This window comes from Furipterus horrens, unplaced genomic scaffold (assembly GCF_987537825.1).
Source record: "Furipterus horrens unplaced genomic scaffold, mFurHor1.1.pri manual_scaffold_10, whole genome shotgun sequence".
NCBI classification, from domain to species: domain Eukaryota; kingdom Metazoa; phylum Chordata; class Mammalia; order Chiroptera; family Furipteridae; genus Furipterus; species Furipterus horrens.
This window is the reverse complement of record NW_028327180.1, coordinates 52,987,940-53,132,118: the sequence shown is the minus strand read 5'-3', so window position 1 is coordinate 53,132,118 and position 144,179 is coordinate 52,987,940. Positions and strand designations below refer to the sequence as shown.

At 38.3% G+C, this 144,179-nt stretch overlaps 1 protein-coding gene across 1 annotated transcript; it reads right to left on the bottom strand.

Annotated features, from left to right (window-relative positions):
- Positions 1-83,516: 83,516 nt before the first annotated feature.
- ADAM7 (ADAM metallopeptidase domain 7) lies at positions 83,517-134,595 on the bottom strand. The gene is made up of 21 exons (XM_090290218.1): positions 134,544-134,595; positions 133,487-133,590; positions 130,730-130,806; positions 128,922-129,000; positions 127,626-127,702; positions 124,295-124,487; positions 122,295-122,348; positions 114,576-114,647; positions 110,491-110,660; positions 108,139-108,223; positions 106,631-106,761; positions 104,840-105,014; positions 103,236-103,325; positions 102,107-102,302; positions 101,601-101,703; positions 100,470-100,656; positions 95,286-95,366; positions 94,105-94,183; positions 93,486-93,591; positions 93,077-93,176; positions 83,517-83,588 (listed from the first exon to the last, which is right to left on the bottom strand). Exons 1-21 carry the CDS (start codon positions 134,593-134,595, stop codon positions 83,517-83,519), a joined length of 2,283 nt encoding a protein of 760 aa, XP_090146344.1.
- Between the last annotated feature and the right edge of the window lie 9,584 nt (positions 134,596-144,179).

Sequence of the window (144,179 nt, the reverse complement as noted above, 5' to 3'; positions counted from 1 at the left end):
ATTCAAAACCCTGGTGATAATGATGCTCACAGGCTTGACAGATATGCTTAAGTACGGCAAATGCGTAAGAGAAGACGTGAAGGCTATGCTAAGTGAAACGACGGAAAATCTACACAAAACCAATGGTGAAGGGAAGGAAACTGGGGTTCAGATCAATGATTTGGAACATAAGGAAGAAAAAAACACTCAACCAGTGCAGAATGAGGAAGCAAGAATTGAAAAAAATGAGGAAAACTTTCCAAATTTTGCAAAGGAGATGGACATACATATCTGGGAAGCATAGAGGGTCCCAGGCGACCTGGACGCAGAGGGGACCACACCAGAACACATCATGATTGAGATGCCAAAGGTAAAAGATAAAGACAGGGTCTTGGGGGCAGCAAGAGAGAGGTGGAGAGCTGCCTACAGGGGGATGCCTATAAGACTATCAGCTGATTTCTCAGAGGACACTTTGCAGGCAGGAAGGGACTGGCAAGCAGTATTCAATGTGATGAAAAGCAACCTGCAACCACAATTACTCTATCCAGCAAGGCTATCATTTGGAATGAAAGGGCTGATCAAGTGCTTCCCAGACAAGGTAAAGCTAAAGGAGTTCATCATCACCAAGCCATTATTACATGAAATGTCAAAGAGTCTTACTTAAGAAAAAGAAGATCAAAACTATGAACACTAAAATGACAACAAACTCACAACTATTGTTACAGAAACAGGGTAGTCCAAAAACAAACCCCAGAGTTTGTGGCTGGGAGATAGGGAAAAGGAAGCAGCTTTCAGAATGCCTCCACATGCCTGAGGCTGGTGGCTGGTGTCTTTCATTATGCAAAATTGCTTGGATGCTTCCAAGGCCTCAGGTGGATGGGAGGAGTCTTGAACCAGGGGATGGTATGGAAAGCACACAGAGCCTACGTGGGGTTCTGTGAATGGTCAGAACTGTTGGCAACACCCACTGCATCAGAGGACGCAGTCAGGGATATATAGGCAGCTGCGAACACTTGAGGGGGGCGTGCTCTGGGGCTGTCTCCCTCACTGGTGGGTGTTCGCAGGGGTGCTCTGGAGAAGAAGAGGAGATCCACGTGGTTTACAGAAAGAAGACAGTTTGCAAGGAGGCTGAGAATCCCGGTGGTTTTGTATTGAGCGCTGAAGGACACCACAGCACAGAAAGGACCTCCCCATCAGATTGAATGATTGGCAGCCACTGGTAAAGCTGAACTGTGTTTGGGAAATAGGGAAACGGTGTTTCTGACCTTCCTAAAACTGGCTAGGTTTGGTAGGGGGGAGGCAAGGATATGTGTAACTGTTAAATAAACAATTTTCTTTTCAGTCAACTGAACTATTAAGAGTTGTAATTCTGGCGGCGGGCAATCGGACCCCTAACTGAAGAGCCCGTGGGTTTGTTTTCAATTGTAGCAGCCCAGGGGTTCTGTAACAATTTGGTGACCCAGATGGGACTCTGTATCACTATCAACAACTGAATCTAAAAAATAAAAACAAAATCCAACTAAGCAAACCAGAATAGGAACTGAATCATAGGTATGGGGATCATTTGGAGGGTTATCAGCTGGGAAGGGGGAGGGGGGGAAATGGGGAAATGGTGCAAGGATTAAGAAACATAATCAGTTGGTACAAAATAGGGAGAAGTTAAGAATAATATAGGAAAGGGTGAAGCCGAAGAACTTATATGCATGACCCATGGACATGAACTAAGGGGGCGTGGGATGCTGGAGGGAAGGGGGGTATTGGGCAAAGGGGAGCAAAGGGGAAAAATTTTTGGAACTACTGTAACAACATAATCAATAAAATATACTTAAAAAAAAAGAAATGAGGCATGTACCCAAATACACATTGGCGTTGGTATTGATATTGACATTATATGACAGAAGCATCTTTTGCCTTGGGGGCCACAATGCTAAAATGTAGAAAAGTCCTCAGTCCTACTGCACTAAAAACATCCTGAAAAGCCAGAACATTTTTTTTATTACAATAGGTAATATTTTAGCCCAGAATTGTAGTAAAGTTATAAAGTTGTCAAGTTTTCAAACCTTTCAATTTTGAATTTCTCCTTTCTCCCATAGTAGTACTCTTTATACATCTCAGTCTCCACAGAAAAGTATGCGTTGTAGTTCTAGTAATTGTCAGAATTTATCAAGCCCTTATGTGTTTGGTATAAGTATATATTAACTCTTTACCATAATACTGCTCATAAGTACTCTCTTATTTTGCTATCTCTCTCTATATATAAGAAAACTGAGGCCAAGGGAGGTCAAGTAAATATCTGAGACCACACAGCAAAGAAGTGATGAAACTAAGATTCTTAATGAAAGTAGTCTCACTCCAGAGTCTAAGATCTTGATCTCTATTTTATAAGAATATTTTGGGTTAAAAATAAAAAAGGTTATTGAGTGATTAAATGTACAAATACAACCAAAATAATGAGAAAAGATAGTTTAATGAAGAGTTTATAGCCAGATGCTTTGTAAATTTAACATATAGGAAAATACTATGTCAAATCCCTGCTAATGCATTTGATTGTCCTGAAGATATGATTAAATCCAATAAAAATAGAAATGGACCAATAAGGACATAACAAGAAGTAGCCAAGAAATGAAAAAAGAACTAAAATAAAGTTGTTCAGAAATAAAAGAGGCAAAGAGCCCAAATTGTTCTATAGAGATCTAGAAATGAAGCAAGTACTCTTTATATAACTATTTATTTTATTAGTTATATTTTTTAGATATGTAATACACATATTTATAATTTTTATTATCTGTAATAAAGCTTGCTATATAAACCATTAATTAAATAAGAAAATAAACAGGGCCAACAGAGATTTAAAATCTTTAATTCAGGCAAAGAAAATTAACAACCAGAAGTAAAGTAAAGAGGCAATAATAAACATAAACAATTTTTCTGGTAATCAAAAACTAAGAACTTTTAAAATAGGACATTTGCCTATCAAAAACAAAAGAGATAAAAATAAGACAATATTCATTAAATCTGATGTTGCTGTCATTCTGAACAACTATTTTATAATAAATAATAAATAACTCAGGAAAGTCCACTTTAAATATACTTATACTCCCCTCAGAATTTCATAAAGAAATTAAGAGTAATGACTGTAAAGATTATGCATAAAAGTATTACATGAGTTATTACAGTTGTCGTCGTCGGCAGCCGTCCGTCTCGAGAGACGATGGTGTAGCTTCTTAAGAGTCTATCTGCACCGCCGAGAATGGCTGTGCAGTCCGACTCGGGAGTGACACGGTATCTGTCTCCTCCCGTGTTGAATCGACATCTTGCGATGACGCTGAAGCTACAGAGCCTGGGCAGGGTGATATGGAGGGTCTGCTGTTGCCCATGCAGCAGACCCCCCCTCTCTTCGCAGCTGAAGGGTCCAAGGGAAAGACGGAGTCAATACAGCTTGGCTTCAGGTGCGCCGCAGGAGTTGCCGGTGTTGACTACAACGTCAAACCGCCTTAGGGACTCCGGCTCCGGATTTTCTGTCGGGGTTTACTCCCTTAGCCTTTCCCCTGAAGAGGTATGCCGCAAGGCAGCGGAGGTTTTTTGGAGTCAGAGTTTTCCTTCTCTGATGTACCCTGACTGGAAGATCGAACCAGCGACACTTAGCTCGCAGGCCGACGCTCAATCCACTGAGCCAAACCAGCCAGGGTTGTAAAAAAAAAAAAAAAAAAAAAAAAAAAGATTAAAGCAGTGCTTTTAAAACATGTCTGAGCACATTGGAAGTTGTGAATACTTGAAATATCATGTGGTAGTTTTTACTTTCCTTTTGGGGGGAGTTTCTGAGTTTTTAAATTATTAACCCAGAACAAATGTGGTAAATACTTACATTAGGTTTTAGATCTTCGCTGAGGGTGAGACACAACCGCTGTGCTCAGGAAGTTTAAATCTCATAAAGTAATATGAACACAGGAAGAAATGCAGAATGTTGTAAGAGGGTGTATCATTCAAGGCTAAATTTTTAAAAAGATATTTTTTCTGTGGGAATGTAAAATAGCTGGAGCTCAATGGGACTTGATCAAGGAAGGCTTCATGGAGGAGGTGAGACTTGAACTGGACATTGGATATGACAATATTAAGTCTTTTAATCCATGAACATGGACTATCTATTTCTATAATCTTTGATTTTTTTTCATCCATGTCCTGTAGTTTTCTGGATACAGATCCTGTATATATTTTATTAGATTTACACCTACGTTTTTTCTGAAAAATGTGTACTATTGTAAATGACAATTTTAAAATATTCAAATTCCATTTGCTCATTTCTAGTATATAGGAAAGCAACTGGCTTTATTTATTGACTTTGTACCTGTGACTTGCTATATTCATTTAGTTCCAGGAGGTTGTTGTTTTGTGGATCCTTTGAGAGTTTTCTTCACAATCATGTAGGTGAACAAAGACAGTTTTCTTTCTTTCTTTTCATATAAATACCTTTTATTTTATTTTTTATTGTACTTACTAGTATCTTCTGTATGATGCTCAATAGGAGTGGTAAGATATTATTCTTGAATGGTCTCAATCTTAAAGGGAAAGTGTTTCAATTTTTCATTAAGTAGAATGTTAACTATAAATTTTTTTTTAACAGAAGTTTCTTACCAAGTGGATTAAGTTCCCTTACACTCCTAATTTGCTGAGAATTTTTATCATGAATAGATGTAGATTTTGCCATATACTTTTTCTCCATCAGTTGATGTAATCATATGATTTTTTTAAAGCATGTTGTTAGGTTGGATCACAGTCATTGTTTTTGAAATGCTAAAACAACTTTACATGCTTGAAACAAATCCCACTTGGTTACATTGTATATATTTCCTTTTATATATTATTAAATTTAATTTACTAACACTTTGTGATATCTTTGATTTTGATATTAGAGTAATGTTGACCTCATATAATGCATTAGAAAGTGTTCCTTCGACCTCTATTTTCTAAAGAGATTCTGGAGGATTGGTATCATTTCTTCCTAAATGTTTGGTAGAATTCATTGGTGAGATCATCTGGCTTGTTTTCTTCCCCAAAGCTTTTAATTATTGTGGTGAAATGTTCATAGACATAGAGCTATCTCTAAGTTTTGGTACTTAACATTTTAGAAGAATTGATCAATTTCATATAATGCGTGAAATTTATGGAAAGTTATGCATAGTATTTATCTTATTAATGTCCAGTGAACTCAGTATTCGTAGCAACTGTTTCGTTTCGATATTGGTGATTTGTGGCTCCTCTGCTTTGTTGTTGCTGCTGTTGCTGTTGCTTAGCCTGTCTAGAGGTTTATCAGTTTGGTTTATCTTTCAAAGAACCGGTGTTTTGGTTTCGTTGATTTTCTCCATTATTTTCTTTGTTTCAATTCCTTTGATTTATGTCTTATTTTTTATTATTTCTTCCCTCCTCATTGCTTATGGTTAAATAGGTTTTCTAAATATCTACCTTCCTAAGGTAGAGGTTAGGTTATTGATTTTAAAGCTTTCTCTTTTACAGTATATATGTTCAGTGCTATAAATTTTTTTTCATTACTGCTTTTGCCACATCTCACAAAATTTGAAAACATGTATTTTCATTTTATTTAGTTCATAATATTTTAAAATTTATCTTGAAACTCTCATTTTGGCTTATGTGTTATGTAGAAATGTGTTGTTTAATTTCTAAATATCTGGTGATGTTTCAACTTTCTGTTACTGATTTGAATTTTAAACCCATTGATATCTATAAGCATACTTTGTATAATTTTTATTTATTTTACATGCATTAAAATGTACTCTATGGCCACCAATATAGCCTGTCTTGTTAATGTTCTATGTGAGCTTGAAATGAATGTATATTCTGTTGTTTTGAGTGGAATATTCAATAAATGACAGCTAGATCAAGATAATTGACAATGCTCTTCAGACCAACTATAGCATTACTGAATTTTTGCTGGCTTGGTCTATTATTTATTAATGGAAATATTAATTAATTACTAATGGGGGTTAATTGCCAATTAGGCTGTAATCTCCAATTATAACAATGAATTTAAATATTTCTCCGTTTGTTTTTTAAATAAAATATTTTAGTGCTCTGTTTTTAGGTTACATACAACTTCAGGATTCTTGAAGAATTGTCTTATTAAAGAATTATCACTGATTATTAACTTGTTCTAAATTCTGCTTTGTTTAAAATTAATATAACTATTCCAAATTTTCTTTTGATTAGTGTTAGCATAATATATCTTTTTTACTTACTTTTAACCTATCTGAATTTTTATAATTAAGGTGACTTCTTACAGAAAACATAGTCGGGCCTTTCTAAAATAAAATCCATTCTGATCATCACTTTTTTAATTGGTATATTTTACTTTGACCATATTTAAAGTAATTATTGATATGGTTAAATGAATTACACCATGTTTGTAATATTTTTAGTTCATTGGTTGGTTCTTTGTTCATTTTATTTTATTGTGTGTCTTTTCTAGTTTTAATTCAGCATTTAATATAATTTTATTTTTTCTATACTCTTTTAAAAGATTAGTGATTGTTATAAAGTTTGCAACATTTTTAAACTAATTTAAGTCCACTTTCAAATAACACTATGCCACTTCATTGCAATTCATGTCACATGAATATTTCTAATTCATCTCTCTCATACCTTTTGGTATTGCTGTTATTCATTTAATGTATGTATATGCTATCATCACCTAGTACTTTTTTCTGTTATTGATTCATATAGAAATCTATTTTAAAGCAGTTAAGAGTAAAAATAGTTTTAATTTAACTTCACTTATTATTTCTCTGACATTTTTCCTTTTTGTATAGATTTAAGTTTCTGACCTACTCGTGTATCATTTTCCTTCTCAGTGAAGCCTTTGTAGAGCAGTTTTGGCTATAAATTCTGCCCATTTTTATTTGTCTGAGAAAGTCTATTTGTCCTTTACTTTTAAAGAATAATCCCACTGGAATAGAATTCTATGTTAGTATGTTTCTTTTACCACTTTAATATTTTACTTCACTCTTTTGCTTGGATAGTTCCTGATTTTACTTTTTTTCCCCAAGCTTTATTGAGGTGTTATTAACAAATAAAAATTGTATATATTTAAGGTATTTTGATATAAATGATGTTTTGATAAACATATATAGTAAAATTATCATCACAATTAAGCACATATCTACCACCTCCCATAATTACCGCTTTTTTTATGTGTGGTGGGGGACACTTAAAGTCCACTATATTAACCAATTTCAAGTACACAATATATTATCATGAACTATAGTCACCATGCTGTAGATTAGATCTTCAGAACTTATTCATCTTATAACTGAAAGTTTGGACTGTGACAAACATCTCCTCATTTCCCCTATAGCAAAGCCTCAGGTAATCACTGTTCTATTATCTGTTTCCATGAATTTGACTTTTGGATTTCACATATAAGGGAGATCATGATGTATTTTTATTTCTGCACCTGGCTTATTTCACATAATATCACGTCCTCCAGATTCATTCATGTTGTTGCAAATGGCAAAATTTCTTTTCTCCAAAAACTGTGTAATATTCATATGTTCATATGAATATTTTATGTATTTCTTACATATTGCATTTTCTTTTTTTTTAATCCATGGATCAACATGTAAGTTGTTTTTATATTTTGGCTATTGTGAATAATGCTGCATTGAACATGAGAATTCTTTTATTTCTTTGATTTCTAAATTTCAGTTCCTTTGATATCCAGGGTGGGGCAAAATTAGATTTACAGTTGTGAGTATGCAAAACAGAGTTATTCTTGTATTATTATTTATTAATTATTGTAGTATTTTCTATGCAAATAACTGTAGAGCTACTTTTACCCCACCCTGTTTGCCCAGAAATGGAATTGTTGGATCATATGGTAGTTCTATATTTAATTTTTTGAAGAGTATATACTGTTTTTCATAGTGGTTGTATTAATTTTCATTTTGATCAATGGTACACAAATGTTTCCTTTACTCAACATCCTCACCAACACTTATCTTTAACTTTCTAATAATAGACATTCTAACAGGAATAAGGTGAGATCTCATACTAGTTTTGATTTATATTTTCCTGATTATTAGTGATGTTGAGCATTTTTTTCATGTATAGTAGTCCCTCTCTATATTGTGGTTCACTTATCGCAGCCTCACTGTATCGCAGAATTTAAAAAAATATTATATTTAATTATTTATCATGGATTTTTTGCTATATCATGGGATTTTGCGGTACTGTATACGTATGTTGTTAAAGTCACATAGGTTTAAGAGTGTAGAATATGTTTTAAGAACATAAGTAGTGTTTATAAAAGTGTGGAAAAAGTTAATAAGGGACTGGAAACGGTTTCTAAGTATGTAGGAAGGGTTTATAAAGCCTTAAAATATATATAAATACTAAAATAGATGTAAGATTTCTACTTCGCGGATTTTCACCTATCGTGGGGGTGGGGGGGGGCGGTCTAGAACTAATACCGTGATAAGTGAGGGAATACTGTACCTGTTTGCCATTCTTATTTCTTCTCTGGAAAAATTTCAGTTCAGATCCTTTGCTTATTTTTTTAAGTATGTTTTATTGATTATGCTGTTACAGTTGTCCCGATTTCCCTTACCTCTGCTTCCCTCCACCCGGTGGCCCCCCTCCCTCCAGTTGTCCCCCACTTTTAGTCCATGTCCATTGGTTGTGCATATAGTTCTTCTCAACCTCTTTCTGTCTATTCCATTCCCTCCTACTATGCTTCTTAATTCCTGTACCATCTCCCTCCCTCTCCCCCTTCCCCCTCCCTGCTGACCTCCCCACAATATGTATAGTTCTTTTTCCACTCTCGTTGCCTATTTAATTTGCCTTTGTTTTGATTCCCTAGCTTCTGTTGTTGGTTCTTGTGATGCAGTTTTCTTTCTAATGTTCATAGTTTTGATCCTCCTTCTTCTAAACCAGTCCCTTTAACATGTCATATAAAAGTGGTTTGGATCTAATGAACTCCCTCAGTTTTACTTTGTCCTGGAAGCACTTCCTCTGTCTTTCTATTCTGAATAACAGTTTCACTGGATAGAGTATTTGTGGCTGTAGGTTTTTGATATTCATTACTTTGAATATTTCTTGCCAGTCCCTTCTTGCCTGCAGAGTTTCTTTTGAGAAATCAGCTGATAGTCTAATTGGGACCCCTTTGTACATGATTCTTTTCTTCTCTCTTGCTGATTTTAAGATTCTCTATCTTTAATTTATGATATTTTGATTATAATGTGTGTTGGAGTGGTTCTCCCTGGGTCCAGTTTTTCTGGAACTCTCTGTCCTTCCTGGACCTGTAAGTCTATTTCCTTTCCCAAGTTTGGGAAGTTCTGCTTCATTGTTTTTTCACATAATTTTTCCATTTCTAGTTCTTCTTCTTCGCCCTCTGACAATCCAATTATTCGAATGTTTGTTCGCTTATAGCTGTCCCAGAGGTTTCTGAGCCTCTCCTCACTTTCCCTACTTTTTGTTTCCTCTTTCTGCACTGGTTGACTGTTTGTTCCTTCCCTATGTTTCGGTTTGTTGATTTGATCTCTGGATTTTAATTCCTCACCACTTGTCTCGTATGTGTTTTCTTTCATTTCAGTATGAGTAGTTTTCATTCCTTCCCTGTCTTGTTCCAAATCTTTTGTTAATTCTGTAAGCCACCTTATAACTATAGCTCTAAACTGAGCCTCAGAAAGATTTTTTTATTTGTTCGTCTATCAGGTTTTGCATCTGTTGCCTGGTGAGCTGCATCACCGGGATTTCAATTGTTGTCTGCTTCATTCAGACCGATTTGTGTGTAGCTTTGCTTCCTGAGCAAGCTATAGGGGGTGGAGCCCCTTGTACTCGTTACTACCTGGGGACGGCAGCAATCAACCTTTTTTGCTGCGCTGTGGCGCTTTGTGTGGGGGCGGGGGTCCAAAATGGATTCCTGCCGTTACTCTCTGCTGAGAGACTGGGGTCTGTCCCCCGGCCCTCCCGGCCTCACCATTTGAGGCAATGGGGGGGGGGGGCTGCCTTCCCCAGCGTTGGGGTCGCGAGCTGCCGGGAGTCGACTGCAGCTAGGATTGTTCCCCTGACGTTTCTCGCAGTCCCGCTGCTATCCCTGCTGCTACCGGGGACAGCACCGCATTTTCTCGCCCCTCCTACCCATCCAGTTTATAACTTCATACATTGGGCTTCCATGTAGTTTTATTTTCTGGAATTTCTAGTTATCTTTTGTTTTGAGATAGTTGTATTTCTTTTTAGTTGTAGAGGGAGACTGAGTTTGTCAGTCTAAGCCTCCATCTTGGCTGGAAGTCCTGCTTATTTTTAATCAGTTATTTATTTGTTTTATTTTGCTGTTGACATATAAGTTTTTTTAAAAAAGATATTTTGCATATTAACCCTTTATTACATATATGGTTTACAAATATTTTCTCCATTCCATAGATTGTTTTTTCATTTTGTTGATTTCTATTTTTGCTGTGAAGAAACATTTTAGTGATATAGTTTCACTTACTTATTGTTACTATTGTTGCCTTTGCTTTTAGTGTGACTTTGAAAACAAAATCACTGAGACCAATGACAAGAAGCTTGTCCTCTTTGTTTTTTCTTTTAGGTGTTTTATATTTAATAAGTCTTTGATCCATTTCAAGTTAATTTTTGTGCATGGTCTAAGATAAGTGTCCAATTGAATTACATAGCATGTAAATATGCATTTTTCCAATATCATTTATTTTGGGAGACTTTGTTTAAAATTAGTTGACTGTATAAGCATAGATTAATTTCTGGATATTCTATTATCTTCCATTTGTCTATGTGTCTGTTTTTATGTCAGAACCATACTCTTTTGATTATTATAACCTTGTAATGTAGTTTGAAATAAGGAACTATGTTACCTCCAGCTGTATTCTTTGCTCAAGACTGGCTTAATTATTTGAGGTCTTTTCAATTAAATTCTATATATATTTTATGATTATTTTTTCAATTTTTGTGAAGCAGTCCACTGGAATTTTGATGAGAATTTCATTGACTCATAGATTACTTTGGATATTAGGGACATTTTAACAATATTAATTCCATTTATTTCTTTAATTTTTCTCAATTTTTATAGTTTTCAGTGTATAGATTTTTCACCGACTTTGTTAAACTTATTACTAAGTATTTTATTCTTTTAATGCTATTGTAAATGGAATGGTGTTTTAAACTTTTTCAGATAGTTAATTATTAGTCTATAAAAATAAAACTGATTTTATATGTTGATTTGGTTGAGTCTTTAGGCTTTTCTATATATAAGATCATGGATAACATTTATTTATTTGTTTGTTTGCTTGTTTGTTTTTGTGCCTAAATATTTTGGCTAAGACTTCCAATACTAGGTTGCACTGAAGTGGTGAGAGTGGGCAGCTTTGTCTTTTGACTGAATTAGAGGAATGCTTTTAGCTTTTCACTATGAGAATAATGTAAGCTGTAGGCTTGTCATGTTTGGCCTTAGTCATGTTCAGGTACATTCTTCTATACTTGATTTCTTGAGAAACTTTACCATGAAAGAATGTTGAGTTTTGTCAAATACTTTTCTGCATTTTTTTTCCTTAATGTAAGTAATCATTTATCACTATAAACTTTTCTCTTGAAACTGCTTTTGCTGTATATTATAGGTTTGGTATGTTGTGTTTTTATTTTCACTTGTCTCAAAATATTTTTTTATTTCTTCCTTGACTCATTAATTGTACCGGAGTATGGTGTTTAATTCCTGTATATTTGTGAATATTTATTCTTCTCTCCATATCTGGTATAATTTCAGTCTTTTTAAATTTGCTAAAACCTGGTTTGTAAACTAATGTATGGATTATTCTGGAGAACATTCTGTGTGTGCTTGAAAGGAATGTGTATTCTGCTATTGGATGGAATGTTCTGTGTATGTCTGTTAGTTTTATTAGGTCTAAAGTGTAGATCCAGTCCAATGTTCCCTTATTACCTTTGGTTTGCATATTCTATTCATTGTCAAAAATATGGGATTAAAGTGTCCTACTATTATGGTATTATTGTTTATATCTTCCTTCCAGTCTGTTAATATTTATTTAATTTAGATGCTCGGAGGTTAGCTGCATGTATTTTTACAGTTATTATATATTTTTATGAATTGACTTCTTTGTCATTATATAATGGCCTTTTTTTGCCTCTTGTCACAGTGTCTGACTTAAACTCTATTTTGTCCAATATAAGTAGAGCTATAATCACTCTCTCTTCTAATTTTCATTTGCATGAAATGTCTTTTTATATCCCTTCACTTTCAGCCTATGTGTATTCTTAAATCTGCAGTGACTCTCTTATTGGTAGCATGTAATTGGGTGATTTTTAAAAATATATTCAGTCTCTATCTTTAATTGGATAATTTGATCCATTTACACTTAATTATTGATAGGTAAGAATTTATTATTGACATTTAAAAACTTTTTTTCTGGCTATTTTATAGTACTTTCCTGGATCCTCACTGGGAAAACCTATGGGGTTCCTATAGGGAAGGCCCAGGAAAGTATGGGCCACCCTCTTAAGACTGAAGCCCAGGAGTCTTTCAGTTTCATGCTGGTTCACATTCAGCTTTCAAAAATATATCAAATTTGTGAATTGTCCTGTCAGTTAATAATATGATTTTTCTTTCAGTGAGAAAGTCTCCGCTGCTGTATCTCTTTAGATAATCTTTCTTTTCAGATTTAGGAGTTGGCTTATTTATTTATTATTTGGGCAGCTAGTTCTTTGGAAATCTGATTTCCTTTATACTTTATGCAAGTAAACTTTTCCTTTTATTTCCTAAATACTTCTGGTTTTGAACATTTCTTTAAGCTTCTCACTGAGTGTGTAGTTGCCCCCCCCCCCCAACTGTAGAGTGAGAATAAAATTACTCAGGACAAGCAGCATAGTTTGGAAAGATAATTCATATAATTTGTAAATTATATAAGATGATATGTAGTGAACTTGGAACAGATCTTATTTATTTATCTTTGTATTCCTTAGCACCTAACATAAAATCTACTATCTGGAGCTCAACCACTGGTGGAATTGAAGAGATACAATAAAACATTTTAAGATTATTTATTTATTTTTTTTTTTTAAAGGGGGTGGGAAACATCAATGTGTGAGAGATACAGTACATCAATTGGTTGCTTCTGGCACACCTCCTGCTTTTTTTGGAACGTGGCGAGCAACCCAGGTATATGCTCTTGACTGCAAATGAAAGCAGCAACCTTTCAGATGCCCAACCTACTGAGCTACATCAGTCAGGGCTAGATACAATAAGTTTAGCTCACAAAATAGTATTGCTGAGCTTCAGCTATATTGCATTAGGAATTAAAATTCAAAAATGCTAGAACTAGAAAGAACTTTGTAAAGCTGTCTGACATAACAAAAATAAAGAACAAGAGGTAGAACCAAAAGACTTATGCCTGAGTCCTGTCATTGGCTAAGACCAGTAAGTTATTTGTTGAAATGTAGAAAAGTCAGTGTCCCCTACTAGCCTTCATCATTAATGTAAGAATATTATTTTCAACCCAGCTCAGCCTTTCACATTAAGTTTTTGTTGAAATTCAAGTGAGAAAATACTTGAAGATATTTGCAAACTAATTGTATACAAATATGAAGTGTTATTTTCTATCCCAACCTTCTTATCTTACAGATGCAGAATCTGAGACTCTAATGAGACCCATGATTTATCTAAGGCTATTAAAACTTGTAATGTCTGAATGAATCACCACCATCTACTTCCGTAGACCTTTAATCAAGCATTAATTTTAAATCCTCAAGAAGCCTGGAATATTTGTTCCAAATTGAGTACTTGAAATTAAAGGTGTGATCTTAGCTTGGAAGTCACCTAGGAAACTGGAAAAGAGAGTCTGAGTAGAAGAGTCCAAGCATATCCAGAGAAATGGCTGCCCAGGGTCAGGCCCAAAAGACTTGAATGAGAACGAAGTTATTCCAGTGCTTGAATGATGAACAACACTATTTACACAATTGTGTTATTTGCATAAAAGGCAAACTGCAATTTATACTGTCTACCTAAAATAAAACATAAAGTTTATTAAATACACAAGATGTCCACTGTATTTTTTTTTTATGTATTGCTTTTGCAATTCATGTAAAGTACTCTAATGTAATCTTATCCAGCAAGAAAACTAACTTACATTTCTTTTTCAAGAGTTCTATGAATCACTAGTGCTTGGTCAATGTCTAGATATGCATTGTTGCTCTAGTGCTTAAGGTGCACTGGTGGTCCTTGAAACAATGCTGGGTTCCTCCAAACCCTTTCGACAAGGTTACTCAGAGAAAAATTGTTAGCTTGGGCTGTGAATGGTGGTTACCCAAACTACAGGAGTTCCTAAGATCTATATTTAGAGTTTAATAAATTTGATATTTGAAGAAGAAAGCCAAAATATTTTTTGTTTTTTGTTTTTTCAATTTGCTCTGTCTGCACCAGCAATGCTGAAGTTGTAACTGGGAATGTGACTTCAATAAAATGTTAATCCAATAGAAGGAAGATGGCGGAAGAGTGAGGGGAGGCTGCGCTTTCAGGCTCCCGAGACCCGTCTGCAGCTTGGGCTAATTGCAGACAGAACATCTCAGTGAACAGCTGGACACTGGCAGGAGTTGAGCCTTGGCACTGCTGGATTAGAGAAAATCCATCTGGAAACAACCTGTTTAGTGAGAATAGTGGAGGAAAAAGGGATGAAACGGGATTTCTGACTGGGGCAGCTGCCCGAGCTGTGGCTGGAAGTACACAAAGGCTTTTTGGTGACAAAAGGCTTCTCCAGAGAGGAGTTGGGAGGAGAGCAGATCTCTGCCCGCTGGCAGAGACAGGACTCGACCAGGTGGCATTGGCGCTGAAGCACAGGAGACAGCGTGCTGCCAGGCAAGTGAGAACATAATTCTCCTTTATATTTTTCTCTTGTGGACTGCGGAGAGGTGTGGAAAGTTTGGGGGTGATAGGACATTCTTGCGGAGCGCAGGTGCAGAGGTGTGCTCGTCCACTCCCCAACCCTCCCCTTGGGTCAAGGGGGCACGCATAGGGAAGTGCTCTCATTCACTAGCCCAGGTGTGCGGGGCCGTGAGTCCAAGTGCCCCTTGGACACACCCCAATGGACATAAGATCAGTGCCCCAACGGGTGCAGGGAGGGCCCATTGGACACGCAGAAGACCATGCGCAGACACCCCTAGCCAGCTCCAGTGGGCGCCAGGCCGTAACGCAGACCACTTGCTCAGGCTCTGCTCATGCCCACCCAGGTGGGTGTGGGAATGGCGGGTGGCTGCGGCGGGGGAACAGCGGGCAGCAGTGACTCACAGACGATCACTTCCACTGAGCACAAGTGTCCGGGGCCCCGCCCTAAGAGGCGAGAGACCAACTCCCTGAGCGCGGCTCGGCAGGCCTGAGGCAAGCTTTCTGGCTGCCTTGGCATGCAGGGGCATGTGCCCAAAGGCACCTCAGCTAGCTCCAACAGGTGCCAAAGGAACACTCCCTGCCGGCCACCATGGGCACACACCGCTGCTGCAAAGAACAGGAACCTCTGACCCGCCTCATTAGACCAGCTGTGGACATAGAAAAAGAATACGACACACAAAAGGCTGAACTGAGTAAAAACATTACTTTTTTTTTTTCTTCCTTAAAGGGAAAGGGGGGGAAAACAAAACAAACTATATCTTTAATTTGTTTCATACAATCTCTCCTCATTCTTTCTCTTTAATTGTTGTTTATTTGTTTGTGTGCCTAGTTTAACCTCCCTTTCACTCTAAATAAATAGAATATAACTACTATATAAATCCAATACTATACAATCCCACTTTCTTACTATATTCTGCATTCTTACCACCTTTTCTTCTATTGTTATTAACATACAATGTAAATATTACCTACTGGCTTGCATAGTCTCAACTATTATTAATCTATCATCCCTCTCTCAAAAATTATATTTTTCCTCCCTAAAAACAACTCTTATCTATTCTTCCTATAGTATAAAAGCTCTAAACTCTCTACATTTATATTAATACTGGCTCGTTGGCTGATGATAGTGGGATAGAGGGTGGGAGATATTTTTGAGGGTGTGGGTCTCCTGCCTGAGCTGTGTGTTTATGTTTTTAACAGCATCTCCACAAAAGAACTCAAGACAAAGTGGATAGAGTGACTCTCTATCAACTAGTCAGAAGAAAGACCCTACCAAAGAGCATCTGAAATATCACTAGACAGCATAAACAAATGACATAAAGAATAACCCAAGAACATCAGGCTCAGGAGATCAAAGAGACTGCACCACTGAAACCCCCAGATCTCCTATAAAGAATCTCATACCACAAAGGTCGGAAGTCAAAGCAGACAAACCAAAAAAACAAAAACAAACAAGAAGAATCCAACATGATAAGATGCCGAAATAACCTCTCAATGAAAAGAAAAGAGGAATTCCCAGAAAGAGAGGTAGATGGAATAGACATAGCCCAAATACCAGAAATGGAATTCAAAACAATGATGGTGAAGAAGCTCAATATACTTGACAACCTTAAAAACAACTATGACAATCTCCAAGGAAGTTACCAACGGCTCCTAGAAAATTACAGGGAACTTGCAGAGAACTACACCAGCATAAAAAAAGACATAGAAACTATTAACAAGAACCAGGAAGAAATGAATTCAATCTCTGAACTGAAAAACATAGTAGAATCAGTCAAAAGCAGACTAAACAAAGCAGAGGATAGGATTAGTGAGTTAGAAGATAATGTAGAGAAAAACTCCCAGGCAATACAGCAAAATGAAAAGAGATTGAAAAAGAATGAAGATGATGTAAGGGAATTACAGGATAGCATAAGAAAAAACTACCAGTATCATTGGAATTAAAGAGGGATCAGAAGAACAAAGAATAGAAAAACTGATAGGAGAAATAGTGACAGAAAATTTTCCCAATCTGATGAGAGAAAAATTATACAAGTTCAGGAAGCACAGAGAGTTCTAATGAAGAGGAACCCAAAAAAACCCACTCCAAGGCACATTATAATTAAAATGGCAACATTCCAAGACAAAGAGAGAATCCTAAAAGCAGCAAGAGAAAAACAGCAAATAACATACAAGGGAGCTCCAATAAGGCTATCGACCAATTTCTCAACAGAAACAGTACAAGCCAGAAGGGAATGGTCAAAAATATTTCAAGCAATGAAAAACAAAGGCCTACAACCAAGAATACTCTACCCAGCGAGGCTCTCATTCAAAATGGAAGGTGAAATAAGGAGTTTCACAGACAAAGGAAGACAAAGAGAATACATCTCCACCAAACCAGAATTGCAAGAGTTGCTAAAGGGAATGTCCTAAGATAAAAGAAGAAAAAAAAAAAAAAAAGAGGAGCAGAACAGAGGTACAAAGGGAAATGAATAAACACACATCAGTAATAACCTTAAATATAAATTGATTAAATGCTCCAATTAAAAGACATAGGGTAATGGAATGGATAAGAAAACAAGACCCACATATTTGCTATCTACAAGAAACACACCTCAAAACAAAAGATTTACACAGGCTGAAAGTAATGGGATATAAAAATATATTCCAAGCAAATGGACCTGAAAAAAAAGCCAGGGTAACCATCCTAACATCAGACAAAACGGATTTCAAAGCAAGGGTCATAAAAACAAACAAACAAACAAAGACATTTCATAATGCTTAAAGGAACAACCCATCAAGAATATATAACATTGAAAAACATATATGCACCCAACATAGGAGCACCCAAATACATAAAGCAAATACTAGAAGACCACAAGAAGGATATTAACAACACACTTACAGTAGGGGACTTCAACACTCCATTATCAACAATAGACAGATCATCAAAGCAAAGAAACACCAAGGATATATAGGCATTAAACAACATACGAAGCCACATGGACTTAACTGATATATATAGAAGTTTCCACCCCAAAGAAGCAAAAATATACATTCTTTTCAAATGCACATGGGACATTTTCAAAGATAGACCACATGATAGGACACAAAACAAGCCTCAACATATTCAAGAAAATTGAAATCATATCAAGCTTCTTTTCAGACCACAATGCCTTGAAACTAAAAAGCAACCTCAGAGAAAAAAATCAAAGACACCCAAACTCATGGAGATTGAATAACATGCTATTAAATAATGAATGGGTTAACAATGACATCAAAGAAGAAATCAAGAAATTTCTATGAACTAATGATAATGAACACACAACAGCCCCAAACCTATGGGACACAGCAAAAGCAGTCCTAAGAGGGAAGTTCATAGCAATACAGGCATATCTGAAAAGGATAAAAGAATCTCAAATAAAAAATCTAACCCTAAAGCTACAAGAACTAGAACAACAACAACAAACAAAGCCTAGGGCAAGAAGAAGGAACGAAATCATCAAGATCAGAGCAGAATTAAATGACATAGAGACTAAACAAACAATCCAAAAGATCAACAAAACTAGGAGCTGGTTCTTCGAAAAAATAAACAAAATTGACAAGCCTCTAGCCAGTCTAATCAAGAAAAAAAGAGAGAAGACCCAAGTAAACAAATTCGAAATGAAAGAAGAGAAATCACAACTGATACCACAGAAATACAAAGGATTATATGAAATTACTACAAACAACTGTATGGCAAGAAATCTCACAACCTAGAAGAAATGGACAAATTTCTAGAAACATATAACCTTTCAAAACTGAATCAAGAAGAAGTAGAAAGTCTCAACAGACCAATAACAAAGAAGGAAATTGAAACAGTAATCAAAAAATCTCCCTGCACACAAAAGCCAGGATCGAATGGCTATACAGGCGAATTTTACAAAACATTTAGGGAAGAACTAACTCCTACCCTCCTCAAACTATTCCAAAAAACCCAAGAAGAAGGAAAAATCCCAAACTCTTTCTATGAGGCCAGTATTATCCTAATCCCAAAACCAGGTCAAGACACAACAAAGAAAGAAAACTACAGGCTAATATCACTGATGAACATAGATGCTAAAATCCTCAATAAAATATTGGCAAACAGGATCCAGAAATACATCAAAAAGATCATACACCACGATCAAGTGGGATTCATCCCAGGAATGCAAGGATGGTTTAATATTCGCAAATCAATAAATATAATACATCACCTAAACAAAATGAAAGACAAAAATCACATGATCATATCAATAGATGCAGAAAAAGCATTTGATAAAGTACAACACCCATTTATAATGAAAACACTCAGCAAAATGGGAATAGAGGGAGCATACCTTAGCATAATTAAGGCGATATATGAGAAGCCTGAACCCAACATCATACTCAATGGACAAAAACTGAAATCATTCCCCCTGAAATCAGAAACTAGATAAGGCTGTCCACTCCCTCCACTCCTATTGAACATAGTGTTGGAAGTCCTAGCCACAACAATCAGACAAGAAAAAGAAATAAAAGGCATCCAAACTGGGAAAGAAGTAAAACTATCATTATATGCAGATGACATGATAGTATACCTAGAAAACCCTATAAACTCCACTAAAAGACTACTCGATATAATAAGTGAATTTGGCAAAAGAGCAGGGTACAAAGTAAATATACAGAAATCTAAGGCATTTCTGTACACCAACAATAAAATATCAGAGACAGAGACAAAAAAGAAAATATCATTTACTATAGCAACAAGAAAAATAAAATACCTAGGAATAAACTTAACCAAAGAGATAAAAGACCAGTACTCTGAAAATTATGTAATATTGAAGAAAGAAATTAAGGAAGATACAAATAAATGGAAGCAAATACCATGTTCTTAGATGGAAAGAATCAACATCATCAAAATGGCCATACCACCCAAAACAATTTACAGATTCAATGCAATCCCATTAAAATACCAATGACATATTTCACAGATCTAGAGAAAATACTCCAAAAATTCATATGGAACCAAAAAAGACCCCAAATAGCAAAAGCAATCTTGAGACAGAAGAACACAGCAGGAGGAATCACAACACCAGATATCAAACAATACTACAAAGCCACTGTGATCAAAAGAGTCTGGTACTGGCATAAGAACAGACATATAGATCAGTGGAACAGAATAGAGAGTCCAGAAATAAACCCAGGCCTCTATGGTCAACTAATATTTGATAAAGGAGGGAGGAACATAAAATGGAGTGAGAAGTGTCTCTTTAACAAATGGTGCTGGGAGAACTGGACAGGGACTTGCAAAAAACGAAACTAGACCACCAACTTACACCACACACGAGAATAAACTCAAGATGGATCAAAGACTTAAATGTACGCCATGACACCATACAAATCCTAGAGGAAAATATAGGCAGGAAAATTTCAGATATCTCACATAACAATATCTTCACAGATACATCTCCTAAGGCAAGAGAAATAAAGGAAAAAATAAACAAATAAGACTACAACAAACTAAAGAGTTTCTCCTCAGTAAAAGAAAACATCAGCAAGATGTAAAGGAAATCAACCATATGGAAAACATATTTGCCAATGACATCACAGACAGGGGACTGATCTCTAAAATATATAAAGAGCTTATACGACTCAACATCAAGAAAACAAACAACCCAATTAAAAAATGGGCAAAGGACCTGAACAAACACTTCTCTGAAGAGGACATACAGACGGTCCATATGCACATGAAAAAATGCTCAACATCATTAGCCATCAGGGAGATGAAAATAAAAACCACAATGAGATACCACCACACACCAGTCAGAATGGCCATCATCAACAAATCAACAAACATCAAGTGCTGGCCAGGATGTGGAGAAAAGGGAACCCTACTGCACTGTTGGTGGGAATGCAGACTGGTGCAGCCACTATGGAGAACAGTATGGAATTACCTCAAAAAACTAAAAATGGAACTGCCTTTTGAACCAGTGATTCCACTGCTAGGATTATACCCAAGAAATCCTAAAACCCTAATTCAAAAGAACTTATGCACCCCTATGTTCATAGCAGCACTGTTTACAATAGCCAAGTGCTGGAAACAGCCTAAGTGCCCATCTGTGGATGAGTGGATCAAAAAACTGTGGTACATTTACACAATGGAATACTATGTAGCAGAAAGAAAGAAGGAACTCCTGCCATTTGCAACAACATGGATGGAACTAGAGAGAATTATGCTTAGTGAAATAAGCCAGGCAAAAAAGAAAAATACCATATGATATCAGCTAATATAGGAAACTAAAGAACAACACAAACAAACGAAGTAAATAGGACAAGGAGCAGAATAGCAGTCAATAAGGGGGAGGGGAGAGGGAGAGAAGGGGAATAAGGAAGGGAAGGGTTTAGTCAAGGAACATGTATAAATGACTCATGGACATGGACAACAGGGAGGAGGAGAGAAATGGGGGAAAAATGGGACAACTGTAATTGAAAAACCAAAAATGGAAAAATAAATAAAAAGAAGAAAAATAAAAGTTAATCCAAATGACCACTAATTTGGAATTTTTTCTAGTGTGAGGGTATTGAACTGAAATTTACTTTTACATTACTGAAGATAAATATGTTTGCTATGATTTTAAATAATATAAAGATAAGGATTAAACTTAATTTAGACAGAAGTGCAAAGAAAAATTTGAAAGGGCTTAGAATCATGGAATCAGAAAGCCTGTGGACAAGTGAAGCAAGTGAAGCAGCTGTTACTTCCGGTTGCACCCAACTCTGTAACCTAATGAACTCATGCTTCCTTACTCACCAGCCTGTCAAATCTTCCTCAGACAAGCAGCGCTCACTTTAAGGTAAATGGTTTACTACAACTTATGATGTAAAGAGTTACCTCAGAAATCAATATTTTGAGGGTTAACCAAAGCCATAAATTTTAGGTGAGTCTCAGGGAATGGAGTTTCCACTATTTATCAGAGAGAAGGGAGGGTTTTGTTGGAAGTTAACCTCCCTTTCTCTTTTCAATAATCCAGCAAATACACACATAGTGCACTGGAAATAGTACTAAACATTGACCATCAATCAAATAAAGACACCGAGGCATAGTCTGGACTCAGCCTTAATTGGTCATAGTCCTTACTGCGCCCCTGACTTTTATGGCAGACAAAGGGGCAGAGCAGTGCTAGCACATCGATGCCACTACAGTATTTCATTTAGTTGCCTTGATAACTTCTATATTCATGGATTTTAAAAGGCCAAGGAGACACATGTGACTAAACACTTACAATGATAAGTAAGTGTGATAAGATCACAGCTGTCTAGGAGCTTATTATAGAGCCACATAAAAGGAACGCTATGAGAGTTAAATGACATGGTAAGGGGTCAGTCTTGTGACTAATATACCCTAAAGCTATTCAAAGTGGAAGAACATGTGAGAAACCATAGAAGAAGAAAGGGGTTGACATATCTGTAGTACCTAGGGACCTCGAGCAATTTGGAGGTAAAGGGAGCATTGGATGAGGTGAATGAGTTAGGAGAGGTTGGTCATGAGAGTAGGCCATGAAGGGCCTCTTAAATTCTGATGAAAGATACTTGCCTTTGCCCTCAAAAGAAAAGGTTTTTAGGGAAGCTAGTGAAAAAATAGTCCGTTTGAATTTAGAACTATCACTCCAATAGGATTATTGAATATTGATTTTCTCCTAAAAAATGTTAGAAGAAAGGAGTCAGTAAGACCCCTCCTGTAGTAATGCAGGCTCCTAATGAGAACCTGTCCTACAATGAACCAGGAAGAATGGAGGTGAAGAGCGGTTTGGGCCAGTTTGGGGAAGCAGAGTTGCTTGCACCTGGGGATTGATAGATGCCAGGCTGAAGAAGAGGACTCAGACATACTGTGGCAGGGGTGGGGTTGCCAGTTCAGTCTCAAGTTATTGAAATGTGTGTGAGCTATTCCCAGTGGACATGTTCTGGAGCCCTGGGTTGACTTGATACATCCAGGCTCCAGTTCCTCATCCACAGTAGAGATAACCCCCACTGTCATTTCAAGTCATTTTAGAGGCCTGTGGCAAAGTCTCAGAATACTTACCATTTTTCAGAAATTTCCAAGTGCATGTTGAGTGCCTACGCACAAACCCCGTACTGATAAACATGTCTTTCCTATTCTCCTAACTCTACTTTTGGTTTTATTGCAGGTACTGTGGCAGACGTTATTGTTGGCTAACCAGTACCCACTCCCAAACACCTCTCTCCCCGTTGCTGCCTCACACAGATGATGGCAAAGCTGGCCACGCAGTTTATCTTTCCTGCAGCAGTGATGGCCATGTGGTACAATTTTAGGTGATGGTACAAAAAAATTTATGGGTCTTCTTCTTTTTAATAAATATAGCAATTTCAGTACTGTCCTTTTACCTCATCTTCCTGCCTTGATAAAATAGCTGGAGTTGGAATAGTTATCTTGGGTTCATGAGAATTCCAGAGAATTGATATTGTCAAGCTGCTAAACCAGTACCAGGGACACCAGACTTGTTATTTCTGAAGAAAAAACCCTATCATTTGTTGAGGTCGTGTGTCAGGTTTTCTGTTGACTGCAGCTGTGTGCCGTCCTAATCAATGAAGAAGCAACACAGAGCTTCAGGTGCAGCATATCACTTCTAAGACTGAAATATTCAACCCCACACAAGTAACCAAATCCACTCATAAAAAATCCCCACCTCCTCAGAAACAGTCACTGGTACTGAGGAACATATGCAATAAAATATGTTCCAAATTTACTGATCAGATTCTATAATTGCCCTAAATATGTAGGTAAACTAGATATAATAGAATTAAGAAAAATCAGCTCTAATACCTCAGCTGGAAATGTCATGGAATTGGAATAATCTGGGAAACAATGGTGGGGGGAAAGGATTTTTGCACAATGATATCCCTGCCATTATTTATTGAGGTCCACTGAAATAGCCCCATTCTCTGAAAATTATCTTAATTTAAAGAAAGAAGAACATTGAAGCTTAATTTCTGATCAATTATTTAAGTCCCTGTCACTGGTATAATGCAAGCAGAAGCTGGGTGCTCATTTAAAAAGGTGATGTTAAAAGATGCATGTATCTGTTATCTTTGTCACAATAACATTGCATAACAAATTATCATAAAAGTTATTGGCTTAAAAAATGTTTATTATTTCTCATGAGTCTACAGGAGAGGTTGACAGTGTGTCTAGGTTCACTGGGGCTCTTCCATGTGTCTGTGGTCAGCTGCAGATCAGCCAGGCAGCTGTGCCCATCTCAGATGAGATTTTTCACAGTCCTGAGACCTTTGCTGGGCAGCTAGACTGTCTTAGCTGTGCTTCATGTGGTCTCACCCTCCAGCAGGTGGCCTTGAACTTGGTCTCCTGTGGAGGCAAAGGACCCAGAGAAAAAGTGAAAGTGTACAAGGTCTCTTGGGGTCTAAGGTAGGAACTGGCTCAATGTCCCCTCCATCACATTCTATCGGCCAAAGCATGTCATAAGGGCAGCCTACATGTAAGGCATAGAGGGACGAAGAGTCTTCACCACTTGACTGGTAACATTATACTGCAAAGCATGTTGGTACAAAAAGGGGTGGTGGAGAATGAGACTATTTTTTAATCAATATACTTTGCAATTACACATCTGAATGTGGGGTTGAATTAGACAACATTTAAAGCACCTTCAAGTTTAAAGAAATTTAAACTTGAAAGAAATTCTTGACTCTTTTGTCTCAGAATAATGTCCCATGAAAGATTTTCACCCTCCAATGCCTCTGATAAAAGTCATTGATGATTTTAATATTTAAGGAGACATATCTAGGCATATCAGTTTGGTGCTCTGAATAGCAGACACCGAAATGGAATTATATGCATAAGAGATTCACAAGAAATGCCCATGAAGGCAGTGACCACTTTCAGACTGTGATGCTGACTAGATACCTGTGCAAAGGAAGAGGGAAGTTAGGATTGGTAGAGAGAGCCTCAGACGTCAGTGTGGTTCTGGGAAGTTCTGGCCAAGCCAATCCCCAGGAGTGACCTCCTTTGATTATTTCTGATGTGCTCGCTCACGGTCTGGGAGCAGCCTAGGTGATGTGTATGTCAAGGTGTATGTCAAAGTGTGCCAGCTGGAGGTTACCAATGACCTGTACTCCCTACCTCAGGCCCTCTTGATGGGAGACCTGCATGGAGTGGATCCATCCCATCCACTCTAAAAATAAAGTATAAAATATAGTAACTGTTGTTAAGCATGAATTATTTCTGTGTTGGTCATATTGATGTAATCAGATCCAAGGCGCTGGGCTCCTGTGGATGGATGCCTGAATCGTCAATGGGGGGCACTACTGAAACACAGCAAATGTTAAGATGGTACTAAACATCTCTCCATCCAGGCTCTTTTACTCTTCACATCCCATGAATATCATGTGTTTCTATTACTTAGGCTGTGCTTTCTGCAGTGCCTCTCATCTGTGGTCCACTTATCAAACACCCATACTTCAAGGTTGAGACTGAATCCCCATATGTATAATCACTCTAATAACAAAACTGTCCCTCCAAAAACCTAAGGAATATTATTACTATACCGCAGCTTACCACTGAATTAAACTGCTCTTAGGATATTAGCTAAGTTGCCATAGCATCTAAAATTTAGGTTATTTGAGAACAGAGACTATAAAGTATCTCTTACTTATTTTTTCTGTAGATAATTTAAAATTTTTTTCAATTACAATTTGCACTTAATATTTTCCTGTATTAGTTTCAGAGGTACAACATCGTGGTTAGAAAATCATGTAGTTTACAAAGTGGGTCCCTCAATGTTTTAAGTGCCCACCTGGTCCTGTACATAGTTATTACAGTGTTATTGACTATGTTCCTTATGCTGTAATTTACATCTCCAGAAACTAACTTTTAGATCACCAATTTTTGTAATTTCTCTTTTATTGTTTGGGTAATGTGGAAAGAGAAAAGGGAATAGGTGGAAAACCACCCTGCTTTAAAGATATGCTCACCTAAAACAGTATATGTATGCAATGTAGTGATAGAAAAGTAAATATTACTCTATGTCCTGAAAGAAATCCCAAATCTTCAGACTATGCTTATCTGCAGATACAGTCTGTGTACCACTTTCTGACACAATGAGACCATATGGGGAGTGTCGATGAGGTTCTGGAAATTGTTAAGTGTCCTTCCCCTAGGATTTCTTATTTCCACACCACTGTTCATTCTATCTCAGATTTATGACAATGCTCTGTCCTCATTATCATTATCACATTAGTTAGATTGTTCTCATAGCCTCCTAGCTGGCTTCCCTGATTGTATTGCAACCCATTCAGAGTCCATTTATAAAATCATAAATGAAAAATGTGATTTCTCAGTGTGAGACAATAGTCGATTAGAAATATAAAAGCATCCTAATTCCAAATATTCTGCATGTGATTTTCCTTCTCTTGAAAACTCAGAATTTTCTTCATGTATTGTTTTTTAACTCAGTGGTCCTTTTAAATCTGGAAACTCATTTTTACAGCTGTGAAAACTTTATTGTATTAATGCTTTTATGAGTCTTCTTCATTTTCTTTGTTTTTAATTTCTTATAGATTGAGCTTCTAGTTTTCTCATATTTTGATCCTAATTTTTATCTTGCAATATTTTCACTGGGATACAGATCAACTAGAATGGTAGTCTCCAAACTTGCTTATGATTATGGTTTTAAATGCACTTAATCCCAGGGTCTATTTCAGGAATTTTCAACCTTTTTCATCTCATGACACACATAAACTAATTACTAAAATTCTGTGGCCTACCAAAAAATATATTATATTTTTGGCACTCTGACAAAAAATAGGTATAATTTTGATTATTCACACTGAATGGCTATTGTTATGTTGGCTGTTGTCATGTTTTTATTTGACAGACTAAGGGAAAAGAAGTCCGTGCCTCTGACTAAATAGTCAGATAGTACAGGTTTTAAAAATTGTTGTGGCACACAGGTTGAAAATCAGTGGTCTACTCTGATATCTTTAACCCTTCAGTTAAGTGACAAGCTACAGTAAGTTTTAATTTCTTTCTCTTGCTATCTCTTCAGTAGTTTCACATGCCTCATCTTGAACTGAGGGATTTTCTAAGAGTATAACTTAAAAATTCACCAAGCAATATGTTCACATCAGTTTTTCTTTAAAGCAGTGAAAGAAGTTGGGTTGTTAAAAGTGAGGGTAAAGTGCAACGTAATACAAATTTAGAAAGTAGGTCAGGTCCTACTTCTGTGTCAGGGATAAAAAATGAATCTAAGATTCAGAAAGGGAATAGTCAGTAATTGACACAAAGAGAGATGTCCCTAAAGTCAAAGTCATTTTTCGTTTTGTTATGAAATTTGGAACTCTAATCAACAGCATAAACTCTAGGGAAGGTAAGTAACTCCAGTTTGTACACTGTTGAATTTGCAAAGTATAATAAGATTTTTTGGAGTATAGTCAGGAAGAGAATAAAAGAGAGAGGTAATCAAGGAGACCAGTGTTCAGGCAGCGCAGGATATTGGGAAAACCTCTGGGTTAGAGACTGGATTTAATTCTGGTTCAGCACTTGTAAACAAGGGTCAGACAGTTACAGTGTCTGCCTGTGGCCAGGGACGCATTATAAAATGTGAAAATAAAATAAGATCTGTGACATCTTTGAGAAGTATACATTGTATTAAAAATGAATAATCATTATGACTGACAAACTATTTCAATTTACAATAAGATCAGTAATATAGAAATGACAAGTACATTCATTTTATTCATCTTTTTTCTGATTGAAAAACTCACTGAATGAAAGTGAAGGATCTAGAATTAGATTAGAAGCATATCGATTTTGGTCCTCTAAACATAAAACATTTAACTGAGAGTTTATGATGACCTGCTCTACATGGAGGAAAACTGATGTCCTCAAGGGTTGCAATGAAGTTTTCAAGAGTAGAGGGTAAAATATATATTGAATTTCACAAACTGAAACATCAGTATATTATTCTTTTTGTTCTCAACTGTCTATGATGATATAGACATAATCTTACCTAAGGCAGGAACAAGTAGTATTATGAGCTCTGAAGATTAATTTCTGAAGTAATTCAGAAATAAAAGTAGTGCGGTTAACAAATGAAAAGTATCAATAAGAGAGGATGTGAAAGTCTCTTTTGTGCATTAGTGACCCCTCGGCTGGCATCTCTAAGATCCTGTGTGACTGCTAACAAGTAGATTGGCTCTTTAATAAATTTAAGTAAGGCATTACTTTCTGAACCATTCCCTGAGTGGAATAGAATATATTTTAAATATTAGAGCATTAGTGATCTATACCTTTGTGTCTTTCCAATAACTGCTGCCTCTAGAAAATGTTCTTTAGTCTTCACCCAATTTTTGCACCTTGAAAACTCAGTGCAAGTGCCATTTCACAGATAAGTCTTTACTCATCTGTTCTTTTTTATTTAAATGCAAGTCTCTATGTTTCCACCCATCATTGGCATAGTAAGTTATTTATTACACTATCTGAAATTTGTGGGTCGTTAGCCTGGGTCTTCCCATGGACTATGTAGACCCAAGGGCAGGATCTTACATCATTGTTTTCCCAGTTCCCAGCACAGTACTTGCTATGCTAGTTATCCTTACTAAAATAATGAAGTAAAAGGAAAGAGCATGGCATTTATCTTTGGAAGGCCTGACTTTGAGCCCCAGTCCAGCTCCCTTCGGGGGAGATTAAATAATCTCTCAAGTTTTTAGTTTTCTCAGTTTTCAGGTGGGGATAATAATAACTTTGTCACATGCTTATTGAGATATAATGGTGAGCTAATGTAAAACTACTTTGTAAGCAGAAAAGCACTACACTAATATTACCATTGTTATTGTCCTACGAAAGGAAAAAGGTGTTGGAACTCAATCTCATTACACCAAACAAATGCTGATATTAAATGCCTGTACACTTAGAAAAAATTTAAATCTCTCTAAAAACATGATTCCTAACTAAAATTACATTATGAAACCCAAAAGTTCCAGAACTTTTATGATCAACGCAGAGAGAAGGGCATGTTGGGATGTTTGAAGTAGAGATGTGAGGCAAGAATGGAGTTAACCTGCAATGGGTGCCATTGAAGAGGACAGAAGAGACACAAGTGGGTAGATTATTTTACCGATGTTTAGGTGGGTGATTAGAAACACACTTCTACAGAATTTACGAGTAAAGAAGTTCTTATTCAGAAATCATTAATATACATGTCACATTGCCTAAGAGCTAACATTTATAGGGAAATTGATTTTGATGGTTTCCCTTACTTTTGGTTGCAGATTAAAAATGCCCAGCAATTCTTGAAAAAGAAGAAATAAATTATGGTGTGTGCTTTGTCCTTTCCTTTGTAATAGATTTATTTGTCAGTCTTTATTTGTGTGGAAAGAAGCCCTGAGTAAAAGCCATTGCATTCAGAAAGTCTGAAAGTAATTCCCAAGTAGAGGTTAAAAAAAAAATGAAGAAGAATGGTGTTTATTTTATTTATATAAAAAGCCAGGTCAGAACTTCTGCTTTTGGGTAAGATGGAGAATTTTTTAACAGACCAATGGGAAAATGTTCCCACTAAAATCAACTACAAAGTCATATAAATTAGAATTTTAGTAACATTTAATAAGTGTCAGAGAACCACAGAACTATGAGGATTAAAGAGTAAAATTTTAGGGAAAGGGAACTTTGAAATGGGAAAATCAGGATCTTTGACTCTGTGGACATTCTCTTTTTCTGGGCTTGGGCTGAGTGTCTGGGCTCAGTCCAGCCTGTGAACAGCTTCTGGGATGCAGAATATGCAGTGGTGATTGTGGCAGTTGTGAAGGGCCTGAGTGACAGATTTGGAGATATGAAAGTCCTCAAACAGGTGGCCGATTTCCCCTTTAATACACTTGGTGAACTATAAGTCTGCCAAGGACAGGAGGCAAAAGAATAAGCCCAAATTCCATAAAAGCTGAGTGGAATTTTCCGCAACCTCCTGCTACTTAGAAAACAATAACTAGGGACAGGGAACCTGAAGGTGAGAGCTGAGACCTGGAAACTCCTGAAGGAGTAGTGAACCAATGTGGATGCTCAGCTCCAACTTCTTTTCCACTGAAGGCACCGGCAGTTCTGGGTACAGCTGTAACCTAATAATCCAGGCTTGACCTCCAAAGGAGGACCATTGCTGTAGACAAGGAAACCAACAGAGCTTTTGTCATTGACTCAGAATTGGAGTGATAAAATTAGAAATGTGAGGGGCTTTAAATGCACCTGGTCTCTTTCTCAAGAGTATTGTCAAGTTGTGATGTTGTCTGGGAACGAAGGCTAAGGAGCTAAGCTGAAAAGTTCTGAAAATCAGAGCAGAAATTCCTGCAGATTTTCATTGCTGAGGAGCTAAAGAATCCCAATGACCTTAACTGAAAGCACGAAGGGCCATGTCCTAGGAACGGGCACAAAAAAGAACGTGACTGGGTCTTAGCACAACTGCAACTTCGGTGTTGGCCAAGAGCAGTCTGGGTCCAAATCTCTGTAGCATGATCCCGTTATTGTGGGGAAAGTGCTGTGGAGCCAGGCAAACTGAACTTGTATTCTGGCACTTCTGCAAAGTGATGCTTTTCATGTAAAATTTTAAGGAACTACTGCTTGCATTGTCCTTTTATGGGGAAAGCCATGAATAGTGTAAATTATCCTTGACCCATTTCATGGACGTATGAGAGAAAAATTGAAGGAAATGGACGCTAACCAAGTGATTTTTTTAAACTGAAAATCCTATAAAAACTTCTAACCTTTCTTTTTCTCTCAAAGGCATGAGCTAAGAGGTGATGATAGGGAATAAGCCTTCACCACTATAAAGGCTGGCTGCTGGACTGGGGCTGTAGAAATGTGTCTAATTTGTAGAAGATGAAACATGCCCTGATAGAATGATATTGTGTTTATATTGTCCCTCTTTTCAAACTGTTGTTTATAAGCTTTGTAATAAAGGCTGCTAAATAAATCTTCTTGCTTGGAGTGAAAATATAATGCAACCAGAGAAGCAATTTTCTTTTTCTTAATGACTTTGGCCCATGAGTTTAAAATAACTCAGTCTGTTAGTTACTAATCAGATTTTCTAGATTGCCAAGTAAATATTTACCATGGTGTAAATCTTGTATAATGTGCAGATTCCCATCATCCTTTGGGATTCTAAAATAATAAAACCTCATTAATATCTGCTTTAGTTCATTGCTTTGTGTCTTGAATTGCCTGTGATGGTTCACTACAGTCTGTTTACATCTCTGAAATTGATTCTCTTTTCTCCAGCTGCTCAGATTCTGCCTCATCACTTACCTCAAGATATCCTCTAAAGTTTTAATGGCCCTTCTGGGTCAGGGGCCCAAACCAATGCCCTCCTGCCCAGTGCCACTCACACCAATAGAATAAGACTGAGTTTGGTAAAGCAGAAATTTTATTCTCGATCAAGAAATGGAGAAGGGTGAGCTCATGCTCTAATGGCACCTTCTCCCCAAGTGGGAGGAGTCTTCTGTATTTACAGGCTGTGGAGTGGTAAGATAAAATTCCTCCAGGTATGTGTAGTTATTCTTCCGTAGTACTCAGCCCTGCTGAGCAACATCCTTTTTGCACATGTTGCCTCAGCGCCATCTTGGTTTATGAGCTTGACACCCTGGTGTTTGCGGCCCACAATTTGTTTCAGGTCCCATAGCCAAGCATAGCTTGTGACATAGATCAGGTATTGAGGAATGTTAAGGTCTTTTGGATGACAGTCCAGTGACAGTTTGAATTTGCTTTCCTCAACCCATGGTTCCTCTTTTCCTCCTCTAGTCCCATTTCCAGGTCTATCTTTATAAAATGCACATCTGAGCATGCCACGCTCTTATTTAAAATCCTTTCACATCTCCACGTATCTTTCAGTGGGAAATTCAAAGTTCAGCTTGGAGCATAAGGCCCTTTATTGCTGGGTCTTTGCCTGATTACCCAGATCATGACCTTGGCCAATTCACCATAATCTCTGCATCTTGGTTCCTTCTTGCGCAAAACTGGGATAATGAAGTTCTTACCTCATTGGGCAGTGGTGAAGATTAAATGAGATAAAGCATTTAACAGACTTAGATTGGTGCCTGGCATGCAGTAAGTGAGCAAACATTGGCTGTGTTAATATTGTTCCTCTCTCCCACCACTTCCGCCTCACCACTCCTTCCAGTCTTACTGCACCTTACTGCTTGCCCCATCAAATGTGCCCCTTTCATTCTCCCACACAGGCCTCCCAATAATTACAAGTATTTGCCTGGTACAATTCAGGCACCACTTATCATGTGTTCTTTTTTCCTTTAACACATCAACAATTAACTCAATTCTCCAAGGGTATGACTGGGTGTCCCACAAATTTAACTTGATTCTTACACTACCAACCTGGAGATAGCATGAAAATTCACAGGTGAAGCAAGGCCTGAATCCCACAAGACTGCCTCCACTGTGTCTTCTAACATCAAGCCCAGGTTGTTAGCTGTGCTTCTAATCTATTGATTATAAGTCAGAGGCTCCAAAGACCTCCTTTTGGGGTTCAATTATTACAGTAGTTAGTTATTAACAAAAGAAGGGAGCAAATGTAATCAGACTTTAAGTCTGATTAAGTCTGGAGGCTCTAGCTCCAGTGGATAACCACATTGCCCTGCCAAGGAGATTAACATCCCTTCCCTCCCGTTAGTAAGGAGAAAGGACCAGCTTCCCATATTCCTCAGGAAACAACTGGCCCCTTTCCATAGATTTCCAGGTGGAGGGAGAACCAGTAAAGAGGAAATTCCTCTGCTGAGACATGCGCAGTAGAAGCCAGATGGCAAGGCAAAACTTTGAGATGTGTACAGTAGGAGTCTAGCCTCAGGAAATCTGGGGAAAGAATGAGATAGGATAAGGGCCTGGAACCTTGAAGATCCAGGAAAGGGGTTGGTTAGGCAGAGGGCACAGCACAAGCCCATGAAAATTAAGAAGAAGATGGGTTAGTCTGAAAGAAAGCTTACCCCTTCCCAAACCCAAGGAAATATAATCAAAGCTTTACAAAGGCCCAGGGCTCATATATTTGCATGCTCTCTCTATCCAAAGCAACCATGTGGGCCTGGCAGCAGATGGGCCCAAGCACAGTGCCAGTCTCAGCATAGGTGACCTAGAGCCCTGGTGGTAGATAGGCAGATGGGGAAATGAGACACAGAGAAGTCTTGTGTTTTGGGGTCCTGGCCTCCTGGGCCTGACAGGCACAGGTGTGGGTCTGCAGCCCCAGAGGCTGGACTTCTCTGCAGAAAGACAGCTGAGCCACCTCTGCATGGAGGAGAAACTGGGCACCTGGGGCAATAACTTTGTTTTCAAGCTAGCAAATCTTGATACTATTGCTCACATTTTCTTATGGGTGAGTCCCTGAGATGATTTTCTTATCACTCTGTGGAAGAATCTTATTTCCACCAGCAAATTAATTTGCAACAATGGTTCACAGAACTCATAACATCAGGTTAACTCACTAGATCACTAGTTTATTACAAAGGATATTAAAGGCAACCACCAGATAAAGAGATATATATATGGCCAGGTCTGGGAGGGTCCTTAGCACAGGAACTTCTTTCCCTGTGGAGTTGGGATACATCCTCCTCTCAGTATATGGATGCGTTCACCAACCCAGAAACTTTCTGAACCCTTTCCTTTTAGATTTTTAGGGAGACATCATTAGGCTTCATCTAATCAATTGATTAGATCATTGGCCATTGGAGATTGATTTAGACCCTGTCCCCACCCCAGAGGTCAGAGGCAAGGGACTGAGGTTTCAGCCTTCTAAACATCTGGTTGACTGCCATGGCAACCAGTCCCCATCCTTTGGAGTCTTCTAAGAGTTGCCTCATTAACATAACAAAAGACACCTTTATGCCTCTCCTTTCAGGAAATTCCAAGTTTTAGGAGCTCTATGCTGGGAGTAAGAATGAAGACTAAGTATATATTTCTTATTATAAATCACAGTGTCTCACCTGGCTAACGTCTTTCAGTTTTAACTGAAGGATGATCTGCTCCAGCAACACTGGGCAAAAAAGTTGTTCTGTTGCTCATGTGTGCCTTTCACTTCCTTTGTCTTTTCTGCACCATTCCTCATGTGCCCGCAGATTCTTCAGTGAGACAGTCAAAGCACATTACTGAAGGTAGGCTAATAGAATATTAGTTTAAATGTCTTTGGCTTTCTTAAGTGGAATTCTGACATCAATTGCATTCACTTTTGAGTGTCTTAAAAAAGTTTGTATATTTATGTTGGCTTGAAGTCAGTCTGTATTTTGCATCCTTTTAGGTGCATACGATATTTGAAAATGGTTCTTTCTCCACAGCCTGAGAGAGCTTTCTTCCCTAGTTACCGCCTGGGGAATACTGAGAAGCACACTCTAGGATGGAGTCACTATTCTGGCGGGATCCTGAGAGGGAATTGAGAGAGTTGTCAGTCTTTGGTTCTAATGAAAAGAAGACCTGTGAGCTGCACCTCAGTGTGGTACATGAGATGCTCTTTCCTAGGATTTGCAGGTGAAAATTTGAAATGACCACAAAGGGTTGAGATGCACCTGAAGTTGTCCCTGGATAACCTGACAGTGACAACACCGGACATCTTCAGTGAGGCCCAGAGCTCCTGGCATTTTTAAGTCATTTCATAAAAACAAGCAAATTTAATTACTGCAGGTGAAATAAATCAGGAGCTCTCATTGGGAATGCAGGCATGCCAGACAGCCTTCACTGCAGTAATCTCAGCCATCTGTCTCTAAGGGCAATTTGTTTTAGCTTCTGAAGGAACAGACTGAACTGTCTAAAGGGGGTGGGAGGCAGATTTAAGACAGAGACTCCAAACGCCTGCACACTCTCAGCCTTTAAGAAAGAGACCCAGGAAGAGGTGATGAGGTTGTGGGCAAGTCTTCAGTTCTTGTACCTGGATGCCCACTCTGACCCTCCTCATCTCTCATACCTAGTTTTCAGGTATGAGAAACTTTTGTTACCAGAGGAAATAGGTTCTTCAGTGGTGAAACGGGAAAAAATTTAAGGATGCTCACATATGAGTTTTAAGTGATATGAGCAAAATTTATTAGAGTGAAAAGTGACAGTGCCTTCTCAGAGGGACAGAGAATGGGCAAGCTAGAGGCAAGCGGCTGCCCGGAGGTCCTTGCTATGCTTCTGAGAGCAGGCTTCTTTTCAAACTAACTTCTTCCCTGGATTCCCCCAGGCTTATGTTTGCTCCCCCCATATCCAATCTCTTCCCTGAATATTCTGGGGCTTGTACTTGTGTTCTTCCGCTATCCAATCTCATTTTCCCCAAATTTCCCCAGGCCAGGGTCCCCCCTGTCCCACCCCTTATGGTCACCATCTGTCTCCTGCTGCACATGGAGTCACTTCATCATTTAGCTTCTACTGCACATGCGTTTAGTAAAAGGAATCTCCTTGCTGTATTCTCCCTCCCCCAGCCATTAGTTGGGCAGACTCCCCAAGGTGACCAAAATGCTGTCTCTCCTGCCCACCTGGATGTTTTTGTCTGTTTGGCAGAATGATGTCACTTACTCCCCGGGGTGACTAAGATGCTGTTTTTTCTTTTGTTCCTACTTTCTCAGGCTTAAACACTTAATCAGATGTCTGGTTCCATTAGCTCCCTCCTCTCTTGTTCATATCTAACTCACTGCCTCTAACAGTCTCTAACAGTCTCCCCTCAAGAACTCTGGGCTTTCTCAATCTTTCCAGGGTAAGGGGTTGAAGGTCTCATATTTTGTAGCTTCTTCCCGCTGTCAGGAGCACAGTCCTGCCTATCCCTTGGCCCAGAGAATCTTGCTATCTACCAAAGGAAGAAGGGAGTTGAGAGAGGAGGGTCGCCTTTATGCGGAGGAGACAGATTTTGTAAATTTGGGGTTAGTCTGTTTCTGTCCTTGGAAGGCGGCATACACAGGTCTAGAGGATGGCCCTGCTGGACCAGATGGTATCCTTGTTGTAGGGTCATCTGCAGCATGACGGCTTCCAGAAGGGAGGCTTTGATTGCATTGCTTGTGGATTCCAGGCTTTCTCTTCTTAAAAAGAAACTTCAAGTCTTTGAGGGATTGGCAGTCATAGGCATCCTCAATGACTCTCTCTTCTGGATTCTCTAGGGAACACTGACAAGAAAAATGTTTAATTCTAGGCAGCTAGACCCAGTTAATGATTCCATGGAGTTTCACAGCTGTAGGGCTGGTTAGGAGGACCTGATTGAGACCTTTCCTTTTAGGCTGTAATTGGTCAGTGGGAGAGCCTTCCTTCCGGGTTTTGAGAAGGAGAATTTGCATGAGCTGATTTGGGTGGGGACAGGGCTCTGGCTGGGCAGAGGCAGAATCCTATTGCCATACTTGGTCAGGACATTTCTGTACTTGCCCTAGTTAATTAGGTATTCAACAAGTCATCAGACTCCATCTAATAGTCCAGGAAAATGTGCCATGTTGCACTGGATCATGGTGAAGTCTAAGTTTTAACAGAGTCCTTTCTGCCTGTCCCAAGTTCCAAGAGTTCAAAAGTCCAGGTTTTGGAGTCCGCTGAAGTCAGCATAATTAAAGCAGCAACAGCAGGCCAGCCTTCTGACTAGCCTGGGCCACATGGCCCCCTTTCCTTCTTCCTGCCTCATGGCTCTTTGCCCTTTCAAAGCTGCATTGTTCTTCCTGCTTTTCAAAGCTGCATAGTTCTACCCCTGCAAATGGCTGCTGCCTTATTTTTAAACCCTTGACTTTGACCTGTGACACAATGGGCAGGGTGACAAATTGTGGCCACTTATAGAATTCTACGCAGGCCTTGTAAGCTTTTCATCACCATTCTATGGTCAAAGCTCCTTCCAGCTCCTTGGGGACTCCGCTTTGTAACAATTGGGCAGCTAAGGGAAACATGAGCATCCCCAATTGTCCCCTAGTCCCATTGGGCAACCAGAACCTAGGATGATGCATGACCCTGTTGCTGGCCTGGACATTCCAAGGCCCATGTGTTGCCCCCACTCTGACCAAGGTGAAGGCCTTCCCAAGGTTAAGGTATAAAGAGAAGGAGTGTCTGGCAGCAGAGCACGGTCTCAGCCACCTGGTCTCTGACAGGGAGCGAAGGGGAGTGTCTGGGGGAAGGAAGAGCCAAGGGGAGTTCCAAACCCAGAGCTGGAAAGGGGAGGCAGCAGAGAGGACACAGCCAAAGCAGCAGGGGTGGGGAAGAGAAAAGAACTTTCGGGGAAAGAAGGGAGAGAAGAACTGCTGTGGCAACTGCACTCAGCTTTGTTTCAAGCCACCGAGGAAGATGGGGAGAAGACCCAGGAACAAAAGAGGAAAGAGAGTATGTGAGAGTCTGCAGAAAACATCAGGAATTTCAGTTCCTCAAATAAAGGGCAGAAGATTGTGAAAGTACTAACCTGAGGCAAGAACAGTGGCTAAACAAGGAATATGAGAGGCTATTAAGGAAAGATTAGTTAGAGGATCTGCTGTTTCTGACTAATCCTATTAGGAACCTGCTCCGGGGGTTCGGGAACATGTAACACGAAGTAATGGGCCTCAGCAGAAGAGTTTTCCTGAGCCTGGCCGGCAGCCTAGTGCTTCTGGCCCATATCAGCATCAGGTTACCCTCTCACGGGGACTCATTTATCACAGTGGCAGTTCCCCAATGACTGTTAAATGCCGGACCCATGCCCACCATAAAGTGGGGCTGAAACACCTGCAACCAAAGGCAGAAGGAGAAAAAAGAAAGGAAGGAGACAGAGGACCTACTAGCTTAAACGGAGCAAGGTTCTAGTTTCTTACCACAAGCAGTGGCTACTCCTCATCCCTTTGTGGTTGCCAAAAACTGTTACAGAAGGACCCAGAAGCTGTATTTTCTGCCCCCCAAATGTTTTTGCCATTTGGTTCAATGTGCCAGTCACTCCCTGGGGTGACTAAAAGGCTGTTTCTCCCTCTAGTTAATTAGACTTAATCACTTAATCAGATGTCTGATTCCATGAGCTCCCTCCTCTTTTGTTAATATCTAACTGCCTACTCTAACGCTTTCACTTGCATGCTTTCCTCAATATCACACTTTTACACAAACCATGACAGACTCTACCCTCTACCTGGAATGCTCTTCCCCAGCTTACTTGTCACCTCTGGAGTCTCCACTGGGCACGATTCATTCTTCTGTCTTTGTTGCATTGAATCATTATATGTCTGTCTTCTTACTGAACCATAAGCAATTTGACACACATCTATTTTCATTCTTATGTACCTATACTTATCCATATCTCATGTTTAACCCATGTATACTGGCCTGACAGAAAGCACATGGTGCATACTCATTACAAACATTAATGAAAATAACATCTTTTTGTAGTAGTTACTACTGTGGACAATTCTGACCACCTTTCCAGGCATTTTCTTATTTAATCCTCCCAACATCCAAATGATTTTTACGTTTTTGTCACTGGAATTCTGTAGAGGAAAGAAGTGCCCACGAATTTAAAAGACAAGTATGTCATATCACAGAGCTTGTAGGTGGCAGAGGTGGTTGGTGAACTCAAATCAAGTGATTCCAGTATCCTAAAGCTTAACCTTTGCACACTCTGCTTAGCTGGCACTAAATAGTGGCATGTGATTTCCTATAAAATGACATGATTATAAATAGAGCAATCATAAAAGTGTTAATATTCTTTATAGCATTAATCTCACCCCAGGCAATACAGCCATTGAGAATAATTCTATAGAAGAAAAAAGCCACAATATGACCATATACGGACAAATCATGAATGTGAATATTCAGAAGAAAGACAAACAGGTAAGTCTTGCAGACAAAGATTCATATCTCTTTATTCTAATACTGTTGATGGCTATATATTTATTTAGAAATATTGTTTTAACATACTTTAAGTGTACTACAAGACCAGGCTCTCACTGTTAAACACTGAGGAACTTTTCTTTCCTAAGTGAACTAGATAACTTCGTTATCAATTCCGTGATGGGTTCTTTAGATTTTCAGCTACAAAACAATGTAACCACATTTCTTGAGCATTTAGTTGCACTGTACTGATCTACTTACGTGTATTAAACCAATATTCAAACAACCCACTATTGTACTCATCTTACAGGTGACAGACCTGAAAAGCAAGTAAGTTAATTAACTTGCCCATTTCAGCAGAGATAGGAAGTGGTAGGTATAAAGCTAAATGTATGTCTCAAAGTGTACCTTTATTTCTAGCCCTGAGCACCAAGCTGAGCTCTACTGGGCCTAGCTGGATTTTCCTGAGTTGATCTACAGCTGGGCAAATTCTGTTATTTGGTATAATAATTTGTCATTCAGCTTCCATTGTCAGTATAAAGTCATATACATAAAATCTAGATTCAGGCTACTGCTCCAGCTGCATTAGATTTCCTTGGTAGCCTTTTTCAGAATTAGTTTCAATAATTCTCATAACACATAGCAAGCATTTACAGCAAATTTTTAATGTTCTCAGCAACTGTGTCAAAGATCCCAAGACTACCTTCATGTTCAATGACTTCTTAGAAGGACTCACAGAACTCAGTGAAGTTGTCATACTCATAGTTAAGATTTAGTACAAAGTAAAACTGTACTTTTAACAAGTACTTTGGAGTCCAGGGCTTTTATTGGAGGTCAGTCACATAGGTACTAGTGCCCACATGACTGACTTGAACCATTCAGCCTCTAGCTCTTTCATTCCTGCTCAGAGGTCAAACTGATGTATTGTAGCCTGATGCTCAACAAGAAAAAAGGTGTCTGTCAAAAATTAATAAGTTATATGGTTGGCATAAATCTGGCTTGTCTCAAGTTCCCAGGTATACAAAGATACACCTATCTATGAGAATATTATAGGAGTTTAAAGGTTATCTCTCAAAAGCTGGTTAGGATCATTCCTTTCATTGGAACATGCAGGGTTCGAGAACCCCAAGCACACGGAATTAACCTTTTACTGCAGAGTGATAGAATTGCATCTATCTCAAACAACAGAAAAATCTGATGGTCCAGCATCTTCCAAATGTGTTACGCAAAAGCACGTGTTGCGATACTACAGCACAATGCATTTTAATTAAATCAGTTTATCAAAAATTTTAAGATGTGAATTATTTTCTGCCACTTTAAATTAAAATTTATCTAAAAATTTTAAATTACTTATTGTTCATCATTAATGGCACAAGAATCAACTTTTACAACATTTCGAATTGAGTAAAATTATTTGCCACTATATTAAATGGCAATTTTTAAATCAAATCATAATCACAATAAAGTTAAAAATAAAACTGCCTTATCATAAACTATAAAAATTATTTTCAAATTATCTGATAGGGAAAGATTCAATATCTTTGATATATGAAATATCTTACAGATAAATAAAATGTGTATTTCAATAGTAGAGTAAATGTGTTGCTATGTTGTAAGATCTTAGAACAGTGTCAGGTGCATAGTAGGAGGTATTTTTATTTTTTAGGGAATGAATGGTGCATAGAAGTTTTGAGTAGTTAAGAAATACAAATATAAAATTACTATAAGAAAATATATTTAATCGTATAATTAGGGTAAACATAAATTAAAACAGAAACAATTTTGTTTTCTCCTGTCAGATGCTCAGTCATTAAAATAACTAATAGCACTCAATATAGCAGTCTTACAAGTGTTTCAGAATTTTTAATTAGTGCATTTTGGGGGGAAAGTTTGTTAATATTTATCAAATCATGTTATGGAAATTATACATTTATATATTGGAAATAAGAACTAAATTCCTATAATAGGGTATCAATTAATTTACAGTACATCTATGCAATGAAATATCATGCAGTTATTTTAAATGATACTGTAAAACTATATCTGTTGGCATAAAAACAATAAGGATTTATTAGTTATAAAAAGTTATTGCATGACAATAATCTTTTTAGATAATTTTTTATCATATGTGTTTAGAAAGTAATTCTGTATACCTGTGTATAAAATTTTATTAGCTGATATAGTATTTCTTTGTGATCAGATAAGGGAAATTTTTTGTCCCTTATAATGATACATGTACATATCATTTAAAAACATTATAATGAAGACATTTTATAACCATAAAATCAATAGTGTTATTTGTGTGTTGAAAATTAAAAAAAGGACTAGAATTTGTAAGGCTTCTGGATGAGATGATACAATAAGCATGAAGGTTTATCTGCTTTTCTTATGGTTCTTTCTCCATCATTTGTAATCCCCTTCACAATTCCTCTGTAAAATGATCACAAACATAAAATGGGGAAAAAGCATCACCAATGCTGTAATCAGGGCCAGGTGTCATCCATAGTAGAGAAAAGTTAAGGAATCTGCAATATAGAGTGAAAAGGGGACTGAGTTCAAAGGAAGCACGACTAACCTGCAGCATTCACTCTTCAGGATGTTCTGTTACTGGGAATACATAGAAGAGACCACAGAGAAACCTCACTGTTAGTTCCTTGTCTGGAGTAATAAAAGAACAAGGCCAGAGGCCTGACACTGCCTGATTTCAAGACCTACCATACACCAGCAGTAAATAAGGCAGTGTGGTATTGGTTAAAAAAAAAAAAAAAAAGGCTAATAGATCAATAGATCAGTATAGCGGTCTCAAAGATAGTCCCACATAAATGTACTCAACTGATGTTAGAGAAAGTAGCAAGGCAATACAATGGAACAAAGATGGTGCATTTGACAAATGCTACTAGAGAAAGTGGACATCCTGACACAAAAGAGCAAATCTAGACACAAAACCTACAGTCTTCACCAAGTTTAACTCAAAATAAGTGCTATTTTAAAGAAGTAATGTGATAATCCTTCTGTAATGTCTTTAGGGAAGTGCTTAAAAACACATGGACTAAAAATAGTTATGAGTACAAAAATGAAAACTTAAAACAGATCACATATCTAACTGTAAAATGTAAAACTACAGAACTCTTAGGAGAAAACCTACATGATCTTGGGTATGATGGTGATTTCATATATTCACAACAAAGGCACAGTCCACAAAATAAATAATAAATAAGCTAGATTTAATTAAAATGAAAAACTTCTGCTATGGTAAAATAAAGTCAAGAGAATAAGAATGTCTATTTGCAAAAGACATATGATAGAGAACTGTTATGCAAAATAAACAAATAACTCTTAAAACTCAACAACAAGTAAATAAAGAACCTAATTTAAAAATGGGACAAGGGTCTTAACAGACACCTCTTAAAAGAATATGTACAGATGGAAAATAAAGCATTAGAGAAGATGCTCCACATCATATCTCATTGGGGTAATGCAAAGTAAAACAACTATGAAATGCCATTACACATTCACTAAAATGACCAAAGCCTGGAACACTGACACACCAAATGCTGGCAAGGATGTGGAGCAAGAAAAACTCTCATTTATTGCTTGTGGAAATGCAAAATGGTACTGCCGCTTTGGATAACCATCAGGCAGTTTTTTACAATTATTAATGTACCCTTACCATAGGATCTAGCAATCACACCCCTTGGTATTCACTCAAAGAAGCCGAGACCTGTGTTTGCACGACAGCCTGCGCACAGATGCTTTATTCTTTTTTTGATTGTATTTATTGGGGTTGCATTGGTCAATAAAGTTATACAGGCTTCAAGTGCACAGTTCTACAACAAAGCATCTGCGCATTTCGTTTGGCAGATGCTTTATTCTTAATTGCCAAAACTTGAAAGCAACCAAGATGTTCTTCAGTACATGAATGGATAAATAAACTGTGGTACATCTAAATGGTAAACTATTACTCAGTACTATCAAGAAATGAGCTATGAAGTCATGAAAACACATGGAGGAAACTTAAATGCATGTTACTAAGTGAAAGAAGCTAATCTAAAAAGGCTACATACTACATGATTCCAACTATATGACATCTGGGTAAGGTATAACTACTTGTATGCAGACAATAAAAAGATCAGTGGTTGCTAGGGGTTGAGGGAAGGGAAGACAAATAGGCTGAGCAAAGAGGATGTTTAGGCCAGTGAAGATACTTCATATGATACTATAATGATGGTTACATGTCATGCAGTTGTCCAAACCCACAGAATGTACAACACCAAGAGTGAAAGCCAATGGAAGCTATGGACTTTGGGTGACTATGATGTGTCCATGTAGGTCCATCAATTTTAACACATGCACCGCTCTGTTATGGGATGTAGATAATGGCAGAAGCAATGCAGGTGTATATGGAAACTCTCTGTTCCCTCCCCTCAATTTTGCTGTGAACCTAAAACTATACTAAAAAGGGGTTTTAAAAATATTGTGTATATGTGCATGTATGTATCTATAACTACATTAGATAGATAAGTAGATAAATGGATAGGTAGAAAAATGGGTATGAAGAAATTTATCTGGGATAAACAAGTGATAGTCTATTGTATTAAAAGTGTGTATAATTTTGATTGGGAATTAAAAATATTTTGGCTTTCTTTATACTGCTTTGTATTTTTCCCAATTTGTGCAAAGATCAACTAATGATTAGGAAAATATGACAACTTTTGGTGCATAATTTTGGCAAAATAAATACTATGTAAGATTGAAATATCTGAGCTTTGTAACTCTTCCTGGAGATCCAGAAATATCTGATTGTAGACACTACCTTAAAAAATAATATGGTTTTATTGCTTTGCAGCTCTCTGAGTTGTCCTTTATTTATTTATTTTTTAACTAATTTATATCAATTCATATTCCCCCATAACCATGGAGACTGATTCAGGGGAGACTCACTCAGTGATAAAGAGAGCTTTGAAGTGAGGTGCTGTATGCTTTTATTTCCAAACAATTCAGCATCCTTCCTTAGCTAATTGTATCTGATTAGCTCAAAATTTACTGTTGCTATTTTAACTGTCTGAGAAAACAATAGAGGATTTTAGCTAGAGTGCTTATGAATAGTCATAGACAGTCAACCTCTGTATTAGAAACCACACCCATCTCTCTGCAGTATCTGCAGCATGAATAAGGGCGTCCGCAGGACTCACAGGGCAAATGAAAACTTGTCACCAGGCTGCATGCATAGTGCACAGAAGATCTGCTTTGCTGTACTAACTTGTATATACGAGCCTCTCTGATCGACTGTTTTGCATCATGGAAATGTTTTCAAGCTTCTTTCATCTGTTTTGTGTGACTCCCGTAATCACAAAATCCTCATAAGTTTCAAATTGTCCTTTTTTAAAAATCAGATATTGATAGGTAGCATTTAAAAGATTACATATGAGTATACTATTCCTGTCTTATTGGGGGATGTACAATGAGACAGCATTTTACATACATGGTAATGAATGTAGAAGGGTGGTTAAATATAGAGACAAATATGATAGTTCTTGCTAAGCATCTCAATGAGGCTATAATTTTGAATTTGATTTATGAAGACAGGGGCATATATAAGTGAGTTGATACATGGATAAATATTGGCAACTTGCTTAAAATCACATAACTAGCTAGCTAAATCATTGTATATGTTTTATTCATGCATATCATTCATGTATCTCTACATTATGTAACATAAACGTCTATGGGAAACGTCCTGATCATGTGGGAAGTAAGAAGCCTTCTCTCTCTATTTTTATATATACTTTATATAATATATAAAATATAGATTCTCATGGCCTCCTCTACCTTACGCATGATCCCTTAACTGCACTGAGTAGTGGAGGCTGAGATGGACAGACTTTGAGTACCACCCCACCTTCATCCCTCCCTCCCCAAGCCAGTGAAGCCACATAAATGAGCTGGGGACCTTCTGAGGTTTTCATCTGGGGGTAAGAACTTAAAGCTTGAACATACAACTTCAAACCTCTTTATGGTTTGTTTTTTCCTAAATTTCCTAGCAGGGTCTCTTTCTCTCTGATCTCCCTAAGCATTTGACCACTCCTTTTCGTTCTCTTTTTCTCTATTTTTCTCGAAAAAACTTCAGTTGTTCTGTTAACTTACAGAGTTAATTCAGCAAATTTGCATATCCCAAATTTGCTTATCCAAACTTGTCGATGTGTTTGCAAAACAAGGTTTCTCTTATTAACATAATGCAGATAATGCAGCTTTCTAAACAACTCTTGGGGTTATATAAAACAAGTTTTATTCTTTTACTGGATACAATATGCTTTTTTTTAAGCACAAGTGCATCCAGGGTTCCATTTTGATTGCCTGCTCACAGGGTGCTCTTCCTATACACCCTTTCCTTCTGCATTGTTTCCAACTCACATTGCTCTTACAGCGACGTCGTGCAGCTTCCTCTCTCCATGTCCACCTCCTGCTGTGCTACAAAACCACACCCACGTCTGCATACTGGACTATAGATTTGGAAGTCCTTCTATCACTTTAAATTTCATATATTCCAAGCAAATCTCACTACATCCTACAAACAACCTGCTATTTCTTTCTGTGCTCCTTATATGTGTTAATACCACCATTATTTTCACAAACGCCCAACCCAGAAATCTAGGAGCCATTATTAAGTTCTACCTTTTCCTTATAAATAACACTGGATTATTAATGGGAACCTATCCTGTCTGAAATCTATGGTTTCCTTCCCAGGCCCATTAACCTTCCTTGACATCTTCATTATTTTTTCCTCCCTAAGCTTGATTTGCACTTGGTCTGTTCCTATGCCAATCTATCTTCTTCCAAATGCCAGAGAAATCATTTTAAACTACATAGCTGACTTTTACTCCCTTCCTCTGCCTCAAAGGTCAAGCTCAAGTACATGAGTATTGTAGTCCCCCTTATTCCCAGTTTTACTTCCCACATTTGTTACCCATGGTCAATTGTGGTCTAAAAATATTAAGTAAACAATTGTACAAATTACAATACATAAGTGTTAAATTGTGAGTAATGTGATGAAATCTTGATCTGTCCTGCTCTGTCCCATTGGGACATAAATCATCCCTTTGTCCAGTGTGTGCTCGCCATGGACGCTACAACCCACCTGTTAAAAACTTAGTAGCCATGTTGATTGTCAAATGAATTGTTGTGGTGTGGTAGTGCTTTTGTCCAATAATCCTGATTTTATGGAATAATGGCTCCAAAATGCAAGAGTAGTGATGCTGGCAGTTTGAATATGTCAAAGAGCAGTGTAAAGTGCTTCTTTTAAGTGGACAAGTATGTATTTATAGGAAGACATATAGTATATATAGGATTCTGTGCTCTCTATAATTTCAGGCATCCATTAGGGGTCCTGGAACATATACCCTGTGGATAAGGAGAGATCTAGTGTATTAAAGGACAATATCCTTCATAGTCTGGTCCTAGGTGACTACCAACTTCATCTGCTTCCATTGCCTTAGACTCCCAGTTGGGAGTCGAGCCTCTTCTTCACTTCTCAGGGACCTGTCATGTTTGATGTTCTCTGTCTCTGTACCTGTGTAAGTGTTGTTCCTTTTGCCTTGAAAGACCTTCCCCAATATTTTGTTTTTCCTAACTGGTAAATGCCTACCATTCCTTCAATACCCAAACCAAAAGAATCTTTCTCTGACAAGTTTTCCTTGTCCCCTCTTCTTGTCTCTCCTGCTTAACATCAGTTTCCTTTCTACCCCTCTGTTTCCATAGCACTTTGTTTATCTCTTTGTTAAAGCATTCATTTTCTGATGCTTTCCCCCAGTTCCTCAATCAAGATAATATCCTTAAGCAAATGTATAATTAGTTCAATAATTTTGACAGTGATTAAACACCAAAAGTATTTTTAGAAACATATATATTACAGAATTTTAAGAATCAATTTTAATACCTCATAGTTACACTTTGGTTTTCTTTAAATATTAAAATATTTTATATCTACATTATGTCAGGTATTAAAATAGCATCCTATTTAGGTGCTTTGTTAAATATTATTTCAAGACCTACTGCTAGGTTCTGAGAATATAAGAGAAAAATTCAGACAAAGTTTTTGTGCTCGTAAAGTTTACTCTGTAGAGCAAGAGAATGACAAATAATAATAAATATTAGGAAAATATGAAGTTGGCCAGATGGTGATAAGAAATGTGGAGGGAAAATATGGCCATATAAAAAGATAGGGTTTGTATGGATAGTTATTATATATGGAGTAATCTGATTAGGCCTCTAAAAAGTAAGAATATGGGGAAATATTTGGAGAGAGAGAGAGAGAGAGACAGAGAAATCATTTCATACAGAGGAACCCAGTGCATAGTTGATGTGTGATGTGGGAGGGCTGGATGTATGTAAGGAGTGAAAAGGGCAGCAGTAGGAGAGGAGGTAGAGAGTGGTGGAAGGACCAGATCATTGTAAAACTTCTGGGGTTTATTTTGAGTGAGGTGGGACTATTGGAGGGTTTGGGGCAGCAGAGTGACTGAACTGACCTACTCTTTGGAAAGGATCACTCAGGTTGTTACATGAACAATAGACTATTTGGGGATGAAGGCATAAGCCTGGGGAGTAGTTAGCATTTTCTTATGATGATCCAGGAGAAAGATGACAGCAATTCCAACTAGAGTTGTAGCAAAAGAAGTAGTGAAAATAGCCTGGACTGTGGATATATTTTGAAGATAGCTCTGTAGGATTTGCTGATAGATTCATTATTGTGTGGAAAGGAAAAGAGGAAATAAGGTAATTCCATGGAGTTTTGTCCGAATAGAATGAAGAATGAGATTACCATTTACTAAGATGAGAGGAGTGAAGATTTTGGAAGGTGGGAATTGGATAGTAATGCTATGAGGAGTTTTGCTTTGAAATATGTTAATGGTCTATAACTATCACTGTCTCCCAAAAAGGAATTTGTTGCTTTTCTTTTCTTGCCAAGATTAAAAGAGACTTAAAGCTACAGCTGTGCTGATGCAGTGGGCTGTACACCCAGATGGTTAGATTTGCGATGTGGCGTGGGCTACTTGCCTCTCAATGCCTAGTGGGTTTGAAGATGGAAGTTAAGTCTCCTCATGTTACAGACAGCTTGTCTATATTTCATAAAGATAAGAGCAAGATTCTAATTAGATTATTAAGCTTCAAGGCAGTTTGACTTCTGTAGAACTGTGCCCAAAGAAAGCCTGGATTTACACACAGATTGCTTCCTTATTTCCTGGGATTCTTCAACATATGGAAGTACACTTCTAGCCAAGAGACTTTCTGTGCTTGCTTACAATGGTGGCTAATTTTGCCTCAAAAATAAGAAGTCATGAGTGTTTTCTTAAAAGGATAAGCTACTCTGGAAGTTAAGGTTGACATGTGCATCTTCCAGAACTCATGCGCATACAGTATTTAATTAGATGCTGTTACATGCAAAAACTCTATGAAGCAGGTTGGACTGCCACAATTACTATTATTGTCAGCTGAGAAATCCAAAGGAAAAAAGGAAAAAAAGAAACTAAATTCTAGGAGCAGTAAGTAGCAGCACAAGTTTGCTGAGGTGATTATATCAGCACTGGAATGAAGAACAACCTGTCTGTACTTGGAGTGCAGTATTCTTTACACCATAGCACACAAATGTAATCACTGAGCATTTAACTTCATTTTTAAATCTCTTATGTAGGTTTTTTTTTTTTTTTTTGGAACCAGAAGAAACCTCTGCAGTGTCGTTTATGTATGCGTGTTGTTGAAAAACAATTCAGGGGAGGCTATTGACAAGTTGAGGAGAGACTTGCTTGTACTGAGTGATCATAAAGTATCTTATATAAGCTATTGGAGGCCATCCAGTTCTTTCTTGTTGCAGAGAAACTTGCCTTCTAACTCCTGGAAACAAGAATTTCAGACTGAACCAATGAAGGTGGAGGGAATAGCATTACCTCATCCGAAGTGTGTTTCATTGACTGTTCACCTTCCAAATAACTTTAAGATAGTTTCTGATACTTTAACCCTTGTAGTTATAAATTCTATTTAGTACAATATTAGAGCTAACTCTTGATACTAAGGACATTCTTTGAGATATAACATGGTTAGATTAAAGAAGCAAATGCCACTTATTTCCATTCAAAACATAAGACAATACTAATGGTCAATTTGATTTAAAAAAACTTTAATTTTCTTTCTGCTGAATCATGTTTCTATTTCCATGATAGAAAAATATCAGTCCATGGGGGGGGGGGGAGGAAGAGCAGAGATAATAATAAACTGATGTCTGCTATGTGTACCACACTTTGTAGCTTCTGAAATATCTAGTATTTTCCATAGACTATACCTCCTCACCCATTTATCTTTGGCAAGCTGGGGGTTTAGTATTGGGTTTAGATGTTAGAGAGGGGGGTGAAACTATGTATGTGGAAAAAACTGATGAATACAGCTAAGGGATAGAGTACATCTTTAAAGGAATCCAGGGATATAAGTCTCATATAGTTAATCAAGAGCAGATACTTGCTCTTGTTGTAAGAACAATTTCCTCATCTTTCTAACCTCACTGATTCTTTAGGCAGAGGTAAAATCCCATTGCTTCTGTTTAAAACAACTCTAACTAGTCTCGCCTCGCCTTCTGACCCCTGTTTGTCCTGTTTCATGACAGTTCTGTACTTGTATGGTGACCTAGTCTATTGCTATCTAACGATTTCTATCTTGCATTGTGAATTAGGTTGTAAATGCTATCATGCTATGATGTAGGAGTTATAATTATTTGCATCTTTCTTAGAAGCCAGCACAATGAAAATCTGAAGACTGGTTAACATGGTGATGACTGAGCCAGAACTTGGGAATAAGAAGCCCAAAGTGACCATAGTCCTTATAATAGCTAACAGGATGAGGAAAGTCCACTTCAGAAAGGAAGACTTGCTTTTTTTTTTTTTTAATTCCTCAAGCAAGGATATGTTTACTGATTTTTAGAGAGAGAGAGATGTGAGAGACAAACATTGATTGGCTGCCTTCCTTAAGTACCTTGACTAGGGAGTGAATCTGCAGCTTAGGTATGTGCTCTGACCAGGGATCAAACCCACAAACTTTTGGTGTATGGGATGATGCTCCGAACAACTGAGCAACCCAGCCAGGGACTGTTCTTTGTTCGTTTGTTTGTTTGTTTGTTTTTGTTTTTTTTTTTTGTTTTCTTTCTCTTTTTCATCTCTTTCTTAGTTCATAGACCCAGTTCTTCAGAGTTTTAAGGTTGTTAAGGGTATAATGAGCTTGGAAAAGATCTGGATTTGACACCTGACTCTGTCGTGTTCTGTGTTGTAATTTTGGATAAGCCATTTCAGTTCCATGACTTCTACTTCCCTTGTCCTTAAAACTGGACCGCAGTTCACAAAATAGCCACAGGGACTACAGGGAGGCACGGAGATCCACCCACCGCGACATCTTGTTTACCGTCTTCCCTTTGTTCTGTGTGAGATCTAGTCATCCTGGATGGTAAGGAAGAAGAGTTTGTGATCAGCAGGACTTTTCTGGTGTCACCTCCTACTTGACTCATTCCTGCTCAGCTATGAGATGCTAAAACCCTTCCCCGTGCCTTCACTTTCTTCTGAGTCTCTAGCCAGTTCCATCAAGACAGAAAAAAGAACATTGACAGCATCCAACCTCTGAGTGAATGGATCTTGAAAGCAAGTTGTTGTCACTGATCTTGCTCACCTCTGATGAACCTGCAACACTGACTGTCACAGCTTTGCTTCTGGTGTGCACCTCTTAGCTCCAAACGGCTGGACATCATCTCCCCGCTCAACTCCTCAGTCCCAGGGTGAGATAAAGGTCTTAACCTGAGCTGCAGTGCCCTTTACTTGGACCTACACCTTGTTGCTGGCACCTGTATTCCTCAGGAAGGACTGTGCTGTCCTCTCAAGCTCAGGGGACTCTTGTCATGAGCCGCAGGCATGACCTCACTCACTGCTCACAGTGACTGTTTGTTTTGATCTCTTTGAGAATTACTTTGGATTGCTGAGTCCCCAGTCAGCACACATATTCTTCAAGATCAGTGAACTCATTCACTCTTTCACCTTTTTCTTCCTGTCTCTCTTCCATTTCCTGAGCACGTGACTCTACTTGAAACCCTTGCCCAAGCCCTGGGACATAGAGTTGAATATTTAGTTCCACTGGTCTTGATATGACCATGTCTCAGCTTCACCTTGTACTGTACTTACCGCAATATGAATCATAGCTGAGCCTGAATTATCCTCAAATGATACTTCCATCTTTTGTAGGAAAAGATATTCAAATGGGAAATGAAGGAGATAAATATTGAATAATTAGGATATGTCCTGAAATTTTAAATTTACCTCAAACCAAATAAGCAGCAGTTTTTCCTAAGTAGTATTATTTACATTAAAAACAAATAGATAAACAAAATAACATGGTGGAAACAGAAAAACCTTTAAAAGTATAAAGTAATATACTGCACTTGCTTCATGAGAGACTGAGCATCAGACAAAACAAATTTAATGCAGGACTCTGCCTTCTGTACACAAATACTCTAGTCTTAATAGATGGCTGATTTGTTATAGTCCTAATGATTTGATGGAAATGATCAAAATCTTTTCAAGTATTTCTTGCTTTTATTTAAAAAAATCAATACCCAGCTTTCCATCAAATTACATAAAGAATAAAACCAATATGTAGTGTACAGAGTCTGCCAGAGTGTCTATTTAAAATGACCTAATGCAGGGAGAGGTGCTCTACAGCCTTTGCGCTTCTCCCGCGCTGCAGCCAGGCCATGTTCTCTGAGCCAGCTCTGATGAGAACAGGGGTTCTCCACGGCCCTCACTCCTCTCTGGTGAGACTTGGGATTAAGTCATATTCTACAGCCTGGATTTCAGTGGTCCCATAAAGTCTCTTTTCCTGCCAGGTTAACCTTGGACCTTTTACGTGGAGGTGAGCACACACCAAAGCCAGAATTTCAGGCTGGCCCATGGGACCTCAATTTGATGTCCATGTTAGTTTTGTCTGCCTGAATCATTAGCTCCCTTCTGAAGTTTTCTTTCCTTATACTTTTCTAGTCTTTGTGATTAAGAATTTGTTATTTCAAGTAGCTTGTAAATTACTTTGTTTTCACAACAAATATTTATTGAACAACTACAACGTGCCAGGAAGGTATGGATTAGAACAGGAACAAGTGAGATTCCCCTACTCTCACCAAGTTTACAGTTCACAAGACATTACCTCAAAATGTAATGATTATTAATAGGGTAAGTACAATTCCTATCTCCTTTATGGGCTTGATCTTGAACTCTGCTCAATGAGGATATTTCCTAGACTCCTGGCTCTCACCCCTTGTATTTCCCCACACTAGGTCCTCGCTACCTGGTTCTATTTTTTTGACACTGATCATTTAAATTTTATAATTGAGGCCTGTTTCACTATTTCCATAACTTTGGAGCTGCCTGGTTATTTCTTCAGCAGGTCTCTGTAGCAGGTCAGTTACTTCTAGCAAAGCTCTGGCATTTTGCCCCAGGCTGCCCATTCCATCCTACTCTCCCTCTCAGCTCCATGTGCCAAGGTCCCTGGATGCTATGCATATCAGCCCACTAGGCTGCAAAGATTTCTGCAAATATGTCTTCATGTAAACTTTGACTTGGCACTGACTTTCTCTGTAGCTAAACTCTATCAGCACATTCTGAGATACAATGCAGTGTTTCTTTAAGGAACCTGCAATCTCTAACAGACAGCCTGGTTCATTTTAAAGCCACTGCCACACGAGATACTTCATTAATGAGGTAGGTATGCACTGTTTTCTTATATGCAAAATGCAGATAATGAGTGTTCATTTGAGGTTCAAAAAGAGATAAAGGCATGGAAAAGTACTTCTAACTGCAATGCACCATCCCCACGGGGAAATAGTTTCACAGTTGCTTGCTAAGGGCTGCCCTGGTAAAATGAAAGAAACATTTTAGCCATCAAGACTGGCTTGCCCACGAGCGTATAGTTTGTTTTTCTTCGGATGTCAGTTTTCTCTTTTATTAAATGAAAGGGTTGGGCTGGATGACTTCACAGTGCTGATATTAATTCCATCATACTATTGTATCTTATTAATGCCTAAATGTTTCAGTAAGATCAATTGATAAACAAATCCACTATTCACAAACATTTATTATACAAAGAGCTGGTACAAGAGAGTGTATTGAGTGCTTGGGACATGCACTGATTTCACACCTGAGCATGTGAAGGATTTTCTAATTTAGAAGAGAAGTATCATACATGGAAATGTTTAACTGTCAGCATGCAGTTAAGTGTCACATAAGAATAAGATACTACAAGTGAAGAATCAGAATAAACTTTCACTGAGAGCTCATTAAATCCTCATAATAACTGTGCAAGATTCATATTGATATTGCTAATTTGTGTATGAGAGGTATGAGATGAAAATAACTCCCATAATTTTTCAAGCTAAAACAGCTAGTAACTAGAGAGCCATTTTATAACAAAATATAGGTTTTTCCACTGAAGTAAAGAATTTGGCATTTTGGAAATGATAAGGTTGTTTTTGTTTGTTTGTTTGTTTTTTAACACATAATCTATTACAGAAATTGGAAAGCTTTTCAGAGTCAAAAGGGTTCCTGTTAACAATTACTCTGAAAAAATAGACATAAAACAAAAATGAGGATGTATGATCAACCTACCTACCCTGTTTTATTCAAATTATGTTACTGGGGGGAAAAAGATATAGCAATAATTTAGAGCAAGAAGAGCCATGTCTCTCCTGCCATCTTCATCTGTGTTCTCAGATCTTTAGTAATCAAGTCTAATGGTCCTTAGCTGCAGTCTTGATAGCTTGCAATGAATCTTCCTTCTTAAACCCAGCAGTTATTTGCTTGGAGCTCTCAATAAGTTAATACAGTGGTAATCATCTTGGGGTTGCAGGTGGGTCCCCAAATGAACATGTGAGCTTACATAATCACCATTTTGCCTTATTTCTGCTAGCTGCCTTGTACTTGTTATGTCAAACATAGGGATACTTAGGAGTCATCAACTAACCTAGGTTTCGATGTTCACCTCCCATGAGAGTGTGGCCTTTGGCAAGTTACTTAACTTGTCTTTGCCTGAGTTGCCTCACTAGTAAAAAGGGGATAATCATAGTGCCTACCTGATAGAACATTGCTTCCAAAAGTAGTGGATCCTTTTAGTATTAGTATTTGATCCTTATAGTTCTCATTTATTTCTGCTGAGCAGAGAATGGGATAAACAGCTCAGTATGTATGATTTACTGACACTTGACAAAGAGAATCATCAGTGATGTAGTGGACTGGAAGTTTATAAGTCTTGGGTTAAGGTCTCAGCTTTTCCGAAGAGGCCTAGTCATGTTGCCTCCCTTAGTCTCAGTTTCTTATCTGCATACCTCACAGGGTCACTATAAACAACAGAATAAAGTATTTCATGTTTTGAAGGGAGCTGCATGAAAGTAAATGATAAATTGTAATTCTGATATTTTACAAATTATTTAATAATTTACTCTTAATAAAATATGTATGGTGCTTAGCAACTTTCAAATATTTTAAAGTATAAAAAAACTTTAGTTTAACAGGTGAAATATTGTCAGGGTTGGATTAAGAAGATTATGAAAGAAATGAACAGTTTTTGGTGAAGTAAATTGTATCCAGAGTTTGCTTATGAAACAGTCATCAGGAGAGTAATTGGACACAATTTGCTCATTGTATCCAAGCATTTGAAGAATTGTACCGTCTTGTAGATGCAGTTCATGTTCCAAAGTTGAAATATATTATACATTAAGAAATATAAGGATGAAAACATTATCAGGAGTAGAGCTACTTCTGCTAGGAAGGGACTTCTGCAGTGCATTGCAGATAAATTGCAGTAGCAGGGCTGCATCAGTTACAGAAGTCAGCTTCAATCCCACTTGCTACCTGGACAAGCAGCCAAAGAAGCCAAGAGAACCAGAGCTCAGCAGCAGGCCAGGAGGGACCCCGGGGCAATTTTCCGGAGAAAGGTGATGAATCAGGGGTGAGAGAGAGGTCTCTATACTGCTTTAAGGTGTTATAAAAATCAGGTTAAATGCAGAAGTCCCCCAGTAAAATCCTGCTAAAGCAAACAATTAAAAAAAAGTAACTGTGTAAAATCGTTATTTTGAAAGGACATGCTCAGATTAATAATATTCACTGCTATTGAAGAGAGGTGAGTGTATCTATCAGTATTCCAAGTCGAGTGTGGATTTTGAGTGCTTGGTGCTCTAAGGCCATTATCTGGCTCATTATTCCCATGGGAGAGGAGGGGTGTTCCTATTTTCCAGTAGGAGAAACATTGGGTTAACTGCCCTAATCTCCCAGACTGGCCATTTCCAGGCTTCTTCTTTCTATTAAATGCCACTATCATTCAAGTATGTCAAGCAGAGAAATTTTATAAAATGCACTTAAAACTTAAGTGGTTGAAAGAGCTCATGGTTGCCTAGCAACAGAGTTTCCCGAGGTAAGTAATGGGACACGCTGAAGACATCCCTAGAGGAGAGAGGAAACCTTGCTTCTCCCTGTAGCTTTCTCGCTGTATTATGTGGGAAAAGCATTTCAGTGGTGGGGGAACTCAATATACAATGAAGTGCTTGAACTGGATGGTCACCAGGGTTCCTTTCACTATTTTATCTGTGATTGGATAAACCATCAAGTTCTTACAGCCCTAGCCTCTGAGACATGACACTTGGGCTTAGACCCGGGATTTATCATTGAGTCCAGTATCCTTGGCCATTCCCAAATCAAATTCTTTACTTACCTAACTGTCTGTGTAAGATACCACAAAGAGTTAATATATTGTTCTTTCGCATGACTTCCTTACAGGACCAGTATTTCTTGAGGAAGCATGGTATGTAAGGCACTGTCCTTGTGCTAAGGAAGTAACATAAATAAATCATGAACTCCATCTTCCAGGAGCTCATAGCCCCGCAGAGAGCAGGAAAATGTGCACAGGTATTTTTAAAACATGGAGAGGTTCATGAAACTTGGCGTGGCCTTAGAGGTCAGTGTTTTCACTGGTTTTCTAGAGATCTGGAAAGCTTTCATTTTACAACAAGATTTATAGGGTTATGAGTTCTGGAAAGTCCTTCCCATCTGCCATATCTTAACAAAAGAGGAGATTGAGGCTTGTGTTAGATCACACCCAGTAGTAAATGGCAAGGGTCAAGCCAAACTATGCTTTCTGATTATATATTTAGTATTTCCAACCAAAATAGGCCCTAGATATAAAATAGAAATTAGTAGATGTATTTTAGAGATATAAAAACAAAGGCTGGTCCTTGAAAGGAGGGAGAAGTTGCATCAGAAAGGAATTAGGGGAAAGAATTATGGAAGAGGTGGCATTTGGATTAGACATTGTAGGATGCACTGACTTAGGTCTCTGAAGATGGTAGGAAAGAAATTGTTGGCAGAGAGAATGTTATGAGCAAAAGAAGCAAAATATGGATAGTAAGACGATATAGTTCAGAGGCCTTGATTTTCTTCAGTAGGCAATTGTGAGAAATTAACATTTCTGAGCAAAAGAATGGCGTCCTATTTATGGCCATGAAGTAATTACAAAATGCCTTTGTGCAGATCAGTTAGGTGTCTGCTGCAATTGTCCAGGAGAAGGCATGAAGATGTCAAGCAGGATGAGTACTGTCAAGTAGGAAAAAGAGAATGTACTCAAATGACTTTAAGAAGCAAGAAGAATGGTATTATGGGATTAAGTGAGGATGTGTTTAAAAGTGGTCACATTGTCTCCAGTCTGGTGAAAGGAGGGTAGTGGTGTCAGGGTTATACCTACAGATGTGAGCATCATCTACCCACAGGAAAATATGACTGTTGAAGGTGGCTAAATGGACAAAGGAATGATCATAAATTTGGGTTCCTCACATAAAGTAACGGGGACCATATTTTAATGCCTTAATTACATTTAATTACAATGTAATATACATTCAGAAAAACACACAGATAATAAATATAAAAATGTCTTTTCCCAGAGCAATTACAATAGAACATTATCTGCATTTCTGAAGAAAACCTCAGGTCCTCTCTAAGTCTCTTCCTTTTCATCCCAGAGGTAGCCACTATTATGACTTAGTCTTGCTTTGTTTAGCCCTTTATAGGGGCACAACCTTCTAGTATATACTCTTTTGTGTTTCTTCTTTTACTAAAAATTATGTCTGCAAATTCATCTATAAGTTTTCACGTAGCAGTAAATCATAGCTTTTTATTCTTTTGAAGCATTTTATTGTTTGAATACACCATGATTTATTTATACATCTATTGTTCAATAATACTGCTATGTCATCCCTGTCATATATGTGTGTATGCATGTATTTCTATTGGGTGTACACATGGGAATGTTATTTCTGGGTCTTAAAATGTACACACACACACACACACACACACATCTTTAGAATACCACCAAAGAGTTACCCAAAGCAATTACACCAATTTACACTATCACCAGCAGAGTGTATGAGAGTTCTGGCTACTCTACCTCTTTGTTCAACATTTTATTTTATTTATTTATTTTTTTAAAGTATATTTTATTGATTATATTGTTACAATAGTTCCAATTTTTTTCCCCTTTGCTCCCCTCCGCCCAGCATCCCCCTTCCCCAACAATCCCCTCCCCAAGTCCATGCCCATGGGTCGTACATACAAGCTCTCCTGCCTCAACTTTTCATATATTCTTCTTCTTTTAAAAAAAAAATAATTAATTAATTAGTTAAATATTTTAACAATAAAAAATAACAATCCCTCCCTCTCAGACTTAAGACCCTTTACAATCTTATAAAGGACAATGGACGAAGGTCTCGAGCTCCTCTAGCTGCTTCAAGCTGGACATGGTCGTCATTCTACCTACCCTTGGGTCAAGAAATCCCTAATAAGAGTGGGGATGTGGAGGGGAGGGTGGCCTTCCCACAAGGGGAAGGATCGTGCAGACTCCAGGTTGGTTGGCTGTCTCTGGACAACGGCATGCTTGGTTTAACAGGCTGGCATCCTTGTTGTATTCTGGGGCCAACAGGGTTAAAGGACATCATTCAATCCATAACCACTAGATGACAAAAGACAGGTATTAATTTTTCAATGTCCCACATTAGGGAAAAGAAGGGCTTCTTTGGAGGAAGGTATGCCAGGTACATCTCACCTGTCCAAAACCCTTTTGCCCATTATACTTAGTTTGGACTGAGGGAAATATTTTAGGTTTCCCCCCTCTCAGGCCTCTGGGCTCTTTCTGTCCAAGCCATTAGGATAGAAAAGAGAAACCAGTTTTAAAATGAAGCCCACAGACCACCCCGTTCTTCACCAACCCAGCCACTTAGTTCAGCCAAACCAGTGAGTCTCAGGAGGCAGCAATGCAGACAGGATTAAGTGAGGCCTATACGTACAGACAATCACTCAGGTAATGAGATCATAGGCTTATGCCTTTTGAAAACAGAAAACACATGTTAATTTATGTAACATAACCCACATACAAGTCTCTAAATGTGTAGGACTGTCTTATCGGAAAGACATTCAGCTGCAAGGCATTTGACATTCTTCTTGCCTGTAAATTAAACATCTTTGATAATGCCACAGACATAGTTTAACTTTTAAATGAAAACAAATTTTAAATGAAAAGAAACTTTAAAGACGGTTAGCTGCACTACTTTATAGTCTACCGCTGGGCATTGTGACCTTCCTTGAATCGTGATTTTTCTCCCTAAGATTACCCTCCTTGTCATTAAAGGGACTGCATTAAGTTCATTTTTAATTTATCCTGTTCATTTGCATAAACACAACAAGAGCAGCAAATGATCACTTATGATCTTTAGTTCTGCTTTGCTGGAACTTACGCAAGGAACATTTAGGGTGACCTTCAGTCTGCCATTCAGGGCACAGAAGCTGAGCCACATACCTGGTATTCAGCCTTGCCTGTAAACACCTGTCTTTTCCAGGTCCTCTTGGTTTTCCATTGTGCCTTAAGGTCCCTTCTAGCCATCTTTCAGGAAAACAACCTTTATTCCTTCCCTGGAAAGATTGCTATGGACTGCTCATCCATCGAAGGTACCAGGCCTTTTATCTCGTGGACTTTTATTACCTTTGAAAGTCAGTCCCAGTTGCTCAGGGCTTTTTGGTAACAACCAAAGCCCAAGCATGTCTCCTTTAGGCATGACATTCCAGTCAAAGTCTTAGTCAAAAAAATCGTTATTAACAACTGGTCTTATTAGTTTTACGCAAAGAAACTTAGGTCATTACTTACTTCTTTAGAATGCCAAATTCTGGAGGGATCACATAGGGAGAAAATATATACAGTGTGAAGGAAAATCCTTGTCCTTCTAATATTCACTGAACTTGCATTTCTATTCTTTATATTTTTATTTTTCCCCCCACTAAAAATTTTTCTGTTTGTTTGTTTTTCCATTACAGTTGTCTCACTTTTTTCCCCCTCTTGCTTCCCTGCACCCTGCCCCCCCTTCTTCCACATTCAGTCTCCACCCAGTTGTCCATGTCCATGGGTCATTTATACATGTTCTTTGACTAGACCCTTCCCCTTCTTACGACTTCTCTCCCTCCCATCTCCCCCTTTTTACTGTTAGTTTATTCCTTGTTTACATACCTCTGGTTCAATTTTGCTCATTTGTTTGTGTTGTTCATTAGTTTCCTGTAACAGGTGATAGCATAAGGTAATTTTCTTTTGTTGCCTGGCTTACTTCGCTAAGCATAATTCTCTCTAGTTCCAATCGTGTTGTTGCAAATGGTAGAAGTTCCTTCTTTCTTTCAGTACTTATTCATTGTCATTTTCCCCCTTTGTACTCGTGTTCCTCTCTGTCTCTCTCTGTTTCTTCATCTTCTTAAAGCAGACCCTTTAGCATCTCTTGCAATGCTGGTTTGGTGGAGATGTATTCTTTTAGCCTTCTTTTGTCTTGGAAACTCCTTATTTCACCTTCCATTTTGAATGAGAGCTTTGCTGGGTAGAGTATTCTTGGTTGTAGGCCTTTGTTTTTCATTGCTTGGAATATTTTTTGCCATTCCCTTCTGGCTTGTAGTGTTTCTGCTGAGAAATCTGATGAAAGCCTTATTGGAGCTCCCTTGTATGTTATTAATTGTTTCTCTGTTGCTGCTTTTAGGATTCTCTCTTTGTCTTTGAATGTTGGCATTTTAATTATGATGTGTCTTGAAGTGGGCCTGTTGGGGTTCATCTTCACTGGGACCCTCAGTGCTTCCTGGACTTGCATGATTCTTTCTCTCTTCATGTTAGGGAAGTTTTCTGTCATTAGTTTTTCAAAGAGGTTTTCTATTCCTTGCTCTTCTTCTCATTCTGGAATTCCTATGATACGGATATTATTACGTTTCATGTTGTCCTGCAGCTGTCTTAGAGCCTCTTCAGTCTTGTTCAGTCTTTTTTCGTTTCGTAGCACTGTCTGTGAGTTTTTGTCTACATTGTCCTCCAGCTCGCTGATCCGATCTTCTGCTTCCTCTAGCCTGTTTTTAATTCCTTCTACTGTGTTCTTCAATTCAGAGATCGTATTCTTCATTTCCTCCTGGCTCTTATTGATAGCTTCCATGTCCTTTTTGATGCTGGTATAATTCTCAGTAAGTTCCTTATAGTTCTTCTGGAGTTCACTGTAGTTTATCTGGAGTTCTTTGTAGTTTCCGCTGAGCTCATTTAGCTTCTCCATAATCCATGCTTTCAATTCCATATCTGATAGTTTGCTCCCCTCTATTTCATTTAGCACTCTTTCTGGGGACTCTACCTTTCCTTTTGATGGGGGGTTGTGTCTCTGTCTACCCATTTTTGTGACTCCTATTGTTTGTTGGTGCTTCTTAGAATGATCTGCACTTCCTGGATCTGCCCCTGGTGGCATCAGATCCTGTACCAGTCTGGGCCTAGGCAGCCTGTTGGAGACTTCCAGGGATCTACTGCCTTTGTCTGTCTCCTTTAGTTGTTAATCTATTCAATCTGTGATTAGCCGTCAGGCTTAAGGACCGTGGGTGTGGCAGCTTAATTCCTATAGGCAGGGCCTTTGCTTCCCCTCAGGCTGACACCACTTGGCCGGGAATGGTCTGCCTGCAGCATGAGAATGAGTCAGCACTGGGACCCAGCCGGCCACTTCCCCAGCTCTCCCCTCAAAGCTACCACCCCAAACTCTCCCCAAGCATTTCCTGTCCTCTCTGTCTTCCCTCTGCTTGAGCCCAGGGTAAGTGGGGGCAGAATATTTTCATATGTGATCCACTTAAGAGCTCTTTTTCTCCAGCTGTTTCTCTCCGGCTAGCAAGAAACCCTGTGGCTCTTTGCTTTTCTCAGCTGGATACTATTTTACTTTCCACTCTGTTGCTGTAGGCTGGGAAGCTCAGCTGGGGGTTTAGACCCTGCCCTTCTCAGGGGGAATCCCCGGCTGCTGAGCTGTTTCTCAGTCCCTTCAGCTGCCACCCGTGTGACGCCAGCCAGCCCTTCCGGGTCTCCGCACTCCCTATTGGTCACGTTGTGATGTAGCGGCCTTTTCTGTCTCTCCATGGTTATAAGACTTCTCTCCAGCTGGTGTTCGGTTGGTTATTCCAGATGACTTCTCCAAAATTACGTTGTAAATACAGACTAGTTCTGGGAGGAAGTTAGTGTAGCTTCCACTTACTCCTCCGCCATCTTGTTTCTCTCAACATTTTATTTTGTCAGTCTTTTCATATAGTAATTCTGGATAGTGGTAAGTGGCATTTCATTGTGATTTTAATTTGTATTTCTCTGATGGTTAATGAAATTGAGCACCTTTGCCCATGTGTGGACATTTGGTCACTTGCTTATCTTCATTTGTGAATGGCTGTTTAGCATCCTTGCCTGATTCTATTGAGTTATCAGTTGTATACTTATTGATAATTAGGAGTACTTTATATATTTATGATGCAAACACTTTTAACTTTTATGTTTGGCAAGGATCTCCTCCCATTCTGTGGCTTGTGTTTTGACATACCTAACGGTATATTTTCATGATCAGAATTGCTAATTTTATTCAATTAATATAATTTTTTTCTTTATCATTAATGTACTTTTTGTGTGTGTGTATGTCTTGCCTAAGACATCTTTCTCTACCTCAGTATCATAAAAAGGTTAATATACATTATATTCTCTATTATTTCAAAATTAAGTCTAACAATCCACCTGTAATTGATTTTTGTATGTGCAGTAAGTAGGAGTCAATATTCACCTTTTACGAGGATATCGAAGGACCCAGCAGCTTTTAATGAAATGCTATCATTTTCCGCACTTTGACACGTGTCAGTGTATATGCGAGTCTGTTTCTCAACCCTCCATTTCCTCATATCCCTCTTTTTTCCCTATGCCTCTATGGGTACAGACTGTCTTAATTATTATAGCTTCATAAAAAGTTTGGACACCAGCTAACACTGTCTTCATTACTGTGGTTTTATAAAATTCTTCATATCTGGAAATATCAGTTATTTGATTTTGGTTTTCATCAAGTTTATCTGAGCCATTTCTAGTCTTTTCCATTTCCAGATGCAAAATAATATTTAAAATCAGCTTGCTATTTTTCACATCCACCTACATACCCTTCCCATGCACACAAATTTGAAGATTTTGGATTTTATCAAATTTTGGATCCGTTTAGAAGAAATTTACCACTTTAAAATATGGAATCTTCAAAATTAGGAGTGTTTCTTTCTCCATTTATTAGATCTTCTATAATTTCTCTCAAAAATGTTTTATGATTTTCCTGGTAGTGGTTTTTGAACATATTTTGTCAGATTTATTCCTAAGTATACAATTTAATTTTTTATTTTCAAATTACTGTGGACATTCAATATTATATTAGTTTCAGGTGTACAATATGGTGATTTGACTTTTATATAACTTATGATATCCCTAATAAGTCTAATACTCACCTGGCCCCGTATGTAGTTATTACAGTATTATTGACTATATTGACTATAACCTACTTGTGTTGGTGGTTTACTTAGTGAAACTGATCCAAATGTTTGGCTGCCATTGCACTGCCATTTACTAATTCGAGGCATGACACTTGGAGGACATTTAAGAGATGTTTATTGTCGGGTGAGTATACCCAAGCAGGGTATTGGTAGTATCTGCTTAGAAGGTTACACTGCCAGTTTTCTATTTTAGCCTGTAAATGCTGCCCTCAAGACTGTAAAGGAGGAAAGAGGAAGGACATCTCTAAAATCAGAGAAGGAAAACTCTGACTCCAAAAAACCTCCGCTGCCTTGCGGCATACCTCTTCAGGGGAAAGGCTAAGGGAGTAAACCCCGACAGAAAATCCGGAGCCGGAGTCCCTAAGGCGGTTTGACATTGTAGTCAACACTGGCAACTCCTGCGGCGCACCTGAAGCCAAGCTGTATTGACTTTGTCTTTCCCTTGGACCCTTCAGCTGCGAAGAGAGGGGGGGTCTGCTGCATGGGCAACAGCAGACCCTCCATATCACCCTGCCCAGGCTCTGTAGCTTCAGTTTCACTTGAGAGGACACTCCAGCGTCATTGCAAGATGTCGACTCAACACGGGAGGAGACAGATACCGGTTATAAGCTCATCCGATTGGCGAAGGAAACGAGCGCCAGGGGTCTCCTCTGACGGTGGGAGAGGTCATCGCACCTCACTGGACAGCTACCGTCTCGCCATGGCTCGCCTGCCCCACTGGGTGCGTGGGGATCAGAGAGGCGCCTCTCGAAAAGTGGGCCACAAAACACCCGCACCAGTTAATTCCAAGCAAACAACAAGAAAGAAGCCTCCGGCTCTTCGCCTCGCTAGCTGGAACATCAGGACCATGTGCCCCGGACTTACTGCAGACCTTCCGTGGATCAAGGGTGCCAGGAAAACCGCTGTCATCGATAGGGAACTGGCACGACTAAACATCGACATTGCGGCTCTACAGGAGACCCGGTTGGCCGACAACGGAACTATCAGAGAAACCAACTACACCTTCTACTGGCAAGGGAAGTCTCCGGACCAACCAAGACAGCACGGTGTTGGGTTCGCTGTGAAGAACACGCTTGTTAACTCCATAGAGCCACCCACAGGAGGCACAGAGAGATTACTTACCCTCCGATTGTCAACAACTTTCGGCCCAGTCAGCATTCTTAGCGCGTATGCCCCAACCCTCTGTGCCACCACCGAAGAGAAAGAACAGTTCTACCATGCACTGGACGAAGCGTTATCCAAGATTCCCAGAAGTAACGCTCTCTATCTCCTTGGAGACTTTAACGCAAGAGTAGGAGCCGACCACATGGCCTGGCCCACCTGCCTTGGAAACTTTGGGAGAGGAAAGATCAATGAGAATGGTCAGCGACTGCTTGAGCTCTTGTGTCACCACGGCCTGTGCGTGACAAACACATTCTTCAAGTGCAAAGAGATTCACCAGGTGTCATGGAGGCACCCCCGCTCCCGCCATTGGCACCAGCTTGACCTCGTCATCACCAGAAGAACGGATATTGGCAGCATCCTCCTCACCCGCAGCTACCACAGTGCAGACTGTGACACGGACCATGCCCTCGTGGTAAGCAAGGTGCGCATAATGCCGAAGAGGTTGCACCACTCCAAGATGAAGGGTCGCCCACGCATCAACACCAGTTGTGCCAGCAACCCAGTTAAGACCCAGCAATTCATCAACAAGATGGAAGATGCACTCGGCGAGGGAATGGCGGCAGATGACATTATCGAATCCAATTGGCCACGTCTCCGCGACGCCATATACAACTCCGCCATTATTGCTTACGGGAAGAAAGAGCGGAAGAACGCTGACTGGTACGAGGCTCACTGGGAAGAAATGGAACCCGTGATCGAGGCTAAGAGGAAGGCCCTACTGGCTTACAAGGTCACGCCCACTCCCAGTACACTTCAAGCTCTACGGGCTGCCAGGAACAAAGTCCAGAAGACCGCCCGCCACTGTGCCAACACCTATTGGCTAAACCTGTGCAGAAGCATCCAGGAAGCCGCCGATATAGGCAACGCACGAGGAATGTATGAGGGTATCAAGAAGGCAACAGGCCCAATCCCCTCCAAGATCGCCCCCCTTAAGTCCAAGACAGGTGAGGTCATCACTGACCAGGAACAGCAAATGCGGCGGTGGACCGAGCACTACCTCGAGCTGTACGCAACGAAGAACACCGTAACAGACACTGCTCTTAAAGCCATCCCAGACCTACCAGTCATGGAGGAGCTAGACACCCCACCTACTGCGGCAGAGCTCGGCAAAGCCATCGACCGCCTTGCTTGCGGGAAAGCACCAGGAAGCGACGGAATCCCTCCAGAAATCCTAAAGAGCGGGAAACCAGTCCTGCTACAGCCGCTCCACCATCTACTCTGTTGCTGCTGGAAGGAGGGTTACATCCCCCAGGATATGAGAGACGCCAACATTATCACCATGTACAAGAACAAAGGAGACCGCAGTGACTGCAACAACTACCGGGGCATCTCTCTCCTCAGCGTCGTCGGCAAAGTATTCGCCCGGGTCGCTCTTGCCCGCCTGCAGACCCTTGCTTCCCGCGTCTACCCAGAGTCCCAGTGTGGCTTCAGAGCTGGCCGATCAACAGTGGACATGATCTTCTCCCTACGCCAGCTGCAGGAGAAGTGTCACGAGCAGCATAAACCACTCTACCTCGCCTTTATCGACCTCACGAAGGCGTTTGATCTGGTCAGTCGAAGCGGACTCTTCAGCTTGCTACGGAAGATTGGCTGTCCACCACATCTGCTTGCTGTGGTCATGTCCTTTCACGACAACATGCACAGCACGGTGTCCTACAACGGCGCAACCTCTGAGGCCTTCCCAGTCAGCAGCGGAGTAAAGCAGGGCTGCGTCCTCGCGCCTACGCTGTTCGGAATCTTCTTCTCCATGCTCCTCCAAAACGCCTTTAAGGACTGCAGCGAGGGTGTCTTCATTCACACCAGATCCGATGGCAAGCTCTACAACCTGGCCCGTCTACAAGCCAAGACCAAAGTCAAAGAGGTGCTCATCCGTGAGATGCTCTTCGCCGACGACGCAGCTTTGACATCACACTCCGAAGAGGGACTCCAGCAGCTAGTCACTTGCCTTTCCCACGCATGCAAGGAGTTCGGACTAGCCATCAGCCTGACGAAGACGAATGTTATGGCTCAAGGCACGGGGACTCCCCCATGCATCACCATCGACGGATACACCCTGGAGGTTGTCAACGACTTCACTTACCTCGGGTCCACCATCTCGAGCTCTCTGTCAGTCGACTTGGAGGTCAACCGGAGAATCGCCAGGGCAGCCACAGTTATGGCCAGACTGAACCGGCGAGTGTGGAACAATTCCAGCCTCACTGAGAAAACCAGACTGCGCATCTACCAAGCCTGCGTACTCAGCACTCTCCTCTATGGCAGCGAGACGTGGACCACCTACGCAAGGCACGAAAGGAAACTCAACAGCTTCCACATGAGGTGCCTGCGACGCGTCCTGCATGTCGCCTGGCAGGATAAGGTCCCCAACACCGAGGTGCTGAAGCGAGCCAATATGAGCAGTTTGCATGCAGTTCTTAGCGAGAGACGCCTCAGGTGGCTCGGCCATGTCAAAAGAATGGATGCAGGCCGTATCCCCAAAGACCTCCTCTACGGCGAGCTAGCAGAAGGCAAGAGGATGACAGGGCGCCCAAAACTGCGGTTCAAAGACATCTGCAAAAAGGACATGACACAATGCTCCATCAATCTCAACACATGGGAAGTTCAAGCAGACGACCGCCTAGCCTGGAGGCTCGCGGTCAGGCAAGGTACGTCACGCGCGGAGGCTGCGCGCAACGAGGAGGCGGTCCAGAAAAGATCGAGGCGGAAGCAGCGTCAACAGCAGCAACAACGGCCATCTGCCTTCACCTGTAACAAGTGTGGCAGGGATTGTCACTCCCGAATCGGACTGCACAGCCATTCTCGGTGGTGCAGATAGACTCTCAAGAAGCTACGCCATCGTCTCTCGAGACGGACGGCTGCCGACGAATGACGATTGACTATATTTCCTAAACTGTACTTTACATCTCCATGACTGTTCTGTAACTGCCAATCTGTACTTTTTAATCCCTTCACTGTTTTCACCCAACTCCCCAAGCCTCCTCCCATCTGGCAACCAGCAGTGTTCTCTGTATCTATGAGTTTGTTTCTGTTTTGTTTGTTTATACTGTGTTTTAGATTCCACATATAAGTGAAATAATATGCTCTTTATTTTTCTCAGTCTGATTTATTTTACCTGGTATAATATACTCTCTAGGTCCATCTATGTTGTCACAAATGACAAGATTTCACCTTTTTTTTAGATATATGTGCCACATATTTTTTATCCAGCTGTCTATTGTTGGATCTTAAGTATACAGCTTTGATAATATGATTTATTTTTTAATTTCACTTTTCAATTGTTTTTTGATAGTATAACAAAATACAACTTATATTTGCATATATCTTGAGACTTTGTTAGATTTAATTAGTAATTAAAATAATCTGTAAATTTTGTTGTTTATGCAATAATAAAAATTCACATTATCAATAAATAACATTGCTTCCTCTCCAGCTTTACGTGTTTTTTTCTTTTACTTTCTTAAGGTGACCAGCCAAGATGTCCAATACAGTGCTGACTAGGAGTAGTGACAGAATGCATCCTTGTTGGCTCCCAATTTCAGAGGGGAAGCTTCAGGGTTTCCACCACAAAGCATAATTTTGCTCTAGGATTCTGTAGATGCTTTAAATCAGGCCAAGTGAACATCTTTTATCACTGCTTTATTTTGAATTTTTATCATAAACATACATTAATTTTTATGAAATGGTGTTATATACATATTAAGAGGATTGTATAATTTTTTTAGGCTGTTAATATAATGATTTATGTGAATTAAAATTTAATGTTAAATAAACATTTTCTTTCTGGAATAAGTCCAACTTCATTGTGATATATTATCCTTTTTATATACAAATTAATTTTATTTGCATCTGTTTTGCTTTTGACTTTCACAGCATAGTTTTGATTAACCTGTAATTTTCTTTTTTGTAATGTTTTTTTCAGAGTTTGGCATTAGGGTTATTGTGTCATAAAATAAACTCCAGGAAAGTTTTCGTTTTGCTATTCAGTGTAAGAATTTTGCTATTCACTCTAAAAATTTATTACTTAAACATTTGATAAGTTCATTGGTGTAACATCTGGATCTAGTGTTTCCTTTGTGGAAAGTTTTATGTTTTTTTAAAATATAGTTTTAATATTTTAAGATATATAAAATTATCCATATTTGCTGTTTCTCCTTATGTTAAATTATATCTCCTTGATCTTTAAATCTTCCCCTGTTTTCCAGTTGCTGGCACACTGTTGTTACTCAAATAATATTTATTGAATGAATAAATGACTTGGAAGTAGATTGGATGAGTGAATACATTAGAAACTATCATGTAGGAACCCAGACTGTGTATATGTGTACATACATATACACATTTATGTGTGTGATTACAATTTTTAATGAAGCATGGCTGTAAGAGGCTCTGCTGTGGGGCATGATAAAACCCCTATAGCTGCTCAATGAGGAGGAGATTGAGTAGAGTTAGCTGGGTCAGAACTACCAGACCCAAATGTAGTACTAGTCTCTGAGAGCATAAACCCTGGATGAGTTTAAAGCAACATTATTTCTTAATCTGGGCTGTCATTTATACACAACAGAGTCTGATCTTATGGATGCTGCAAAATAAAGAGAACTTCTAAATAGTGGAGACACACCTCATCAAGGGAAATCAACATCATGACTGTAGATGGTACATTCGGTTTAGAACAAAATAGAAACCAACAAATGGCCCTCTCTGGTGTGGCTCAGTTGGTTGGAGTGTTGTCCCATGGACCAAAGGGTTGCAGGTCCAATTCCTGGTCAGGGCACATATGCAGGTTGTGGGTTTGGTCCCTGGTTAGGGTGTGTATGAAATGGGAACCAATCAATGTTTCTCTCTCTCTCTCTTTTCCTCTTTCTCTAAAAGCAATGGGAAAAAAAATGTCCTTGGGTGAAGATTAAAAAGAAAAGAAAGAAACAAACAAATGAAGTCAAGAGGACAGGTCCAGTTCCCAAAGTAAATGCCAATGAGGCCAAAGTTCTATCTAGTTCAATCAGGCTTCAGCTCTAATTTCCAATGCTATCAGGAACTGGAGTGGCCATTGGGAAACAGAGACAGAAGCCCAGGCATGTAGTCTAGAAACTGATGTTTGATGTTAGTGTGAAACTGCAGCTCAATGGACAGTTGAATGTGAATAACTACAGGTAGAACAGACCCTGGGCTTGGTGCAAAAAGACAATTCTTGACCCTTGCTAAGGGTGGCAACCGGTTTCCTTGTAGACATCTTTGGTTGCCATCTGAATTGGCCCAGAGCTAAGTTTTCACATGATAGGTCAGGAGCTATCGCAAAGCCAGGAATAGGCTCATTTAATGATAATGTTAAGTCTTCCAACCCTATGTTTTCAAGGGTGTCTAAGTAGATTACCTATGTGTTTTAAAGACAAAATTAGGAATTTTATTGCCTTATCTCTTTGGAAACGTATGTTTTCTCAGTGGAATGTGAAATGAAGGCAAGTAAACCCCTGCGCTATGTGTAAGGCAGAAAATCAGAAGTGCTTCCCTGGCGGGACTGTAATGAGTGCACATGAGGAGGAAGTGCCAATAAATTAATTACAAGGGGCAAGCATGGGAGGAAGTGCTAGCAAATTAATGGCCTCAAAGACAAAGCTTACAATAAACATCTTATGCCCAAGGTATTCTAGTCAAAAAAAGAGTGCAAGCTATTATAAGAATTCAAACAAGGAAATTATATAGCAAACCTGCCCGCTAGTTTTCTTTTGCAGCTATGAGGAGATCCTTTTCATTTTCAAAGTCCTGAGCTAATGAGTAACTCATGGTTTTATACAAGAACATTGTTAAAATGCTTTGATTTGTTTGTGCTCTAGGACACGAAAGCAACCTGGGGACCTGAGATATGTGAGATGTTTCTTTTGCTCTGTGATTATTCTTGGCCCTTTCTCTTTCTCTTGCTCTTCACTGGACATTTCAGTATTCATAAATATCTTTAATAGAATGTCACAGAAGAGAATGAAGTAGGGAAGCATAGAGTTAATGAAGCTATTTTTAATATGGTAATATTTGCTGACACATACCATTGTTTTCTATGTGCAGGCTCTGTCCTAATGACTTTATGTATATTAATTCATTTAATCATTGTAATAACCTATTGAGTGGATACTATTATTATATTGTACATTTGAGGAAAGTGAGGCACCGAGAGCTTACAGAATCTGGACAGGTATATGTGTGTGTGTAGTATAGTTAAGATTCGAGTGCCAGCTTTCTGAGCTCAATTTATATGAGGGAGGAGCACCACCACCCCCAAAATAAAAAACAGAATTATCTTCTGGAGGGTGGGCCCCTTGTAGTAGAGGCTGCGTTCTAGGAACCCACCTGTATCCATGTACCAGCTGGCATTGTTGTGAGAGGCTATGTTCTTGCTTCAGTGAAATTTTTTTGCAGACTCTTTCAACACATTTGCCCATTTCATGATGGGTGATTTATAAGCACACTTACCTACACCACGCTGAGTGTTCAGCAGTTTTTGACCAAAAACAGCACAACTCCCATGCCCCACCCTCCCTGTTCACCTGACCTTGCCCCAGGTAACTTTTTTGTTTATTTGTTTCCCCAGATGAGAGCACAGAGAGCTTACAGAACCTGGACAGGTATACGTGTAAGAGAGAGCACTTTTCCTTGATGAGAAAAGTTCTTAAAGGGAAATGTTTTGCTGATGTGAAAAAAGTGAAACAAAAAACAGCAGAACTAAAAGGCATCAAAATTGATGAGTCCAAAAAGTGTTTTGAGCAGTGGAATAAACATCTCAATAGGTGCAATACGTATTGCATTGGATGGAGAGTACTTTGAAGGTGACTGAAGTTTAAACATGTAAGAATGCATACACAACTTTTTATAAGTAAGTTCCAGGGGTTTTTTGGGGTCCCCCCTCATACTCTTAACCAAATCATGCTGCCTCTTGATGATGTGTGAATGCTATAGGCCATAAGAAGACAAAATCCTAATTCATTCCATAAACCTAATTTTAGCATCATCTATAAACTAGAAACTGTTGTGGTCTAGATATGGAAAATATGAGTGACACATATTGTCAGTAGGGTACAGAGCTATAGGTCTCAAATCACGGATGTGGGGATAGGCACCCAAGTTCTCATTTTGTGTTGAAGATTATTTTTTAAAAAATCAGCGCTGCTTTTTCTAGCACCTAACTTAGACTTCAGCTGTGGCCCAGTAGATATTAGCCATGGTGTTTTACAAGAATTTGTTTCTGCAACATTTTCATACCTGCCAGATAATTCCTTTATCACTGTTCCATTACTTGTTTTTCTTTCTGCTCATGATCTAAACAGACGTCCACAGCTTATCTATTTCCGAAGCTGGATGCCGGTGAGAACACTGCCTCCCACATCTTAGTTCAACCTTGCAGCATCTTGACCTGACTTAAATATACCACTCTCAAGCCTCTGACTCTAGGAAATATGAGGCTGGGGTTTCTGGGGAATTAACGTTGCTCACTAGAGTTTCTGCACTATAAACTAGACTGGCATCGATTCTGTATTTATGTAAATTCACGCAGCCTAATCAAGGCAGCCAAAGGAAATGGATGTGGAAGCAGTCACTGCCTTGGTCACTGTAGAGAAATGTTGGAACACAATGACAGTGATGTATCTCTTGCTCCCCACCCGATGATGTAATGCTAGGTGGCTGAAGGCTGACAGCTCATTAGGTTGCATGGAGTCATTGACATTTCAATGGTGGTGATGAGACTTCCAGAGATCACACACATGATTTTCTGTGATTCCCAAATATAACTCTAAAATTTTTCATTTTGCTTTTTAACAGAGAGACCTGGTATTTTAGAAAGTACTTATAAATGGCAATTCTATACCAATTCTGCACTTGAGAGTAACTGGTTTATCAATCTAGGACATTGACAAAACCCAGGAAACTTTATTTTATTTTTTAAAATTATAATTTAATTTATCAGGCTGGTATTGATTAATAAGATTATATAGGTTTTAGATGTACAATTCTATGATATATCATCGGTAATTGTATTATGTGTTCACCAACCCCTTCCCCCTTTCCCTCTGCTAATCAGCATACTGATGTCTGTGTCTATGAGTTTTTTTTTAAACCTCTTTACCTTTTTTTACCTAGCTCCCCAAGCCCAGAGAACTTGAAAAATTGTAGTCTTTCTCCACCTCTGAGGCTATACAATGCCAGAGCCGTCCCTGCTGAGGGCCCCTACTCCCTGCTGTTTTTTTTTGCTTTTGTTTGTTTTTCCTAACTGCTATGACTTGCAAAAATCGGTTATAAATTTTTTTCTCATGGAGCAAGCAATAAATTAGAATGCAAAACACTTGGGAAATGCAAAATGCTTTATACATTTAAGATTAGTTCTGTTAATTCTAATCCCAGAACTATACCTTGCATGAGAGCAAATACTGCTTCTGCTTCCTTAGGGGCAGAGTTGAGACATTTGACGAATAAATTAGTGCAGAGTGAAGAGCATGAATTGGGGTTCAGGGTGACCAGAGTTTTCAGCTTGGTCAGTATGCGACCTGGACAGATTGCCTTTCAGAGCCTCCATTTTAAAATCTACATAATAAAGGTAATCAACCACGTTTGTGCCCCTCAGAGATTTGCGAGGGCTGAATGAGATAACACAGGCCAAGTGTCCAGCAGAAGAGCTATCTTACGGTTTTCCTAAAGTTTGGAATGCTACATCACCAGAGTGGGCAGGCCTCCATATAAGATAGAGGCTAACCGGTGGTGCGTCCTAGCAAAGTTGACACACGAAAGAGAAAGCCCATTGGCGTCATTCCTTCTTATCCCAGCCTCTCTGCATGGAATAAAACCCATGAGGACCTGGATTAGTGTTGAACGAATAGATAGAACTCTACTTGAAACGGCCCTGTAATGGGTCATTGTAAGTTCACTAATTAAATAATTACATTGGAGAAGGTAAAAAAAAAAAAAAAACCACAAAAAACAAACAAAAAAAACATGTGTGGTGCGAGCCATACTGGACAAGGGATGGGTGTTTAGGGCTCTACCTCCCTCTGGCTGCTAGCGAGCAAGTCACCTAGGTTCTGTCAGGGGTCAGTGTCCTCACCTGAAAAATGAGGAAAATGACTCAATGACCTGCCTAGCCTTGAACCAGTCTGAATCTGTGAAATAAGATGTCCTCGTGAAAAGAGAGATTTTCTGCAGCTCAGCAAATAGGTCAACAGCTGAAGAAGAGCTGCGGGCTTTGGAGCAGGGGAGAAACGCAGCTCTGTCACCCTCCCAATGGGAGTGTGCTGTGTAGGTCTTGGGAGCCCGGCTGTCTGCAAAGCCGTGCGCTCTGTCACAAAGGAGCAGAGCACGCGCGACCTTTTTCCATATGGGAATGTTGCCTATAAATGCAGCGACGTTTTCTAACACTTTCATTAACAGTTACTCCAGACCTGGAGGATTTTACAATAAAGCTATCTATATTTGATAATCATGCCACTAGGAATGTTTTAAATGCAATATCCATGCATTTTAGTAAGTCCATTTGGGCACTATGATGCCACAATGCATTTTGTTCTCTCCTAACATTCTGGGAATCCAAATGTATTAACAAGTGATTTGATTGGCATTTCAGCTTCCCCCAAATGAATGAAGTGCTCCTAGGGAAGGCACGAGGGTACTTTTCTCATTACGTCCAGAGTATATAGCATGAGTACTCGTTTTATTCTGTGAGATGAGTCAGTGGTCACAAAGGTTCTAGGAAATACTACTTATATATGAGTTAAATAAGTGGACATTTAGTTCAATGACAATCTACGAAGACATTTAAATTTAGAAGGAAGCCCTGTCAGGCCCTATTAGACCCAGTTGAGAAATTTTCACCTCTCTGAGCTTGAACATCTATCTTGACAAGTGAGAGGCTAGAATAAAGTGATTTTATAGGGGGGATGAATTGTAATGGAAAAAATGCAATACAGTTTTTTATGTTTTTATTCTACATATATACTGAACTTAGCAATAATCTTATAATTGTATTTGGAAACTACATAGGTTTAAGGAATATTATAATGGCTTTTCTTTTCAAAAACGTCAAATCATACTTTAATGCCTAGCTCAATTTCAGGTTTCTTAAAGCTGACATTCAAAGTTTTCATAACATAAAAATAGTTGCTTCAATATGATATATTTTCCAGGGTTACTTTTAATATACAATATTTAATACTTATAAAATTTTAGAGGATCAATAACATTTTTATCACAATTACTTTCTAACTTATTTTTCAAAATCCTTGGATAAAGAATTATAGTTTTTATTTTTAGTTCTTATTAATACCTTGCATATAGGAGGTGCTAAAATATATGAAAATAGAAATAAGTAAATGACATCAAATCTTATTTTCCTTCAAAGACACACAATGAAAGATCAACATAACACAAACAATGAAAGTATTAGGGATAGAGAGAGGGTCTCCTTTAACTAGAGGCTTGATTGAGATCAAAGAAACATAGGACCGATTACAAGCAGGCAGAACTTAGCTCTGCAGAGCACCTATTGAAAATTCTTGGAAGAAAATTCATATCTATTGAGTTGAGCATGTAGACTATTCAGACAACTTCTGCTCAGTCATACCAGGTGAGTAGCACATGAAAAGCATTAATTATTGAAAATGGAGTGTCCTATGTAATCCTGAACTAACTATTTAAACACCCATGGGCATAGCAAAATGATTATTAAATGAGGAAATCCAAAGAACATAGCACAGACCTGAGCCCTTCTTAGATTTCAAAAACATGTTAATTTTCCCCCTACATTCATTTTGTATTTCTTACCTTCTCTATGATATGAAAAGAAAAGGTCTTATGATGACCATTTAGGTGATTAAAAAGCATAGGTCACCTCATGGCCTTGATCTTATTGGAATTCATGCAAAAGGGACTTTGTTTGCACCCAACTCCATTCGTTCTCATCTCTTTGCCCTTTTCTACATGCATGGTCCTTCCAGACTGCAAATCAAACAATGTGTCCTAGTAGATGTAGCTCAAGCCCAAAGAATTACTACTGACTCATTTTTCAAGAAATGGAAATGAGGGAAACTTCCCCATGGCTACCACTTCTGGGTGAGACACGTTGACAGCTTTGCAGTTTCCACATGCAGAATTGTTTCTCAGGTCTATTTATCTGTTATCTCCATTATTGCAGGAGATTCAGCAAAGCATTATAACTCTCTGTAGCACTCCCTTAACTATGGATTGCAACGTTTCCACATGGCCATTGACTTGGCTTCTATTGGTTTTCCCATCTTCCTGAAGGTCTAACATGGTCTTTTGGAGGATAGCACAATCACAGCTCCAAAATCCTGTTAAGTTCATGAAAATTGCTAGAACAGAATTCTCTCCAGTGGTCTGGTTATGTTAGCATATGACATCACTGTTTTCCTGTTGCCCACTACATCTCATTGTAATATTTCTACCTAGCTTTCAAGCTCTTCCACCGAGGAGCTTCATGCCCCCATTTAATCCCATCTTCTCTTACTCCCAGGCACCTGCTGTTCACAATCTATTCATCTTCTGCCTCCTTATCTTTACCAAAATGTAACCTTTTCCTGAAATGCTCTCTAAACTACTAATGAACCCCAAATCTGTTCTCTTTATCAGGGTCAAGACGGAATCATCCAGTTCAAAAAATCTTTTATGATTAGTCCAACCTGTGTGATGATGAGTTTCTTACCTCCCCCAACTCTCTCCCTCCAATTTTATGATCAGAACTGAGAACATTTTGCTTGCATATCCTGTCAGCCAAGCCCTCTCTCCTCGTGCCCCCAATCTAACATGTCTCTTTGTATCATATTTTATGCTCGGAAGAGGTGTTGTGAATAGGAGCAGGGCATAATGTGAAGGATAGAGAGAATAATTTTAAATTATTTTTTAAAAAGATATTACTTATTTACTTTTAGATAGAGGGGAAGGGAGGGAGAAAGAGAAGGAGAAAAACATCAATGTGTGGTTGTCTCTTGCACACCCCCAACTGGGGACCTGGTCTGCAATTCAGGCATGTGTCCTGACTGGGAATTGAACCAGTGACCGTTTAGTTTACAGGCCAGTGCTTAATCCACTGAGCCACACCAGCCAGGAAAAGATTATTTAATTCTTAAAAAAAAATTTTTTTTCTTTCTACAATTGTAGAGAGCTGAATTTCATTAGATTTGGTGCAATTGAACCAGATCTAAGCTGACCCACTTTAGGACCCTTGTAATTGCCTGTGGCACCAAAGGAGGGAAGAAGATGTATATTTTCCCTACCTCTGCACAAAACTAAGAGTTTGACTTTGAAACCATCAAGGTCTAGGCAAATGCCACACTCACACGGGGATAATTGATGAGTAGCTGGAGGAGAATTCATTATTTTGCAAAAAGGTGTGGTAGGGTTTCAGGAGATTCCAAAAAGATGGTAAAGCACCCTGAGGCTATCAACAGCAGCTAGCTGTTACCACCCTTACTTGAAGTGGCCAATGGAGGGAACCATTACTGAGAATGAGAGAGGGCACGAGAGTGAGAGCCAGAGGATGAGGCATTTTTGTTGGAGAGGGTGCACTCTGGTATAGAAGCACAGCAGCCTCCAGCCCACAGCCATCTTTGGAAGGATGGAGAAATCAAAACCCTGACTACACTTCTCTCTCTCTAAATTCTTGCCTGTTGTCCCCTTTTGCAAAAGCCCCAAAGGAAGCCAGAAGAAGAAACGTTTCACTGCTGCAGGCCACAACAGTCAGCATCCCTGTGCAGAAAAATAGGATGAAGATGGTAGAAAGTGAATCTGAGGAGTACATGGAGAGTACCCAGCTGAGGCAGCCTGATTAGTAAAAGTTTTGAATGATCTAGAGAAGGGGCATGGATACTACAAACCGAAATGCAGCCGCCCAAAGAAACAACTTTGTAACTAGGGGGAAATTATATACTTCTCAGATGCACAGTTGAAAAATCGAGGAATGAGAAAGGGAAGGACTTTAACCACATGAATGCAAGTATTAACATCATTAGCTTAGTGGATTTTAAAAATTTTCTCGTGACATAGTTATTATTATAAAAAGCATGCCAACTTCTTGTATGTGTACATCCCCTGAGTACATGAATACAAATTATTCCTCTGATAAAAGGAAAGTTGCACTGTCATCTTGTAAGCACTGTAATACAATGCAAGATATTCTAATCGCAGCATCTAATCAAAATAGCAAATTACTTTAAAAATCTTCATTTTATGATTGAAGCCTGATTATAATAGTCCTATGTTAGTAGTGCTCCTTAGGCAAAGAGGTAAGTAAACCCAATACCTAGAAGAAATAAGCCCTCCGAGCTAGAATTCTTAGTGAAAAAGAGGACAGATATTTTGTCAAGCAGTTGGTTATCTAGTGATGCTGTCATCCCGTGATGCTGTTTCAGCATTGCAGCAAAGCAGGGTTTTGTCCCAATCACCTGCAGACAGGTCATCCCTTCTTTTCTATTATTTGAATGGCTCACAGAGATCGTGCATTGAATCTCAAAGTAAGAGAACAATTTATCCTTGGTGTATTTGTTGGCATATATGCAAGTATATTTGTTCAGTTTTTTAGTCCTCTTATTATATGACAGTCTGATGTTCCTTTTTGTCTCTTCCTCTTTAATTCAAGAACTCTTGCGTATGCCAACATACACAGAGAATTCATACAAATCTGGGGGCCAGCATGGGCTCCCAGCTCTGGAATTTTTCTAGCCCACCTCCGATTCCAGCCAATTCTCCCCAAACTACCTTGCTTTCCAATTCCAGTTGATTTCAGTAGGTGGACCCTTCATACTCCCTCTAGTGTAGCTTTTCTTCTTAAATCCTCACCCAAGGACATTTTTCTTTTCATTGCTTTTAGAGATAGGAAGGGAGAGAGAGAGACATTAACTGGTTGCTTTCTCATACACTACCAACCAGGGATGGAACCCGCAACCCGAATATGTGCCCTGGCTGGGACTCAAACTTGTGACCTTTCAATTTATGACCAACTGAGCCACACTGGCCAGGCCTCTATGACAGTTGTAAGGGCCCTCTTTGCACACGCCTCTCAGAATCAGCCTCTGTTTTGTTTCTTAGTCACAGTTTTACATTGTCCTTCTGGCCCTGTGTAGGGGTGATGATACAGTCTTGGTGCTTGCTGAACCTACCCCTGGACACCCTCCCCTCAGCCTGCTCTGCCTGATTCTCCATGAGGGAAAACCAATTTGAAATAATGGTAAAAATTATAGTGAAGGTTGAAAAATTGCATCTCTGGGTGTTTCAATCATAAAATAAAAATATTAACATTTCCATCAAAATTGTCTAATTTACTGACCTGTTTATATGAAACATAAATCTAATTTCTTAATTAAATTACCGGATCTCATGATGGACAGCTACCTTACCTTCTTGAATAATATGTTTTTCATAAAAATACATATAGTTTAAATTATCAAATAATATTAAAAATTATATACATCTATATATAATGAAAGACAGCAGCCTCTTCCCTATACTTTCTCATTCCTGGCTTTCACTCATTATTCACTAAATATCCAAAAATGTGAGTTATTTCCACTACCAGCTACCTCAATATTTCTAAGTAAGTTACTTATATTTCCATTTGCAAATTTGTTGGTCTTAGTGAGAATTACCTTCTTTCAACTAAAAAAGATTTATCACCTTTACCTCCTTTTTCTCACTATATCTGTTTACTAATCTTTCCAAAATAGTTACAGCAAAATTGTTTAAATATCCATCATATTTGAACAGCATACTATATGTGATTGCATTTCTTTCCACGTACATTTTCTCTTGGAGTTAAAATAACCTAATTTCAAGTTTCTTGCACAATAATTGATTTAACTGAAGAAATCTGAGCAGCTAGAGGGATTGGGTCCTATTTCCAGAATTATCAACATCTCAGTTATTTTCCACTAGTTACTTAATGTCACTGGGCTTTATTTTCATTACCTAAAAAAAGCAAACACATTTCTTTTTAATCTAAATCAGTATTTGATGAACCTCTCTCATATTCTACCCTGTGCTACTAGTCCAGAATTATGTGATAGGTAGTCAGCTTCTAGCTCAATAATTGAATAAATTGAATAGATATTTTAAAGTGGCTTTTTAAGGAAAACATTTCTGAATAATTTTTCCCAGTTTGCTCCTATGAGTCAGCTAAAAATACCTCAAAAGTAATTCATTATCATCTCAGCCTAACCCGCTTCCCACTTACACTCTCTCTTTTTTTCCCACCTATCTGCCCAGTTACTACTGGAAAGGGGGATCCTTCCACATAAAAAACTGGCTACAACACTCAAGCAAGCTAACGCCCTGGCATGGAGCAGCAACCAGCAGAGCTGGATTCATGCTTAAATTAAAAGCCCAAGAGAAAAACATTTTTAATCCCAGATCCCCCAACCCCAGAGGAGGGAGTGGCTGGCAGGTCTCAGAGTGGTGCATGGGGTTGATCATAAGTCTCAGATGGCAGATGGTGATTGTTGCTAATCAGTGAACACATTCTCTTCATTGGTAAAGGAATCATCTATACAAACAAAAAACCTATAAGCCAATTTAAACTTTCCCTCTCCCTCATCCCTGTTCTTTCAATATGTAATAAAAAAGCTTCATAAAAAGCCCTGGCTGCTGTGGCTCAGTGGATTGAGAGTCGGCCTGCAAGCCAAGTGTCACTGGTTCGATTCCCAGTCAGGGCACATGACTAGGTTGCACGTCAGGTCCCCAGTTGGGGGCACGAGTGAGAGGTAACCTCACAGTGATGTTTCTCTCCCTCTCTTTATCCTTTCCCCTCTCTCTGAAAATAAATAAACAAAACAAAACAAAACAAAAAAAAGCTTCATGAAGCTATCTGCTTCTCTGTTTCTATCACCCCCAGTCTCCATCAAGTTTAATAAGTTCTAACCTAGAGAGTCCAGTAGTTTCTAATCCATCCTATAATTTTCCCCTGAAATACAAGTTTGATTCTGTTACTGTCATTTAACTCAGTTTAAATGCATTTAAAATGAACAGCTCAGGATACCCTACATAGCCTACCTTCCACCTGACCTCATGCACGCTTTCCTATACTCCTCATCTTTCAGCTACACTGTCTACTCACTAGGAATGCACTCATGAAACTCTGGTAGACATACCCCCTAATTCTCCCTGGGCTATTAATTCTCTGCTTGGCAGACCTTAGCACATTTGTTAAAATTCGTCCTTTGTGCCATTCATCATATTATTTTATCATAATTCATTTAGGAGCCTGTTTTGCTTTCTCAGGAGACTTGGGTTTCTTAGGGCAGAGCTTTTCATATGCCTGTATATCTTCATATTCTTATGAGAATACCTCGAGTACATGATGAATAAAGAAGTAAACACCCTGGCTGGTGTGGGTCAGTCAGGTGGGCATCAACCTGTAAGCCAAAGGCTGCAGGTTCGAATGCTTGTCAGGGCATATTCTCTGGATTGCGGGTTCACTCCCCAGTCAGGATGCCTCAAGAGAGAACCTATTGATGTTTCTCTCTCATGTCAATGTTTCTCTCCCTCTCTCCTTCCATCTCTCTAGAATCAATAAAAGAAAAGAAATTTTAAAAGAAGTAAATGAATAATTAACCAAGTAGAACCTAAATGGTATCAATTCATATTTATTTATTTTGTTATTTTTGTGCCAATTTCTCTCTGAAATCTACAAGTATGATTGCTCTAGTTTTTGTTTGTTTGCTTTTAGGAGAGTCACCTGGAGGAGAGGGGATTAGAAAGGGGTTGAAGAAATCGTGACTTTAGCTGTGCTGTGACCCCATAAATGATGTTGTATGGTCTGTCATTTTACCTTTCTTCTGAGTCTGATGCTCTCTCACTTGAAGATGCCAGTAAACCTAGGGAGGAGCAGGGCATTCAGTTGGGCTGGTGCCTGATAATTCACTCCTGAAGGTGGGATATAGTGTGACACAGTGTCTGGTTGGTGATATTTTCAGCACAGAAACCTGATAAACTATCAGGGCAGCATTAATGGGATGGGATGAATTGATTTACTTTTCTCCTGAATTGCAGTGCCTCAATATTCAGGCATCATATCTGCGCAATGTGCTAGTTAGGTTATTTCTTCCTTCCTCAGCCAGTCTAAAGACTGCAGTAGCTAATGCTATTTTAAAGTATGTCCTTCTTCAGAGAGCGCATTGGACACATTTCAGAGAAGATCAAATTAATGTCCAACTACCTCCCCTGGTGGGCCAGAAGAGGCTTATCCCTGAGTCATGACTTCAGGTTATTATTTTTTTGTGCCACTATCCCTGGGTCTTTGACATAAACCTATATCCAGAGGCTGATGCTGATAATATGAGAGAAAAGAGTAATTTCAACACAGGGTGCGAATAATTTTAAATGCTGGAGGATTTGTTTACAATAATTTGTATTTTTATATATATCTAGTGATCACTCATTTGATTCTCATTGAAATGATCATAGACCTTTGACTATTTCTTTCCCTCTAATCATTACTTTGCCCTGGCTGGTTTAGCTCAGTGGATTGAGTGTCGGCCTGCGAGCTAAGTGTCGCTGGTTCGATCTTCCAGTCAGGGTACATCAGAGAAGGAAACTCTGACTCCAAAAAAAAAACCTCCGCTGCCTTGTGGCATACCTCTTCAGGGGAAAGGCTAAGGGAGTAAACCCCAACAGAAAATCCGGAGCCGGAGTCCCTAAGGCGGTTTGACGTTGTAGTCAACACCGGCAACTCCTGCGGCGCACCTGAAGCCAAGCTGTATTGACTCCCGTCTTTCCCTTGGACCCTTCAGCTGCGAAGAGAGGGGGGGTCTGCTGCATGGGCAACAGCAGACCCTCCATATCACCCTGCCCAGGCTCTGTAGCTTCAGCTTCACTGGAGAGGACACTCCAGCGTCATCGCAAGATGTCGATTCAACACGGGAGGAGACAGATACCATGTCACTCCCAAGTTGGACTGCACAGCCATTTTCGGCGGTGCAGATAGACTCTTGGGAAGCTACACCATCGTCTCTCGAGACGGACGGCTGCCGACGACGACGACGACGACGATGAATCATTACTTTGAAGAACCTGGAGAAGATGTGAAGTAAAATGAATACCTTATAGCTTTATGACAAAAATTAGGCACACCCACTGCCCTTTGCTCACAGGGCCCTTTCTAGATCAAAGCCACCCTTCCCAGAAATAAGCTCAGGTCAGTCAGAGGTCACCTGTGATGTCATTGCCATATTGGTGCCTGACAGGTCACCCTCAGGAGTGGAGTGGGTAACAGTTCGAATTGTGGCTTTGGCCTGAGGCCTATGTTCATATTGCTGTTTTGCTCTTTATAGCCATGTGTCCGGGGACTTCTTGTCTTCAGTTTCCTCATCTGTAAAATACTTGTCATTGCACTTTGCAGGGGGCAGCGCATGAGAAATGTGGGAAGGTCTGACAGGTGCCTGGAGTCTGAAGGGCCCAGGGCAGACACTCTCGCTTGCCCTGCGTGTTAAAGTGCCCACTCATCCGGCACATTCTTCACTTTATTAAAGCAAGGAAGAAGGTGCCACCCAAGGCTCCGCTCCTTTATTGACCTCTGCCATCCCCTCGCCCACCAGCTACTGCCAAGTGTGAATAATTGGGCTGGTTTTCCTTCTCTGCGCATAGATGGTGCAGGCAGCAACAGAGAGCTTTCCCAGGCACGCTAAATTGAGCTAAAACCTCTCTCAGGCAGAGCCCTGCTCTGTTGAGAAAGCATTTTTCAGAACCTGAAGTAGTTGTAAAACCCAGAAACTATTTCAGGGGCACTAGCGCCCCCTAGGGCGGCCAGGAGCACAATAAAAAATGTTTACATTTGAGGTGCATCTCCAAATACAGCGCCACCATGGACATCAGCATCTGAGCCAGGGTCTGGCTGAACTGGGGGTGGGGGGCTGCTTTCCTTGCTGTGTCAACCCATGCGTCGCTGTGACTGTGGCTCAGCAGGCTGGGACGTTTGGTGGATGAAAAATGAGAGTGGGAGTGAGGAATATTGATTTCTCCTACGTGATTCTGAAAGTCTGTGCCTTTTCCTGAACAAAAAGATGTTTACACTAGCAGCATGGTAGGGATTGAAATTATGCTCATTGGAGTTTGACTTCCTGGGTTGATATTGTGATTATACTACTTAATTGGCTATCTCTTTTAGCAAATTACTTGGCTTTGGCTTTGATTTTTTTCACACTGTAAAATGAGGGTAATATTAGTAGTTAATTCAAAGGGTCACTAAGTTAAATAAAACAATACATATTAAGTGCATAGAATAGTGCCTCACAAATAGGGTGTACTCAGTAAATGCTGTATTTGCTCTCTTGTCAGCAAATTACTGGTATCCTTGAGCAAGAAGCACTGACTTGTAAAATCATTTATCTAAGATTCGATAAGGCAGCTCTGATTCTGTTGTTTCCCCACTAGCCCTCCTGTGATCCTGAAGGCTACCTTTCCTATGTCTTTTATCCCTGCAGCCCCCTGAGGTTTAAAGTTATATGTACCTTCCTTTCTTAGCAATCAATATTTGTTGCATATAGCTCACAGCTACAGCTCTTCCTGGAAAAAGACGTTAATGGATTCTGTCAAGGCCAAGAGACAGCCATGTCCTTACCTAACGGCTCTTGAGTTTCCTAAAAGCCTGACCTTCCATTAGAAAGCGATCAGGAAGCTTCCAATAAGCTCAGGAATCAATCAATATTTCCCACTCATCCATGATGATTATTGGTGATACATCAATTGTCATCAACGGTCCACCACAAAGTCACATAAATCACACAGGCTGTGGCTTTCCTGACATTCACTAGCTATTACATGTCTCTGGAGCACAGGACAGCTCTTCGGTTTCTGTAGCAGCAGTGGCTAATTTGCTGGTCTTCAAAAAAAAGTAGATAAACAGATAATGTAAAAACAAACAAACATAAATGAGACACCCACAGTGGGTTTCAGAAGACTGGGTCATTTGAGGGCTATTGACAAGTCAACTTAAGGAAAAAGACCGGACTTTAGGAATGAGAATAAAGAGCATCTATCTTCCCAGTTTAAGTGCTCATTTAAAGCTTTCAGGCGGCCAGCCCAGCCCCGCTTCTGTTAAGGAGCAGGGTCCCTGTTTGGGTACCAGTCACAAACCAAACAGAGAAGGAAGTGGTGTGTAGCACAGTTCCCCCAGAGTTTCATCTTTAACAACCAGAAACTGAGTTTAACAGATATCTTAGTAAGTTGATTTAAAGTCACTATTCTGAAGGCCTAGGGTTGTCTGACAAAGGAATGAATTCATGGAATTTTCTGTCTCACAGATTTAGTTTCCTAGATTGCCACCTAGTGGTCATTTCAGGAACTTTACTCATGGGTTCTCAAGCACACACATATTTGTACACTAATAAGGAAATGATTACCTTTCTTTAGAATACGACTACCCAACTTTAGGGCATCCAATGTATTTTCTACAATTCCACAACCATCTATCAGGACATATTCCTCGAGAAAAAGGCAAAGTGGCTATGTGCAGATGGTTAATATTTGAGAATAATGGATGCTCTATTGGGAATGCTAGCGTTCTTTTGATCACCATCACTGCGTTCCTGGCAGTACTGATGTAAAAATATACCTGATGTTCCTTGGCACAGTAGCATTTAGATAATATATAGTGATAAATATGTATTCTGATTTATTTTTCTGAGCGTTATTTTAACTATACTTTATTGATTACGTTGTTACAGTATTTCAATTTATTTCCCCTTTGCTCCCCTCTGTCCGGTATCCCACTTTCCTCCAGCAATGTCCATGGGTCATGCATATATGTTCTTTGGCTTCACGTTTTCCTATATTATTCTTTTAAAAAATTTTTTATTATTGATTATGCTGTTACAGTTGTCCCAATTTCATTCCCCCCTGCTACCCCCTCCCTCCAGTTGTCTCCCCCTTTAGTCCATGCCCATTGGTTGTGCATATAGTTCTTCTCAACATCTTCTTGTCTACTCCACTCCCTCCCACTATGCTTCTTAATTCCTGCACCATCTCTCTCCCTCTCCCCCCTCCCCCTCCCCACTGACCTCCCCTCAATATGCTCCCCTTACCTATAATTCTTTCTCCCTTCTCGTTGCCTACTTAGTTTGCCCTTGCCTCAGTTCCCTAGCTTCTGCTGTTGTTGTAATAGTTTTCATTTTAATGTTCATTGTCCTGATCCTCCTTCTTCTAAACAAGTCCCTTTAACATCTCATATAACAGTGGTTTGGACCTAACAAACTCCTTCAGTCTTACTTTGTCCTGGAAACACTTTCTCTGCCCTTCTATTCTGAATGAGAGCTTCGCTGGATAGAGTAATCATGGTTGTAGGTTTTTGATTTTCATTACTTTGAATATTTCTTACCAGTCCCTTCTTGCCTGTAAAGTCTCCTTTAAGAAATCCGCTGATAGTCTAATTGGGACCCCTTTGGACATGATTCTTCTCTTCTCTCTTGCTGCTTTTAAGATTCTCTCTTTATCTTTAGTTTTTGACATTTTGATGATAATGTGTCTTGGTGTGGTCCTCCCTGGGTCCAGTCTATCCAGAACTCTCTGTGCTTCTTGGACCTGTAAGTTCACCTCCTTTTCCAAGTTCGGGAAGTTCTGCTTCATTATTTTTTCACGTAATTTTTCTATTTCTAATTCTTCTTCTTCACCCTCTGGCAATGCAATAACTCAAATGTTTGTTTTCTTATAGCTGTCCGAGAGGTTTCTGAGCCTCTCATCATATTCCTCACTCTTCATTTCCCCTTTCTGCACTGGTCGACTGTTTGTTCCCTCCCTATGTTCCAATTTGTTGATTTGATCCCCAGCTTTCCCTTCCTCACCACTTGTCTTGTATGTGATTTTGTTCATTTCAGCAGGACTAGCCTTCATTCCTTCCTTCTGTTTTGATTCAACCCCGCTGTTAGGTCTGTAAGCTGCCTTATAACTATGGCTCTAAACTGAGCTTCCAAAAGATTCGCTATTTGTTCCTCGGTCAAGGCTTTTATTTGTTTTTTCGTTAGCTGTGTGATTGGTAGTTCAATCATTAATTCTGCTATTCTGACCGTTTTGTTTATCTTTCCCTCTTGGGTGGTGCGCTGTCACACCTACGCTGTATTGGGTGGACCCCCGTGTGCTCGTCACAACCTGGCAACCTTTCTCATCACACTGTGGCGCTTTGTGTTGGGGCGGGGGTCCAAGATGGGTTCCCGCTGTTACTCTCTGCTGGCGAACAGGGCCGCCTTCCAACGGGGTCTGCCCTCTCCGCTGTTGGAATTGTGAGCCAAAGGATTCGGTCTGCAGCCGGGGCGGCCCCCAGGTGCCTCTCTCCTCCCCACAAACACAGGCGTTTGCTCACCAGGTCCTGCCATTCACCGTTCACTGCTGTGGCTGCTGCCTCCAGCACAGTTCGATCTTTCTCAGCCATGGGCTCGCACTTCCTACCCATCCAGATGAGCACCACTTGTTTATGACTGCATATGTTGGACTTCCATGTAGATTTATTTTCAGGAACTTATTATTTTTAGTTTTGCATTAGCTGTAATCCTTCTTAGTTGTAGAGGGAGACAGAGAGTGTCGGTCTATGCCTCCATCTTGGCCGGAAGTCCTTTTTCTATATTATTCTTAACTTCCTCCTGTCTAGTTCATATTTACCAATTATGCTTCTTAATCCCTGCACCATTTCCCCATTTTTCCCCCTTCCCTCTCCCAGCTGATAACCCTCCAAATGATCTCCATACCTATGATTCTGTTCCTATTATGGTTTGCATAATTGGATTATGTTTTTATTTTTTAGATTCAGTTGTTGATAGTTGTGAGTTTGTTGTCATTTTAATGTTCATAATTTTGATCCTTTTCTTAAGTCCCTTTAACATTTCACATAATAATAACTTGGTGATGATGAGCTCCTTTAGCTTTACCTTGGCTGGGAAGCATTTTATCTGCCCTTACATTCTAAATGATAGCTTTGCTGGATAGAGTAATCTTGGTTGTGGTCCTTACTTTTCATCACCTTGAATACTTCTTGCCAGTCCCTTCTTGCCTGCAAAGTTTCTTTTGAGAAATCAGCTGATAGTCTTATCGGTACCCCTTTGTATGTAACTCTCTGCTTTTCTCTTGCTGCTTTTAAGATTCCCTCTTTATCTTTAACCTTTGGCATTTTAATTATGATATGTCTTGGTGTGGTTCTTTTTGGGTCTGGCTTCTTTGGGAGTCTCTGTGCTTCCTGGACTTGTATGTCTATTTCCTTCCCCAAATTTGGGGGAAGTTTTCCTTCATTATTTTTTCACATAAGCTTTTGATTTCTTGCTCTTCCTCTTCTCCTTCTGGCACCCCTATGATTCAGATGTTGGCACGTTTAAAGTTGTCCCAGAGGTTCCTAAGACTCTCATCATTTTATTTAATTGTTTCCTCATTTTGTAGTAGTTGACTGTTTTTTTCTTCTTTATATTCCAAAACATTGATTGAACCGCAGTTTCCTTCTCTTCACCATTGGTTTTGTGTGAATTTTCCTTCGTTTCATTTAGCATAGCCTTCATTTCTTCCCTTATGCATTTGCCATACTTAAGCATAACTTTCAAGCCCATGAGCATCTTTATCACCAGTATTTTGAACTCTGCATCTGTTAGGTTGGCTATCTCTTCATTTGTTAGGTTGGCTATTCCCTCGTCGCTTTGTTCTCCCACTGGATCCTTGATCAGTTCCCCCTTTTGGGCCATACTTCTCTGTCTCCTCATCTTGACAGGCTCCTGTGTTTGCTTGCCTCTGCGTCTTAGGTAGAGCTGTTGCTCCTGTTACATTGTAAGAGGTGGACCCTTAGGTTTCTTGTCAGTATAGGGTGACCTGTTTCACCACATTTTGGCGCCTCTGTCCAAGGCCAGGAGTATATGGCCCACCTGCGAAAGATAGCCCAGGACCCCAAGACACAACAGCTGGCTCCTAACCAGGGACAGAATGAGGCCTCCAAGGGGACCACTAACTAGTAGGGAGAAGGTTGAAGGGGGTTCCTGTTACAGGTCATTTTACCTTCTTACCTCCAGCAGTCCTGTAGCCCTAAGCTCCAAGGTTGCAACAATAGAGGAACTTAGCCGAAGAAGCTGGACCTTTGAGGTTGCATGCTCAAGCCAAGCTTAACGAACAGTTGACCAGAATGTGCTACCCTTGTACAATGACCTAGAAACCCATTTGTGTGTGCAAAGTTATTTGTTCAGCCAAGTTCTTACAACAGTTTTTGTACCTGCAGGAACAAGGATATAGTTTTTTCCTTTATAAGCACCCTGAAACTGAGGTTCGGGGCTACTCACTTGAATCCCTGCATGGAGTGAGAGTGGGTAGTCGCTGGCCAGCTAATAAAGGCTCTTTAAATTCTAATTTGGTTGTCTCCGACCGTTTGGTTCTTGCACTATGCTCCATAACATTTCCTAATCTGTAGATAGTATCAGAAGGAGAAGGTTCCTGAGACATAGAGCAGGTAGTGGCAGCATTTGAAAGGCATGCAGGTAACACCTTCCAGGGCTAGGAGACACAGTATTGGCAAGCATGCAGCACACTACCTAAAATAGAAAAGGGTCTTATACCTGTAATAGCATAATCAATAAAATGTACTTTTAAAAAAGAGAAGGAAGCAGATTAGAAATCTAGAGTGATTATCTAGGCAGAAAGCGATGAGGCAGGAAGACTTGGAGGTAGCAGACATGTTCATGATTGGAGGGAGAGAAGAAATTTGAAAAAAATCACCAGAAATGAATAGTTTGGGGAATGTGGAGCCCAAGGCAGAGGAAGTGTGTGGTGATGGTGAGTTCTCCAGAAGGACAGTAGTGGTGACAATGACAAATCAAGAAGGATACCCTTTTATAGAAGGATTATGATACCACCAAAATGTATACTGTTCATCGCCATAGTATCGTTCAGGTGAATACAAATATGTGACTGTCCCTTCGTTTTGGACATCAGAGGATTATTGTTTGCTAGTGTATATAAAGTTTTATATTTTATACGGAGTTTCTAATTTTTCATAAATTTACATAAATATTAAATTAGCAACTTCTGCGTTAAGTATGCATTAATCAATATTCTTTCTTAAAGGGATGATATTTTTAGAACACAAACACTTATGGAGCTGCCTGGGTCTAAAGGGCTGAGTCACTGCTGTCTGAGCTCACTCCTTTCTTTCATTAACCAGTCAGCATAGCAACAAAAATCGCACCAAAGACCAACCTTCTTCTTTGATTTGCAGCCTTTATTTAACTGAATCATAAAATTTGCATGTAACACTTGAAAACTTTATTTCAGTGAATAAAAAAATAATTTCATACGGCTCTAACAGTTAACAAAAAGAAAGTGGAGAGCATAAGGGAACACGCTGAGAAGCATTGGTATAATAAATAGCTGAAGTCATTCCCAGGACGACCCCACACACGGTCATCAGCCGACAGGGAGGGCAGAGACAGCGCAGGGATCACGCGTTAAGGGCTCAAACACATACATTATAAGGATTCCACAGCCCTTCATGGGAATCGTATTTCTCCTCTACTGGAGTTAATATTCTAAATTCTTATAACCCTCTGACGTCTCTGTCAGGTTCTTAGGGGATTCTAAAGATCTAGGAATTTAGAATTAAATTCTAGAAATTTAGAATTAACTAGGAATATTTCAAGTCCACTACTGCTGCCAACAGAATTTTCAGAACTGTTCTTCAATTAGGGTGACTATTGTTTTGCCTCCTTCACTGACAGGAAATGAATAAAACAGTCATCTACTTTTAATTAGCTAGTAAAATATTAATGCCTTCTTGCACTGAATTCCTTGGCATTTGTGCAGGAGAGAATTTTGTTTAAGCCAGAATTAGTGGTAATCATGTCATGTTCAAATTAAGATCGGTACTTTTATGTTCCCAAAGAAATAAACTTTCATAAACAATGCTTTTTGCTTCTTAGACTCAGGGTTGTAATTTACTATCCTCAAGGTTTTGACTCTTTTTTAAGAATCTAGACTAGCATTTTATAGAAAAATATCAGAGCAAGGAGACTATGTTTGTATTAAACTAAAGAGGATTTGAAAATTATAATTTTGTAGCATGTCTACACTATGGGTTATGCATTCTGCAGGCAAATATTACAGAAAGAAGTTGTCTCTCTTCAACATTTTCTATATATACAAAGAAAATTTTAAAAGCTACCAAAATTTGTGTAGCAAATTTTGAGGAAATGTGAAGATCTTGAATCCAGGAGCTTCAGCTTAGCTTTGTGAGGCCATTTTGGATGTCCGATTTCAAACTCTAAACAGAAATATATAGTTAAAAAATAAGTTGTTTTTGGTAAAATCTATAAGCATGTTCTATTTCAGTTACTTATTTTTATCTACAATAACTTTTCTGGATTCTGCTGTACTTGGCTCTTCTTAGCCAAGGCTAATTAAGCAGTTATTATAAAACAAACAAGCCTATCACAAAGGACAAAATATCATTTAGTTTTTCATTACAGGAAGCCAGTTTGCTCACATAGAAGCATCTCTCCTCACGCTCCAGTATGAGACAGGTTCATCACTGTGAAGTGGCAGGGCCATGAGAAACATCCTTCCTCTCCGTCCCAACAACGACAGTGCATTGGACAGGATTTCTTGTCAGAATATGTTGTGGGGGAGAACTTCATATTAACCCAGCACTTTGTAGGAACTCCACAAAAATCAAGGAATGGATTAAAGAAGGAAAGGAAAAAAAAGCTCTGAAATGTAGCCAAACAGTCCCAATGTTGTCTCCCTTTGCTACCAATCACATTTTGCTAAATTTTCCAACACAGGTACAATAATTCAAAAGTTAAATCATCCCTCAGATCTAAGCAGTTGTTTGGTAAGTGAAAACTTTGATAAAGCAATTATGAAAAATAATTGTCACTAGAAATACATTTTCTGTCATTACCAGTACTATTGTCCTTTAAAATGCTTCATGAGAAGCCATGGATATGTATACCCTGGCCAAGAAAAAAATTGAGTAAGGAGTTTCATTTTTGTTACTAAAATGTATTGACACTCTGACCCTGTTGAATTCTAGCTCACTGCTTTGGCTGGGTTGAAAACTCTTGTATTAAAACACGCTCTGCTGGATTATCTGTTAGAAATGTTAGCATATCAGAGGAAACAATTTCCTCCCCAGTCAATCAATGAGTACCTAGTAAAGAATATGTACAAAAGGGTTCCAGCATTTGAAAAATGTAAAAAGGGAGAGGAACCACCTGCCACGGGAGCCTACCATTTTGGCACTTTATTGGAATCTGACTTTATTTATTTATGTTTAGAGAGAGGGAAGGAGAGGGAGAGAAACATCTATGTGTGAGAGAAACATTGATTGGTTGCCTCTCTCGTGCCCTCAACTGGAGACTTGATCTGTAACCCAGGCATGTGCCCTGACTAGGAATCAAACCAGTGACCTTTTAGCTTAACAGTATATGAGATTTTACTCCATTTATGTTTGTTTTTACTTTTCTCATCAGTGTTTCTTAGTTTTCTATGTATAGGCTTACATTTTTTTTGTCAGATTTGTCCCCCAGTATTTCACATTTTCATGCTATTGTAAATGTTGTTTTGTTATTTCATTTTGTTTTCTTGGCTTGTTCTTTGCTTGTATATGGAAACACAACATATTTTTGTATACTGATTTGTACCCTGAAATCTTACTAAATTTACTTTTATTCACTATAAGATTTTTCTGTAGATGATTGTGTCTTCTGTAAGTCAAAAGAGTACTTCTTCTTTACACTTGTTTCCTTATTGTAATGGCTATAATCACAAGTAAAATGTTTAATAGAAATGGTGGGAGGGAACATCATTGCTTTGCTCCTGATATCAGATGAAAAGCATTCAGTCTTTTACCCATAACATTAGCTATAGGTGTTTTTGTTCTTGGTTAGATATATTTTATCAGGTTCAGTAAGTTTCCTTATTTTTCAAGTTTACTGAGTTATACCAGGAATAGATATTAGATCTTATTTGAATGCTTTTCCTGCTTTTGTTGATATGGTCACATGATTTTATTTTTTAGTCTGAGTGGCTTTTTAAATGTTAAATGTGCCTTGCATTCCTGGAATTAATCCAAAATGGTCACAATGCATTACGCTTTTTATATATTATGAGATTTAATTGGCTAAATTTTAATAATAGCTTATGCACCTATATTTATTAGAAGTATTGGCAAGCAGGTTTTTCTGTTGTAATAACGTTGTCTAGGTGGGTAAAATGGAAATACTGTCCTCATAAAATCACTTGGGAAGTATCAATTTTCTCCCATATTCTGAAAGGGTTTACATAGAATTGGTATTATTTCATCATTAAATGTTTGATAGACTTCACCAGTAAAACTATATGGGCACAGTGTGTTCTTTGTGGAAAAGTTTTTACTACAAACTGAATGTCTTTATTAGATAGATAAGGGGCTATTCAGGTTGTTTACTTATTCATGAGTAAGCTGAATGATTTGTAACTTCAATAAGTTTACGATCTCATCACACTGTCATGTTGAACTGATGCTTTTTTATGGTATTCTCCAAATATCAATTTGATAAGTGCATAATCTCCAATGACGTCACCTTTCTGATTCCTGAGAGTCTGTGTTGATGCTCTTATTTTTTTCTGATCAGTCTGGCTGAAGGCTTATAAGATTTATTAATTTTCTCTACAGAGTGTCTTTGTGTTAATTGATTTTCTCTGTTATCTATTTCATTGGTAATCAATCTAATGTTTAATTTTTACTGTTCTCTGCTTACATTGAGTTTTATTTGTTTTATTTGTTCTAGATTTTTAAAGTGAAAGCTGAGGTCTGCTACCTTTCCTCTTTTCTAACATAAGCAGTTAGCACTATACATTTTCCTTTAATTACTAATTTCACTGTTCCCTACAAATTTTGATATGCTGTGTTTCATTTTCTTGTAGTTTAAAATACTTTCTGATTTTTCTCTTGATTTTTTTCTTTGGTCCATGGGATCCTTGGAAATTGTCTAAATTTTAATTGGAGCTTTTCCCAGTATCTTTGTTACCAATTTTTAATATGACTTTATTTTGAGAACATTTTTTTATTACTTCAACTCTTTTAAATTTATTGACGTGTTTTTGTCCCAGAATATGGTTTATGTTTGTACTTTTTCCAATACTACACAATCAATATTTTATTTAACGAATGCAGTTTTCTCTGATATCATGTCTTGGTTCGCTTGAGTCCTGCCATCTGCTCCCTCCCAATATGTAGACTGAGGACTTGAAGGTGTGAAATTGTGTTAAACTGTCCACACCTCCTATCTCATTTAGCTTAGAGCTGGTCCCACTTCAAACACACATCCACTGCTTTTTAAGTTAATTAATCAACTACTGCAAATGAAATCGTCTTACGTGTAGGGGATGGATATCAGGTAAGATAGGCTCCATCCTTGTCTGCAGCTCATCACCAAAGTATCCTTTATTCTCCACTCCCCGTGAATCTCGAGGTGGGCTGTCAGGAGAAAATGGAATATTGACATAAGATATGGGATAAGCTTTGGTTGGTATTAAATCATCTAGGATATTTTTAAAAGGCTGATACTCAGGTTATACTCTATAACAATTAAATATGAGGGAGGAACCAAAATTAGTATTTAAAAAAACACTGAGATAAACATTAAGATGAGAACTTGATTTACTGTTATTCTTACTTGGTCTTTAATAAGAGGTTATACTTTGCACCCATCAAGTATCTTCTCTGGCCACAAAGCCAATATGTTCTCAATAATGGTTTTCTTCAACACAAAAAATGCAGACATACCTCTGAACTTGCTTCAGTTTAATACATTTTTGGTAACGAATTAATAATGCAATAGCTCCAACACCAATAATACCGAGGACAAGCACAATAACCAGGATGCAGATATCTGGAATGGAAAAAAAGAAACCTGATTTTCAACTAGGATTTCAACTTTATAACAGTGGAATATTAACCATTAACTAAGCTGTTATAAGCCTGGTTCTCCTTTTCTTAAAAGGCTTTGGTACTGCTCCCCACAATTTTTTAAAATATAAAGTAAAAGGTCAAAAGTTTATACAAATTACCATCTAGATTAACAATTACTACTCCACCCAAGATTCCATTATGTGTAAGGGAACCACACTTTTTTATTATTAGTATTAACAGACTATAGAAAAAGCCTCATTGGGTTATGGACTCCTAGGATACTTAATCTGAATTTAACTAGGAGAAGACATATTCATTCTAAAAAGCAATGAGAGTAAATTCAAACTGGGGTATTTAAATATGCAAAATAATTTTTAAAGACCATACAAATGCATACAGTAACACAACATATATGTAGTAGACTCAGAGGAGAAGAAAAAAGCTTTATTACTGGCTAGAATATAGGCAAGACAGTATATTTTAGAATGCTCACAGGTGACATTTAAGGTTTCTTCCCACTCCACAAATACCTCCTCTTCCTCACACTGGCACTCAAGGTCACTGCCATCCACCTGGAAGAGTAGTCAGACCATGTAATTATCTCAAATGACTGACATAAGTTGTACTTTGCACTTTACTTAGCTTGATGCTAGGTAGTTCTACACCAAACACACAGACACACTCAAACTTTTTATTGCTCAATTAACTAAACTGCACACTAAAATCAATTTTGGAAAGAATTAAGCAAGAGTCGACCACCTTTGAAAATGGCCTTTGAACCAGAGAATGATTCAGACAAATTTGAAACCAGATAGAAAAGACAGCGTGAGTGATCTTTCCAGAAGGCATCAGTTTTAGAAAAGGAACAGTCCCTGTTAGAGTTGAATTTATCACAACCAAAGAACAGGCTCGAACTGGGCCTAATAATAATGAGGTAATATTAATGTGGGATAAAAGTGACAGAACAATGTTAGTTCACCAAAGAGCATTGTGAATGGCTAAGAACACACACTCTTTCTGTGTTTACATTTCAGTTTTTTCTTTCACAAAAACTAAGTATGACTTGTTCTCTATCTGTAAAGGCAGACATAGAAACAGGGCTCACCTGTTAAGTTGTTATAAAGCTTTTAAAATTTAATATACATGTAAAATGTTTGAAAGACTACCTGATACATATGCAACTCTATATGTGTTCCTGATTAATTGAGCTTAAGGAAGATGTTACCCACAAACATGACTGCTAGGTACTGCTATTATTGATTAGGTTAATTGGGTAAAAAATATGTGATGTTTTGTTGTTTTTTCAAAAGCTTTAGGAAAATGTTGATGTTGATGTAATTTAACTGTAAGTGATATTGTGATAGATCCAACTTTAAACTTGAGGTTTAAACTTCATATGTACATAAATTACTGGGTTTCTAGATTACCATTCTAATAATAAAACATATACTTGCAATACTGGCAACATCTACGTGCAATATTTGGTTTGGGTCTTCAGATCAATTTTATTGATGACATGTGAAAAAATGGTTCCCAAACTACATTTGATTTAGAAATCACCACACATACATACATATGTACATGAGCATGTACACACACACAAAGACCAAAGAATAAGTCCTATGTAAATAAATGTGTGGTAAGGCATTAATTTAAAAAGGAGTCAAGTCTTACAGCATTGTCATTGCACTCAGAGGAGCAATTGGTTGAATTGTAGATCTTTTCAACATTCACACATTCACCATTGCTGCACACCTGGAGATAATATAACCAAGATAAATTAGAATGATGTGCTCTTAGACTTTACGAAGCTGTTATTGTGAAAAGTTACAAGTAGAATCATCCATGGAATAAGAAATCTTCTATTAATGTTTAATGGCCATTTGAAAATAATGTACTCTACAACCAAATATTGTTATACACAAACTCCTTAATTATTGAAATGTCTATCTCTTATGAATTCTTCAAATGTAATCTGTGTCTATTTTTGGTGTCAAATCCAGAACATCATTGCCAAGACCAATGTCAGTGAGATTTTCCCCTATGTTTTCTTCTTCTAAGTGTTATACTGTTTCATCCCTTACATTTAAGTCTTTAATCCATTTTGAGTTAATTTTTTCTCATGGTGTAAGATAAGTGTCCTATATCATTCTTTTGCATGTGGATAACCAGTATTCACAACACCATTTATTAAAGAGACTGTGCTTTCCCCATTGTAAATTCTTGATGACTTCCTCAAAGATTAGTTAACTATATACACATAGGTTTACTTCTCAGCTCTCCATTCTGTTCGATTGGCCTGCATGTCTGTTTTTATGTCAGCCTCATGCTGTGTAACTTACTATAGCTTGGTGATATAGTTTGGAATAAGATACTTCTAGCTTTGCTCTTTGCTCAAGGTTGTTTTGGTTATTTGGAATATTTGTGGCTCACACAAATTTTAGAATTGTTTTCCTATTTCTGTAAAGAATACTATTGAAGTTTTGATAGAAATTGCATTAAACCTGCAGATTATTTTAAGTATTGTGGACATTATAACCATGTTCATTCTTCCAATTCATAGACACAGGATATCTTTTAATTTATTTGTGTCTTCAATTTCTTTCACCAAAGTCATAGTTTTCAGTATATAGATTTCATTTCCTTGAGTTTTCATTTTATACATTCTTCAGTTCAAGGACATTTATTATTATTAATATTTCTGTAGCCCTGGCTGCTGTGGCTCAGTGGATTGAGCATCAGCCTGAGAACCAAGGGTCGCTGGTTCAATTCCCAGTCAGGGCACATGACTAGGTTGCACGTCAGGTCCCAGTTGAGGGTGCATGAGAGGCAACCACACAGTGATGTTTTTCTCTCCCTCACTTTCTCCTTTCCCCTCTCTCTACAAATAAATAAATAAATAAATAAAATTGCTAAAAATATATTTCTGTAATTATATTTTAACTTTATTATATTTTATTTACCTAGAATTCCTATAAATCTGTATTAGATTTCTTAACACTGTTTTTCCTTTTTTAATTTATTTTTCTTTATTTTTAAAATTTTTTAATCTTATTCTTCTGTGTTAAGTTTAGCGTTTCATTTGCTGTTTTTGTGTAGTATCTATTTGATGGTCTACTGTTCAAATTACAAACAAACCAGCAATCATAATTTATTTTGTACTTGGAAGGCAATGCTTCTTAATTGAAAATTAGAACATTTTTATATATTTAATAACCTTTTAAATTTTATTAAATATTAATTTAACTTTTTTTCAAAAGGACTTCCCTTTTTTTTAAATGCCTATCTGTTTCATAGGGGGCTATCATCTCTGATTCTTCAGATTGGTCTCCACTGTTAATTTTTTTTATGTCTGTTGTTCTTTGTCTTATTTGCTTATTCTAATAGATTGGATTTTCTGTGTCACTTAATGATAAGGACATGTGCTAAACCTAGATGGTATAGCCTACTTCACACCTCGGCTACATGCTATAGCCTACTGCTCTTAGGCTACAAGCCTGTACAGAGTACCATAGGCAATTAAAGCACAATGTGTATCCATACATAGAAAAGGTACAATAAAAATTATATGAAAGATAAAATATGATACTTACCATGAAAGGAGCTTGCAGGACTGGCCAATGAGTGAATGGGGAGTAAACGTGAAGGCCTGGGACATGACTCTTCACTGCTATAGACTTTCTAAATCTGTCCTACAGGCCGTCCCCCTGCTCCCTTCCAACAGTTAGAACATTGAAGCTGGCAGTGCTGTTCCATGAACAGGGATGTGGGATTAGAAATATGGAGAAACTGGGTGGGTCAGACATAGGTAACTGCTAACAGTAACTGTCAGGAGGGAGTGAAAGGCAACCTGAGGATCAGCAGGAACAAGAAACCCAGGTGAAGAGATGAAGGAACACGGGGTAGTTGTGGTGATGTGGTTCTGGCTACTGGATGTCAGAGCAGTGGTCAGGTTAATGAACTTTGTGGTATTCATAAGAAAAGAGGGTGTTTAACATGGACAGGGGGTAGAACTGAGGACCCGATATTTTTACTTTGGAATTTAATTGTTGGTTCTATTGACCTTTCCTGTTATAAAGAGCTCTGTCTGTCATTAAATTAATGGATGAAATAAAACTTGTCTATGTTTCACATCACTGCAATCTGAAAATATTTCCAAAGTACAGGAACAGGCTACCACAGGAAGCTTTTTACTAAAGTGGTGATGGTATTTAATACTTGTTAAAAGGTAAAGGTAATTACAGACTAGCCTTGGGGAAGTAAAGTACAGTGCATGGATATAGTTAACAATATTGTAATAACTGTGTGTGGTGTCAGGTGGGTCCTGGAAACATCAGGGGACACTTTATAAAGTACATGATTGTCTAATCACTATGCTCTACACCTGAGACTAATACAAAATGATATAAAAAATTTTAAAATAATGAACTGGAAAAATCACATTAAAAAAAAACTAGGGGGTGGGGGAAACGCTAAAAAAAAAAATTAATTGTTAAGGTACCGCCTGTGGACCCGTGTCCTTGCACAGGGTCGTAGGTCCTCAACAAAGATGTTACAACCATGTGCTCTGAAGCCAAGCAAGCTAGATTGGGGGCTGTAGTGCCCTCTGCATACATAGCACTGTGGGGACAGGCTCATCAGGGCTGAATCAGGTCGGCAGTGACGGACTGGGATGCAGTCTGTGCACTCAAAATTGAGGTGCTGTCACCTGAAAGGGAATCTGTTGCCAAGTCCCACAGGTACTGCTTCCATCAAAGAAAAAATTCCCCTAAACCACCTGCTCTTCTATTTCTTACAGGAAATTCAGCCCCATTCTAATCTCACGGGGCCACCACTGTATAGGCTGCCAGGCGTTGACCGACACGTTGTTACGCAGCACAATGCTAGACATGACTGAACACTGGGAAACTGTTTTAAAAACCAATGTAGATCTCTACTAGATGGAAATAGCAAGATATTTCTTATCTTTAAAATTTTTGTATGTGTAATAGAGATAATTACAGAGAGTTTTACAGCAATTCTCCTGTGTCAGAGAGCAGACTAATTTCCTTCCTTCCTTCCCTCCTCTCTTCTACTCCTCTGCCCTTTCCACTCCATACTTCTCCTCTCTTCGCTTCTCTCTTCTTTTCTTTCCTTTTCTTTTCTTATTATCTACATTCTAAGCTCTGTAGTTTAACTAAGGAAAAGGGTGCCCAGGGGCAGGTAAGATGTTTGCTCTTTGGTCCTATGACAAATTAAAATTTACCCAGAAAAAATACTGCTAAGAGAAACTAGAATATGTTTATGCATTTTAAGTTCCTCTTGTCTAAGAATAGTACCTCAATTTTAAAAATAAAATAAAAAATCCTGTACCTATTGTCTCTATAGACTGGCATTTGCCATGCACGGATTCCCATACTAGGAACTGGTTCAAGAACAGCACCATTGTGACCAGTAGATTTCTGGACTAAGATTGCTCTTGAAAGAGTAGGCACTCTCTGCTGCGGTACATGGTCACGAGGTACTTGCAAAATCAAGATATGTTCCTTAACAACTGCTCCCCGATTGATCCCTTGGTGCAACCCCTGCCACTCTTAATAGCGTTGTACGAAGTGAATGTCACACTTCTACTTTGTACTTCTGGATGGCTTCCCTTACCTGACGTGAATTAAAAAAATGTTTTGTATTTTCTTAACCTGATGCATCACATTCTATCTTTTTGAAAATCCCCAAATTTTCCAGCTTGTGGTTGGCACATATAACTCAATTTTCATGACTAGAGATCTCTTGCCATTTTCATATTTATTTAGTCATTTTAACGGGAAACTGTATAGTTAAATATCTGGACTTGAATATGGGTCTCCATTAAGTTCTTAAATTCTAATCTTTTTTTCCATTCTCAGCTTTTGTTTTCTAATTCATTTCTCTATTACATTATATGAAGGATGCTGTAATGTTCATGAATGTTGGCATAAATAGGAAAAGCCATATCATGGAAAAAAAACTATTTAATTTCAAAATAGTTAATTTTAAATAAAATCTTATATGTTTTTCCTTATATCTTGTGTTTATAAACCTTGATAAGCTGGATATTGTTTTCAGTATACATTCTAAAGTTTTATCTTGGATAATAGATTCTTTCCAATCTGACCTCCTTCAACCAGTTCAATTATATTTTTTGCCAGTTCACCCAAAGCTCCAGTCACACTGAAGTGCTCACTCATCTGACTGTGCCATACACTTTGCAGCTTGGCATAGTATGTGGGTATTTCCTTCTATGAAGTCTTTTCTCATTTTCTGTGCGTTGAAAAATGTTGTCCATCAGTCAAAGCTGAAATGTCACTTGTTTCATGGCATTATAAGATGCTATTCCATTTTCTATAAGTGAAGTCAGCCATTTGGACTCAGATGTACATCATTCACACCACTACGAAAGCACCTGTGTTGGGTTGCAATGATATATCTCATTTCACCTATTAAATTCTCCAGGACACTCATCTCTGCATGCTCTTGGTCCTGCACAGTTTCTGGCACCATAGAATGTGCCCAGAGAATGTGGCTGAGTGAATAAAACAAATGAAAAGTGTATGGCTACTTCATAGTCTAATTAATTCAAAAAATCATGTCTATAAGTTCATTAGATGTCTACTGTAACATACTAATTAAGCACATTTATAATATTTACATATCATTTGTATAATAAAGATCTGACAAAATGAATATTTGTGATGTTATTGCTACTCTGCTCAATAAAAAATGATACCTTTTATTTCCCTGCTTTCTCATCTAGAGGCCCACTGGAACCAATTATAGGATCCAAAGATGTTTTTAAAGGGCTGAACCAAGAATTTTTAATAAAAGGAAGAGTTTTCATCTTACCATTCCATCTCCACATTTTGTCCCAGGAGCAACCAGGCCCAAATCCTTAGAATTGTAATACATAAAAAAGGTTTTGCAATCAATGGTGCCATTCTGCTTTGGAGCCTTAACGTGGTAGATCTTTTCTTCCCCCAGGACAGATGAGTGCTGTCCACCAGTGCAGAATATCTTTCCACATTTCACATCTCTGAAGAAAAGGGAAATAGTCTCAGTCTTGGGGCCAGATACAGAATTTTAGAGACCATGCTTGCCTCAAAGTGGCCTGGCCAAAGTTTTCTAGACGCAGGTTGTTCAGCCAGCTGCAGAGACCCAAGAGAGTCAGGGTAAACTGCTATATAGTTAAGTCTTGACCTTGGGAACTGAGACAAACAGGTAAAGATAAAAAATGATCATTTTTTCCCATATCCCTGTGGTCCTCACACATCAATATTAGCTTACATTTACAGAAGAATATTTTTCTTAGTAATCTGAATTAGCATAACTTTAATCAGGATGCTAAGGCTTCTTATTCTCTCTTGCATAGAGCACATCTGTTGATTCTCACAATTAACTTTGCTATAATTATAACCCCCATTTTAAAGATTAGGAAGTAATTCAAAATAAGGGAAGTTGAAGGACTGCCACTTTGATCTAGTGTATTTATCAGCAAAAGTTAACTCAACCACAGGTATTTGTGGTTGTGTTCAGTCCGAACCCTGTTCTGTGGTTCACAATGGCCTTGCTGAGTGTCTGCAACAAAGATGCCAGGACAGCTCAGCTCGTGCTTTTACAAATCAGGTCTGACTTCCAGTTCTTCCATTTCCTTCCAATTTCAACTTCTACTTTTGTTTTTATGGCTTCACTCTTTCCTTCTCCTTCATCTCCCCTATCCTATTTATTTCCCTGCTCCTCCTGTTTGCTCCTTTCTCTTTTTTGTAGCTTTTTTCTTCCTGCGCTGTATTAAGAATCTGAAATCTTCCCCATCTTTCCTCCTCCCAGTCCATGACCTAATAAATATGGTACACAAATGCCAGTTGACAGTCAAGGATGTGTGCTCTCTTCCTGCCTGCTTCCCTCATCCCAGTCCCCTCTGTGCAACAGTCGGAACAACAGCTGCTCTGATTGTGCAAAAAATTCTGAGAGGGCACTTACTTTTCTTTACAGGGAATTAATCTGCCCTCCTTGTTTTTGCAGTATCCAAATCTATTTCCCTTTTTATTGATCATGTAGCAGACATCATGACTGTCTTTGGCATCTGGATGCAAAATGGTGCAATAAAAATAAAACAGTGAAAGCATTGTTCATTATATTATATCATTCATTATAAAATACTTTTATGATAAGATTGAAATTTCAGTATTATGTAGTGGTGAAGAAGAATGCAATAAATAAATAATGAAATGCTATTTTATTCCCTCAGGAATATAATTTTAGTATAGACACAAAAAAAAGCAATAAACATACCTTACTAAGACAGTGAATTACTATTAGAGGTAATGTCAGTTAATATTAAAGGTAATATGTGAAGAGATGTTAGGTAATATCTTAAAACAAACTCCACAAATAGCATTATTTCCAACTTTTCCCCCAGTATAGGACAATAAAAGGGAAATAATGGCTATCAGCATGATCAGCCATCTGATGGAATTGTCTCTCACCATGATCAAACAATTCAGAGCACTGGTCATCTCGGGTGGGACATTTCCCCATGAAGCAGTAGCCTTTTGCATTTTTGCAAGGGAAGCCATTTACTTGGAATTGGTCACTGGGACACCCAGAAGAGTGGCCAGTACATGCTTCAGGAAAATCACATTCATCTTTTGCTGGTCTGCAAATAGACCCTGCTTTTCTCATCTGTTGCAGAAAAATGAAGAGATTGAATCTTAGACATATTCAGGTAGGTAAGGTTCAGTAAGTAGGAGGAAGGTTGACCCATTTATCTGAAAAAACTTTTAGGGCTGAATCATAACTTTCTTTTCTGTGCCACTGAGAATTATTATCAGTTTTCAATGCCTTGGCTTTTATTAATTTATATTTGGTATTAGAATGACATCAGGCAGAGTTGGAATGGACATAAACTGGAGAAAAGAATAAATATTTTGTCTTCAGCCCTTGCTCCAGTGCTCTCCCCTTCCCCAGCTACCACATACACATGCACATCTGGGTGCCCCCACCTACAAAGAGTAATCTCCATTCCCAAGAAATTAGGTTTCTCCCCATGAAATAGAAAGATGCGCTGGCTCTCATTGGAGGGCACAGCATGGAAGTATTCTCTCATTCAGCCATTCAATCTGCATTTAATTGTGCTGAACTCTGGGAAGATTTCAAGATGAGTTAGCACGCTTCCATTCCTTTCTGATTTCACAATCTAGTGGGGTGAAACAAGTGTCCATAAATGCCTGAACAGAGCCATTTGAGTTTCTGGTCATCTTGCCTAGAAATATATCTACAATTCCAGCACAATCCTTTCCCCTGTTAGTTCACTTTTGTTGGGATCACCTGAAGCTGGGGGATGAATAGATTGGCAATGATGTACAAAGGAGTAAGAGTAATTATCGCCATGTGATTCCATTCCCAAAATGCCAAGCACTGCTGACCCACCCCTCCACTTTCCACACCACAGTGCTGCCCAGAGCCTTTTCAAAGAGGCTGTACCATGCACACACAAACCTAGCCACAGTCTGGGATTAGTGGTATAGGGTCATTCAGTGGTCAGACAACTCTCTGGTCATCTGTTCATTTAACAAACTGAAAACAGAGGAACCCCATGCTAGCCAAGGGTCCTACCTGACAGGCTTCACAGCATTCTCCTCCTGCACAGGCAAAGCCTGGCTTCAGCACACATTTGTCTGCATCGCAGCAAGGATTAGCGCACTCCTGGCAATAACCGAAAATTAAAGATCAGAAACTGATTTGCAGTTTGGTTTTTGTTAAAAGAGTACATTAGTTGTGCTTCAGTGTAATTTAGCATCACCTGTATTTCAGAGGTAAATACAAATGCATGGTCCTTGGCTATCACATCTATACAGGTTGGGGAAAAAGAAGATTTACAGCTTTGAGTATGCAAAACACAGGGTTTATTCTTGTATTATTATTTATTAGTTATTGTATTATTTTCCCTACGAGCAGCTGTAGACCTACTTTTGTCCAACCCTATATAAAGACTCCCGCTTGCCATTGGTGTTAGCAACTTTTCCTTTGTCTCCTGCCCATGTGGCTGTTCAGTACCCCAGAGCCGATGGATTCTCATGAGCAGCACACGAAGTCAGGTGTGTGATCTCCCATTCCCCAGGTGACTTCTCTTCTCTGGGAGGGCCCTGTTGCCTCTCCATGCTAAAGGTTCGATGTGAGTTAATACAGCTTCTGAAGAACTGACTTCACATTTTCCTTGAAATGCCAAGTATTTCAGCCTGATTTTTTTTTTTAATGCATAACTAAATAATAGCAAGAGACTGAACACTTGGGCCCTATCTGCTCAAACAAAATTTAAACTGCAAACAACACTGTCTGTTTTAGTGTTAGAACGAAACTGTAGAACCACTCCAAAGAACGCACATGGACAAAAGTATCAATTTCCAAAGCTAAAGTCTCTTTACACTTAATGAAAGGCATTAGAAAACTTGACGTGTTATAGGTAACCTCTGGACACATCCCTGTTCCTGCTCCAATCACGGAGTCTCTTAACTGCCACCCTAGGAGACTTGTCTGAATGGCGCTGGGTCCCGAGTGTAGACGTTCAAAATGTGGCCCTTAGCCCTGCAGCAACAGCTTATCTTTGCAAGTGGGTAGGAATGTGGGATCTCAGCCCGTTCCAACATCCCTCACTGATTTGTTTACGCTTCATAATTGTCCTAGACAATTTCTTGAAAAAAATAAAACTTTAATGTTGGAAAAAAGCTGATTAAGAATTACTTTAAATTTTGCCTCAAGGGATTATTCTAAATGTTTCAGAGACCAAGACTGCAATAAATACATGAAAGGTTAGAAGGTTCCTACTTAATTATAGTTTTCTTATAACATGAACAGTTCCACCAGGCTATAAGCTAGCCTCCTGTATTCCAAGGTAGAACTGAATGGACTGGGAAGAATTGTGTAGAATGAATTCCTACTGTGCATGAGAGGTCAGACAAGGACACGGATAGGTCCCTCTCACAGAACAGCCAATTGCTGTATACACCTGGCAAAAGGGATGGCGTGGACCTCCAGCAGAATCATTTTTCACCATTTCTGACTCAGTGAGAAGCCTTAGATAAGGCTGCACCAACAGCTTGTTTCCAAATGGGGGGAGGGGGAGCACATTTTTTAAAAAGCTTTACAAGGAATACCATGGTTGATTAATGGCTACACCCCTGCCGAGGTTGCAACTTAGAGCCAACAGCATTTGCAAATACCTGAGCAGGCCCACAGTCGCATTCTTCTCCCTGATCCAACCTGTTGTTTCTGCAGTGTGGAGAATCACTTAACTTATCAGAAAATGGGACATTCAACATGCATGCTGGCTTATAATCCTTCAAGAATTGCTCATACTGGATTCTGTTGCACTTACTGAATTTTAGTGCAGGAACGCTGGAGACAGGATGAGTTAAAAGTAAACATGAATCATATCAATGAATAATCGATATGGTAGAAGTGTGAAAATTTTATAAATAATTTAGAAAGAACAAATTTAAATAATGAACTCTAAAAGTGCATGTACTTTTCTTATTCTTGTCTTTCTGTTACAGCAGAGCAACTGGGCTCTTTATTATAGAAAATGTCTTCCTGAAGCGCAGCCAACACAGGCCATTCTAGTGGAATGTTTTGACTGTATCGCATCCCGAAAACCCTTCCTGAAGTCCATAGTGAGACTGATTGTCTGTGCTTGCTGCCCCCATATCACTTTTTATTTGTTCTTCTTAAATAGTCTACATACTTGTTTATCATCCATGTAAGATTACATGCTTCTCAATGCAGGAACTATATCATGTTCATATCTTTTTAAAAAGGACTAGTTGACACAATGCCTGGAACAGAGTAGTTCTCTATAAAAGTATGCCAAAACAAATAATTTATTTAATAATAATCTTATTCATCCCAGGAATCCAGTATAGTTCTAAAAATAAAAAATAAAAAACAGTGAAATTCACCTCTCTTCCATTTTCTTTTTGTTTTGACTCCTTTCCCATTATTATGGACATGATTATTAAATACAAAAGGACTTTGAGAATCCTGAATACATTAGATTATTAGATAGGGATGATAGGACCCTGAAAATAAATTACTAATTATGTAGATAATAATATAATAGTAGATATCAGTTATGGAACTCTTCTTCTATGCCAGTCACTGTGCTTGGGTGTTTTAGCTACTTCATTTCATCAATATATAGAAGCATTGACCACCATCAACAAACATTTTTCTTACTGTATAAAATGCATGATGTGTTACCACTGTGAAAAAGTTCAAAGATGCACAAAGCTTAGGACCTGACTGCAGGTAATTCAGAGCTGGAAGGAAGCTGGACATTCTCTCATTCTGTATCTTTGGAGTACCCCGTGTGGGTCTGGGACTTTTTTGATCAGTGGTTCTGTAACAGTGAACAAAGCAGACAAAAAAAAACCAAAAACACAACCCTCTGACCTCATGAAGCTTGTGTTCTAATGGAGGAGTAAAATAATAAATAAATATGTAAAACATAGACTATATTAGATAGTGATTAGTACTAAAGAGTGGGGAAAGAAAAGCAAAAGGACAGGGCATAGATAATGTTAGGATATGTATGTGAGGGGAAAAGATTGAAAAATGGGATTGGGCGCCTGGGAAGGTTTTGCTGAAAATTATGTTTGAGAAAACATTTAAAGGAGGAAATTATAGCTTATAACAAAGATGATAAATCAAGACATGTAAAGTGTGTTCCTCTCCTAAGCATCTTGGTATAATTAGAATTGATTGTCATGTACTCTTGCAACATGCTCAGATGGAGTTTTAGAATTTCTTTCATCATATCACTAGGAGATACACTACCAATGGGTAAGATTTATCTGCCAAAAGAAACACCTTCCCATGTCTGTTTTCATCATAGACCTTCTGGAGTATATTAGGAAGACTCTATATAATCACAATATGACCCTACAATATGGAAATTTAGTCAAAAATCATTCCCAAACCAGTTAAATGTATTCTCTATATTATTTGAGCCTTACCGTCCACCTCTGTCCATCACACATTTTCCAGAAGTACAAGTACATGGGTAATTGTCATGCTGCATCCCAAGGCTATGGCCCAGCTGATGCGCCATTCTGCTTGCAACTACATTAAGGTCAGGTAGAAGGTCCTGATCCCAGAAAGAGGTGTGCATTAGAAATTTCTACAAGAGAACATAGTGCTTCAAACTGCTAGTTGAGACCTGTTTCCTAGTTTCTTATTTGACAGTCCATGGACTTGGTTACCCCCCACTTCAGCTCCCAAGTCTCTTTAATTACATGATTAGGTTGGACAAATGATGTTTTGAGTGTTTCCAACTCTGTCCTTTTGAAATTATTTTTTGTGGCACAATAACAGTCTTTGATAGAGTTATACAAAAACATTCTTATAAATAGCTAAAAATTATTAACTGTTTTACTCAATAAAATAAACATTATTGGTTGTTTTCTGTATACTAGATATTTAAAGGGGTAAAAATAAAAATATACATGGTTCACATTTTCAGTGTATAGTCTCAAATTGCACAAAATTTTTATGCAATCATAAGAAAGGAGTTTCTACTATAAAAAAATACCAGCATGTTAGTGCTGCAAAATCCAAGGCAGAGCTGATTGTTACCTGTTTGTAGCTCTATTTAATCTTTGTATTAATGAAAAACATTAACTTCCAAAGGGGGTGGAGTACCAGGTTATATAAAATACCCTAGTTTGGCCATTTCATCTTGCTCATGTGAAGTTTAAAATGTATCCTAGATGAGCTATAATTCCATAATTGGAGTACTAAGAGCCTATGTTAGATTATATTTACTCTTTATGGAAAATTTATGTTATTAAAATTCCATAGGCAAAAGACATAATCATACAAAGAATCATATAAGGTCATTAAGTCATTTCAATAAGTACTAGTTTAATTTCAAGGCCTTAACAAAATTGGGCTGAGCATAGCGACAACCAGGAAGAGACATTAAAGGAAAAACAATCTAATCTTGATGTTTTCAAGAATTTCTTAGATACAGTGACTTGGACAGTATTTACTAGAAGGTTAGTGACTTGTGAAAGGATCAGATAAACTAGGGGAGTCAGCAATTTGAAGGTCTTAGGCTTTTGGAAAATGAATTTCACATCTGTGTGGATGTGATATTTCAAATGCTCTATGCAATTTCTTTTCAGCACAAGAACGATTACCCTCTCTTGCTAAATTGGCCAAGTTCAGTGGACTCTTTACAAGTCCTTGTATATAACTATATCTAATATGCAAGAGAGCTCTCCTAATCTTTGTATGTCAGGCTGTATGTGATGTTCCCTTAAACTCTGAACACTGGTTTACCTTTATTATTCATCTATGTTTTTTTATAAAACATTTTCTTTATTTAATAAAGGAACTGTGACAGTTTGATCATGACATATTTTAGTGGGAATATATGAAGGAATAGATAGTCCCTTTCAAATTACAGAAATTTAATTCAAAATTTTCATTATTAATAGAACATAAATAAAACTAAGCTCACCTTAACAACACTGGATGAATAAATGGGCTGGCACATACCCCCTGGATAAGAAGTTCCTTGTGCATTCATATAGAGCCACTTCCCACTACACAAAAGATGAAAATACACTCTTGAAGCTGAGTTAGTAGTTCAGTTAACACATAGATTAAATTTCAGAGACCCCCACAATGCTAGTGCCTTTGCCCATGAAAGTGCCTTTTCTTTTTCCTGGAAGCAAAGATGACCTCAGTTGGCATTAAGCTCATTTTAAACCTGTAGCATTGGAAAAGTCAATGAAATATTAAGTTGAAATCATAAAGAAGAACTTAAAAAAAAAACCAAAAAGAGTCCCATTTTACTTGATTTTAGTTTATCCTACACTCAGCTTTGGATAAAATCACTTAAAATAACAAAATATTAAATTGAAAATGTTCAGAGGTAAAGATACAAAATAGCAAATGTATTCAACACTATGATTAATTAACTGTGGTTGAACATTTTAAAAAATGTTTAATCAGCCACAAAAACTCATAGAGAATTTGATAGCTATAATCAAACCTTTAAAGGAGTTGTCATGTGAAAACAGGACTGTCCCTAGATTACCTAAAATGACAGATGTAGGTGTGTATATTTAAGGGATCCAAATATAGCATGTTTTCAAGAAGAACATTTAGAGTTGGAACACTTTAAAGAGAGCACTTGTGGGCTGGAGAGTCATGCCTGGAATATAAAAGAAAGGGTGTAAATACAAGAAAGGTGGTCAGGCTAGATGACCCCTTTCAGTCTTTAAATATTTTGATAAAAAAGATGTGCTCTATTTCTTTCTTTATAATTGAAATGTGCCCATACCCACATTAAAGTCTCAGTATTTGACTATACATCTTGGAGGAGCTTAGAATTCTGGTATTCCTAGACTCTAGATCGTGAGAGAACAGCACCCACAGAGATGAAGCACCTGAGGAAGCATGGTCCACATTCGGACTTTGCCCCTAGCCACTTACACCCAAAAGTCAGACTAGGACAATGCCATATATAGTGCCTCATCACTTCTAGATCTATGTGAATACAGAAGGGAAGATACGTAAGAGGCTCAACACCTAAGGAAGTCCAAACAGAATGCCCAGTTAGACATTTAGTAGCATCTTGCACCCCAGCATTTCTCCACTTGTAGACATACTATTGGTGAGAGAAGTTACTGCTCAGAGTAAGAGTCATTCATGGAAGTCAAAGGCTTTTTACTTATGCCCATTTAAATATTTTTATATTAATTGATTAAGTTTGTTAAAACACATGTCCAATGAATAGGTATAGGTGTTAATCTTGCCCACCAGGAAGGTTATAGTAATATTTTACTTTACCCCCATAATTTTGGGTTATACTAGTTCATGAATAACCAAGCCCAGGCTAGGTACATGTTTCCCCTGGAAATATATGCTATGAGCCAGCCCAGGTATGAAAATCAGAAGTGATATTAATATTACTTTGGAGGTCTGGTTCACTCTCATCATTCTGATGAAAAGCTGGACCTGATCTCTGACTCCGGGCTTTGGAAACTTCACAGTCCTGAGTTCAGACTAAAAGTGAACATTTAGCTAATGGTTGAAAGCACGCTTGCAGGCTATATTTGCAAATCTTAGGAGACCTTATGAGAAACATTGGTGTTATAAGAAAATGAAGTAGCTAAAGTGGGTACCCATCTTTCATAGTAGCCTACAGGCATCAGGAGAGATCCTAAAAGACTCCCCTGATCCACTTTTATTTACCATTTCCCTACAGGCTGAGTTTTGCACTTAGGTATTTTGAAAAACAGAGATGATTGTTAAAAGATCCCCTATTTTAAAAAATTAATGATATAAGTATTCTAGATAAATTCAGACTTTTTTAGAAACATTCAAGTTGTGGTAGTTTTAATTCATCATGTTAGTTTTCTGTCATTTTTAATGACTAGTCACTGGATGGGCACACAGTGCTGAGAGGGAATGATCAGAGAATAAGGGGCTTTCCCAGAAGTGTGGATTTTGGAGGAGAATTAGAATAGTACACTGTGGAAGGCTGAAGCGAGTTAGTGTTGGAAGCAGAGAAGTAAAGTAAATGAATTCTAAAAGTGCTTTACTTATCTAATGAGATTTTCAACCCTACCCAGGAATATAAATATATTAGTTTTTTCTTGCTAGTATTCATCATCATTATAAAGATAAGTTATTAAAAAGTTCATATGGAAATTTTTTAGATAGCTAGACATAACATTTTGTTCCTGTGTACTATCCAAAAGAATCAATTGCCTTAAACAATATTTTGGTTGTTGTTCAATTGTTTGGTTTTCTTTTTTAATATTCCTCCTAAGGTATGCAGAGAAATAGAGCAGTTACGTACCTGAGTAACAGAACATGATCAAAATTCTTCCTTTTTTTAAGGATTCTTTGTTGCCAAAATGAAAACCGCAATAAAGTAGTGCCTATATTGGAATCTATTTTTATTTTATCTCCATTTGTCCATATTTCAAGGCCAACCAATGTAACATGAATGTCCCAGGTTTTATAAATCTGTTCAAAAAATAAATAATTTTCCACAAAGTCAAGTTGCAGAAAGATCCTCACCATTACTATATTATTTTATATTTTAAAAAAGTAATTTTAATGTGTGAGGATACATAAGCAAAAAGTTAAGCCTCAAACTAAACAGCTGTATTGAAACCCAATGTGGGGGTGAGTCACCCAGAATACTGAGTAAAGTGCCACAGCCAACAAAGAAACTCAACCAAAAATGTCTGATTCCCCTTGAACTATCATAATCCTTATAGGCACGGGACCCAGAATGTGTTAAGACTGAATAACTGAGTAAGGCTCTGAGGTTACAACTGAACTGAAAATGTGAGTTTTCTAATAGCACATGTGGAAAGGATGTTCTTTATTTATCTCTCTACTTTTAGAGAATTAGTTCTGTGGCATATTAAAAGGCTAATATTGGTTTTCGAAAACTAATACTTAGCTGCCATGTTTGTTTTCTATGTTTGATTTTTGGAACTACTTGGTTGTCTAAGAAAACTTATTGTCGCTTGCTCAACAGGAAGAAGCAGTTGTAGTTCATAAACCTTCTCATCTCTGTCCACCCCTGCTTTTGTAAACAGTTGATAGACACTCGATGCCAGGACAGAAAAAGACAGAGTTTATGAAACTATGTATTACGAGGATTTTAAGACAAAGAAATATGAGTTGTCTCAATTATATATTCCATAACAGCTAGGTTGAAAAAAAGGATGAATGACAAACTATGAACACTGAGTTAAAATCATAAATGGAGAGATTATTCATATAATATTAATAGAGAATGCAACTGTTTCATAAAACATTTAATACAGCATTATAACAATAATCTTGTGTTAATTTTCCACTTTTCTTATCCTACATAATATGAATATATTGAATTCCATGTGTCAGGAATAAAGTTATTTCATAACCATGAGAACTAGGTTCCTTTTAAACTTGAATGAAGTTAGACCTATAGTTAAATCGCCATCTCAAATCTGTATTGGAGCCTGTGGTACCCATTTGCTTTAGTCCTGATCTTATCGTGGAATAAACCTTATGAGTCAGGTCCCACAGAGCAAGCATTTTTTTAACCTGGGCTCTTTGGACTGTCTACCTTCATGGGTCGACTTAGGTTTATAAAACTGGTTGCAAGTGTAAATGGAAACAATATTTGTCATCTTATAAAGGTGCACTCTTCTAGTGAGAAAATAACCTATAAAACAAATACATATTTTATTGTGGTAACTGCTGACAGACCCTCTAGCTCAGTGCAGCTAGATCTGGGCTAGTATGGAGATCGCTTCCCACAAATCCCCTCTGACTTCTGAACCCTCCCTTATGGGCAATATAGGGGATAAAAGCCAGTGAAATGTTATATGATGAAAAAGGTCAAGACCGTGTAGAAAATGTTACTTCAAATTGCTTGTGGTATGACCTCCCAATCTAAACTGAATATCTTTAATAAAAGTTCAGCAATGGACAACAATGTTATATTTACCCTTACTTTGGAGATGAACACCCAAGGAGAGACTGAGTTGTATGTTTGGATCAATGTTAGGGTAGTGATAAAGACAATTAAGAGATACAAGAAATAAGAGAAAACAGAAATGACTAGAACATATACTTATTTCACTCCACATTGCTCCTACATTTTAGAAAAAGTCATAGGAAGGATTTTTAATTTTCTATAGATATAGGTTTAAATTTAGGAGGGATTCTCCTTCTGGCTAAGGTGTACAAGCTGAAAAGAGGCTGCTTCTATCCTGACCCAAAGAAAAGGCCAGGGAATCTACAAAATCTAATTTTTTTTCTGAAACCACAAGAGCTGAGGTAACCAGGCAAGCACTGAGTCTGAAATCTAAGGAAAGACTCCTTCAAAGAGAAATGGTACTAGAGTATCTCTTAGTGGCAGAGAGTGAAAAAAAGAGACCTTTGTACTAAACAGGGAGATAAGAATCTGGCAAATATTTTTAAGGAATTACTAAAAGGCAAACATGAGACAGAATGAGAGTGCAGGAACCTTTGGGAGACACAGACATGAGGAACCATGGCCACGCACAGACTCTGCTCCTCCAGATGCCCGTAAGTACGTGGGGGGCAGAGTGGGAGACCAGGGATATCTTCCCTTGGAGGTACAGGCCTGAAGGATGGGAACAGTGCTGCCTTAAGAACATCTGAAAACCTAGCAAACTCTTCTCTCTTGAGAAATGAAAGCCTTAAGCTACTGCATGAACTTCAGCAACCTTTTTTTCTAACACCCCAAGAGCTCAGATGAAGAACTGTTGTGGCTGAAAAAGGGAAAAGGAAAACACCTACCCCTGGAGAACAGGGAAAAAACAGTTTTGAGGCCAGACATTCAAGGTTTTCCACCAAAGGAGAAAGACTGTGAATACTGCAAACTATCTACCCAAAGACCCATGGGCAGCACTTTCCTAAGACCAAGGATCGATCAGTATAACAGGACACACTTGGGGTCCCACAACTAGCCCAGCACTTACTGAGTCAGGAACAAGAACAAATTACTACCGAAGAAGAAATACATAGGTGAAAGAAGACCTTCTTTGAGCACTGGCCCTTGATAAAGGCCTGAGGTTGAGGTCAAAGCAGGAGTTATCTATCCAAAAATCCAGGGCCCAGTCCAAGCACAAGTAACATTACAGGAATCTGAAGCTCGAGGTGCACCATAGATAACAATAGTAATAGCAAAACCTCAAACCAGTGTAACTGCTGACAAGGTTGATTAAATCCCAGTTGTTAATGACCTGGCAAAAAAAGGAATTTACATTTCCAGGTATAAGAACTATTTCCTCTGTCCCTACTTTCTACACATAATGTCCAGTATCCAAGATAATGTTAAAGAACACACAAAAAAGCAAGATAAAAAAACCCCACTGTTTGAGAGATGAGTCAACAAAACTAGACTCAGAGATAATCCAAATGTTGAACTCCTCTGACAGGAAACATAACATTACAATTATTAATGTGTTAAAGCTCTAGCAGAACATATGAATGTGGTAGGCAGAATTCTAATGTAAAGATATATTTAAAAATTCCAAGTATTTGGAAATTAAGTGGCACACGTATATAACCATGAAATCAAAGAGCAGTCATAAGGGATATTATAAATATTTTTGAATTAAATAAAAATTTAAAATAAAACATATCAAAATTTGTGAGAACTAGCTAAAGAATGTATACTCACTACTTGACCTCATGTTCTTACTTCTTAGTCATTTGCAAAAAGAAAATAAAAATTTATGTTTTCACATATATATATGCAAATGTGTAAAGGAAATCCTATTCATTTAATAGTAAAAGCTAGGAACTAAGATCAAATGTCCTTCAACTGGTGAACAAACCACCATTGACCTTGCTAGGGTTACTCATTTCAAAAGCTCAATGACTTAGAAGAAGCCATCATAAAAATATGTACAATTCATAATATTGCTTTTTAACATAGGTTATAGTTAATTCTATTTTAGACTAATTAATCACTCTAGTATATTTTACTAAAACCATTTCCCTAATTTCTGTGTCAAAACATGGAAAATAAAGTATAGCTTGAAAAGCTTTCTTCTATGCAAGGTCGTGGGGCAGTAATTCAAAATAGTGAATTTGACTTATGCATGACGGATATTCAAATCTTTGTACATTGCTTTATAAACTTTTGTGATTAGTAACCAATATTTGAAATGTATTCAAATGTTTAAGTATTAAATGCCATTAACTTAGAAAACTAAAAACTCAGATCTATGGTTCATTTGTTGCTGTGGATTTTTCAATAAATTTTTGCTTATTAGTTTACTGGGTGAATTTTTGTCTTTTTGGCTGCCCCAGTATCAGAACTACCACAAAAATTCAGCAATATTTATCCTAAAAATCTCTTTCCATTTGTATTTTGAGATTGATTTAAACTATATAAAATCTTACCATGTTGACAAAGTTGACCATTCCCCAAATTCGATTCCTCAGTTTATTGTGAGGATTATTATTCCTGCGATACTGAAAATACAAACATCAGATCAACATTAATTAATAATAGGAGTTGAATACAAACTCAGTAAAACATTTCACCCATTATCAGATATTTTAATGGAGAAAATTCATTGGCATTCCTTCAGTCAGCTAAAAATCTGGGCAACTTAAGCAGAAATATATATTTAATATAAAATAGAAACTGCACTTTCAAAAGACATGTTTCAACTTTGCAACTAATTTTAAATTCTTTATAACTTTGTCCCTTTTCATACAACATGATTTATCAAATCAACTAATGTGTTTTTGGAGTTCATATTTATCATGCTGATGAAATGATACCAACCATGGTATTGCAGGAAAACAGCTACTTTATCAGTCCTTCTGTCTCCATGGTGGTCATAAACAAAGGAACATATAACCAAGTGTCACCGTGGAGCCAGAGATGTAAGGAGAGGGGCCCAGAACTGTGGCCTGCCCTTCTCTCCAGGGAAAGACCAGGAAGGCAGCACTGCCTTTCCTGCTCCAGCATGTTCTGACTTCTGTTCTCTTCTTACAAGTGAGTTCTCTGTGTGTGCCACCAGGACCTTGTTTTCAGCAGTATCAATTTACACCTGTTAAAATATACTTAATCATAACATAAGGTATCCTGTAGGGACAAATACAAATGGTCCAGCTTCTTACCTAATAAAAAAAGAAATATGCCTTTCTGAATCCTGCAAGTATCCTCTAGTTACCATTTTATTGCTGTCCTATTACCTTACATATCTATATACTTTGAAGATACAACATTAGAATCTCTTCAATTATCATCTCTCACTCACTTCTCAACTCTACTCATTGGCTTGATTGTCACAATTACATTGAAACTATTCTTGATAGATCCACAAATGTCCTCTTAATGATTAATTCTGAACACATTTTTCACATCTTTCTGGTCATCTTGTTCATGTGTAATATTGACCATTTTCTCTTTTTAAGAAAGTTCTTATCATCTTGGTTTCTATTATTGTACATGCTCCTAGTATTTTACTGTGCACAGGTTTCTCTTTACTGCCACCCCCTTAAAATCTAGATGATAAATATTTCACCCCAGTATTCCCACTGATGAGAGAGGTTCTGAGGCTGTCTTTGGGGCCACAGGCAGAGGGTACTTTATCAGTCATTGATTTCTGCCCACAGGGGTAAGGGAGAGGGATGGGTGTAGGGTCTTGCACTTATATGTCCAAACCTTTGTTACATGTTTAGTGTTCACCAGGGTCAATCATCTGTGCTCCTTTCTCTTTCAACTTTCTAACTCTGGGTCTACACATTCATATCCTCACTCTACTTGGTTGCTCAAGGCTTGTCCATCACATTGCTCTTGAGATGTGTAAACCTCTCAATATGTTTCCCAAGCAGCCTTTGTTTTTCCTTATCTATCTTACTGAAATACACTAACTCTTAGTTTGTATAAATAAATTATTATTAAGAACAAAGCCTTACCTTAGCATTCCTTTAGTTAACATCTTCTTACCAACATTCTAATGTAGTAAGTCTATATCTATTGCTTAGTGCTTAGAACTCACTAATGCATTTTTTAAAAATTATGTTAAATGTAGTTTTTCCTATATTTTAAATGTGCAACAGTAGTTTTTCCTATATTTTAAATGTGCAACAATGGTATATTTTTCTTTTTAATTAGTATAGACTTTATTTATTTTCTCTTTTAACATTGGCTAGAAATTCCAGTAAATATGTTCTAAAAATCTATTTACAGTGAACTGATGTACCTGATTCCCAATTTTGTAGAAAAAGTCTCCAACATTTATTTGATAAGTTTAACACTTATACAGGATAGGATTTTGGTAAATCTTCTTTGTTTTCTCCCATTTCTTATTTGCTAAGAGTTTTATTATAAATTTAGAAATATACTTATGACATTTGAGATGATTACATGGTTCTAATAATTGCATTACTATATACCTTCATTGTTGTGCAGACTTTCTTATATGCGCTGGATTGGGTTTACAAATATTTTTAGAATATTTGAAGTTGTGCTTGTAAGTGAAATTGGCTTATGATTTTATTGAACTGTCTAGAATTGTTATCAATGTCATTATAGATTGTTACGCTAATAGCTCTCTAGGAAATTACTCTTCTAGATAGCCACACCCTTATGTAGTTCCTTCTAACATTAATTCTTGGCTTGATATATGACTGGCAAATGAGACATTAATAAATGTAATCCAAACAGAGGTTTGAAAAGCTCTTGTGCATTGAAGCCTGGCTTATTTCTTGAAGTTTTGATGCCCAGCTATGATATGACAATCACAGGCAAGCCTACCATACATAGGTGTCCAACTGAAACCCAAAACTGCATAGCAAGCAGTGACTGGGATCGTTTCCCATCAGCTGACCAGCCAGGGCAATGAAGTCGCCAGATTACTGTAGCTGCAGACATGACCCACTAAATTTTAGGTAGATTGTTACACAGCAGTAGGTTTGGCTCAGTGGATTGAGCGTCGGCCTGCGAGCTAAGTGTCGCTGGTTCGATCTTCCAGTCAGGGCACATCAGAGAAGGAAAACTCTGATTCCAAAAAACCTCCGCTGCCTTGCGGCATACCTCTTCAGGGGAAAGGCTAAGGGAGTAAACCCCGACAGAAAATCCGGAGCCGGAGTCCCTAAGGCGGTTTGACGTTGTAGTCAACACCGGCAACTCCTGCGGCGCACCTGAACCCAAGCTGTATTGACTCCGTCTTTCCCTTGGATCCTTCAGCTGCGAAGAGAGGGGGGGTCTGCTGCATGGGCAACAGCAGACCCTCCATATCACCCTGCCCAGGCTCTGTAGCTTCGTCGCAAGATGTCGATTCAACACGGGAGGAAACAGATACCGTGTCACTCCCGAGTCGGACTGCACAGCCATTCTCGGCGGTGCAGATAGACTCCCGAGAAGCTACACCATCGTCTCTCGAGACGGACGGCTGCCGCCGCGAGTAGGTAACTAATGTGAAAGTTATAGTAACTTTATAAGATGTGTGAAGAATTTTTCCTCTTTTTCTGTTCTTCAAAAAAGATTGGAGAGACTTCCAGCCAAGATGGAGGCATAGACAGACATGCTGCATCTCCTTCCACAACTAAGAAGGAATACAACTACCTCAAAACTAGAGACAACCAGAAGTTCCAGAAAATCAAAGTGCATGGAAGTCCAGCAAACAAAGATATAAAGAAGAAATACTCATCCAGACAGGTAGGAGGGGTGGAGCCAGGGCGGAGAGGACACGGTGTAATGGTGGCAGCAGCAGCAACAGCAGCAGGCCAGTGGAAAGCACAGTTACACATTTTAAAAAGTCAGGAGGGACACCTGGGGAGCGTCCCCAGCTCGTCACCAGACCATGCAGCTCACTGTCCCAGCTCCGGGGAAAATCAAGCCTCATTGCTTTTGAGTGTGCAAACCAGTGGGGGTTGGGATGGAGGCAGAAACTGCCAGTCTCTCAGCGGAGTCCACTTGTTTAAGGGCCTCCACAGACCTACAGTGTCCATGGACCCACCCACTCTGGGAACGACGGCCAGGGCAGCAGCTAGAGGGGCATCATTCTGGTGCGGAAGTGGGAGAAGAGCCTAGAAAAGGGGCAAGTGCTGGGCGAGCGGCACTGTTCCTTCTCAGACCCCTCCCCCACATACAGCTCCACAACATGGTGAAACAGGCAGCCTGTTACTGACGAATACCTAAGGCTCCACCACTTATAACAAAATAGGAGCGACAGCTCAGTCTGGGACACAGAAGCAAACAAACACAGGAGACTTCTGGACAAGATGGAGACCTAGACTGACACGCTCCATCTCCCTCTACAACTAAGAAGGAATACAACTACCGTGAAACCAGAAATAACCAGAAGTTCCAGAAAATATATGGAAGTCCAACGTATGAAATTATAAAGAAGTGGTGCTCATCTAGACAGGTAGAAGGGGTGAAGCTGAGGAGGAGAGGTCAAGCTGTGCTGTCCGCAACAGCAGCCGCGACGACGGCAGGACAGCAGTAAGCATAGAAACCTGTATTTAAGGGGAGGCAAGTAGTGCCTGGGGAGCAACTCCGGCTGCAGACCAGACCTGTCAGCTTGCGATTCCAAAGCCGGGGAAGGCAGACCTCCATTGCCTTGGACTGTAAGGCCTGGAGAGGGTGGGTTGGAGAAAGAGGCTCCCAGTCTCTCAGTGGAGAGTGAATGGCAGGAATCCATCTTGGCTCCCCAACCCCGCAGAAAACACCACAACATGGTAAAATGGGTTGCCCGGTTGTGACGAATGCACGGGGCTCTGCCCCCTATAGTGTAGGAGGTCTGACAGCCCTGCCCAAGAAGCAAAGGTAAACACAAAACAGTCAGCATGGCACAGATCTTGATAGAGATCCCGGTGACGCAGCTGACCAGACAGCAAATATCTAATCTAACGAAGCAGCAGATAGGAAATCTTTCTGAGGCACAGTTCAGAGCTTTGGTTATAAAAATGCTTACAGACCTAACAGCAGATCTTAAACAAGATGGGGAAGGAATGAAGGCTAGTCCTCCTGAAATGAACAAAAATACATATGAAACTAGTGGTGAGGGCAAGAAAACCAGGGACCAAACCAACAAATCAGAACATAGGGAAGGAACAAACAGTCAACCAGTGCAGAAAGAGGAAATAAAAAGTGAGGAAAATGAGGAGAGGCTCAGAAACTTATTGGACAACTATAAGTGGGCCAACATCTGAATCAAAGGGTTGCCAGAAGGTGAAGAAGAAAAACTAGAAATTGAAAAATTATGTGAAAAAATAATGAAGCAGACCTGGCTGCTGTGGCTCAATGGATTGAGCGTCAACCTGCGAACCAAGTGTCGCTGGCTCAATTCCCAGTCAGCACACATTACTAGGTTGCATGTCAGGTCCCCAGTCAGGGGCGTGAGTGAGAGGCAACCATACAGTGATGTTTTTATTCCTCTCTTTCTCCTTTCCCCTCTCTCTAAAAATAAATAACCAAATAAATAAATAATTTTTTTTAAATAAAAATGAAGCAGAACTTCCCTAACTTGGGGAAGGAAATAGATTTAAAGGTCCAGGAAGCACAAAGTTCCAGAAAAGCTTGACCCACAGAGAACCACACCAAGACACATTATAATCAAAATGTCAAAAATTAAGGATAAAGAGAGAATCTTAAAAGCAGCAAGAGAGAAGAAGAGTATTAAATACAAAGGGTTCCCAAGAAGACTATCAGCTGATTTCTCAAAAGAAACTCTGCAGGCAAGATGGGACTGGCAAGAAATATTCAAAGTAATAAAAAGCAAAAATCTACAACCACAATTACTCTATCCAGCAAAGCTGTCATTTAGAATAGAAGGGCAGAGAAAGTGCTTCCAGGACAAAGTAAAACTCAAGGAGTTCATCAGATCTAAACCACTGTTAAATGAAATGTTAAAGGGACTTGTTTAGGAGAAAGAGGATCAAAACTATGAACATTCAAATGAAAACTGTATCACAACAACGAACAACAGAAGCTAGGGAACCGAAACAAAGGCAAACTAATAGGCAACAAGAGAGGGAAAAGAATGATAGGTATGGGGAACATTATGCAGGGAGGTCAGCAGGGAGGAGGAAGGGGGGGAAAGGAAGGAAGATGGTACAAGAATTAAGAAGCATAGTAGGAGGGAGTGGAGTAGACAGGAAGATGTTGAGAAGAACTATATGCCCAACCAATGGGCATGGACTAAGGAGGGGGATACAACTGGAGGGAGGGATGTCACTGGGTGGAGGGGAACAGAGGGAAAAGAAATTGGGACAACTGTAGCAGCATAATCAATAAATCATATTTTAAAAAATGAAGTATAAAAAAGTTTGTAAAGATGGGGTTATCTGTTATAACAAATCTTGGCAAAATTTGTCTTTAAACTCATCTGAGCCATGTTTATTAGTCGGTAGATTGTGGACTGCTTATTTAATTTTTAAAAATTTGTTATAATATTTGTGGGGCTTCCTATTTCTTCTCAAATCAGCTAGGTAAAATTATACCACATGCACCTACTCATAAATTTATTAGCTCAAGGTACATTTTTAAAATGATATGTAACTTCTACTATATTTATAGTTACATTTTCCTTTTATTTCAAATTTTACTTGTACTTCTATTTTTTCTTAATATATATTGTCAGAAGTTCCTCTATTTCATTAACCTTTTCAAGGGATTACCATTTGGTTTTGCTGATATACTTCATTGTTTTATTTTTTGGCACTGTTTTTTATTAATTTTATTCATTGTCAAAATTATTTTCTTATTTCTGTATTTTTTAAATTTATTGTTTCACTTTCTAACTTTTCCACTTCAACTTTTAGTTCACTTAATTTATTTTTTCATAGAAATGTTTGTCCTCAAATATCATTCTAAATACTGCTTTGTTAATCTAATAAATTTTATCTATACTAATTTTTTATTTTTGTTGCAGTACATTTCATAATTTCATAGTTCATCTTAGTTAATATTTAAAAATACTTTTTTCTTTTAGTTTCTAAACCAATGGTCTTTTAGTGGATTTATGTAACAATTTTTGTTATAGCTTCCAATTTGGTTCTGATTTTTTAAAAAGTAATCTTTATAATATCTCCTCTTTCATATTTCTTTTTACTTTCTTTGTGACCAAATGTCAGTTTAATTTTTGAAAATGTTTTATTTGAACTTAAAAAGAATATATGTTGTCAAATGATTAAATCAAATCTATATTTATGTGGTTCAGATCTTTTCCATTTTTGTTGAATTTTTTCCTGCTTGACATGAAAATTTCTTCTAGATGGCAGCCCAAAACCCTTATTCTTTCTAAAATCTGTCATTTTTTGTTGTATATCTTTTTAGACTAAGATGTTAGGTGTATAATCAGAAATATAAGCAGATGATTTAAAGTTCACAGAGAGTTTATTTTCCTTTTCATTATATTGGTTGACTCTTCCTATGTGGTTAGTTTGATCTAGGATTATAAAATGCCTTTTAAGAATATATTTGATTTAGGCTCTATCAATTTACCAAGTTTCTGATTAGTTTTTATGTTGAGACCTTTGCTTGGCATTTTTGCATCTGAAGAAAAATATAATACCACACCATGCATGACACAGACCTAGGATTTTTGCTTTTCCGTTGCATAACATTTTCACTGCCCTTTGCCACAGGCAGACAGAGCATTTCCTTCCTCTTTGCATTTTTAGTGCACAGAGCTTTTCTAGTTCCCTTTTCAGAGATGGGCCACCCCTTTATGGTTCTGGCTATCATGCACTATGTTCTATATATTGTGGGTCACCAAGCCTTTGAATTTTATTTACTATTCTTACAGAGGTTTTCTTCCTAATTTTTAGCACTTGGAGATTCCTTGTTTTTTGTTTGTTTGTTTTTGTTTTGTTTTGTTTTAGCTCAACTGCAGACTATGGATATAGTTTTAATTTTTTATATGTTGTTCAGCATTTTCATATGTTTGTAATGGGGAGGGTAGTTCTATTTATTGGATTAGTTTGCTGTACTTCCAAAGGACCTAATCAGCTCATATAAATCTGTTTTGGGAAGCTAAAAACAGAACTTTGAGCCCAGAATAAAAATCTGATGAAAATATTTTGTTGTCTTTGTTAGAATCACAACTCTAGTTTCATAAGAATGAATGAAGAGCAAATGCTTATCTGAAAACTTACCACATTATCATCAGCAACAATGAACAGTTCAACATACTTTTCATTATGGGTGTTCTGGAAATTCATAAAAAAATTAATGAAGTCTAGTTAATATTTCTTATCTTAACATTTTAAGTTAACATTTATAATGTAAAAAATGTTAATTTTATTGATACAACAAGGTAAGGTATAGATGTATATTTAATAATTCTAGGAAGTTATCTAAAGAATACTTATTATATTATCAAAACATGTAGCCCTATACATCAGATTGTAATGAACCTGAAACAACATTCCATGTTCAATTATTCTTTCTTCTTGGTTTACTCTTTCAAATAAATTAAGTTATAAATAAAACATTTTCAACATTTAGGATTTCTTTTTATTTACAAAATAGATGTTTACAAAGTAAGCCCTTGTAAAAGAAAAAAATCACCCATCTATATAGCTCAGAACTAACACAAAGCTAAATATTAGTGCATAGTCAGGCTGACGGGACTGACTGTTTTCCATTTACCCCCATTCCTCTCTCCAAACTATCTGTGCTGCAGTGGTCTCAATTCTAAGCAAACATGTATAACAGTTGCTAATTGTAGATCTTTTATAAAACACCAATACTAAGAAATTTGGTTTCCAGCTTTTGGTGGCATATTCTCTGATTATAAAGCAGGGGCATACTGTTCAAAGATTAAGTCATTTTTTAATTAACTATTGAAATGGCATTGGTTCATATGGTCATATAGATTTCAGGTGTTCATTTCTATGGTGCATGATCTGTATATTGCCTTGTATACCCACCACCCAAAATCAAATCAACTTCCATCACCATATACTTATGGACTAAGTAATCATTTATTGATTCATTCATTCAACTGGAAAACATCCAATAGGTATTTAGTATGTTTCAGACACTGTCTGTATCATGGATAGGTGAAGAAGATGAACACTCTTGGAGCTTAAAGGCTAATATCCAGGGGGACTTAAAGAGATATGAATTAGTTGTAGAGCAAAAGCCTAAAATGCAGGATTCTCCCTGTGCAATCATCACATCAGAAATTGAACTTAATTGTCCTTAACAGTTAGAACATTTGACCCCATGAAAGGGAGAGAACCTGGCTCATCAACTACCACAAAATGTCAGAGAAGACAAGAGCAGACAAAGCGAGGACAGGTTTCAAGACATTATGAATTTCATTCTTTCCAACCATTTATAGCCCTAATACTGTATACCTACTGGCCCTGGCTGGTTTGGCTCAGTGGATTGAGCGTCGGCCTGCGAGCTAAGTGTCTCTGGTTCGATCTTCCAGTCAGGGCACATCAGAGAAGGAAAACTCTGACTCCAAAAAACCTCCGCTGCCTTGCGGCATACCTCTTCAAGGGAAAGGCTAAGGGAGTAAACCCCGACAGAAAATCCGGAGCCGGAGTCCCTAAGGCGGTTTGACGTTGTAGCCAACACCGGCAACTCCTGCGGCGCACCTGAACCCAAGCTGTATTGACTCCGTCTTTCCCTTGGACCCTTCAGCTGCGAAGAGAGGGGGGGTCTGCTGCATGGGCAACAACAGACCCTCCATATCACCCTGCCCAGGCTCTGTAGCTTCAGCTTCACTGGAGAGGACACTCCAGCATCATCGCAAGATGTCGATTCAACACGGGAGGAGACAGATACCGTGTCACTCCCGAGTCGGACTGCACAGCCATTCTCGGCGGTGCAGATAGACTCTTAAGAAGCTACACCATCGTCTCTCGAGACGGACGGCTGCCGACAACGACGACAACGACTGTATACCTACACAAGCATTTGTAGATATTACCCTTCCTTGAAATAGATGGGACAAGCTGAGATTTACTGTACGGAACTATCACTCTCTATATAGATAAAAACACAAGCATTTGACATTTCAGATTTCAAATAACTAAGAGTTCAACTCAGGTAGTATGTGCACTTTATTAATTGTGGCCACAATTTCTCTCAAAATCATAAAGGAGGAGAGGAAAAGACAACTTAAAAATAGAGCACTCACTTCCATTTGGGAGTCTTCCTTGGAGTTGGTATTATTGTTTGAAACAGTAGTCCTTGTGAAATTGAGCTCTGAACAAGAATAATTGGCAGCATACTGCATCTCTGGGTTATATTTGAACACCAAGTGTTCTCCCTCATCTGAGTATTTCACTGGTTCAATGAGGTACCTTTGGTCATATATCCTGAAGAATCCCCTGTGGAAATTGAGAATACTGTAGTCCCTCTCTATATCACAGTTCACTTATCACAGTCTCACTGTATAAAAATATTATATTTAATGATTTATCGTGAATTTTTCGCTATATCGTGGGATTTTGTGATACTGTATATGTATGTTGATAAAGTTACATAGGTTTAAGAGTGTAGAATATGTTTAAGAACATAAATAGTGTTTATAAAAGTGTGGAAAAGGTTAGTGAGGAAGTGGGAAAGGTTAATAAGGGACTAGGAATGGTTTATAAGTGTACGGGAAGGGTTTATAAAGCCTAAAATGTATATAAATACTAAAATAAATGTAGGGTTCCTACTTCGCAGATTTTCACCTATCGCGGGGGAGTCTAGAACACAATACCCGCAATAAGTGAGGGAATACTATACAATGTATAGTTAAGACTTTTTACTGATACATTACTATACAAAACTACCTTACTCCATTTTTATTGATGTTGCCTTTTAAGAAAGAGAAACCAAAGACTCATGAGCACACATCCAAGTGTTCTGAGTAATAAAGATATGAGATAACATGTCATCTATGATTGAATTACTAAGTTTTTGTAAGAGACAGCTCACCTGGATTTTTCAGAAGTTTGACACCCCAATCTCTACTTTGAAGTATTAAGTAGACAGCAATTACAACCTGGGGTTATAGATCTCTGGCAAGTCTCAAATTTCTTTAAAAAATGCTCTGAATTTTTATGCCCATCATGCATTAATAGTAGAGAATATAGTAAAATACAAGTACTATTATGTGATAATTTTGTTATTAAACAGGTCTTATACTTGAAAATACTGACATTCAAGTCAAATCCTCATCACAGGAGACAGAAGTTTCTTGTTCTTCTACCGCCTGCCTCTTCACATCTTCCTCCTTTGTCCTTGAGCCAAAGATCTATAGAGAATTTCTATAGGTTTTACTTCTGATGTTTTACTTTCTAGAGACTGAAAACACTGTACAGTGTTGTAGTGTGGTGGAGAGTTACAGAACTAAAAGTCTGGAGACCTGGTTTGGACTAAATCCTACCACTAGCAAATAGAATGTTCAGGAGCAAGTCTCTGGTTTCAGTATCTTGATCTATAACATGAGATTTCCAGTAGTCTTCCAACTCTGAATTCCTTGATCACATACTGAAAAAAGTTTTCTTGCTTAGAGTTGACATTATACATCTTTTTGTCAAAAGGGAACATAAACAGTGGATCAAAGTGGATATGCATGCTGAAAACATACAGTAGTTTTTCCCCATCAGTTTTTCTATTTATGAGCATTGTTAAAAAGAAAGATAAATCAATTTCTTGACTTCGGCCACAATGGAGGCTTAGACGGACACGCTCGGTCTCCCTCTACAACTAGAAAGGAATACAACTACCTCAAAACAAAAGATAACCAGAAATTCCAGAAAGCCCAATGTATAAAGTTATATACCAGCGATGCTTACCTGGATAGTTAGGAGGCGAGAAATCGGAACCAGGACGGAAAGGTCGGGTGGAGCTGTTTGCAGTAGCAGCGGGGAGAGCAACAGGGGGAGCAATCCTGGCTACAGTCGAGTCCCGGCAGTTCGCGAGCCCAACGCAGGGAAAGGCAGCCCCCCACCCCCACTACATTGGACGGTGAGGCCTAGAGGGCATGAGGATGGATTCAGGTCTCCCAGTAGAGAATAATGGCAGGAATCCATCTTGGACCCCCGCCCCCACACAAAGTACCACAGTGCAGTGAAAAAGTTCTGGATTGCGTCCGGTCACCGGGTAGTGATGAGTACACAGGGCTCTGCCCCCCACAGCCTGCCCAGGAAGCAAAGCAAAACACAAATCTGTCAAAATGAAGGAGACAACAATTGAAATCCCGATGATGTAGCTCATCAGGCAGCAGATGAAGAAGAACCTGACAGACAAACAAATAAGAAACCTGTCAGAGGCTCAGTTCAGAGCTATTGTTATAAGGTGGCTTACAGAATTAACAAAAGATTTAGAACAGGACAGGGAAGGAAAGAAAACCACTCATACCGAAAAGAACAAAAACACATATGAGACAAGTGGTGAGGAAATAAAATCCAGTGATCAAATCAACAAACCAGAACACAGAGAAGGAACAAACAATCAACCAGTGCAGAGAGAGGAAACAAAAAGAAAAGAAAGTGAGGAGAGGATCAGAAACCTCTGGGACAGCTATAAGAGATCGAACATTCGGATTATAGGATTGCCAGAGGGCAAAAAAGAAGAACTAGAAATAGAAAAATTATGTGAAAAAATAATGAAGCAGAACTTCCCGAACTTGGGGAAGGAAATAGACTTACAGGTCCAGGAAGCACAGAGAGTTCCAGAAAAACTGGATCCAGGGAGAACCACTCCAAGACACATTATAATCAAATTGTCAAAAATGAAAGATAAAGAGAGAATCTTAAAAGCAGCAAGAGAGAAAAAAAATAATCATGTACAAAGGAGTCCCAATCAGACTATCAGCGGATTTCTCAAAGGAGACCCTGCAGGCTGGAAGAAACTGGAGGAACTGGCAAGAAATATTCAAAGTAATGAAAATCAAAAACCTACAACCACGAATACTCTATCCAGCAAAACTGTCATTCAGAATAGACGGGCAGAGAAAGTGCTTCCAGGACAAAATAAAACGGAAGGAATTCATTAGATCCAAACCACTATTATATGAGATGTTAAAGGGACTGGTTTAGAAGAAAGAGGATCAAAACTATGAACATTAAAATGAAAACTGCATCACAATAACCAACAACAGAAGCTAGGGAATTGAAACAAAGGCAAACTAAGTAGGCAATGAGAGTGGAAAAAGAACTATAGGTATGGGGAACATATTGGGGGAAGGTCAGCAGGAAGGGGAAGGGGGAGAGGGAGGGAGATGATGCAGGAAGTGGAAGGGAATGGAATAGACAGGAAGAGGTTGAGAAGAACTATATGCACAACCAATGGACATGGACTAAAAGGGGGGGACAACTGGAGGGAGCGGGGCCACCAGGTGGAGGGAAGCAGAGGTAAGGGAAATTGGGACAACTGTAACAGCATAATCAATAAAACATATTAAAAAAAAGAAATCAATTTCTTTAAAAACCCATAGGAAAACTCCAAGAAAATAGAAAGATGGTATGCATTACCTGAGACCATTACATGTGCTGATACTGGCAGCAGAATCATATTCATGTATAATGGATCCTTGGTAAAAACAGTGATCCTAAAAAGGAGAAGAGGTTATTAACATAAGTACATTTATTGGTATATAAATAAAATATCTACATGTTCTATGTTCACAATATATTAGTATTTCATTCACACAAATTACATTTCTGTTCATCCATGCATTCATTCAATGTATCCTTTCATTTGAAAAATTTGAAACTACTTTAGAATTTTTTATTTTAACTGCACTATTACTTTCTGTAATATTAGTTACTTTAATCATTCCTAAAATTTTATCCAAATTACCTGTTCTGTGCTTTTATATTTTTTCACCAGTTGAGTTGCCTATGATTGTTATAATTATGTTTCATTCTTCAGTCAGGTTCCCTTATGCCTTTCTGTCCTGCTTACCTACTTCAGACAAGTCACTATCTTTATCACTCCCTACTTGGTGCTCTGCCCATGGTGATTCCAGCAGGTAATAATTCTATCCATCATTCCCATTTGTTCAACTTCTGCCTACATGTGACACTTTTTTCGTGGTCTTCCAGGGCCTCAGACCCTCACGACCAACAACCACCCCGTGCATAAAAAAAATGTTCTCCAATTTTCTTCCAGTTCTATTTTATGAAGATTGCATGATGACTTAGATTTCACAGTTTACAGATGTTTTAAATAAAGAAAACAGGGTTTACAAATATATTTTTGGTAAGAGAGAGAATGTTCTCCTTAGTTAGAAGGCTACAGAGGGCACATTCTGGAAAGGTGAGTAAAGTTATAAGACTAAGACCTGTAATCACTGAAATAATACTAATGATAAACACAGATTTATTAGGAGAATGAAGATGAAGTCTCAGGGTTGATGCATCAGACACACAGGGCAAGGGGATATGATTCTTAAGGGTCTGTTAGATGGAAGGTTTAGAATTGTTTCATTTATTTAAGTTTTATCCATTTAGCTTGATTATAATTTAATCAGGGTGCCTTAGGCTCCATTGGTGTCCTGCTTTGCATTTTTGGGGTCAGAGAAGTCAGTTTGGTAAATAAAAATGCATTAGTAGTCATCTATTTGCTTGTTAGACAGTGATCAATCTCTTTTAGAGTTCAAAGGGTCATAGTTCCTATTCTAGGATCATTCAGTGACAATCATCAATGCAGGATTCATTTCTGATGCAACACTGTCTGAAGCTGCTTGTAGAGCTAGAATGGCTTGCAATATCACAGGAGGAAATAACAGTCTCAGAGAAGAGATATAGGAAGGTTCTCTAAGATACCATGGTCTGAGGATGTCTGGTTATTTCCTCTCCTTTTGTGGAGTAGTGTGTTTCACTGTAATTTGAGGCCAGGAATTCCCTGGAAAAGAGGAGAGAGGTACTCAGATTTACTTCTTTTAAACTGTTAGTAGATAAAACATGTGTGAGCAAGAAACCTCCAAGATGCCTTCAAATCTCAGGAAGTCCCCAGGCTAAAAACAGATAAGCAAAATCAATCCCATTCACATGAAAAAACTTTCTACTTAGATTTCATGGTTTGGTTAAGATTGTAGAAGAGACAGAAAAAGACACTGGCAGTTTCAGCAAAGCAAGGCAGCAACTTGAGAAGAACCTAAGGAAAATATTATTTTAGTAAAAATCACTTGCCTACAGAATCAAAAAATATGCAAAAAAAAAAATCTCATTAGAGACCATAGAAGTCAGGAGAGGAGAAAATGTCAGCATCTTTGGTCAAAGAAATAAAAATTCTGTCAACCCATGTAGCAATAGAAAATTGTTACAGTGGGAAATTGTCACCCACCCCATCATTCTTGTGACCTTGTTTCTATAGATGCTGACTCTGATTAATATGAAGCTTGTAGATGAACAGCATGTTTGTAAAAGAATCCTAGGAACTAACTTCAAAAGATACAGACTCTGTCAGGCATCCCAGCTCCAGGATATTTGCTGACCTTCAGCCATGGAGTTGGGAAGATGTGAAGCCAGGATGACTAAATCAGGATGACACACACCGAACCGTCACTTGCGGTATCGGAATATACTATGCTTGTCTGCACACAGGGAACTTTGCTACCCCCTCCCTTGATCTCTTTGTTCTGTTTTCCTCTTCCTTCTTATAAAAACCTCTGCTGCCACTGAGAGGTGGAGATGGGCTTTGAGATGTGAGTCCCCCATCCTCCAGATGGCCAGCACCTGAAAATAAACCACTTTCCTTTACATCAGCACCTGCCTCTTGAGTATAACTTTACTAGTGGCAGGCAGCCAGGCCTGCATTTGGTTACACCCGTAAGTCTCCTATGTACAAAAAATGGCTGTCAAGAATGAAGAAAAAATAAAGACCATTTCAAATAAAAGAAAACTTTTATAGTTCATTTTTATAAAAGCTTGGGTATCACAGGTATGTGCATTTGTCAAAATTCAATGAAGGTATACTTCAGCTTTGTGCATTTTATTATAAAGGTTTTTACATCAAATGGAAAAAAACTGTTAAATATTAACCTTTAATGATATGTTTTTATTTAGGAGAAAGTATATTAATGTGTGCAGTATAATTTGAAATGCATGAAAATAATGGAGGATAGATGGATGAATGAATAGGCAAGGAATTATGATATAAAACAAGCATAATAAAATATTAGTGAGTATGTGTATATGTCTATATTGATGGGATTATAGATATGTGTATATATTAATAGGTATATGAACGTTCACTATAAAATTTTTTAACTTTGCTATATGTGTAAACAGAACTTGGTTTGATATCTATTTGAAATAACTTTGAAGTTACTTTAAAAACCACAGTTTTCAAATTTCTCTTGTTCCACTTATTCACAAAGCATTAACTTTCTTCTTAGAGCATGTGAAGCTCAAAGTACTCCAGTCCCCCATATAGAGTATAATTTAGGAACTAGAGAACAATGTCTTCAATGTCAGGCTATTAAAATGAGATGAGCTTACCTTTGAAGGGTAAGATTCAGATTATGTACAGACAACAATGACTTGAGGAATTAACTTCACTGACAGTTCTGATGAAAACTGTAACAGTACAGACTAATAAATCTGCATTATTGAATCATAATAGAACTTACCTTGATTTTAAAAGGTGAAGTATTAAGATTTTTTTATGTAGACTTATTTCATACAATAATTCTTCTTCGTACATTTCCTGGAAAACAATATGCATCATGTGACTCAAATATATGCTCCATTAGTGTGGACTGGGGGTGCATAATGGGGCGAATAGTTTGGTAGACTACTGCTGGGTAGACTATCCTTTCAGGAAAAATGATAAACACTGATAAAGCTGGATTTATAAGACAGCTAATAATTTAAATTATTTTAAATTAATTTTTCTGTTTTTCTAGTTAAAAATAAAATAAAATGAAAAAAAAATTGTTCCCTTATCCAGAGACATATGTTATTATATGTTCTTGCAGTGTCAACCCCCAAGAAATCTCTGTTTATGTATTTTTAACAATTTTGTGTTTACTGTCTTACTGCCTACTTTTTCACATAAAAGTAAATTATGACCAGGGCCATTTTCGTATTCCATCAAGTATTCTTTTATAGTCTGTATTTTATGGCTGACAATGTGAACTTATTTAAGCTACACTTAGATCAGAAATTTGATTTGGGCTATATGCTATATTTGAACAGAATTTCATTGTCAACAATACAGAAAAAGTGTAAAGCTTTTGGTAAATACTACCAGATAACCCTGAAGAATGAAAGCACAAATTTAGAATTTCACTAGAAATTTATAGTGGTTCTTGTTTCCTTGTCTTAAATGTTATCATTAACAAAATAACATTGTGAAAACTTACTATCTTTGATGAAAATTAGAATTGACATTTTCTTTTGTTTTATATATATATTCATATATGAATTTCTAATTTATATCTTTTCACCATTTTCCCTTCTGGCACTTTACTTCTTTATGGTTAACAGGAATTCTTTATAATTTAAGGATTCATAGTTATTGTCATATATCCTACACATTTCTATAGTTTATTGTTCATACTTATTCAGTTGCTGTTAGTTCAGTCACAGTGACAATATGGGATATACAATGGTGTACAAGTCAGAGGTCACTGTCCTCAGGGAAGCCACAGCTTGACAAAAAAGAAAATCAAGCAAATGTAATGGAGTATTATAAGTATTATATCAGAAGAAACACAGAGACTGCATTGGGGCTATTGAGAGGAGGAGTCAGGGACAAAGAACAGCAAATGCAAAGGTCCTGAGGTAGAACAGAACTTGACATGTTTGAGGAACAGAGAGAAGTTCAGTGTTGCTGGAAAGTCAAGTTGAGTAGAAATGAGAAATGAAAAGGTAGAAAGGAGCCAAATTATGTACAGCCTCGTAGGTCACTTCAGACAATTTAGACTTTATCTTAATAGAAAAAGGGAAGCAAAAGGTTTAGGCAGAATAATTCAATATATATGATATTTTTAGGTGACTCTCTTATTATAGGTAGTGGGTCAGCAGAAACCATGACTGTAGGCAGGAGGAGCATTTAAAGGCTATTGATGAAACATGGGTGGTTTGGGCAGGGAAGTGTCTGCAAGAATAGGGAAGAGTAGATCATTTTGAAGGATATTTACATGCAAGAATAGACAAGGCTAGGAGATTGTTTGTTGGGTTAGGCAGAAGAGAGAAGTTAAGAATTACCTCAGGTTTCTGGTTTGCTTAATCAGAGAGAGGCAGCTTCGTGGCAGGGAGAAAGGAGTTTTGCATTTACTGAATATGCTTAGTTAGGGCTTTTTTGATTGCAAGTTTAACATAAATTAGGACCTTATTATAAAGATGCAATATTCACAGAGGGCAGGCAAGAAATGGATGCTCAATTAAATAAGGTTTGAATCCCATTTTACAACATGATGACTTTTATGTGTAGGTGCATAGGTGTGTGTCTGTGTCTCTGTGTGTAACAGGATGGTATAGCAGGACTTTCATAAATTTGACTGTTTGAATATGTTTATATTAGCTAATATTGAGGAACTATTTTTATATGAGTAAATGTGATAAAATTATTCTTAATCTTGTCAATATTTTAAATAAACAGAATATTAAATTTTTTATTTCAGAATTTTATTTATTTTTACTTAATTTTTAAATTTATTATTATTTTTTAATCTTCACCTGAGGATATGTCTATTGGTCTTAGAGAGAGAAGAAGGTATGCTGGGGCAAAGTGACAATATTCTCAATAGGCCAAATTAAAAGCCTGAGGCTCAAAATGCAGTCAGTGAATATCTTACAATAGTGGGAATTGAAAATAACACCATTTTAAAGTTTGTGCCCCATGATGTGTATTATATATTTTCTACATAAACAAACATCTATTGCTGTTGAAAATAAAATTGTAACTTTTTAATTTTAACATCTGAATAAACACTTTTCTAGCCAAAAGGCCAAGGAAGCCTTTTTGTCCTGTGAAAGTTCTCCAACTTTGCTGCAGAATCTGTATGGCAAACCAGCCTGCACATCAGATCACTGGGAAAGCAAAAACGGCTGCGATTATAGTGCACAGGGAGTCAGCTCAGAACGAGAGGCTGCCTTACAATGGTCTGGAAAGCTCTTAGTAGAATGCCTCATATAAACTGGAAAATGTTTAATGGCACCCCCTAAAAACTGAACTTCGCTCCTTTTGGTTTCCTAATCTGCAAAGGACTGCTTTCCACTTACCCTCCACCCCCCACGCACCCAAGCACGGGCTCTAAGCTGAGTGAGAGTCCTAAGAAAAACCGAGACTCTTCTCTTGATGGCTTCTAACTGGAAACAGAGGTGTCTTTCTACATGCCTATGAAAGCAATACATCTTATTTATTATTCCAAAATCTATACCTGAACGTCATAATCATGGGTGTGCCAAGCATCCCGCTTCTGTATCAGGGGAAGCCTTTTAGGGTAAACCAGTTCTTGACCTTGAGCTCCAAGAAATGCCTTTTCTAAGAGGAAGCATAGGAGGAAATACATGTGGCATTAACATTCACCCACAGGAACTGGATAACAGAATTATTCTTTTATAAGAGTTCAGCTGCTCCCAATGAGCTGTGTGGACAACATCACTATAAAATAGCGCCATCACTCTGCAGGGAAGGAAATTCAGATGAATAGTTCCACAGTAAGCAAATATAAGTAAAATTGGAAAGGAGGCAAAGAAATCAGGGTCCTTCAGAGTCTTTCATCTTTCAATCCTGTTCTCAGTTGTTACCTTGCCATCATTGGAGAGTGGACTGTTTCAATGTAAATCGTATTTATCTCCCAAGAACAGCTGCATTTAAGTCTTAACTCCAGTAGCTAAATAGCAGACTTTCTTTGTTAAAGAGGATTTTGCTCCTCTTCAATCACTAAACATAAGTCCACACACTTCCTGCCACAGTGGGGTGCCCTGTGAGCAGAGCCCCACTCACCTCACTCACTGAAGAACCCTAGAGAGGGCAGAGTGTGGAATCTGCCCTTATCTGAATCAAAGTTTTACCAATTTGTTAGCAGTAGGACCATGAGTAGCAATAGAATCTCTGACCTGTTGATACTCGTCTCCATCTCCTTTTCTGTAAAGTACAGGTCATCGTATAGAATTTTAAGCAAGCTAATGTACAGAGTGGCTCATGACAGCACAGTGGCTGCCACATTGCAGGTGTTCAGTTCACACTGGCTTGCTTCCCGCGGTAACCCAGAGTACTAAGGAGGAACAGAATCACAGACCCCCAGGGTGAGCCCTAGCTAGTTCCGACCCCATACTGTGTTCTCAGCAAAATCATCAATGAATAGTTAATGTTTTTATTGATGAAAATTTAAACTTCGTGATTCAAGATTTAACTTTGTGATTAAATTTTGTGATTAAAGATTTAAACCTTGTGGTTATCTCATAACATAATAAGAAAAAATTAAGACATACCTTTAATCTGAGCGGTGAGTAGAATCATGAAAAATAAACTCCCAGGAAGCATCCTGAATGATCCTGGCTGAGGAGGGGTGTATGTGCTTGAAAAAAAGTGTTCACGGTTCTTTGTCCTCCCTTCCACAGCAAGGATGAAGGAGCTATCAGTCAGATGGGCAGTTTTGATCCAGCTCAAGGAAGTGTTCCTTGATCATGCTGCATAATTTGTGAGATGCTTGAGGCTAAAACCCAAAGGGCAGACATCGTGTACTAATGAAAGGCAACCACTGTGGGGCTGGGCAGAGAGCCCTACTTCATTCCTACTATAAATATGATTGATTCCTGGCGTACTAAATGTTCAAAAATGAAAGAAAATCAGGTATGCCTTAGGAAAAGATGATTGAAGAATGATTATATAAACTTAGGTTGAAAAAGATATTTCTCTGCAAAATTCCACATGTAGGAACTGTAAAGGAAAATTTAATAAAGCAGACTAGATGGAAGTATTGAGAGCTTTTATTTTCTAGCTAAATAAAGGTCTCGAGCATGGTTACGATGACCTTTAGCATGCCTACAATGGCCTTTGGAGTGCCACATGAAAGACAAGATAGTAGTCCTGAGAGAGAGAATGTGGAACATAGTAAGAAAGTGGAATTGTATAGTATTAGATTTATATAATGGTTATATTCTATTTATTTAGTGTGAAAAGGAGGCTAAACAAAACAAACAAAAATTAAAGAGGAAGGATGAGAAGGACAGATGTTATGAAACAAATTAACGAGATATTTTTAAAAAAAAAAATTTTTAAATAAAAGTAAAAATTAAAATTAAAAATAAGAAATTTTATAAAATTAAAATAAAATACAAATAAAAAAACTAAAATAGAAATAAAAATAAAAATTATATAAATATACAAAAGGAAAGTTTTTGCTCAGTTCAGCCTTTGTGTGTCGTCGTCTTTTTCTGGAGGCACAGCTGGTTTAATGAGGTGGGCCAGAGGTTCCTGATCTTTGCAGGTTTGGCGCCTGTTTGGAGCCGGCGGGGGAGCTTGTGTGCGGGCTAGCCTCAGGCCTGCTGAGCCGCGCTCCAGGAGTTGGTCTCTCGCCCCTTAGGGGGGCCCTGGACACTTGTGCACAGTGAAAGTGAGCATCTGTGAGTCGCCGGCCGCGAATCTGGGTGCTGCTTGGACACACCCCCAACAGACATAAGATCAGTGCCCCAACGGGCGCAGGGAGGGCCCGCTGGGCACGCAGAAGACCGTGCTCAGACACCCCTGGCCAGCTCCAGTGGGCACCAGGCCGGAGCGCAGACCACTTACGCAGGATCTGCCTGTGTTCACCTAGGTGGGTGCAGGAACGGGGGGCGGCTGCGGAGCGGGAACAGCAGGCAGCGACTCACAGACGCTCACTTTCACTGTGCACAAGTGTCCGGGGCCCCCCCAAGGGGCGAGAGACCAACTCCTGGAGCGCGGCTCAGCAGGCCTGAGACTAGCGCACACACAACTCCCTGGCTGGCTCCAAACAGGCGCCAAACCTGCAAAGATCAGGAACCTCTGGCCCGCCTCATTAAACCAGCTGTACCTCCAGAAAAAGAAGATGACACACAAAGGCTGAACTGAGTAAAAACTTTCCTTTTGTATATTTATATCATTTTTATTTTTATTTCTATTTTAGTTTTTTATTTGTATTTTATTTTATTTTAATTTTATAAAATTTCTTAATTTTAATTTTAATTTTTACTTAAAAATATTTTTTAAAAATACTATCTCATTAATTTGTTTCATAACATCTCTCTCATCCTTCCTCTTTAATTTTTGTTTGTTTGTCTGTTTTGTTTAGCCTCCCTTTCATACTAAATAGAATATAACTATTATATAAATCTAATACTATACAATTCCACTTTCTTACTATATTCTACATTCTTCCTTCTCTTTCTTTTATTATTATTAACATACAATGTAAATATTACCTACTGTCTTGCATAGTCTCAACACTACTTGCTACTATTACTAATCTATCATTTCCTCTCTCAAAAAATCATATTATTCCTCTTTAAAAATAACTCCTATCAATTCTTCCTATAGTATAAAAGCCTTAACTTCTCCACATTTATATTAATACTGGCTCATTTGATGATGATAGCGGGATAAAGGGTGGGGGATATTTTTGAGGGTGTGGGTTTTCTGCCTGGGCTGTGTGTTTATGTTTTTAACAGCATCTCCACAGAAGAACTCAAGACAAAGTGGATAGAGTGACTCTCAGTCAACTAGCCAGAGGGAAGATCCCAACAAAGAGCATCTGAAATATAACCAGACAGCATAAACAAATGACATAAAGGGTAACCCAAGAACATCAGGCTCAGGAGATCAAAGAGACTGCACCACCGAAACCCCCAGATCTCCTATAAAGAATCTCATACCACAAAGGTGAGAAGTCAAAGCAGACAAACCCAAAAAACAAAAACAAACAAGAAGAATCCAACATGCTAAGACTCAGAAACAACTTCTCAATGAAAAGAAAAGAGGAATCCCCAGAAAGAGAGGTAGATGGAATAGACATAGCCCAAATGTCAGACATGGAATTCAAAACAATGATGGTGAAGAAGCTCAATATACTCAACAACCTCAAAAAAAGAACGACAACCTCCAAGGAAGTTACCAGCAGCTCCAAGAAAATTACAGGGAACTTGCAGAGAGCTACACCAGCATAAAAAAGGACATAGAAACTATTAACAAGAACCAGGAAGAAATGAACAATACAATCTCTGAACTGAAAAACACAGTAGAATCAATCAAAAGCAGGCTAAATGAAGCAGAGGATCAGATCAGTGAGTTAGAAGACAATGTAGAAAAAAATTCCCAGGCAATACAACAAAATGAAAAAAAGATTGAAAAATTACGAAGAAGATGTAAGGGAATTACAGGATAGTATGAGGAAAAGCAACATCAGAGTCATCAGAATTAAAAAGGGAGAAGAGGAACGAGGAATAGAAAAGCTGATAGGAGAAATAATGACAGAAAATTTTCCCAACCTGATGAGAGAAAAAGTTATGCATGTTCAGGAAACAGAGAGTGCCAATGAAGAGGGACCCCCCCAAAAAAAACCACTCCAAGGCACATGATAATTAAAATGGCAACATTCAAAGATAAAGAGAGAATCATAAAAGCAGCAAGAGAAAAACAGCAAATAACATACAAGGGAGCTCCGATAAGACTATAAACCAATTTCGCAACAAAAACACTACAAGCCAGAAGGGAATGGTCAAAGGTATTTCAAGCAATGTAAAACAAAGGCCTACAACCAAGAATACCCTACCCAGCAAGGTTCTCATTCAAAATGGAAGGTGAAATAAGGAGTTTCACAGACAAAGGAAGACTAAAAGAATACATCTCCACCAAACCAGCATTGCAAGAGATGCTAAAGGGAATATTTTAAGAAAAAGAAGAAAAAAAAGAGGAGAGAAACACAGGTACAAAGGGAAATGAATAAATACATGTCAATAATAACCTTAAATGTAAATGGATTAAATGTTCCAATTAAAAGACATAGGGTAACAGAATGGATAAGAAAACAGGACCCACATATTTGCTGCCTAGAAGAAACACACCTATAAACAAAAGATTTACACAGACTGGAAGTAAAGGTATACAAGAAAGTATTCCAAGCAAACAGACATGAAAAAAAAGCTGGGGTAGCAGTATTCATATCTGACAAAATGGATTTCAAAGCAAGGGCAATTAAAAGAGACAAAGAGGGTCATTTCATAATACTTAAAGAAACAATCCATCAAGAAAATATAACACTGATAAACATATAGACACCCAACATAGGAGCACCCAAATACATAAAAAAAATACCAGAAGACCACAAGAAGGATATTAACAGTAACACTGTCACTGTTAAAGGGGACTTTAACACTCCACTATCAACAATAGACAGATATTCGAAGCAAAGAAACACCAAGGATATACAGGGATTGAACAACACACTAAACCACATGGACTTAACTGATATTTCTATAACTTTCCACCCCAAAGAAGCAAAATATACATTCTTTTCAAATGCACATAGGACATTTTCAAATATAGAACACATGATAGGACACAAAACAAGCCTCAAAAAATTCAAGAAAATTGAAACCCTATCAAGCATCTTTTCAGACCACAATGCTTTGAAACTAAATATCAACCTCAGAGAAAAAAATCAAAGACATCTAAACTCATGGAGGATGAATAACATGCTATTAATAATGAATGCGTTAACAATGACATCAAAGAAAAAAATCAAGAAATTTCTGAAAACTAATGATAATGAACACACAACAGCCCAAAACTTATGGGACACAGCAAAAGCAGTCCTAAGAGGGAAGTTCATAGCAATACAGGCATATCTGAAAAGGATAGAAGAATCTCAAATAAAAAATCTAACCCTAAAGCTACAAGAACTAGAACAACAACAACAAACAAAGCCCAGGGCAAGAAGAAGGAAGGAAAACATTAAGAACAGAGCAGAATTAAATGACAGAGAGACCAAACAAACAATTCAAAAGATCAACGAAACTAGGAGCTGGTTCTTTGAAAAAATAAACAAAATAGACAAGCCTGTAGTCAGGCTCATCAAGAAAAGAAGAGAGAGACCCAAACAAACAAAATCAGAAACAAAAAAGGAGAAATCACGACTGATAACACAGAAATACAAAGGATTATATGAAATTACTACAAACAACTGTATGGCAAGAAATTTGACAACCTAGAAGAAATGGACAAATTTCTAGAAACATATAACCTTTCAAAACTGAACCAAGAAGAAGTGGAAAGTCTCACAGACCAATAACAAAGAAGGAAATTGAAACAGTAATCAAAAATCTCCCTGCACACAATAGCCCTGGATTGGATGGCTTCACTGGCAAATTTTACAAAACATTTAGGGAAGAATTAACTCCTACCTTCCTCAAACAATTCCAAAAAATCCAAGAAGACGGAAAAATGCCAAATTCCTTCCATGAAGCCAGTATTACCCTAATTCCAAAACTACGTCAAGACACAACAAAGAAAGAAAACTACAGGCCAATATCACTGATGAACATAAATGCTAAAATCCCCAATAAAATATTGGCAAACAGGATCCAGAAATACATCAAAAAGATCATACATCATGATCAAGTGGGATTCATCCCAGGGATGCAAGGATGGTTTAATATACACAAATCAATAAATATAATACATCACCTAAAGAAAATGAAAGACAAAAACCACATGATCACATCAATAGATGCAGAAAAAGCATTTGATAAAGTACAACACCCATTTATGATGAAAACACTCAGCAAAATGGGAATAGAGGGAGCATACCTTAACATCATTAAGGCTATATATGAGAAGCCTGAACCCAACATCATACTCAATGGACAAAAACTGAAAGCATTCCCCCTGAAATCAGGAACTAGACAAGGCTGTCCACTCTCCCCACTTCTATTCAACATAGTGTTGGAAGTCCTAGCCACAGCAATCAGACAAGACAAAGAAATAAAAGGCATCCAAATTGGGAAAGAAGAAGTAAAACTATCACTATATGCAGACAACATGATAGTATACCTAGAAAACCCTATAAAATCCACTAAAAGACTACTTGATATAATAAGTGAATTTGGCAAAATAGCAGGGTACAAAATAAATATACAGAAATCTCAGGCATTTCTGTACACCAACAATAAAATATCAGAGACAGAGACAAAAAAGAAAATACCATTTACTATAGCAACAAGAAAAATAAAGTACCTAGGAGTAAACTTAACCTAAGAGATAAAAGACCTGTACTCTGAAAATTATGTAACATTGAAGAAAGAAACTAAGGAAGATACAAATAAATGGAAGCATATACCATGCTCATGGATGGGAAGAATCAACATCATCAAAATGGCCATACTACCCAAAGCAATTTACAGATTCATTGCAATCCCTATTAAAATACCAATGACATATTTCACAGACCTAGAACAAATACTCCAAAAATTCATATGGAACCAAAAAAGACCCCGAATAGCAAAAGCAATCTTGAGACAGAAGAACACAGCAGGAGGAATCACAATACCAGACATCAAACAATACTACAAAGCCACTGTGATCAAAACAGTCTGGTACTGGCATAAGAACAGACATATAGATCAGTGGAACAGAATAGAGACCCCAGAAATAAATCCAGGAATATACAGTCAACTAATATTTGATAAAGGAGGGAGAAACATAAAATGGAGTGAAAAAAGCCTCTTTAACAAATGGTGCTGGGAGAACTGGACAGGGACGTGCAAAAAAATGAAACTAGACCACCAACTTACACCACACACGAGAATAAACTCAATATGGATCAAAGACTTAAATGTAAGCTGTGACACCATAAAAGTCCTAGAGGAAAACATAGGCAGGAAAATTTCAGATATCCCACGTAACAATATCTTCACGGATACATCTTCTAAGGCAAGAGAAATAAAGAAAAAAGTAAACAATTGGGACTACATCAAACTAAAGAGTTTCTCCTCAGCAAAAGGAAACATCAGCAAGATGAAAAGGAAACCAACCATATGGGAAAACATATTTGCCAATGATATTTCAGACAGGGGACTGATTTCCAAAATATATAAAGAACTTATATGACTCAACATCAAGAAAACAGACAACCCAATTAAAAAATGGGCAAAGGACCTGAACAAACACTTCTCTGAAGAGGACATACAGAAGTTCCATAGACACATGAAAAAATACTCAACATCACTAGCCATCAGAGAGATGCAAATAAAAACCACAATGAGATACCACTTTACACCAGTCAGAATGGCCATCATCAACTAATCAACAAACAAGTACTGGCGAGGATGTGGAGAAAAGGGAACCCTAGTGCACTGTTGGTGGGAATGCAGACTGGTACAGCCACTATGGAAAACAGTATGGAATTACCTCAAAAAACTAAAAATGGAACTGCCTTTTGAACCAGTGATTCCACTGCTAGGATTATACCCAAGAAATCCTAAAACCCTAATTCAAAAGAACTTATGCACCCCTATGTTCATTGCAGCACTGTTTACAATAGCCAAGTGCTGGAAACAACCTAAGTGCCCATCTGCAGATGAGTGGATCAAAAAACTCTGATACATTTACACAATGGAATACTATGTAGCAGAGAGAAAGAAGGAACTCCTGCTATTTGCGACAACATGGATGGAACTAGAGAGAATTATGCTTAGTGAAATAAGCCAGGTAAAGAAAGAAAAATACCACATAATATCATTTAATACAGGAAACTAAAGAACAACATAAACTAACTAAATAGGACAAGGAGCAGAATAGCAGTTAATAGGGGGGAGGGGGTGGGAGAGAAGGGGGATAAGTAAGGGAAGGGTTTAGTCAAGGAATGTGTATAAATGACTCATGGACATGGACAATGGGGAGGGATATAATTCTGGGCGAAGGGGTGGGCTGGGTGGGGGGGAGCAATGGGGGAAAATGGGACAACTGTAATTGAAAAATCAAAAAGTAAAATTAAAAAGAAAAAAAAGATAGTAATCCTTATTTCACTCCTACCCTGATGAAAGAGCCTAGAGAGTCATGGCGACAAACAGAAAAAGAAAAAAAAAAAAAAAAAGAAAGAAAGAAAGAATGAGAGAGAAAAAATAACTATTATTTTTTTCTTTCTAGTTTTGAGATGTAATTGATATACAGCACTGTTCAGGGTGTACATCATAATGATTTAAGTTGCATATATTGTTAAATAGTTAGCACAATAAGTTTAGTTAACATCCATAGTCTCATATAGATTAAAAGAAAAAAAAAGGAAAGAAATCTGTGTTAAGAACTCTTAGGATCTACTCCCTGAACCACTTTCCTATACATCACACAGTGTGTTCACTATATTCATCATGTTGTACATCACATCCCTAGTGCTCATTTATCTTAGAATTGTACCTTTTGATCATTTTCAGCCAAACTTGCTTATGAAAACTTATTAATGCTATAAAACTGAAATTAATTTAAGTCAAAAGATGAACAGAAACTCTAGAAATGTATGTGACATATATAATAAAAGTTGAGGGGAAACATGCTTATAATATAGAACTCTTTCAAATCAACACCCAGAATTAAAACATTAATAGATAAATGAGCAAAGGACCTGTACAAATGTGTCTATGCATCTGTGTTCTCTTGCTGTAGCAGAAGAGATATCTCTTTGCTAATACAACCCTTTTTCTGTTTTTGGGATTCTAACCCCAGCCCTGTCCCATATGATTTATCATCCCTTTCATAGCCCCCAAAACCGAACCAATCTCTACCCTACTTCATTAAAATAACCTTTTAATTGATCATATTTTTTTTCTTCTAGTCTGTCACAATGTATTATCTACATACCACCTAGAATCATCTCATTAATATACATTTCATTATGTGCTTTTTCTTCCCAAGCATTTTCAGTGGCTTTCCTTCTCAGACTAGCTGTGAAGAACCAACATAGCCTCCAGGATCTACAGGAAATATTGTAATGTTCTCTGGCTTCACCTCTACTGCCCTCTTCACTCACTCTCATCCTCTTACCATGCACCCTTGTTATTTACTGAGCATGACAAGCACATTTTGCTTCAAGTGTTGTTGCTTGCTGGATCTTCTGCCTGGGATATTCTCCCTTCAGCCACATGTTTTGCTTTTTCTCTGTCTTCAGGTTCCTACTCAAATGCCATCATGTCAGTATGGCCTTCTCCAAAAGCTCTATGCAAAACAGACATGCTAACTTCCATCCTGGTACCTTGAAGCCCTTTGTTGCCTTGCATTAGATGCCATCTAGAATGTTATGATAATATATATATATATATATTAATCCTCACCCAAGGATACTTTTTTTACATTGCATTTTGAGAGAGAGGAAGGAAAAGAGATACATCAATGCCAGAGAGAAACATCAACCAACTGACACGCTGGACTGTATAACAAATCTGCCCAGATTGGGGATCGAACCTGTAACAGTTAGGTTATAGGATGACGCTCCAACCAACTGAGCCAGGGCTATGTATTTACATTTTAATTGCCTTCCTCTCCTTCTAAAAATGTATCTTATTAAGGCTGCCTGGAAAGACAGGTTGCTAAGTGATATTTAGTAAATAAATATACTAACACAGTACATTTAAGAACTTGGAAAGATAACCAGTAATATAATATGCACCTAAGAAACTATAATTATTTGAACTTTTAATTTGAGGAGATAGTAGTACAGTAAATAAGAAGACACCTTCAGATGCAGACAACTCGGGGTCAGTTCCTAGCACTGACAATCCCTACCCGTGGATCTAAGATAATATCTGATCTCTCTGCCTCAGTTTTCTCATCTTCCAAAATCACCATAACAATAGTATCTAACTCATAGTGGTTGTAGTGAAGACTAATTGAAGTAATTTTTCTAAATCATCATAAAGCAGTGCCTGATGCATATTAAAAGCTAGATAACTTACTTTTTCAGAGGTATGTTAATGCTGATTTGGTCAGGGCACATCAGAGAAGGAAAACTCTGACTCCAAAAAACCTCCGCTGCCTTGCGGCATACCTCTTCAGGGGAAAGGCTAAGGGAGTAAACCCCGACAGAAAATCCGGAGCCGGAGTCCCTAAGGCGGTTTGACGTT

What these genes read in the sequence shown, in the direction of transcription:
- ADAM7 (XM_090290218.1), bottom strand. Translation starts at nt 134,595, where the DNA reads ATGCTTCCTGGGAGTTTATTTTTCATGATTCTACTCACCGCTCAGATT. An exon ending in TGGTCAACTTTGTCAACATG is followed by an intron (nt 110,661 to 114,575) that starts GTAAGATTTTAT and finishes TTTTTTGAACAG; the next exon opens with ATTTATAAAACCTGGGACAT. An exon ending in CTCTGAATTGTTTGATCATG is followed by an intron (nt 101,704 to 102,106) that starts GTGAGAGACAAT and finishes TTTTGCATCCAG; the next exon opens with ATGCCAAAGACAGTCATGAT.